Source organism: Oratosquilla oratoria, chromosome 23 (assembly GCF_046742065.1).
Source record: "Oratosquilla oratoria isolate Oo_2021 chromosome 23, ASM4674206v1, whole genome shotgun sequence".
NCBI classification, from domain to species: domain Eukaryota; kingdom Metazoa; phylum Arthropoda; class Malacostraca; order Stomatopoda; family Squillidae; genus Oratosquilla; species Oratosquilla oratoria.
The window spans coordinates 58,884,699-58,999,698 of NC_134799.1; the positions used below are offsets into that span (position 1 = coordinate 58,884,699).

At 38.9% G+C, this 115,000-nt stretch overlaps 2 protein-coding genes across 4 annotated transcripts in view; one reads left to right on the forward strand and one right to left on the reverse strand.

The window, feature by feature from the left end:
- The window catches only part of LOC143038129 (ankyrin repeat domain-containing protein 13C), a 36,640-nt gene extending 35,582 nt beyond the window's left edge, over nucleotides 1–1,058 (forward strand). For both annotated transcript variants that reach the window (XM_076207129.1, XM_076207131.1), the window contains exon 11: nucleotides 921–1,058. In XM_076207129.1, the coding sequence (XP_076063244.1) occupies nucleotides 921–936 (16 nt within the window). In that variant the 3' untranslated portion in view covers nucleotides 937–1,058. The remainder of the gene's footprint in view (nucleotides 1–920) is intronic.
- Nucleotides 1,059–28,013: 26,955 nt separating this feature from the next.
- cutlet (chromosome transmission fidelity protein 18 homolog) lies at nucleotides 28,014–80,875 on the reverse strand. Of its 2 annotated transcripts, none has more exons than XM_076207133.1 (21): nucleotides 80,718–80,875; nucleotides 68,733–68,843; nucleotides 65,454–65,564; nucleotides 65,085–65,201; nucleotides 64,741–64,933; nucleotides 63,841–64,045; nucleotides 59,023–59,178; nucleotides 58,782–58,884; nucleotides 58,003–58,112; nucleotides 57,581–57,802; nucleotides 54,699–54,895; nucleotides 54,352–54,480; nucleotides 51,573–51,692; nucleotides 49,776–50,001; nucleotides 47,953–48,123; nucleotides 46,475–46,624; nucleotides 42,729–42,859; nucleotides 40,841–40,982; nucleotides 40,176–40,355; nucleotides 34,387–34,444; nucleotides 28,014–30,031 (listed from the first exon to the last, which is right to left on the reverse strand). In XM_076207133.1, the coding sequence occupies exons 1-21, from the start codon at nucleotides 80,794–80,796 to the stop codon at nucleotides 29,931–29,933; spliced, it is 3,012 nt and encodes a 1,003-aa protein (XP_076063248.1). In that variant the 5' UTR covers nucleotides 80,797–80,875; the 3' UTR covers nucleotides 28,014–29,930. The 2 variants fall into 2 exon arrangements, with proteins under 2 accessions (XP_076063248.1, XP_076063247.1); XM_076207132.1 differs by having other exon boundaries at nucleotides 28,017–30,031; nucleotides 65,454–65,570.
- Nucleotides 80,876–115,000: the final 34,125 nt, after the last annotated feature.

A 115,000-nucleotide genomic window follows, 5' to 3' on the forward strand; every position in this document is an offset into this window, starting at 1 on the left:
TTTTTTTTTTTTTTTTTTTTTTTTTTTTTTTTATATTAAATCTCTCAACTTTTAGCTTTTATCCGCCTTTTAGCTTTCATAGCAGTGAATAGCCCTTGATGCTCCAGTGCTTGGCTTTTGAGCCTAAAACTCATAAACCAACCAACCAACCTATACCTATAGGTACCAATGATACACTAGGAGAGCTAACAACCAGCAGCTTCTCTCCTTGTACCTCCAGTAGGTGACATAGAAACAGTTCCACATTAATAATACAATGCTCTCTTCAGTACAAGGTTTCTTCACAGGGATCTATTGCAGGACCTAGTATATGGTTTGTTAAGTTGTTGAGTGGTTGGAGTTGGGGGTGTGTACCTCTAAAGTGTTGATGTGATTGGTGGTGTGCATATGTTTGCAATATTGTATGTTGTTTTCATTATTTGTATGTGTTAAGAGGGATTAGGGAGGAACGTCAATGTAGTAGTATTTGTGGTAAGACAGATATGTGAGAAAACTATAGGAAAAGGTAAGGATGTTTTTTGGGCTTTTATGGATCTGGAAAAGGCTTACGACAGGGTAGACAGGAAGGCAGTGTGGGAGGTACTGCCAGTATATGGGATAGGAGGAAAGCTATTAAGAGCAGTCAAGAGTTTTTACGAGAGTAGTAGAGCTTGTATTATTCCTTTAATCATTTAAGGCCAAGCCACAGAATAAAATTGCCCCTGATACAGTTACCACTCAGAAGACACAGAACACCTCATCCTACACTACCTAACCACCTTGCCCAGACAACAATATACTATCTCTTCCTTAAGGGACTTGTGGGCCAATCCATTGCCTAATGCTGGTTACATGGGTCTGATGTCAAAGAGACCTGGATCGACAGATGGATTGGTTGATTGACTGGTTACGAAAGTTAATTTTCTCATTTTCAATTGCAGGTTCCCAGACTTATGACGATGTGAGGACATGTGTTTAGTGAGTATTTGGGGAGTGGAGGAAGCTAAAGAAGTTGGAGAGCCCCTTTCGAAGAATCACCCTTCCAATCTCCTCACGCTCATACCCACCGATATTTCTTCACCTCAACCTGTTCCACCATCATCTCCAGAAACCTCACAAGTGGTTATAGCAGGAAGTACGGCTCTGATGTGTGGTGCCTGGGGTGGTTCCTGTACAGGTCACAGCATCAATTATGGGGCTTGTGGTCATGCCTGCAGCTCATATCAGGAGCAGAGTTCACAGCAAGTTACGGAACAAGCTTCACCTCATAGTCAGTTTTCAGAAGATACAAGTGATGTGCCAGTTGTGGCTACATCATGTGCAGCAAGCAGATCCTCTAAGAAACCTATTTCTGAACTTGCACAGCTGAGTACTAATGTCAATTTCGGGGAAAACCAGTTAAACTTTGCAGATGTTTTAAGTGAAAGTGAAGGGGAGATTAGTCAGGGTAGGGGGAAACTGGCAGGAAGTAACGAGGGTTTTTTGAAAAGCAGGAGGAAGGGTACAGTAGCCCCCAAGATGGAGAAGAGGTCTTGCCCCCCATCCCAGTATCTGGTGGTGGATGTGCCCCTGCAGCTTAGTATGGGAAGTCCCTACTCCTCCTCTTGCCTCTTTTTGGTTGACTGCTAGAAACCACTTAATTGCTACTTGTGGTGATGTGTGCTTCATTTCTTGCGAAAAAGAAACTTTTAAGTACAGGATGCAGTTTTTAGTAAACTAAAGATAGTAAGGATTAGACGTATAAGAACCTTTTGGTGGTAGTTCATCACCAGCAGCCAATTCTGAGTCGGCCAGAAGTGAAGTCTGAGTATGGTTGAATTGTTTTTGCAGGGAGAGAGAGATGGAAGGGGCAGCAAAGAGCAACAGTGGTGCTAGAGACTTAGAGTTAAGAGGGAGGGATCACAAATGCTCAAAATGCCCTCCATTATGAAATTTTTAGTGAATTTCTTCATAGGATCTCTAGTATTTGATGAAGTGGCCGTGTAGCTTATTTGAAACATATTAGCACTGCCCCTCACATAGTAGTGCTCTTACACATTTGGACATGTGCTCCAACTCTATTCTGATATGCCAGTTGAAAGTATTTAAAGATTTTTCTCCTATTTTGATTCCTAGTATTGAATAAAACAGTGTATAGACCATTCAGCCTGATTGAATTTTAAGAGGCTTAATGCCTCATTTTATCTATATGCAGTTGTAAGAATTTAGTAGAATTATTCAAATAAGAAAAGGAAGTATTAGTTTTTATCAAAATTAATGGAATTGATAATTGTTTAGTCTTGATAGGTACAGATTGTTTGGTAACTACAATAGCTCTCCCAGGCTTTTGTAAGAGGATGGCACTCAAAAGGATAGCATCTAGTCATGAGGTTGATAGCCCATCCATGCCCACCCTGAATTCAATGACTTGGGGCAATTAGATTTTTTATGGCGACTGAACCTCAACACTTAAAGAAGAAATTACCTCTTCAAAAGGACCACCGCACCTGGTGGCTGATTCTTTCCTTTTCTTTAGCCAGTGACAATTACACCCCATGTATACACTGCCATTTCATCTCGCCATCTTAATGTAGTTTATAGATCCGTTCCCAATTGGTGTTTCATTTGTGGTCAGTAAGTGGAGTACCCTGACAATTGTATCAAGATCGTTCAGATACATTTACAAAATACATAAGACCGTCAATCCCTATACGTTTGGTCTGCAGTTTTTATGGCACCATGCTAGGATATGTGTGTTTGTCATAACCATCCTACATTAATTTCCATTCAGAGGTAAATATTCCAAAGGTAAATTAGTGGGGTATTACATACTACATTGTAGGAAGGTCAGATGACTTGGTGAATAGATGGGAGTTCTGTCATTCTAATAGTTCATCATCTCCTGCATAGATCTGAGGGGATTGAGAAGCAAATATTGTGGTAACACATACATATATATGTGTGTATACATTTATATATATATATGTATGTATATATATATATATTGTGTGTGTCTGTGTGTATATATGTATATATATATATATTTATATATATATATACACAGTATCTGTGTGTATATATATGTATATTATATATATATATATATAATGTATATATATATACATATATATATATATATATATATATATATGCATGTGTGTGTGTAAGTATACATATATATAATATATGATTATATATATATATATATATATATACACATATATACATATATATATACACATATATACATATATATATATATATATATATACACATACACACACATATAATGTGCATATTGTACCATTGACTGATCTCTAAAGAAACTTTTTTTTTTTCATTATTTTCCTCTTTTTAGTGGAATATTTACCCTTAGTGTTAATTTTTTTTCCATTACCCTAGTAATTTCATGCCAAGAATTTCTGTGATTTATTTGATTGATATGATTTATTTTCCTAATGATCCATATTTATTTTTTATTATCTGTCTGAAGTTTATGTAAACTAAATGAGGATCTAGAGTATACTTGTATTTGTTGTATGGATAGAAGTGTTAACATATTTAAATTGTCAAGTAAGCAGCAATATAGCAGTGGTAAGAGTGAAATTATATTTAAGTAGATATGATAACCTTCAAATTTGAACTTTTAGAACAAGGGATTCTTTAGCAACAATTTTTTTTTTCTTTTAAAGCATCATAATTTCCATCCTTGTTTCCTAAGAATAGTTTAGGTGTAAAGTAGTTACTTTTTGATAAAGTTAGGATAATGAGAGCTTGAAATAATTTTCTTGCATAATTGACTCCCCTCCCCCCTCTATGTTTTCCTGCATTTTTGTCTCGTGTCAGGCCTTTTGTCATCCTCAGTTGTACTCTTGTTCTATACCTGCGCTGATTTAGCCTGATTATGCCAAAGCAGGTACAGTCATACCAGTTCCTCAAGCCTTACTTCCTTTAGACAGCAGTAGTGCAAATTAAGCTAAACTCTTTGGAATCTATTTTCCAAGGAATGTTACCAAAAGAAAGGGGCAGGATTTCCCTTTTTATGTATTTTAAGCATACATAAGGTTGCATACATTTTGACATAGAATCCATAATTATGTACATATTTCCATATTTATTTCTCCCTGCCCATTCTGTGACTTTTAAGTGATTTCGGGCAGACATGTCATGCTTGGTTGTTTTCGAAATGTTCAATAAGATTTGAACATAAACTGAAGCATTATTAATGATAGATTGACTGGCTGTGTGGTTCACTTTTATGTGGTCTTGGGCTTCAAGACATTTATTCTTTTCATTTTGTATCAAAGTAATAAGCTTGTTTTTGTGTTTGGTTAGAGAAATTGAATTTATTGTAAGGTGGCAACTGTCTTGAACGAGTCTCAAGTTGTTTTGTGGCTTGTGTACATATTATGGTTAATATTGAGTCATAATTAATGTAGAATAGAGTAGAATTTTTGATGCAGTCCTTTTTTTTCTTTCATGGCAGTTTTGGTAGTGATTCTTTTCATTTCCTTCACTCTTGCCACCAAATGTATAGGTCTGACCTTGTCCATCCATGCTAATCCTCTTCTGTCATTTCAAAACTTGTGCTAAATTGAGGTTTTGATATATTTATGATGTTGTAAGGAAGAAGAGGATCAGTGTATATTTAAAAGTACAGTATATGAGACCATGTATGTACAAGCAAGATACAAATACATTTGCAGGGAGCTGTCAGTAACACAGGATGAACATATCTTAACACAATATCCGAGTGTTCTGTCAAGTTGCTCTTTAACAGGTTATAATACTTAGTATCATTTTTGAATTTGTTATGTGATCATGATCACTTCTTTCATGTAATTGTTTTCCTTCTTGACATGTGTATTGACAATAAGAGTGAAACATGGAAGAACAGTCGATGCAGTAAAAGCCACACTCTTAAGTCAGTTTTAGGCCAAATGTACAACCTGTGAACCCTTTCAGAGCTGTTTTCTGGTACTAGAAGTGATGATTAGTCAGAGATAATCCACCAAGTGCTTATATAGGTACTTTATGTCTGTGGCATTTGCTCATCGTCAGTCCTTGTTCTAACCAAACTTTTAAGAACAGAGATGTGGTGGGAGGTTCTGTCATAGCTGTGTTTCATGTGGAAGACTATATTTTTGTAGCCATATTATGTCACAAGTGACTTCATCTCATCCATAGCTGAAATTTCCATACTGGAAGTTTAATAGACTCATTCTCTGCCTGAGAGCATGCACCTCTGCAACACCACTTTCTCTACATCATTTGTTACTCGCGTGTAAAATCCTCGAATGTCCATGCTGTTTGTAAAATTATCATACATAGATAATTTTAAATTGTTCATTAATTTATGCAAATTACATGCCAATAAGTATTGCCATAGCAGGGGATAGATTATAAATAGCTTAGCAATAGATTTCATAGAACAGAGCCTTGGTAGATATACAAAATATAGTTCTGGTGGAGTGCATATTACTTGTTTGCAGTAGAAGTGGGTGGCGGATGTATGTAAATATACTGTACATCATAATCCCAAACTTATATGTACCACGTGCATACTGACTGGATGAAAGTGTGACTGTATGGGCATGTCTGTAGTTTGTAGATAGGTGTATAACCTAATATTCTATCGTTGTTACCATGACTGAACTTGAATTTTGATCATTATTCTAACACCAATATTAGAATTGTAATTTTTCATACCTATTACAGCAGTTGCAGCATTATTAATGGTAATTGTTAATGGGTTTTAGGGGCACAGATTAACTTTCTAGTTTGTAATTATGTTCATTGGAATTTGCTACATGATTTGTCAGTTATACAGTCAAGCACAAGCAAGCTACATCTCAGCAGTATTGGATAAAATATCTTGTATAAGTAATGGATAACCTTCAGTTATAAAGTACTGGTGGCATTTCTGTAAGTACTTAATAAGATGAGTTTTCATTTGGTAACTAGTAAACATCTAGTTATATAGCATATTCTGAATTGGAAAAAGATATACAGTATACAATTTTATTATTGCTTTAGATTATCTTAATTATGGTGTAATTATGGTAGATGTGTGAATTCACAAATGGTAATTGTGCTATATAATTGTAACAATTAAAAGAAAGACTATTTTGCATAACGTACTATAAACATAAACTATCTTTGACGATTACATTTGCATAGTCTGCTTAAAAGGTTGTACTGTTTGAATTGTGAATTAGCAGAAGTAGTTTGAAGAAATATTATTACTTAGGTAACACAGATGAATAGCATGCTTAGCTGAGCATTAATATGCAAGTCATTGTGTCTGGAGAGTTGTAAGAATAAGCAGATATACAAAACAAGTCTGAAGCGTAGTGCAGCATAAGGAAACTAAATCAGGAACGAAATAGAGGGCAAGCGACCCATAGTTGTTTGGAGTAGAAGCAGTAGTAGTCGAAGATTACCGATAGTAAGTTAACGGATTGAAATAAATTCAGTGCTGCTGCTGCTTGGAGTACAACTACTAAGTCTGTGCCTTTCTGGTGTTTAGAATGTTGCCTTCACCTGAGCTATCCATATAAACCACAAGCTATCCACCTATTCCACCCATATTACCATCACCTTCCCTACAACATGTGTGTGTTCTTCAATCCTACCTGCCTCATTATCCATGTCATACCCATACCATTATCATTCTGTTGTCACTGCCCTGAATGTTTTATTATACCTAGTGACCTCTATCCCACAATGTTTGACAAGAAGTGTTTGTGGCTGCTGAATTTTGAGTGACTCATCCAAAAAGCTATTTTTAGTGAAGTGAGGACAAGTGGCAGGACAAATTATGTAGAAATTATATGTGAAAGTAATATTTGAGTGTTTATTGGGCTGGTTATAAAATGGTAGAAAATTAGGAATTCAACACCAGTGGTAATAGTGGTGGCATTAAGAGGTTTGGTTTCATGTAATGGATGAATTAGACCTAATGCAGAAAGAAGGTTGTAAGGAAATATACAGTATTGGAAATTAAGTGGATTTGAATTGTGGTGTGCTGGAAATGGACCTGTTAAATTGTCAGTAATGACAAAACCCTAGGAAAATTAAAATCTCTATTACATTGATTCTCTGAAGTAAGTTTAATTGGACCAATATAACAATTTTGGAAGGGATTAAGGAGAGTATATTATTTGGAAAATGGAAACTGTTAAAAACAAAATGAAAGTGGCATTACCGTAAATCATATTTATGAAGACAAAGATATAAGGGTTGTCTTGTGGTTGCATAAAAGGAATCTATTGTATATGAATATGTAAGACAAACTAGAATGGCTAAAGGGTGTGCAGGGGGACAGAGTGGTAAAGGAGAATGATATAAAGGAGGTAATAAGGGGTTTTGAGAACAACACTACTTGACCTAAGAAATGTGACATGAGATGGGGAGTCCTTTCACCCCAGGTATACTGAATTGGGAGAGGTAGTTGAGTGGATTTTGTATACTTGTTATAAGTGTGTGTGTCCTTTGACAAGGCTACCCTCTTGTAAAGGGGAAAAGGCCTATGGTTATATCTGGAGGTGCAGCTTGAGGAGCAAACGCAGTCTCCAGACTGGGCCCGAGAGAGCTCTCTGTCAACTTCAACTGTATTTCTTTCACCTTTTCACATAGAGAGCTGACAGCTGGCAGCTACTCCTCCCCCCTCCTCCAGCTTTCAGATGGTGATCTAGAAATGGTCCTATACTGATACAACAGACAGTAATCCAAAGTTTCTATACAGAGAAACCTACTGGAGGGCCCGAGGACAGTCATTCAGGGGTTGGGTTTCCAGTTTGTGAAATTAAGCAATAATTTTATTTGTATTTATAATGATAATTGTTGCCTTGAGTTTCTATGTATATACTACAAGCTTCTTTCCCCATAGAAAGGAGATAGCCTAGTCAAAGGCATGCACCCACTCCCATCAATTCCTCTCCCATCCACCATCTTTGTTCCCTTCTTATCTTAACCCATTCAACTTATGTCAGCCGCTTGTGGTGTAGATACGAAAAACCGGATATGGTAGGCCTCGCGCCGGCCCGTACATCCGAATATCATCTGATGCGGCTTGACCGCGCGAGGACTGACGTCATATTTTTCTGGTGTTTGATCAAACATTTTGGTGTTTTATGATTTTTTGTTTTATTTGACCAAATGACAAGAATCTTGTCATTGGAGTTTAAAGGGTTACCTACTCATGGATGAAGGGTCATCCCTGACTCCAGCCCCTTGCCCAGGTCAAAAACAATGCAGCAAGACACAGCACATCCACAGCAGGGTTGTGTCACTTACAAGGCGATCCCTCCTTTCCCTCTCCCCTCATGCAGTACACAAAGAAGGCAGGGAGACATCCCTTCGGGCTGCATTAAAATATCACTCACATACAACCATCCTCCACTCACCCCTATCCCCCCACCCTCTTCCTCCCTGCTCAGCAGACATTCCCCTCTTGTGCAAAACCCCTTTCACCTCATTTACCTCATCTTTGGTCGACCCCTCACGTTCACTCCATCCACCTCTGCTCTCTGCACCACTTTTGCTAATTTTTCTTCATTCATATGTCCAAACCATCCCAATAATCTCTCATGAACCCTATCTGCCAGTTCCCTTTCTAAACCTGGTCTCTGCTTCACTTCATTTCTCACTTTGTCCAACCTTGTAACCCCTAATATACTTCTCAGACATTTCATCTCAAACACATTTAAACTTCTCCTTTCTGCCTCTCTTAAATTGCAAGTCTCTGCTGCATACAGCATCATAGGCATGATCACCCCTTCATATAGTTATCATATAATCTTCTCATTGCGTTCATTCTCAGATGCCTGTTTCTCATGACACTAATCTATCCCCAAAGACATTTACTTACTTCTCTCAATCTACAGTTTACCTCTACCTCCACTCCTCCATGTTCTGCCACATGGGACCCCAAATACTTAAGTGTCCACTTCCTCCAGGCTCTGTTCTAAGACTTACTCCCAACTCACTGCCATTCTCTCCCCTTGTACATCTCATCATCTTACTTTTACCCACATTTACCTTCAATTTTCTCCTATTGCATACCTTCCTAAACTCTGTCAATAACTGCCTTGATTTCCACTCTGACCGTGCCACAAGCACAGTGTCATCTGCAAACAGAAGCTGGCGCACCTCCCACTTCACTCCATTATCTCTAACATTTCAATCCCCTGCCCATTGCCCTTGCATTTACCTCCCATACCACCCCATCCATGTACACATTGAACAGCCATGGCAACATGACACATCCCTGATGCAGCCCCACCTTTTCCTCAAACTAAAGTATGTCCTCATTATGCGGTACATATATATTCCTGAAAACCTTACCGCAAGTTGAAACTACCATATACCGAATGCGGGAAGAGACTGTTGTGGTGGTTGCACGGCATGGTGGTGCTATGGTATGGTGTAAACAAAACACGAGCGGATACCGTATCTGTGAATTTTTCTTACCGTAAATAGAATCGAGGGTAGTAATTACCAAATACCATAACTGTGAATTTACCGGATAAAGAATTACCGTATAAGGAGGACTCACTGTATTCTGTCTCTCTATTTCCAACTCGTAACACAGGCTCTACTAGCATAAAAATATGAGCCACCAGCTCATTGGATGATCTGTGGTGTCTTGTATACCTTTTTGTGTTCCTTGACTTTTTTTTCTAGCCCACAACCTGAAAAGTGCTCCTGTCCTGTATATTACAAGTAAGTAAATACACACAAGGGACCAATGATAAGTATCTGCTGTATGATAGGTGGCAGAGAGAATCATCTTGGAGCCCATTTTCAAATCTGGTCAACCCCATCACCTCCATCTGGATGTGCCTGTTATTCAGTCTCTCATGCCTTTTTCTTTTTGGCTACCTCCCTTGTAAGGGGGAAAAAGCCTTGGTATATGTATGTATGTATCAGCTCCAACTGTATTTCCTTCACTTTCAAGAGAGCGTACAACTGGCAATTGCTCCCCCCTCCAACTACTTTCAGTTGGTGATGTTTAAATAATATCACACTCATACAACACATACAATAATTCAAAGCTTCCTCCCAGAGAGACTTATGGGAGGGCTTAAGGATTGTCAGCTATTGTAGGGCTTTGAATTTCCAGTTAGTGAAACTCGATGCTTTAGTTGTAAGCTCTCTATTTATGAGAATTTGAAAGAAATACAGTGGAAATTGATAAGAGACTAAGTAATGGGCACTTCTAGATAGAGGTGATGGCGCAGACAGGATTTAAAAATAGGCTCCAAGATGATTTTCTCAGCCACCTATCATGCAGGACCACTGCCAGCAGATACTTATCATTGGTACTTTGTGCATATTTACCTAATTGTTGTATACAGGACAGTAGCACCTTTCAGGACATGGTCTAGAAAAAAGACTTGAACACAAAGAAGAATACGAGATACCACAAATCACCTAATGCACTTGTTGCCCACATCAAGAAAAAAGTGCATATGACGAATTGGAAAGAGGCCTGCATTCTGCACAGCAAACTGGGGAAACGAAAAGAAAAGCTTTGAGCCTGGCATGCATTGCCACTGAAAATACTACCAAATCCTGAGGTGCATTTATGTCCTAGACCAAATATCAGTACAGGTGTGGTTGGCGATTGTGGAATAAAGGGACCGAGGCAGGGTCCAGCAAGAGCATCATGTTACAAGAAGAGTGGCCATCCCTGTGGATGAAAGGTATTGATAGCTTTGATTTCTTCTATCATCAGTCCACTTAAGGTTTCATTGCCACTTTACCTCCATGTTCTGTCAGTCTTTATGAATATATATATATATATATACATACATATACTAAAGGCTTTTTCCCCCTTATTGTATAGTTTTATCAGGGTGATATTTTTCCACAAAATTATGAATTTGTGAGATGTTCAAGAACCAAGGTTCTATTGTCATTGATGCAAGTATTAAAAATGATGGTGTTCTTGTAGTTATTCAATTTCTTAGTATTTTCAGTTTTTCTAATTAATAGGTTTGCTTTGATTGGATGAGCAACAAGGCTCTATATTCTTCCATATTTTTCAGTGTTTCATCCTTAATAAGACATCTTCAGGATTATGAAATGATGCATTGATCTATAACACTCGTGTATTATTTTATATTTTGTAATTATTGTCATATCATTTTAGTTAAATCCTGAAGATGTCTTATTGTAGACAAAACATTGAAAAATAAATGGAAGAATATAGAGACCTTGTTTACAGTTCTTTTGGGCCTTGGCGGTGAATAGCTGGCCCTTGCACCTCTTGTATGAGAAGTAGCGAAGATCCTCGTTCAATGCTTTCTTCATAGTTACTCTGATGCCCATCTCTCTTGCCAAGGTCCACATTGCCTTGCCTGGATCTTGCCACACCTTTTTTTGCAGCTTCTCTTAGAATTTCATTGTGCGGACAGAGTCAGCATGCTTGCTATAATCTTTCCTGCTAGCCACTGCTTCCACATCTTCATCGCAATTCTCCAGCTCACATTTCACAGCCTTCACGGTATTCAAGGAGCACCAAGCTGCAGCTAAGATTTCCGAATTTTTTAATCCAGTGCAAATTATCATGATGCAGGTCACTCTTCCAGTATTCCGGTGCTTTCCAGTTGTCCATGCTCTCTAGTTCTCACACTCGGCAAATCCTTCAAATGGGGGGGGCTTCGGGGGGCTTTAGCCCCCCCTAAAAAAGTGTACAGCCCCCCCATTAGCCCCCCTGACTGAAATGAGCAAATTTAAAATTTAAAACACTCATTGAAATAATTTCATTAAGTGGAATTTTTAATTGCCAGGGCTAAAGATTTGTCAGCCATCAGTGCTAGCCCAACCATTAACCCCATCCCCTTCTGAAATGAGGATAATATATGTGTATTATCATATTATTATTAGCCCCCCCAAAATTTGCTCAGCCCCCCCCGTAGCCTCCCCAACTAAAAATTCCTGGCGCCACCACTGCAGTCCTCCATCATGCTCCAAATTCCATATAAGTCTGTTGTTTGTTAACAATGACAACAACAAATGGTGGCAGCGATGGGATCCAGTATATTTCTTCATAGATACTGGATCCCACCGCTGCCACCATTTGTTGTTGTCATTGTTAACAAACAACAAGTCGACTGTGAGCTATTTTATGAAATTCCTTCTCTAGGTCCAAGTACATGCAGTCTACCCAGCCCTCTCTCTCTTGCAGCTCATGAATCACTCTCAAGTAAAAGCTTAAAAGGTTCAACTCACATGACACTCCAGATCTGGATCCAAATTGACTGTCAGAATGTTCATCTCTTCAAAATATTTGGTTTATCGATCTTTCACAATCCTCTCACATAATTTCACTATTGTGCTGCTTAGTGATACCGACCTATGATTTAGTAGTGTTTCCTTGTTTCCACCTTTGTGAATTGGTACTATGTTTGCCCCTTTCCAATCAAGTGGCACAATGCTTTCTTTTAATTAACATGTAATAAGACTGTGGATCTTGTCTGCTAGTTGTTCCCTACATTTTTTAAGTGTCCAGTTTGAGATCCCATCAGGTCCTAAGGCTTTTGTCACATCCAATGATCCCAGGAGATTGTGTGTGTGTTCAGAGTGGTGGTATGGCCATGTGTGTGTGTGTGTGTGTGTGCATGTGCGCACACACACCATATATAGGTAACTCAATTTGCACAATAGAGCCATTCTTGGAGATAACACATGTGATTTTTCCATGATGTGAAGTTAATTTTCCCATAAAGATATATTGAGAAACTTGAAATATCCCTCAGTGGCAGCATAATATTGTCAATAAAAATAGTTTTAAAACACGTATCATAACTTGCATCCCACCAGTTATTCCCTGCTGAAATATGTGTTGTGTACATCTAATTAACATAGAGATTATAATAATATGGTTTGCACAGCATAAAGTTCCAGTACAGTATTAGAAAATTTGGATGTGATTGCTGTGCAAAACTGTCATTTGCATCAGTTGACTGGAATACCATTGGCACTATCCCCAAATGACCAACTGTTGAACTACGAGTCCATTACAATGATAAGTATGATCCTTCTACCACAAGAAGCTATGTTGTACCTACCACACAAACTCTCTTCCATTGGATGTTACCAAAGATAGTGAGACCTCTCATTAACGGATGTTGATTAGCTGTGTTTGCTGTGTTTTCGGTCTTTTTGGTACATACATACATACATACATATACCAAGGCTTTTTCCCCCTTCCAAGGGAGGTAGCCAAAAAGGGAAAGGCATAAAAACACTCCCACCCATTTCATCCCTAAATACACTCCATACCCCTCCCACCCTCCCTCTCATCTGAGCACCTCCCGGATGACGGGTCATCCCTGCACCCTGCCCACCGCCCTGGATCAGAAGCAGTGTTGCAAGACACAGCACATCCACAGCAAGGCCGCTTCATTTAATCAGCGACCCCCCCTCTCCGTCCCCCCTTCCATATAAGGAGAGGACGGGGAGAAATCCCTTCGGGCTGCGTCAAAATTTACTCACACATACTACCCCACCCCCCTGCCCATTCCTCCTCATGCAATCACAACATCATCCATACACAACCATTCTCCACTAACCTCTGTCTTCCGTCCTCTCCCTTCCTTCCTCAACAGACATTCCCCTCTTCCCCAAAGCCCCCTTCACCCCATCCATCCACCTCATCCTAGGACGTCCCCTCATGTTCACTCCCTCCACATCTGCCTTCCATACCTCTTTTACTAGTCTTTCTTCACTCATTCTTTCCATGTGTCCAAACCATCCTAATATTCTTTCATCAACCCTATCTCCTAGTGTGTGCAATCATTATGCCACCCAAAAACCACTCCAAAACACCGAAAACACAGCGAAAACACTGCAATCACAGCTAATTAACATTAGTTAATAAGAGGTCTCACTGTATAACAATTATCATAACCAAAATTACTGGTGATGTCAAACTTTGGCTGATTTGGTTGTAATGTCATTTATCTGGTGATTAACACAAATTCTTGATAGTTCATGGAAGCAGAGTTGGCTTTTTTGTAGAATATAGGCCTAAGCCTGACTTACACCACAGTATTTAAGGTTCAATTTATATGCGAGCATATATGGTAAAGGTTTAGAAGAAAGCCTGCAAGTAGAAGAGGATTCCATAGCATTTACTTCACTATAGACCATGTGCAGACAATGAGTGTACAAGTTGAGGGAAACATAGGGTGCAATAAGCCTTTGTGTTTAATTTTTGTAGACTAATACAAGCTCAAATAGGGAGTAAACAAAGTCATTGTAAGGGTTCTACAGAATGCGTACTTCAAAGGAACTGCTGTAGTTCTACTAAATAAAGTACAGAAAAAATCAGGATTGAGAAAATAGTACAATAAGACAGTACAGTTTCATCCAATTTCAGCTTACCTTGAAGATTTTCAGAGTTGAGTAGGGAAGGGAGAAGTTTGAGCATTAATGAATAATATCTTAAACAGCTAAGATTTCCAGATGACATTCCCATTTCAGAATCAGCAATACATGCTTAGTGATCTCAACAAAGGAAGTTATAACAGATTTGAAGGTGAATAAGAGTCAACCTGAATTAACGTTCAACTCTTAGTGACTGAGTTCAAAGTAAATGATGGCAAGAATTTTGAAAAGATTGAAAAATATTATTAAATTGTTAACATCAAGATGGAAAAAATTATATTTAAATCAAAAGGCCCTATCACAGTTGGTGGAAAATGGTAAACATGAAAACTATGAGAGGTTCTGTATCTGTATGCCTGAAATGTAGAGTTTACCATCATTATATTATGTAAGAAATGATTAAGACTATAAGAAAAAAGTAAACAGTGCACAGAAAGAAATGGAGAGGTTACTGCTGGGAATAACATTGAGGGATCAGAATAGGGAGCAGACTAGTGAAAGATATTATAGAGGTATTAAGGGAGTGAAAATAGAATTGGGCTGGACAAGTAACTAGGAAGGAGGGTGGCAGATAGAGCAATTCTGTCACTCACTTGACACCATGAGATGCAAACTTGGAAGAGAAAATAATATAAATTGTCTCAAGAAACATGCAGGTCCACAGTTGCAGGTAGCCGCCTTTGGGCCTTCCCATAAATTCTCTGAGATCAAACTTTGGACTGTTGTTTGTATTATATTATTGTGGGACAGTTTCTTTGTCTCCAGCTTGTTGTATAAAGTGAGAAGTCGCTGGTTGTCAGTATGTGACAAGGTGATTGAAATACAGTTGAAATTGATAGAGATCTTAGGCCCAGTCTGGAGGCTGAGTACCAGGATGTACATCCAGAGTAAGGAGTTTGATAGTTTTAAAGATGGTCATTTTTCCCATTCATTGTGCAGGAGGGAGTAATGATGGGTTACCTGCAAAAGGTGGTCTTGTATGAGGGGTATCAGTTATTTTCCGGTTTCAAATCCTTTGAACCTCATAAAAATTCCATTTAACCTTTTCACTCCGGGCCAAAATCTCGCGGGCAGCATTAGCTGCCAGACATGCGATGTTGCGTCATAATTCTCGCATTATGAAAAATAAAGTTACCGCTGTTTTGCTCGTTCTCTTTCACCCGTGAATTTTGATAACCATAGAAAATATGATGAAGCCAGTTTACAGAGTATGGGGGTCACGCAGGTACAACTACAATATATATAATCAAGACGCCGACATCGGCATCCTCGTGTACCCACTTGCTCCTCATGAAGCCTACGTAGGGGTCATCGTATCGAAGGGGTTAAAAGTGCAAGCCCAAGGGGCTGACAATTTGTCTTAGGACTGGACTCAAGGTTTCTCTTTCAATTTATTTATTTCGTTTATTTATTCTTTTGTTTTTCCTGCACTTTGAACACCATACCAGCTGACAACCAGTGTGTGCTCTCCTACTTTCAGTTGGTGACATAAAAATAGCTTTATACTAATACACCACAGACATCATTTCAAGATTTTTTCCCGAGAAAGGTCAGTGAGAAGGCTTAAAGACCATTGCTAGCTACTGTGAGACTGCAGGTTTCCAGTCAGCAAAACTCGAGGCAATAGTTCATTGATTCCATCTTGCAGGATCACTACCAGTAGGTACCCATCATTGGTCCCTGGAACCTGACAGGTTTGCAGTAATGATGTAGCAGAGGTTGACACAGTTGTACAACTCGTGGAAAAAGTTGGGAGAGGTCTTTTTGCAGCAATGGACTCTTGATTGGCTGATGATTATTTGATATATGCCAGGGAATGGAATGAAAGGAAATAACATGTGAAGAACAAGGACAAAATAAATTGTTAAGCTAAGTACTGTGTGTATTTACCTAGTTGTATTTTACGGGAATGGGAGCTATGCTCGTGGTGTCCCGTCTTCATAACTCATTTTATCTAAACTATTTTTAAATTCATGTATTGTTTTTGCACACTACTTTCTCATCTAACTTGTTCCAACTGTCTATTACTCTGTGAGGAAAGCTGTTCTTTTTCAGATCTCTTCTATAGCTGTCTTTCTTGATTTTCTTTCCGTGTCTGCAAAGAAGCTCATGTAACATTCCACATTGTGTGTGTGTCTCTCTCCCTCTCTCTCTCTCCCTCTTTCTCTCTCCATCTCTCTCTCTCTCTCCTCTCTCTCTCTCTCCTCTCTCTCTCTCTCTCTCTCTCTCTCTCTCTCTCTCTCTCTCTCTCTCTCTCTCCATCTCTGCATTGTACATATTTACCTCCATTGAAGCTGGATAGGTCAATCATCTCTGTTGGCCAGTCTTTTTTTTTTTTTTTTTGTGGGGGGAGGGGGGTTAGCTCATTGGTGTTTTTTAAAAAAGAAGTTTTTTCATTGTGAGGTACGGAAGTTTTTTTTTTTTTTATTAAGGACAAAAATGATGTTCAGAGCTAATTCTTTTGTCATTATGTAGCCTTCAAACTAAAACCTGATTCAGGGTCTTTATGGCTGGGAAAAATTATGAATATCATGGAAATTTATTTCCATTTTCCAGGTGAGGAAGTCAAGGAATTTTGCGAAGATTGAACTTATTGGATACTGCAACACAAAAGATTACAATGAAAAGACGAAGTAGACATGTACAGAATGGATACAAGGTCAAATGCCAATCTGTATAGTAAGTTTTGTTAGTCTAGTCAAAAGCTCCCAGCCTTTGTATTGCACAAATGTTTGGGAAATTTTATGAAGTTGCAATAGCATTCATTGATTGAATTGTACACAAAACTTTGATGAACTAGGTCATGATTTTCATAAACTGCTCATGAAAGAGGCCTTGAAAAGTCATGGCATTTTATTGTCCTTACAGTGCAGGAACTGATTACTTTTTTAAGTAGTATTGGCAGAGGTATGGCATTTCAGAGTGCTAGTTTTTTTAAGATCTGTGACAAGGTATGTCTGTTGCTACCATGATATTGTACACAGTACCACTTTGTTGAATTGGGTTTATATTGAGTTAGGTCTGAGTAAAATGCCAGTGGAAAGATTCTGCCATATTGGTATAGTGGGAGTTGAGTGAAGATAACACTAAATATGACCAAGATTTTTTGGAAACTTGACAAAAATTGAGAGTGAAGTATCTTGATCCAATTATATATTATCTAAGGATTGTATTTCTGCATTTGAGGAAGGAAATAAGATTCTAGGACAGTATAATCTTTTGCCTAAAAACTAAACTTTCATAAGCCAACATTTAGAATATGTTTTATATTTATATACCAAGAGCTTTTTACACCTTATAAGAGAGGTAGCCAGGTTAAAGTCACATACCTACTCCCACTCATTCCACCCCCATACACCACCCTTTCCTCCCTTTCATTTTAGCTCCTCATGGGTCATCCCTGTGTCCAATGCAGCAAGACACAGTACATCCACAGCAAGGCTGCTTCACTTAATTAGAGATTCCCATCTCCATCCTCTCATGCAGAAAAAGAGAAGATGGGGGAGAAATCCCTTTGGGCTTTGTCAAAATATCGTTCACAAAGAAACAGTGTGTGCAAACACTATTCAATATTTTAAGAAAAAACTTGATGCTGAGAGATACAAAGACGGGTCACCACGAGCATAGCTCCCTTCCCATGTAATACAACTAGGTAAATACATAATTAAGCACTCCTACTCCCCATCCTCTGTCCCCCTTCCTCCCTTCCTTGCATAACAGTATCATCTATACACAGCCACTCTCTACTTATCCCTATCTTCCTTCCCTGCTCTACAGACATTCCCCTCCTGCTCAATCCCCCCTTCACCCCATCCATCCATCTCATCCACTGTCATCCACTTCAGATCCACTCCCTCTACCTCTGCCTTCCACATCTCTTTTACTAATCTTTTTTTATTCATTCTTTCCATGTGTCCAAACCAACCTAATACTCTTTCATCAGCCCTATCTATCATCCTCTCCATCCCCACTCTCCTCCTCACTGCCTCATTTCTCACTCTATCCAACCTAGTAACCTCTACCATACTTCTCAGACATTTCATCTTAAACTGAAGAAGGACAGTTACAGAAGAGACCTGAAAAAGAACAGTTTCCCGCACAGAGTGATCGATGTCTGGAACAAACTAAACAATGAAACCGTGAATGCCAGAATTATACACGAGTTCAAGAATAAACTGGATATGGAGAGATACGAAAATGGGTCACAATGAGCATAGCTCCCGTCCCGTAAAACACAACTAGGTAAATACATATAATCTTTTCTTCTCTGCATCTCTTAAATTCCAAGTCCATACAAAACCATTGGCACAAACACCCCTTCATACCATCTCCTCTTTGCATTCATTCCCAGATGCCTATTTCTCACGACACTTTTTAATCCACCAAGGCATTTACTTGCTTCTCTTAATCTACATTTTACCTCTATCTACATTACTCCCTTTCCCGCCACGTGACCCCTGAAAACTAAAGACGTGGACAAATTGGAAAGGTTACAGCAATGAGCTACAAAGTTATTAACAAATATCAAACACCAATTATGTGAAAGTTCCCAAATTTTGTTTAATCTATTTTCCTAAATAAAAGGAGGAGGAGGTCTAATGTATTTATTTTTTATTTATTTTATTCTATTTATTTATTATTATTATTCTATTTTTCACTAGAAAAAGGGGTTCAGCTCAATAGAAACTTAATACAAGTCTAAATATTTAAAGGAAATTGATGACATCAGAATTGAGAATATTTTCACACTGATCAAATGGCCACTAACTGTATGGACATGGCTTTAATCTAGAATTAGAAAAAGTTTTCCCTGCCACTTAGCAAGTTATTGTTATTATTGTGGATTGTAGTTTCCCAGTGCTTCTATCCTTTAGTCATTGAGAAAAATAAACTTCTTACAGAGACTAAAATATACAGTAATCCCTCCCATGTCCTAACTGCCATTGTCTAAATCTTACTGTTATTACATGATTTATCTGTATTGTATACGTATACTACTTTTGTTCTTTCAGAATTTAAAATTTAGCACTGGAATAGCAGAATGGAGATAGGGTGTGCTTATGGAGATAATTTTACCTCGCAAATCCAAATACTTCCCAAATTCAAATACCCTCGTGGCCCAATTAGTTCAGGTATGGGAGGGATTAATGTGGTACATTTTAGTTGTGTGATTCATCTGGGTAGCAGCAAACCAATATGCTATTTGTGTATATATTATAGTATTTATATATTTGCATTCAACCTTGTTAAGAACCAAAATGTCACCTGACAGCATACTGTACCATTGTACCATTAGAAGAATTTTTTTTTTTTATCAAATTGGAGAATGGCAAAGATGAAATACATGGGCTCACAAGGTATTGGTGTTTGGTTTCAAGATCAGAATTATTTGTGTTCTCATAGATAGATGTAATTTTGTAATGTGTCCAGAAGTTGAAAATAGTTGTTAGTGCCAGTATGAGTTTGGGGCTTAAGTGATTTAGATTGTACAGTAATTTGAAATATTGTCAAGGTCTTTTGTATGTGAGCTCTTTAGATTCTGGATAGCATTTTTTCTGCTTGAGAATGGTGGTTTTGCTTCTGTATCTAGCTTTATTTATTTTGTTTTATTCTTTCATTATCATATTCCTGTTGGTTTTGTAGCATTGTTGTTCATTTTAAAGAAGTGATTGTTCAAGATGTTACATTGTTTTGGTAACCGTGTTTTGTTCAGGACATGTAACTTCATGGGAGTGCAAGAATTTTTTCTTTTCTTTCTTCCTTTTATTTTTGTCTTAATTTTGCTTCTCATTTGTAGCATGTTCTATCATCAATGGTTCTTGTTTATCTCCCCCAGTTTTTCTTATCGTTTTACCTTGGTTTTGTGCTTTCATTGTAAATTATTTCAAATGGTCCAATTTTTGCTGTTATGGGTCACTCCCACATAGACTGGTTTTCCTCTGTATCATCAGGGAGGCAATATGCAGTGTGTATCTTTGTGTTAATTTCCTCTAGTAATCCCAGGGAATATGACTTTTACTTGCTTTCACTATGATGTGTGTGATGGACCAATGATGGATGCCTGCACAAGGCGGTTCTGTGAGGCGGATATTAGAGTATTATCTCCTCACCTATTTCCAAAACCTATCATCACATTCTTCCACCCAGAGGAGAGGATGCCACCTGGTCTCCAGACTGGGCCATCTATCACTTGCAATGTTGCAACCTGTTCTCTAGCCACAGATTACCCATTATTAATGAGCAATTTTTTTTCCCATTGAAACTTTGATTGATATATTCCTACACGTGTATTGAGGGCACAAGGACCAAAGATGGGTACTTGCAAGTGACAGTCTTGTGAAACAGACCCCAAAGAGAATAGTTTCCCTAACAAAATATTTATTTTTATTGAATTAATTATTTTCCCTGTCTTCAAAACCCATCAAAATCTTCACCTCCATCTATAGGCCCTGAAGAGCTGACACTTGACATCCATACTGGGCCCAAGATCTATGTCAACTTTGACTATCTCTTCCGCTTTTTCACATAAGGAGAGTCAACAACTGGTGACTGATCTCCTTTTTCTCTTACTACAACAAGCCAATGACAGAAACAACCCCACCCTAATATAATAGACAATTTTTTTTTTTTCTAGAAGTCTGTATGAGGGTCTGAGGACCATTGGCAACTGCTGTGGGGTCACAAACTTCCCAGTCAGTGAAATTTAAGGCAACAATTATTGTTATCAGTAGTAGTAGCCCAATTGATTATCATTAAAGGAAATCAGGGGTAAGCTGTTTGTAGTGACTGAGCAAATAAGTTCAGAACTGCTTAGTAGCCCACATTGTTACTTGTAATACTTTGGCAAAACCAAAGTGGTTGGCTGGCTGATATCTTTACACTTAAACATGCCAGCACACCACTCCTCTCGCCACCATTAACAGCACTTTCACATGTGAGTCACCACTGCTTTCATTATACATATTATCACTACCTCTCTTGCTGTAACTGTAATTTTGTCATCATCACTTATGCATCCCAGATTCCTACACACATCTATCCTGGCTTACCCACCCTCTCGAGTTGTACCAATCATCCCTCGTAGCCTTACAAAGTACATAAATACCTATATGCACAAGATTCAGAACAATTGTGCATGCAGCATACAGAGACCATACAGCATAAAATCTGTGTGCAAAGGGTGAACATTCACAATCCCAAAATGTGCACATGCGCACACATCCACACACAATGTCAGGTAAATACACGCATGCACACGTGCACACACACACACATTTACACCAGATTCAATCAGCCCATACTTCTGGGTAGCTTAATTACTGCTGAGCTAGTACCTGGCCCACACATGTTTCTGGTATGTTGTGCTGAAATTGCCAAAAAGTATGTGTATACGGTGTGTACACATAGGTGTATGTGTATACGTAATCCCTGTGTGTACGTGTGTATAGATGCATTTATAGCCAGTGCAACATTTGCATGAGAGAAAGTGCAAACGTTACCATCTAGTCTGCAATAAGCCATTATACTCTTTTAAGACTAAGCAAATGTTGATTGAGTTTTGGAACATTTTAGCCTTCCACTTTGGCAGCAGCAAAGGAGACTGCCAATCATTTGCCTTTATCCTTTTAACCCTATTTGCTACATCGGCAGCCCAATGTCCCAACCTCCCTCTCAGTTTGCTGAGCACTTGTCTTTTAATTCTCATTTTGAATCCTGTCACATGTCCCATCCATCCCCATCCTCCCTGAGCCACAGACTGGTACCAAAGTCTCACATTGTATGATGACCTTTATGAGACTGTATGAAGGACTTGATCCATGTGGCCTTTCTGCAGAAGAGGGCCCTTTTTTGCATTGGATCCTCTGACAGGCAGACTGGGTTTCACAAAGTCAGATGGCAGGAGTGAAGGGCTGAGTGGGTTTGGGGAGGATAGGAGGGTGCCAGTTCTGTATATACTGTACAGGACATTACCACACTTGTTATTCGTAGAGTATCATTTTGGGTCAGAGTCCTATACATTAATTCCAATATTAAGTTTATATTTTATTTCTTCAATACATTTTCTTTCGCGTAGGCCAAGGTTGGTCTGAGGAAATGACGTTACATTTTTAGAATGTTAAAAACATTGACTGGCAGGGACTACCATAAGTTTGGGTGACAGTGGTCTCTTGTTTGTTAATGTGGAACGCTGATCTGATGAACAGCTAATTTATTCGTCCTTTACCACATTACTGGGTATATAAGAAACTGAAGAACTTTGGCACGTGATATGTACATAGATGCCGTTTGTAATGAGTGTATAGTAAGAAATAATGTATTTTTAGTCCAAAATGTGTTTTATTTCAACCTGCTGTGGCCAAAGAAATGAAGTGTAACAGAGAAGAAACCCCATGGCATATGAAGATTGTGAAGTTTCTTATATTATGGATCAATGGTTTGTAAAGAATTGCACAAAAGACAAATTGAGTTAATGGTACCAAAGTTACTATCAAAATAAGCACCATATGAGGACGAAGCCTTTATTAGTACAACATTTCGCTTGTTACAGCTTTTTCAAGTACATTGGCAAAACACATGTGACTGAAAATAAGTAAGAAGAATAGGGGCGAGGGAGAGAGGTAGTGAGGGGGGGTCACTGATTACTATGAAAGGTTAAAGAGAAGGTGGACCAAATGTCTAGGAACAGGAAAAGTTAAGGATGAAATGGAACAATTGAGTTGGGGAAGGAACAAAAGGAGAAAGAAAATAATAAGGGTAATTGTCTACTGAGGGTGAACTATGACCTTAAGAGGAAAAAAGGAGTTTAGAGGGCAACTAGGGATAGCTTGAAATTTTGTTGGTAATGGGTAATAAAGGAATTAGGTGGGTGAGATATTGAACATGTCCCAATTTTGTTTAATTGTGTTGGTTCCTTGTATGATGGCTGTTTCCAAGCATTTTCTACAGATCATGTCAGGCTCACATATCAGAAGTTCTGGATTCTCCCAATCCTTCAGATGGTTGCTACTGTTCCTGTGCACAATACACGTATTGGTGGTGACATCATGGTGGACATTGTATCTGTGTTCTGAGACCCGGGTTTTTAGATCATGTGATGTTTCCCCAATGTAGGATTTTTCACATCCTGAGCACTGAATCCAATAAACACCAGCTTTATTGTTTGGCATTTTGCCACTGTTTATTCTCGTCCTCGTGACGTCTTTAGTTGTCCTGCTTTCATACAGCAAAGTTACCCTTGTTGTCATTCCTCTCTCCCTTTTGAAAACAATAACAGGGTGCACCAAAACCACTCTAATAGAATGTCTACTCACACAAACCTAAATCCTACCCACACAAAATCACATGATGATGATAGGTACATGATTCTATACAAAAGCCCCCTCTGTCCACCCTTCTCATAACATTACACAAACACAACCAACTGAATGAAAAAAACACAGTATACTTCTTAAGATTCTACATCAACCTTCCACCTACACTGCACAACACATCTATGTAAAAATATATTCACATTCAGATCACAAAACAAGCACTCCAAAACCAATCTCCAAACAACCCAGACATTACCTTTACAGAGATATCCCTTCTGAGAAAAGCAAGAACCACACTTGCATGTCTGTTTTCAGGTCACCATGTGGCACTAAAATAAAATAAGCTTAACCACAGAAACAAACTGCCTTGGATGCAATCATCACACAGAAGACGCATTATCTTTCTATTCTGGCCTTCAACTAAGCCATTTGAACTAGGGTGATAAGCAGTAGTGTTGCATTTGTGATTTGAAAGTAATTACAAATGTGCAAAAGAATCTCATTGTTGAACTCAGTCCCATTGTCAGAAATCGGAGTTTTGGGTGTAGTGAAGGGGCAAATGAGTTTGTTAATAAATTAAAGGCCTTTGCCATGTTTTGTGCTGTCTTGTCTGGTAGGGGGGGAAAGAATACAATATTGTGAAAAATTGTCAACACAAAGAAGTACTGATTTCCACTGTGTGTAAGTGGTAACTTGAGATCAAGAGCAACTGTGTCAAATGGTTCACAAGGGGTAGGGTATGTTAAGATTGAAACATGACCACTGATATGACATTTGTGAGCCACACAAGAGTGACAAGCATCAATGTGGGAGTATATATCCTTCCTCATGGTTCACCAGAAATTGTGCAGTTTGGCTTGTGCAATGCACTTCTCCTTGCCACGGTGTGCGACAAAAGTAGGGGGCAGCTTCTGGTAATCTCTTCTGGTAGTCAGGAACAAATAGATGGCTGATGATGTTTCTTAAATGGAGAAAATTAACAGAGAGGGTCGCATCGTTCATAGTCAAGCAGCAATCTGGAGAGTGTCCGATATAGTACGGAATAACAAAGGCTGAACACTTCATTTTGGAGTTGGGCCGTAGTTGTGGTCTAGTGGATTTGTCGTAATTGACAAAAGGTAAAAAAATCCTACGTAGATTCAGATCTCTCACGTGATGCACGAGGCCGTCGTGAGATTCATGCCATGATGCACAGTAGGCTGTTGTTTCATTTAATTGGCGACCCCCCCTCTCCGTCCCCTCATACAGAAAAAAAGATGTAGAGAAGTCCTTCAGGCGGCGTCAAAATATCATTCACACATATTCCCTAGCCCCCCACCCACTTCCATACACTCCTATCTTCTGTTTTCTCCCTTCTTCAATAGACATCCCCCTCTTTCCCACCACCCCTTTTACCCCATCCATCCACCTCATCCTTGGTTGCCTCCTCTTCACTCCATCCACCTCTACCTTCCACACTTCTTTTACTAATCTTTCTTCATTCATTCATTCCATGTGTCCAAACCATCCCAATACACTTTTCATCAACTCTATCTTCCAATTCCTTGTTTCTCTATCCAGCCTAGTAACCCCTATCATATTTCTCATATTTCATCTCAAACACATTTAAACCCTTTCTTCCTCTCTTGTACTGTATTCCATATTTCTGCCTCATACAGTGCTGTTGGAACAATCACTCCTTCATATACTCTCCTCTTAGCATCCATTCCCATATGTTTATTTCTCATTACATATCTTAATCCCCCAAGGTATTTACTTGCTTTTCTCAATCTACATTCCACCTCCACTCCTCCCTTTCCTGTTACATGTGACCATATCTAAAGCTATCCACTTCAGTCTCTCTCCCTTAATATTCACTTCCAATTTGCTGCCACATTCTCCCCTTGTACATCTCATCACCTTACTTTTACCCTCATATCTTCAACTTCCTTCATTCACACACCTTCCCAAACTCCACCACTAGCTTCCTTAATCCCTCCTCTGATCCCACTAAGCACAATGGTGTCAGCAAACAACTGGCTTATCTCTCATTTTCTTTAACCATCTCCAATCACTGGCCCATTGCCCTTGCATTTACCTCTCACATCACCCCATCCATGTATACATTGAACAGCCATGGCAACATGACACATCCCTGGTAAAGTCCCACCTTTACCTCAACCACTCACTCACTCCATTTCTAACACAGGCTTTACTACTCTCATAAAAACTCTTGACTGCTCTAAACAGCTTTCCTCCTATCCCTTATATCTGCAATACCTCCTACAGTGCCTTCCTGTCTACCCTGTCATATGCCTTTTCCAAATCCATGAAGGCCCAAAAAACATCCTTTCTTTTTTCTAAAGCTTTCTCACATATCTGCCTTATCACAAAAATCTGATCCACACAACCCCTAAACCCACACTGTTCCTCACCAATTACTCCCTCTCCTAATCCTCTCAATCAAAACCCTCCCATAAGCCTTCCCAACTACACTCAACAAACTGATCCCTCTGAAACTACTACACTAACACTTGTCCCCTTTTCCCTTGTAAAGTGGAACTATACAGGCACTCCTCTGGCACTCCACCCTCTTTTAAACAAACATTAAACAACCTCACCAGCTGGTCCACTGTCGCTGTATCTCCCTTTCTTAGCCACTCCACATGACACCCATCCAACCCAGGTGTCTTACCTGCTCTCATCATCATAATAATAGATAATAATAATAATAATGGTCAATATATACATATACCAAGGGCTTTTTCCCCCTTACAAGGGAGGTAGCCAAAGTCAAAGGTATAAGTCCACTCCCACCCATTTCATCCCCACATACTCTACTCCTATTCACCACCCCTCTCTCCCTCTTTTCTTGGCTCCTTCTGGATGACTGGTCATCCCTGCATCATGCCCACTGCCCTGGGTCAGAAGCAATGCAGCAGAACACAGCACATCCACAGCAAGGCCACTTTGTTTAATCAGCAACTCCCCTTCTCCATCCTCTCATGCAGAAAAAGATAAGACGTGGAGAAAGAAATCCCTTTGGTCTGCATCAAAATATCATTCACATATACTCTCTCAAACCCCCCACCCAGTTCCTTCCATGCATCACAGCATCATCCATACACAACCATTTTTCATTCAACACCTGTCTTGTCTTCTCCCTTCCTCTTTCCCAATACCCTTTTTACCCCATCCATCCATGGTCACCCCTTCATGTTCACTCTTTCCACCTCTGCTTTCCACATCTCTTATACTAATCTTTCTTCACTCATTCTTTCCATGTGTCCAAACCATCCCAATACTCTTTCATCAACTGTATCTCCCAACTCCCTTTCCACTCCTGTTCTCCTCCTCACCTCCTTGTTTCTTACTCTATCCAGCCTAGTAACCCCTACCATACATCTCAAACACTTTTAAACCCTTCCTCTCTTATGTTCCATAATAATGATAATAATAATAATGATTTGAATAGTAATAATGATAGTGAAAATAATAGTGATGATAGTATTAATGATAGATTAGGTACCAAAACAGCCATGTAAGAACCAATAGGTCCATGTAACATGACTCCATGTAACTTACCAGCAATTACACTCCTTCCCTAACCTTGCTCCCTTGTGACTCATGATATCCTCTTCACCACACTTCTATTCAAACCCACCCCTTCCTTTCAACTTATTTTCACTCAGTGCTAATATATCCATTTTACATCTTGCAAACACACTACCAATCTCTTTCCTTTTACTTTCATCTGTATTTATACCTAGTATTATATGGGAAGGGGAGCTATGCTCGTGGTGACCCATTTTTGTATCTCGCCAGATTTGTTCCATCTATCTATCACTCTGTGTGGGAAGCTGTTCTTTTTCAGGTCTCTTCTGTAGTTATCCTTTTTGAGTTTCATTGCATGTCCTCTTGTTTTTTCCTACATCTGCACATATTTAATGACTCAATTACTAGAGTTCTGACTGGTCCCCCGAGACTCTCTTATGCCTTGATTTTTCACAGAAGAAAAATGCAAAGCAGAAGATCCCCGATACCCTACAGCATGCATTACAAAAGGTGGCAGCGTTCTTCCATCTCCACCATAGGGTGATCTAAAAGAGCTATTCATAGAAGTGGTAAAGGATAGGTTCATGGGAACAGCATAAAGAAGTGGTAGCAGTGGTACTGGAGTATCATCATTCTGATTACCAGACTATAATAATAGCAGGCTACAATGTATACATTTTTTAGGACTTAAAATGCTACAATTGAAACAACAAATTTTTGTTTAAATTTTTAATGCATTTATAAATGGTCTCTGTAAAATCATAATCCATACATAAATCAAGGGGTTTTTCCCCCTTACATGAGAGGTAGCCAAAGTCAAAGGCATAAATCCTCTCCCACCCATTTCATCCCCACATACTCCACTCCCATTCATCACCCTTCCCTCCCTCTTTTCTTGGCTCCTCCTGGATGACAGATCATCTCTGCATCTTGCCCACTGCCCTGGGTCAAAAGCAATGTAGCAAGACACAGCGCATCCACAGCAAGGCTGCTTCATTTAATTGGCAACCCCTTTTCTGTCCCCCCCATGCAGAAAAAGAGAAGATGGGGAGAAATCCCTGCGGGCTGCATCAAAATATCATTCACATATACTCCCTCACCCCCCCCATCCTCCACCCACTCTCTTCCAAGCATCACAGCATCATCCATACACAACCATTCTCCACTCACTCCTATTTCCTGTCTTCTCCCTTCCTTCCTCAACAGACATCCCTCTATTTCCAAACACCCCTTTTACTCCATTCATCCATCTCATCCTTGGTGGTCCCTCCTGTTCACTCTATCCACCTCTGCCTTCCACACTTTTTACTAACCTCTCTTCATTCTTTCCATGTATCCATACATACATATACCAAAGGCTTTTTTTCCCCTTATTAGGCAGGTAGCCAAAAAACAAAGGGATAAAAACCACTCCCACCCAATCCATCCCTATCATACTCCACTCCCCTCCAACCATAAATTTTTTAAATAGGTCACCAGGCTAAAGGGCACAAAATTTCCGACTACCAAGGATATCCCTAAGCATAATACAGAATGTGAATATTTCAGAGAATTGGTTGAGTTGGACTTAAATATACCACGCATACAAACAACACAACATACACTCTATAAAGGATTTGTGGGAAAACTCCGTTCTGGCCATGGCATTCCTTGGGAAGACATGACTACTCAGACAGACAGTAGGGAAATGACTACAACAACCTGGTGGCAGCTATGTCCAGTAGGGGTTAACCAAATTCATAATAAATGCAAGTCACCTCATGAGGCAAGAATAATAGATTGTTGTTGATCAGTCTCATCCCCATGGAATCTCCATGATTATCACGAGTTTACCATTTCTCTATGGAGTACAATAGGCATATTGCACCTATGATCAGTGCAACTGTTGCATGAATTGTTACCAAGTAAGTTGAGATACTTGGCATTCCCAAAACATGCAACAGAAAGTTCATCCTTTGATCCCTTCAGAACTAGAGCTCACTGAAGTTTGACAACACTCAAATTTAATAACATAAACCAGGGTCTACGGTACTTAGTTGTAGAAGAAAGAAGAAAAAATAAAAATAAAAAATCTCTCCAACACAGCCTGAGACCTTAGATCCCCCATTTTGATATTCCCAAAACATGCAACATAAAGTTCATCCTTTGATCCCTTCAGAACTAGAGCTCACTGAAGTTTGACAACACTCAAATTTAGTAACATAACCCAGGGTCTACAGTACTTAGGTGTAGAAAAAAAGAAAGAAAGAAAAAAAAAGGATTCATTTTCTCTCCCACACAGCCTGAGACCTTATATGCCCCATGGGTTCTATAGAGGTGGTTTGACTATGAATAGTGTTTACATCGTGGGCACTCTAAACAGGTTCTATCCCAATGACTTAGCAATTTTAATTCAAATAAGGGTGGAAGTTGAGGACCAGGGGGTGGGAGGGGGCAGAGTTCTTCATCCCTATCCTAGGAGTAAATCAACAACCACTTCAAGCTATTTTGCTTCTCATTTCATGTGTTGTCATTGACAACACATGAAATGTGATGGTGACTACTGGCATCAGATGTGCCCTAAAACTTATCAAAGCCATGGTAATTGAAGTCCTGCTTCCCACCTTCATCTTACTCTTTAACATGGTTCCCTTTGGATACCCTCAAAATGTTTGGAAAAAGCTAGTATGTTATGAAAAGAAGGAAAAACATTAAAAATCTTCAGAGCAAATATCTAATTATGAAGAATTAGAGTAGGTTCTTGATTCTAATTGGTCTTCTAACAGCATTGCTGTATCCTTCCTTGAAGCAGAACCAAATGTCACTTTTCACAATTTCATTGACCGCATCTGTAATAAGAGAACAACATTAGTCAAAAATGCATCTAGCAGTTACTTTCAACAACATCCAGTTAGTCAAAATAATCCCCATATGGTAGTTGGCTGGGGATGATGCCACTATTAGCCCATGCATGTCATAGAATGCAACTTAAACGGGATGGAGTTAGGGGATCCTGTTTTGTATTTTCTCCACTATAAAAATTAAAAACATAAAAGGGTCTGGATCGCTCAGTCACAAGGATGTAGTACAGATGATAGTAAAAAAAGAGACAGTATGTTCGTGAGAAACTAGATGTATTAGCACTAAGAGAAACTAAAATGAGAGAGAAGGGCAAGCTGGAGCTTGGAAGCATTGTGGGTAGGGTGACAGGAGTGGTAAGTGGGTATGGGAGGGCGTGGCACTGTTAAGTGATGATACAGGAGTTTGGTGGAATGACAGGAAAGGCCAACCTCATCACCCAAATATACTTGTGATTGTATCTCAACTCCATTGGCTTATCCCCTATTCTAATGGGTTGAGATTCTCGAACACCACATTTACATTCCTTCCAAAACATATCTGGGCAAAGGTGAAAGTGGGATGGGAGATATGGGTTTTAGTATTGAGTCCATATGGTCTTGGCAGCAGCAGCAGCAGTAGTAGTAGTAGTAAAAAAGAAGAAGAAGAAGAAGAAAAGAAAAGAAGAAGAAAAGAAAAGAAGAAGAAGAAAAGAAGAAGAGGAAGAAGAAGGGGAGACTTTTTAAACTGATTTAAGTGAGTGTATAGTTTTGGAAGGAATGTAAATGTGGTGTTGGAGAATCTCAACATTAGAAAAGGGATGAGCCAATGGAGTTGAGAGACAAGCACAAGTATATGTGGGCAGGATGGTGATGAGGTTGGTTGAAGAAGCATTACTGGACTGTAAGAATTCTGAATGTAAAATGTATTCACAAGATTGTCAGGTCGTTATGATGATGATATGGTTTAACGTCACAAACTCCCCCCCTATCAGAGGGCTAGGACGGTGCCCATCACAGAGGACTTTGTAGCGTGGAATTTAGTGAACCATGCCCTTGGTTCAACTTCGCTGGTGGCAGGATTCGAACCGTCACCCCCTCGACCTTCGCCACAAGTAACGACGCCCTAACCCGCTCAGCCAGCGAGCTTCCCAGATCGTTATATCTAGTAGAAAAGGAATTGAGAGTGCAGGTAAAAGAAGGGTGACAGAGAAGCACTGAAGGGAAACAAATAAAATGAAAAAGAGAAAATGACAGAAGCTGGGGAAAGTATGAGGGGTATGAAGGATAAAAGGGAACTAGGATTAGAGGAAGAATGGGTATATTTATAAGAGGACAAACTAAATTGTTCAAAGATGTTACGTGGGATACAAAGGATCAGAAGCAGCAAAGGTGGTGGTGGAAGTAAATAGTGAGCACATGAAGACCCGTCATCCAGGAGGTGCTAAGATAAGAGGGAGGGTGGAGGGGAGTGGAGTGTATTTAGGGATGGAATGGGTGGGAATGATTTTATGCTTTTTTCTTTTTGGCTACCTCCCTTGAAAGAGGGAAAAAGCCTTGGTATATGTATGTATGTATGTATGTATGAAGATTGGTTGCTAAGTAGAACTAGGGAAGCATATGAGAAATACAGTAGACAGTACAAACAAAATGTAAGGTGAGGGAGGCAGATGTAAAGTGAAATGGAGGTTTCATTGAGAAATTTGAAAAGAACAAGAGATGTTTTGGAAGTGAAAAAGTGTGGAGGTGGGGGAGTCTGAAAGAGAGGAAAATGAATGGAGATATAATACAAAGAATGTTAAGAGTGATGAAAGTTAGTACGAGTCTTCACTTCACTGTCTACTTCTTCCTTCTAGGATCCCCACACATTATTCTATATATCAATAGCTTCTTCCTCCTTGTAAGTGTGGTAACCAAGTCAAGGCACACTCTCGTTCCCATCCATTCAATTTCCATCCACCACTCTTGGATTTATTTTATTTATTTATTTATTTATTTTTTGTGGGGGTGGGGGGTCAGGTTGAGAGGAAAATGGATGGAAATGAAATACAAAATATTTCTGTGATGAAAGCTGGTAAAGCTCTTCACTTGTCTATTTCTTCCTTCTAGGATCTCCCTGCAGTATGGGGAGAAGAAATATATATGGATGGGATGGTGAGGAAGTTACTGGGAGAATGCTAGGCAGGGTTTTGGAGTTAGTAAATGAAAGTGGAGGGAAGTGGGAGCTGAATCAGTTAATATTTGTGGATGACACTGAACTTGTAGCAGAGCCAGAAGAGGGACTGAAGCTGTTAGTGACAGAGTTTGGCAGGCTATGTGAGATGAGAAAGCTCAAAATAAATGTGGGCACAAGAAAGCTCAGACAACGTAGAGGAGAGAGGCTGGAAGAAGTGGAGAGTTTTAAGTATTTGAAGCCACATGTAGCATGTAGTGCAGTGGTAGGAGATGGAATTAATTTGTAAAGGAAGCAAGTAAATGTCTGGGAATGAACACAGAAAAGACCATACAAATGGGTGATTGTGTCTTCAACAGTGTATGAAGCAGACTTCGAATTCAAAGTATGCGGACAGGAAAAGCCTAAATATGTATGAGATGAAGGGTTATGAGGATGGATAAAACTGGAAATGAGGTAGTCATGCAGGGAACAAAGGTGGAAAGAGAGTTAGCAGATATGGTTCATGATTCATCAAAGAATATTGGAATGGTTTGGGCATATGAGACAATGAGTAAAGAAGGGCTAACAAAAAAGTATGGAAGGCAGAGGTGGTCAGGTGGATGAAGTAAACTTGAAGGGAAGAACAAGAATGAGGTGGATGGACAGGGTGGAAGGGGCATCGGGTGCAAGTGGAATGCCTGTTGAGTAGGGATGGGAAACGACAAGAGATACATGTGAATGGAGAGTGGTTGTGAATAGATGATAAATTAACATGGCCCATAGAGATTTCATTCTGTTGTGTAAAAATTTTAGTAGATGAGGGGAAAGGGCCAACATGTAATTAAATGATGGGGTAAACTAGCTTAAAGTTTCCTCCATCGATTTTCCACACTGATAGACTTTCATCACTCATTCTTTCCCTATGCCCAAAACATCTCTGTACAAAGGATTACAAAAGAAGAGTATACCAACATAAGACCTTTTGGTCTATAACTAGGTTGGATGCTAAGAAGAGATAGTTAAACAAAGACATAAATAAGCAAGTGAACCTAACAATTGGCAGCCATTACAGCATGCTGCTTAGGTGTTTATTAAATGAATCTTGAAACTTCAAACCATACTATGCTACACTGCCCAGCTTGAAATCATTGTTTCTCATCTGATTTGTACTCAGTGTGATAATTTCATCTCTTTTGATGTCTAATTTCCTTTAAAATCTTTAAAAAATTTAGGAAAAATATTTATGTTTTAGGTTTTCATATGATTTTTCTGATTTTGGGATCAGTTTTGTGACCTGCCACTGTACTTTTTCTAATCTGTCAATATTTTCAATGAAATTCTGTGACAATACACAGGATATTCCAAATGTGGATGGACTAATGATTGATAATGTATGGACTTTTGAAATCAAAAGACTGCAATCAGTCCTAGAATTTTATGTTTTCCCTGTATTAGAAATATGCTGTAGATGATTTGAAATTGTTACTGATAATTCCAACAAGATTCTTTTCACTATCCACTTTTGTTAAAATCTTTACAAATAAATTGTAGCAATATTTGATGTTATCTTTACTTATGAAATTCAACCCAAGCAAATGTGTTTATGTACATATATAAAGATTTATAGAGGTGGAAGTACGGTGATATACTTTCCTATCTTATCAAGTACCAGTAGTACTGTTCTTTTGCTCCCTTGCCCACTCAACAAGACACCCTCCCCACCACACTCCCAAACTCAAACTCAACCCTCCCTTTTCAACTTTAGTTTCAATGTTAACACATTCAGCTTTCTTCACATAAAGATACTGCCAATCTCTTTCATTTTAATATAATATGCATCACATCCATGCACATTTAATGACCTAATTACTAGGATGAGCAAGTTAGGGCATATCGTCACCCTCATAAAGAAATTGCCTAAGTCATTTTTCGTCAATTTCAGGATTTTTTTTTTTTTTTTGTCTAAATAAATTTTTCAATTCCCAATGTTTTATTTATTGTCTGAGTAGGTTAAAACTACATTAGGAGGAACATTATGTACATTTATAAAAAAATAAATAAAATAAAATAAAAAATTCTTGAAAAGTTGGACAAATGACTTAGGCACTTTCTTTATGAGGCTGGTGATATCCAATTTTCAAACTAAAACAAAACACAAAAATACACACAAATAATGAATTTGAAACATCAAACTCAAAGATTAAATACTCACTTCTCTGTTCCTGTGGGTTTATTTGCTGCACAATTCGGCCAAAGAAGTCACATGGGGCCTGTTAAAGGAAACTTTGTTAAGAAATATTATCATTTTTTCATTACCCTCATTATAAGGAAGAAAAAGTATTTTGGTTTATGTATCATTATCACCATTACTACTATCACTTATTATCATAATTATTTACTCAGGGATGGAATGGGTGGGAATGATTTTATGCCTTTTCCTTTTTGGCTACCTCCCTTGTATGGGGAAAAAGCCTTGGTATATGTATGTATGTATGTATGTATTTACTAAAACTTTTACTATCACTAATTTCTTCTGTTTTTCTCTCTCCTGCACCATTCCTAGGACACCACCTCTATTCCCATGCTCCTGTAGCAGGAAAATAAGCATACTTCTACTTTATTCCTATACTATATAATATACATGTGTATGAGTGTACATACATACATACATATACCAAGGCTTTTTCCCCCTTACAAGGGAGGTATCCAAAAAGGAAAAGGCATAAAATCATTCCCTGTGGTGGGGGAAAAGAATACTGCCACCAAGTTTTTCCACTTGGATCGTAAGAGGCGAGAAGAAAGGGACGGGGAGTGGGACTAGGCATCCTTCTCCTTGTAGCCCCACAGGGGACATTCCTAAACGAAAAAGTGTATGAGTGTACATATAAATATGCCACCTACAAAAGAGAGACCCGTCATCCAGGAGGTGCCAAGATAAGAGGGAGGGAGGAGGGTGGAGGAGAGTGGAATATATGGGAAATGAAATGCGTGAGAGTGGTTTCTATGCCTTTTTCTTTTTGGCTACCCCCGTGTAAGGGGGAAAAAGCCTTTGGTAAATGTATGTATGTACAACACAGAGACATTAAGAAACATTATAACACTAAACATAAAACTTTCCTTACACACCAGAACCTAAGAGGGGACAACAATAATTGACAAAGAGACTCTTGCAGACCAACATTCCCTGAAGCAATTTACATAGCAGAATTAAAACCAACCATGAACATACACAGCACAGGTAGATTCTCCCACCCAAAAAATGCATGTGACCTCCTCTAGTGATTCCTGATGGCTATGGAGCAGCCAATCAGGAAGACCGTTTTCCACGACACAAAGCAAACAGGAACAAACCAGTATATAAACATCACACACACACTCAAAACAGTCAGCCTGAAGATGGTATCTAGTGAATACTAAAATGTTGCAACAACCTGCTGACAACACGCAGCAGACTACCAGTCCAGCATCATAAACTAGCAGGAGAAATACAAGTTTTCAAAAATTTTTAAACAATGCAGAAACAGCAATACCATATAATTTTGTCTGTCTACAAAAGAAAATATATATGTCTATATACCAAGAGCTTTTTCACACTTTTAAGGAAGGTAGCCAAGTCAAATGCACGTACCTACTCAGTTTCCCACACAGAGCGATAAATACATGGAACAAATTAGACAACAAAACAGTATGTGCACACACTATACAAGATTTTAAGATAAAACTTGATACAAAGACGGGTCACCACGAGCATAGCTCCCTTCCCGTATATTACAGCTAGGTAAATACCCATTTCACTCCCCCCACCACACTTTCCTTTCTCTCATCTTAGTTCCTCATGGATGATGGGTCATCCCTGTATCCTGCCCACTGCCCTGAGTCAAGCAATACAGCAAGATACAATACTTCTACAGCAAAGCTGCTTCAATTAATTGGGGACCCTCCCCGCTTCCCTCCCCTCATGCAGAAAAAGAGAAGACAGGGAGAAATCCCCTTGGGCTGGGTCAAAATATCATTCATACATAAGCACACCCTACCCCCACCCCCTGCCCCTCCCTTCCTTACATAACAGTATCATCTATATACAGCCACTCTTCACTTATCTCTATCTCCTGCCTTCTCCCTTCCTTGCTCAACAGGCATTCCTCTCTTGCTCAACACCTTCACCCCATCCATCCATCTCATCCTCAGTCGTCCCCTCAAATTCACTCCCTCTACCCCTGCCTCCCACACCTCTTTTACTATTCTTTCTTCACTCATTCCTTCCAAGTGTCCAAAGTATTGCAAGCATGATGCAAGCCCTGTATTATATTATAAATTCTATTACCATTATGTATAGATGTAATGTAAAAGTGATGCGTCACTGTATGTGTGTGTGTGTGTACGTTTTATGGATGCTTCCAGAACTTTAAAAATTGCCATTTCTGTTTACATAATTATCATTTTATTTTTGTAATGCGAAAGTTGAATGAATGGGATATAAACTATTAATATTATTAAATCTAAATTATTGTTTAACTGAGATTTGGATTTATTGCAGGGGGGGGGGGGAGAGGCAACAGTGAAAGTGCCCGTAGGGCAATTTATGCATTTATGAATTGGTGGATTATGCGTACATGAGGGCACGTGGTACACACATGAAAACTAACCGGCATCTGTCAGCATGGGCCCCCAAGGGGCGTGTCCTTTGCTCCACGGGGCGAAGATGTTGCTGACGTTCCATCTAGACATGTTTGGAACTCTACCTAGTAGCTCCACACTCTGGGCACAGTTATGTGTGTGTGACGTCGGCATGCTTCTGATTGCTTGCACTCCTACCTACGTTCCATCTTATTCCTATCATTAGGTGCCTGTTTAAGTAGTCATCTAGACATGTTTGGAACTCTACCTAGTAACTCCGCACTCTGGGCACAGTTACATGTGTGTGACATCAGCATGCTTCCGATTGCTTGCACTCCTACCTATGTTCCATCTTATTCCTATTATTAGGTGCCTGTTTAAGTAGTCATTCATGTTTATGTGGCACCATGGTCACATCTAGTATGCATGGCCCTGTGTGACCCTCTCACGTAGCTGGTCGTATAAAAAAGGGGCCTTGTTGGCTGTATGAAAGGACCCTTGTATGAGAGACATTGCTGCTCGCTAGGGCATAACAGTCGTGCCACAACACTATTGTACAGTACACTATTCCACAACATTATGTCAAATTATAGCACACCATGCTACAATACACTATGCCATCACACACACAGCCCACCACACTTGTAGAACCATTGCGAGGGGTGTGTCTATTCACAAACTAGGACAAGCGACAGGGGGTTGTGGCTCCTCCACCGAGGGATGTGATGTGATGGGGGCATCGTCGTCAGGGGGGCACAGGGCCATTGGGCGGATGTGGCGCCATTTGCGCCACAAAAGTCTTCCGCTCAGGAGGCGGATTTCATAGTCGGAGGCGACAGAGTGTTGACAGCTCAACCCCTATGACCTCTAATGAGCCCTAAGTGCTCATTCATTTGGACTCCGGATCAGAACAAGGCTTTCGCCCTTGTCAACGAATTCTGTCACCACCGCCCGTACTGGCACCCTTCAACCCCGCCCTGCCAGTGGCACAGCAGACGGATGTATTGCACCTCTACAGTGTCAGGTACGCCCTACTCCAAGACCGCAGTCAGGGACGCTTGTATCTCGTTCAGTGTGGCTCATGGTTCCTGATGGATGCCGAAACCCACTACGCCACTTTCAAACTGGAAATGCTGTCACCTGGGCTGTGTCCAAATGCAAACTATATCTATTTGGATTACCCCACTTCATGTTGATGACGGACCATCGTCCGGTCATCCCCATCCTCAACTCCTACACCATGGACACTGTCGAGAAGCCCCGCCTACAGCGGCTTAAGGAGATGCTCTCGGCCTTCGTCTTCACGGCGAAGTGTTGCGCCAGGAAGCAGCTCTGCATCCCAAATGCGCTCTCACAAGCCCCGGTCTCCCGCCCCACACCTGAGGACAAGACTGACTGTGACAAGGACATTGCGCATGTCAGGAGCATCGTCACTGGCAACACCAGCACTTGCGGGGACCACTCATCACCCTACGCCAACAGGACACTCCAGGAACGCCGGGCTGTGGCACAAATGGACCTCACCTACGGCCACTTGCAATCCTCCAGGTTCCCGGATAGGGAGGGAACGGTGGTAGCAGTGGAAGGCACTAAGAAAATTACAGTGATGGGTGAGGAAAATGGAGGAGAAATAAGAAAAGATGAGAACAGGTAAGGCACTGGGTTAGATGGGTGTCAGGTGAAGTATCTAGTGGACTGGCTAGTGAGACTGTTTAATGTGTGTCTATGGGAGTGTAAAGTGCTGGAGGACTGGAGGACTGCCAGTATAGTTCTACATTACAAAGGAAAAGAGGACAAAGATGAGCGTTGTCCTTTCAGGAAGATCAGTTTGTTGAGTGTAGTTGGGAAGGCTTATGGGAGGGTTTTAATTGAGAGAATTTGGAGAGGAGTCATGGGTGAGGAACAGTATAGAATTAGGAAAAGTAGGGGTTGCATATATAAGATTTTTGTGGTAAGAGATACGTAAGAAGGCTTTAGCAAAGGTAAGGATTTTTTTTTTTTTTTTTCACAGATTTGGAAAATATTTAAGACAAGGTAGACAGGAAGGCATTGTGGTAAGTTTTGCAAATATATGGGATTGGGGAAAAGCTGGTAAGGGCAGTCAAGAGTTTTTAAGTTTTTACATTAGTAGAGCCTGTGTTAGACTTGGAAATGGAGAAAGTGAGTGGTTTCCGATAAAGATGGACTGTTCAATGTGTACATGGATGGGGTGGTGCAGGAGGTAAAGGCAAGGGTAACAGGCAGTGGACTGGAGATGGTTAAGAAAAAATGGAGAAAAGTGGGAGGTGAGCCAGTTGTTGTTTGCTGATGACACTATGCTTGTGGCAAGGTCAGAGGGGGATTAAGGGAGTTAGTGACGGAGTTTGGGAAGATATGCAGTAGGAGAATGTTGAAGGTAAATGTGGGTAACAGTAAGGAGATGAGATGTACAAGGGGAAAGGATGGCAGTGAGTTGGAAGTATGTCTTAAAGGAGAGAAGTTAGAAGCTTTATGTATTTGGGGTCACATGTGGCAGGAAAAGGAGGAGTGGAGATGGAGGTAAATTGTAGACTGAGAGAAGCAAGTAAATGCCTTGGGGGATTAAGAAGTATAATGAGAAATAGGCATCTGGGAATGGATGGGAAGAGGAGATTGTATGAGATTGTGCCAACAGCTTTGTATGGGGCAGAGACTTGGAATTTAGGAGAAGCAGAGAGAAAAAGTCTGAACGTGTTTGAGACAAAATGTCTGAAAAATATGGTATGGGTTACAAGGTTAGAGTGAGAAATGAGGTGAGGAGGAGAGTGGGATTGGAAAAGGAGATGACAGATAGGGCTGATGAAAGAGTATTGGGATGGTTTGGACACATGGAAAGAATGAGTGAAGAAAGATTAGTAAAAGGTGTGGAAGGCAGAGGTAGAGGGAGTGAATTTGAGGGGATGACTGAGGATGAGATGGATGGATGGGGTGATGGGGGGACTGAGCAAGGAGGGGAGAAGGCAGGAGACAGGGATGAGTGGAGAGTGGCTGTGCATAGATGATACTGTTATACAAGGGAGGGGCAGGGATGGGGGGTAGGGGGTGCTTAAGCATGAATGATATTCTGACACAGCCAGAAGAGATTTCTACCCATTTTCTATTTTTCTGCTGCTTCATAACTTCAGCGACCCCCCCTCTCCATCACCCCCATGCAGAAAAAGAGAAGATGGGGAGAAATCCCTTCTGGCTGCATCAAATTTTTTCTCATACATACTTCCTCACCCTCCATCCCCCACCCACTCCCCATCATGCATCACAGCATCATCTATACACAACCCCAATTGAAAAATAAGTAAAGGAACTGAGAATTATTTGGGATCACTCAGTAAAAACATATACAATCTGAAACATCTGAGCTTAACTTACCCGTGGCACAACAACTTCTTTCACTGGTTTAGCCTCCAACTTGTGCAAATGGTTAGGAACAGTCTCGTCATTCTTGTCCTTTGTGGAGGCCGAGGATGAAGCTCCTACTGTTGACGGCTGCTTGTTTATGCCTGATGTGCTGCATTCAGACTGGGTGGTAGACTCCTTTTGTGGTTGTTTCTGGAAGTTAACATACCAATATCACATAACTTAATGTACAACACACAATGTGATTCATGACCATAAAAGGAAAACAAAACATACAACAAATCAAAGATGTTTTGTAGCTTTCCTTCTTAAGTAAATCTGAATAAAGATTTTGAAATGTCCTGTTAATAAATACAATTACCTGGCTAAAATAAAAATAATGCACATCCTGCCACCAGTGATGGATTAAAATTGAATAACTTTAGTTTTAAGAAGGATATAGGCAAGAACTGGTTTACCAACAGCGGTTAACAAATGGAATAGACTTACTAACCATGTGGGCAGTGAAACTATTGGTTGTTCGAGAAAATTAAATAATTTTATGGATAGCGATGACAGGTGGTAATAGGCACAGAATTGCCTTTTGTAAGCCTTATGGTCTCTTGCAGTCTCCTTCATTCTTAGGTTCTTAAAACCCAAAACTTCAAACTGAAATACCATAACTTGGTAACACTTACCTGTTCTTGGACTGCAAAGTAGTTCTCAGCCCTCCTGACTTTTTCCAATTCAATTTCTCTTGCAATTAGCTGCCTGGCAGTGTATGGCATCTGACGTCCGGTCTGCTTCACTCCAGGAAACTGCACAATCTCTTCCACATTTCTGTATTCAAATACAGTTAATCCCTTCTTATCCAATACTTTCAGGGTTTACCTCACTTGCCACAGGTTGACTATGTCCCTAATAGATACTACCTCACAAGGCAAAAGTAATAATTCTTCTAAAATAAAGTTATTTCCCTAAGGACCTACTGTCCCTAAGGACCTACTGTGATCACCACACTTGGATTTGCCATTCTTGTGTGGAATATAACCAGAGAGGAAACTGCATTCAAGATCACTGCAACTGGCATATGAATAGCTGGTATATATGAGAAGTGCTTTAAGATTTAAGGAGGGTAGCAGAAAAGAAGGATAGCAATTATCAAAAGAGGTTAGGATTCTTTTCTGAGAGGAATCTCCAAGCATAATAGAATGCTGTAAGACTGCTCCAAAAATGTTATTGAAATCGCTAAATATTAACTCTATGAAAATTATGCTGTCAATAACCCACACTGCAAGGTGGGGGTTGCAATTAGTAAAGACAAGCCATATGATCTAGTTAAAACCTTTCTATACATTCATTTATCTATATGCTAAGGGGTTCTTTCCAGGCATGCACCCACTCCCACCACCACCCTCCTACTGCCTGGGTCAGAAGCAATGCTGCAAGACACAGCACATCCACAGCAAGGCTGCTTCACTTTGACAGTGACCCTTCCTCCTCATTTCCTCATGCAGAAGATGGAGAAGATGGAGAGAAATCCATTCATGCTGAATCAAAATATTGATACATGAAACATTCTCCACTCATGCCTATTCCCTACATTCCTTTCCCTGCTCAATAAACATTCCTTTCTTGTTAAAAGCCCCTTTCATCCCATCCATCAACCTCATCCTCGGTTGTCCCCCAAAGTTCACTCCATCCGCCTCTGCCTTCCACACTTTTTTTGCTAAGCTTTTTTCACTTGTTCTGTCCAAATAATCCCAATAATCTTTCATAAGCCCTATCTGTTAGCTCCCTGTAAACCCCCATTCTCCTCACCTCCTCATTTGTCACTCTACCCCCCCTCTCCGTCCCCCCCATGCATAAAAGGAGAAGACGGGGAGAAATCCCTTCAGGCTGCGTCAAATTTTGTTCACACATACTACCTCAACCCCCATCCCCTTGCCCATTCCACCTCATGCATCACAGCATCATCCATATACAACCATTCTCTATTCACGCCTGTCTTCTGTCCTCTCCCGTCCTTCCTCAACAGACATTCCCCTCTTCCCCAAAGCCCCCTTTCTACCTCACTTAAATTCCAAGTCTGCCCCATACAGTGTCATTGACACAATCACCCCTTTATATAACCTCCTTGCATCCATTCCCAGATGTATTTCTCATGACACTTTTCAATCGCCCATGACATTTACTTCTCTCAATCTACAGTTTATTTCCACCTCTATTTCTTTATTTCCTGCCACATGCAACCCCAAATACTTAAAACTGTCCACTTCTTCCACCCTCTCCTTTAACACTCACTTACAACTCATTACCATTTTCTCCCCTTGTACATCTCATCACCTTAAGTGGCCCATACACGATCAATTATATTGCGCAATTTCATTGTCAATACTCTGAATTGACATTTAAATTTACCGTGTATGGGTGATATATTTCCCATACATGGTCAATATGTGTATGGGCCGCTTTACTTTTCCCTATATTTTCCTTCAACTTTCTCCTATCACATAACTTCCCAAATTCCACTACTCTCTTAATCCTTCCTCTAATCTTATCAACAAACATTGAAAACAAACTTACGGATCAAGAGTGAATGCATATTGACCTTCCTGTGATTTCTCCTGATGGTATGTTAAATTATAACTTATCATTGTGTTGATTAGCTGGTTGAGTTCCTCTCTTTCCTTAGTGCTGTACAACTGGGTATTAACCTGTTAATAATGAGTGCATCAGTGGTCACCTAGATGTGCATCACTGGTTTAGGACACTATAAATCATACTAACATACAAATAATTTCACAACTCTGAACATCCTAAACATGAAAAGTTTTTACAGTAGCAAAATTCCAAATGAAGCAGTTATGCTAGTTTCTTGAATATATTATATATATATATATATATATATATATATATATATATATATATATATATATATATATATATATATATATATATATGCTAATAAGAACATGGATATGTGTGTTCACTTATGCAAAGTAGACCACTTGGAAAAAGAAACTAACGAAGCAGAGCGCTTTCGTATATTACATCTTCAGTGCAACACTTGTTGCACTGAAGATGTAATATACGAAAGCGCTCTGCTTCGTTAGTTTCTTTTTCCAAGTGGTCTACTTTGCATATATATATATATATATATAAATACGCAGTCAGACCTCAGTTCTCGAACGTCTCTGAACTCAAACAAATCAGTTTTCGAATGAAAAATTCGAGCTGGAAGTACTTGTGTTTTCGAACAAAACTTCAGTTCTTGAACAATGCTGACACGTGGCTAGTGACAAAACATAAACAGTTCTCTGTTGACTGCAGAGTTGAATAGATACATTATGCTTTCGTTATAAATTCTATTGCATTCAGCATTTATTTTTCCTACACTAGCCTCAGTCATGACTCCAAAGAAGGCAAAAAGTGATATTGGTCAGGGAAAAAGAAAAGTTATAAGAAAAACAATCGAAGTGAAGAAAGAAATTATCGCAAAACACGAAAATGCCGTTTGTGTATTTGATCTTGCTGTGTAGTATGGTATGGCAAAGTCTACAATTTGCACTATTCTCAAGATTAAAGAAGTGATAAAGTCGGCTGACGTTGCAAAAGGAGTGACTGTCATTAGTAAACAAAGACCACAAATACATGAATCAGTGGAAAAGTTTTTGCTTGTTTATATAAATGAGAAGCAGCAGGTGATAGTATCTTTGAAGCATCTATATGTGATAAAGCATTAGCAATTTATAATGATCTAGTAAAGAAAAGCCCTGGTACAAGTGCTGATGATTTTGTATTTAAAGTAAGTTGAGGATGGTTTGAAAAATTTTTAAGATCAGAAGTGAAATTCACAGTGTAGTTAGGCATGGTGAGGCGGCGAGTTCAAACAAGGAAATGGCGGAAAAATCTGTGGTTGAGTTTGGTGACTTTATAATGAAAGAAGGTTTTCTCCCCCCAACAGGTATTTAATGCTAATGAAACCTGATTATTCTGGAAAAAATTGCCAAAAAGAACCTATATCACTAAGGAGGAAAAATCGCTGCCTGGGCACAAGCCAATGAAAGACGGACTCACTCTTTTGCTATGCAGTAACACAAGTGGTGATTTCAAGGTCAAACCATTGCTATACTCGTTGCATCGAAAAATGGCAGTTAGGGCGGAGCACTGGGAGTCCCCCTGTGTTGCCACATATAATTATTTTATAATTTTATTCTATTTCATAATTTTATTTTATATTTTTATAATGTTGCCACATAAACTTATATTTTAATTTTTGTCACACACCACCACTGAGGTAAAAATCAAAGCAATGTTTTCTATACAAAGGTTTCGTTTCCTCGAGTCATAGACATGGCATAGGGACAAGAGAGAGCGACGTTGCCGCTACATCTATTCTCTGGCCCCGCCCCCCTCACACTGCATTCAGTGTGAGCCGTGCGGGCCGTGTTATCTGTGGAGATGTGGCATCACTGGGAAATCTCCTAATCCCGCCTTAGCGGTCACTTCTCGTTGCGCTGACTATAGTGTGTTTCATTCTGACAGTCCAAGAGTTTTCAAAAGAAATAATGTTATGAAAAGTAAATTGCTAATACAAAGGCTTGGGTGACAAGACAATTTTTTACAGAATGGATTCAAGAGGTTTTTGTCCCAAGTGTTAGAAAATACCTGCAAGAAAAAAAATTGCCACTAAAATGCCTTCTCATGTTGGATAATGATCCTGCTCACCCTCCAGGTTTGAAGGATGACTTAGTTGGTGAGTCTGACTTTATTATGGTCAAATTCCTGCCACCTAACACAATGCCTCTAATCCAACCTAGATCAACAGGTCATAGGTAACTTTAAGAAACATTACACTGAAGCTGTGTTTCGTGTTTCCAAGTTACTAATGACACTCAGTTAACTTTGAGAGAATTTTGGAAAGACCATTTCAATATCCTGAGTTGTGTTAATCTTCTTGATAATGCATGGAAGCAAGTGAGTACTAGAACCATGTATTCAGCATGGTGGAACCTTTGGCCAGGCTGTGTACCAGAGAGAGACTTCGAGGGGTTTGAGACTGCTGGATCTGCTGCTGCTGTTGAGGACAATGCTATTGTTGAAGAGATATTGTTTCTATGGAAAAAAATATGGGCTTGGAGGTCGACAGTGAAGATATTAAAGAGCAAGTGGAAGACCACAATACTGAGCTTACCACTGGAGAGCTTGTACACCTTCAAAATGAACAACAAAAGAAATTGGCTGAGGAACAGTCTTCTGAGGAAGAGGAAAGAATTGAAGATATGCCAAGTTCTTTAATCAAAGAAATTTGTGCTAAATGGGGTGATGTTCAAAATTTTGTAGAAAAATACCACCTAGACACTGTGGTAGCACACAGAGCAGTAAATCTTTTCAATGACAATGTCACATTTCAGAAAATTTTTATACCGCAGGCTAAAACAAACATTGGAAAGGATTTCAGTGAAAGAAAAAAGGAAAGAAACCCAAGAGAAAGATTTACCTGAGCCAAAGAGAAGAGAAATGACATCTGAACAAGAATCACCAGAAGTTTTTATGGAAGGCGATTCCCCTTCCAAGCAATAACTTGCCCCTTTCCCTACCTCATCTCCATCCACCTATGCCATCACATCACAATCAAAGGGGTACAGTATATATATTACATAATAACTATACAGTGTTGTTTTATCATTAAATTTACTTATGTTTTTTGTTTGATTTACACTTTTATGTTTTATTTATTATATGATATATAAAGTGTAATTAGGTAAATAAGCATTCATCTGGTGCTTGGGAATGAATTAATTTCTTTTACCTTATTTGTAATGGGAAAATATTATTTCGTTTTCAAACAATTCGGTTTCAGAACAGATTTTTGGAATGAATTATGTTTGAAAACCGAGGTTTGACTAATACATATATATATATGCTAATAAGAACATGGGTATGTGTGTTCACTTATGCAAAGTAGACCACTTGGAAAAAGAATCGAAGCAGAGCGCTTTTGTATATTACGTCTTCAGTGCACTGAAGATGTAATATACAAAAGCGCTCTGCTTCATTAGTTTCTTTTTCCAAGTGGTCTACTTTGCATATATATATATATATATATATATATATATACACACACACACACACACACACATACCAAGAAGGCTTTTTCTCCCATATAAGGAGAGTAAGAAGCTATGGCTTACACCCCTTTCACCCATCCCACACCCACACTTAATACATAAGAAACAATTCACAAATAATAAATGCAGGGGGCAAAGCATAAATAGCAAATTACATATGATTGATGAGACTTTTAAGTGAAACCACTAACTACTTACTGGTCTAAGATTTGGCTGGATAATCTGCAAAAGGTATGGGAAAATATCCTTGATCAAACTACTTGGGGAGACACTAGATCGTGTTGCTGGAACCATCTCATTCACTACAGCTGCCATCAAGTTCTGCACTTTGCCCAACTTGTTGTTGGCCTGTTTATTAATGAAAAGAGGTTTCAATAAAACTATATCAAAACAGCATGCAAATTATCAGTATTATAAAGAAGAGTGGGAAAGGGAGAGAAGGAATAAAAAAAAAAAAGATAAACACATACATATACCAATGGCCATTTCCGCCTTACAAGGGAGGTAACCAAAAAACAAAGGCATAAAATCCACTCCCACCCATTCCATCCCCACATACTCCAGATCTGGCAAAAAAAAAAAAAAAAAAAAAAAAAAGTTTACCCCACAGAGTACTGGATATCTGGAATTACTTGGATAAAGAAACAGTGTGTGCAAACACTATTCAAGATTTTAAGAAAAAACTTGATGCTGAAAGATACAAAGACGGGCCACCACGAGCATAGCTCCTTTCCCATATAATACAACTAGGTAAATACAAATAATCATCTCAATGTAAACCAACAGTTCAGGATAACAAGAAGATAATTTTGTCTGTTAAACCTGTCCAAACTCTTATCTCCCACTCATCACCCACTTGTTTCCCTTTTGTCTTGGCTCCTTATGATCTCTGTCTACTACCCAGGTCTGAAGCAATGAAGCAAGGCACTGCACATCCACAACAAGGCCCAGCCACTTCATTTACTTGGTGACCCTCCCTCCTTGTCCCCTCATGTGAAAATAGAAAAAGACGAAGAGAAAATTCCCTTCAGGCAATGTAAATTTATTGTCCATTCACAACCATCCTCCACTCACACTTTCCCTCTCTCTTCCCTGCTAAACACATGGTCCCCCTTTTACTCAAAGCCCCCTTTAATTCATCCATCCGTCTCATTTTCCGTCTTCCCCTCTAATTCACTCCATCCACCTCTGCCTTCCACATTCTTTTTGGTAGTCTTTTCTCACTCATTCTTTCCTTGTGCTCAAACCGTCTCAATATTCTTTCATCAACTTTATCTGCCAGTATAATTTTCCCTAGAATGTTTTACAAAAATTACAGTATAGGAAGCTCGTTGGCTGAGCGGGTTAGGGCGCCGTTACTTGCAGCGAAGGTCGAGGTGAGGGCGGTTCGAATCCTGCCACCGGTGAAGTTGAACCAAGGGCATGGTTCATTAAATTCTACACTGCAAAGCCATCTGTGAGGGGCACCATCCTAGCCTCCCGATAGGGGGAGTGTGTGACATGAAACCATATCATCACAGTATATGACATCATACTGATGTAATAATAATTTTGTAAGAAGTTTCTGGAGCCATGCAAGTGGCCTGAAAGAGCCATAGGTTGACAACCACTGTGCTTACTGGGTGACTGAGAATATTTTGTTTACTTAACCTATAAAATAAACCTCAAGTTCTTACCTCATACTGCTGGTTTGGATAATGAATCTTAGGCCTCTGATGGGTTGCAAATAGGTGGTGATATGTTACGCAGGCATATGGAAGATAGGCCATAAGTAACCATGACTGACTGTGGTGAATTTCTTTATACACCAGGTCAGTAAAAGATGCCCAATCTAAGCCAGCACTTATCTAAAACAAATAATTCATATCATTACAATAAGATAAGGCAGAAAAAGAAGAATGATCCTATCAGAGGCCATGCTAAAAGAACAAAGAAAATTTGTATTAAAAAAACATATGAACATAAAATAAAATTGCCAATCTAAAGAAGTAAATTAATCTATTTAACTTAAATCCCATTTTTTTTATTGACTAATGTATTTCTTTTTATGCTCTGCCCCATCTCAGCACCCCATGTGAAATGGGTCCTCCTTGTCTCCAACCAGGTTGAAGGTAGGGCATCAAGACGCAAGCAACACTTCCAAAGCAGGGCCCGAGGGCTGGAACTAATCTATCTCCCACTGGATCATTTCATGATGATCCTTGCCTCCTCTTCCACTAAAATTTTTTTTTTTAGATCAAATGAGAAGAACATCATTTTGGACCACATCATCCTTTCATCCCTTTACAATAACCCTCCATTCCCTCCTATCTATTGTACTCACTCTTCTCGACTCTAATGACATTTGTCAAGCAACCAATGCCCCTTTTATTCTATCCATCCACCTGATTCATGTCCTTTCTCTTACATTCACTCCATCTGCTTCTGCCTCATTTTTTTTTATTAGTCTTTCCTCTCCTTCCATACCCTGACCATCTCAACATTCTTTGATCAACTCTATCTGACAGCTGTTTCTTCATCTCCACATTTCTCATTCTATTTTTGTAAAACCTTCCATATTCCTCAAGTATTTCATCTCAAAAACATTCAGAATCTTCTTTTCTGTTTCTGGGAGAAGCATTAAATGGATTTTGATGTGTGAAAGGTAGGTGAGTACTTGGCTCAACTACCACATTACGAGAGGGCAATGGGCCCTTGGTATATACATTCCTGTTTAACTGTATAAAACATTCCTAATTCAAAAGCTTTTCCCGAGTATATTTTCCTTCCCAAGATATTTCTGTGACTTTCATAACTTCAAATTTCTCACTTGAATAAAAAACACTTGGCAAAATATTTGCCATAACCAAGTTTCACTTTCAAATTATATCTACACACATATACCAAAAGCCATTTTCTCCCTTGTATGGGGAATGGCTAAGTGAGAGCATATACCCATCTAAAACATATTTGTTGTCTCTCTCTTAACTCCTTACAGATGAAGGGTCATCCCTATCCTCTATATGCAGCTCAGGTAAGAGGCTAAACAGCAAGACACAGCAAATGTATCAAAATATATGTATACATACACACAGATATACATACACATACAGTACTACCTCTCATTAACAGACTAAAAGGGGAGTAACGGTGTCCGTTGATGTGAATAATCTGTTGATTTGGAGTGGTTTTTGGGTGGCCTAGTAAAACAACAGCACCAAAAACAGCAAAAACACAGCGAAAACACCGTAAACACAGCTAATTAATGTCCGTTAATGAGAGGTCTCACTGTAGATAATAAAGGTGCTTGACTTTGACTTGGCTACTTCCCTTATATGGGGGAGGAAGCCCTTGGTATAAAGGTAGATAGATATATCATCTGAAATCAACAGTAAGGCAGAGAAAATCCCTTTAACAAACAGAGCTTACATCAAATGACAATAAAAGAACAAAATGTAATGGTATATATAGTCCCTGTACAATAAACAAAATTAACCAAGCCACTCAGAAATATACTTACAGGGTCTAAACTTGTGTGCTTAAATTTCATGTTAGGAAAGTTTTCAAACCATCCTTGTGTGAGCTTGTCATATTCACCACAAGACTGAACCGTCTGCAGAATTCTATTGAAGCGCCATAATGATGGGGAAGTTAACACGATTTCATCAACATCAGCATCAGCATTGTCAGACAAAGTTGTGCTTGATTTGTCCAGCTGTTCCTCATGGGGATTGCATCGCCGCTTTCTGAAGTATACATAAATTCAAAATAAAAAGATACAAAATGAGTGCAAAGACATCTTGTCAAACTGTCATAACTTCAGTAATCTTCAAGAGCCAAAACTATCATGAAGAGAGTAGGGAGATGCTGAGGGATCACTAATATTAAGTTCTCAAAGAGGAATATGCTGTTTCCGTATGGTCACCGAATCTCATTAAAGACATTGACAGACTGGAAAAAGTACAACGGCGAGCCACAAAACTGATTCCAAATATCAAAAATAAATCATACGAAAATCGACTTAAGCACATGAATCTGTTTTCCCTAAAAAAGCGTAGACTCAGAGGTGACTTGATACAGGTCTTTAAGATTTTAAAGGGAATTGACAACATCAAAAGTGACCAAATTTTCACATTGAATGAAAATCAGACAAGAAACAATGGTCTCAAACTGTCCGGAAATAGATTCAATTTAGAAGTAGGTAGAAACAACTTTGCCAACCGTGTAGTTAATGAATGGAATAAACTTCCTGCACAGGTAGTGCAATGTAGTTCAGTTCGAAGCTTTAAGAATCATTTAGATAAATACCTAAGTAAGATGCTGTAATTATTATAATTTATGTTATATTATTTGTTTTTGTTTTGTTATAATTTGTCTGTCTGATTTTCATTTATTATTAGTTATATGTCAATTTATTATCATTTACTATTTACCTGTTTGTTTGTTATTCAACTATACCAATGCATTTATTTATGTATTTTAATTGTTATTTACATTGTTATAGTTTTAATTTATTATTAATTTTTTTTTTTTTTTTTTTTTTTTTTTTTTTTTTTTTTTTTTCATCCGACCTAGATATGGATCAAAAGGTCTCCTGTCGGCATGCTTTGCCTTTGTAATCCTTTGTAATAAGAAGATATTGTAGGATCACAAATGTTAACTTTTCATTTTGCTGTTCACAAATTTCAAACTACATTACTAATACTCCACCTTTCCAAATTCCAAATGGATTACTGAGTGAAAGGAAAAGAAAACAGGTTAATACCAATGAGTTACTAGTTCATGTGACCAAATTACTACTCAAGTTTTACTGATCACACAAGAAAAATATAATCATTACAGTGATAGCATACACAAGTAGATACTTATGCCATCCAAATTACCATAAATCAAACCACACCCACAGATCTCTCTTGCTGAAGACTATGGCCCCCCAGGAATCTAGTCATGTTCACCAGACGGGTACATGGGAAGAAGTTGATGAAAAAGTTTGTGATGGGGAAGCTGACCTACTTAGTACATTCATCACTAAAAACTGCCATATCATCATATCCAATTAAACTCCTTTTGTCTAGTTTGTCTAATTCACTCTTTACTTTCTTTGAAATATCTAATCCACTCACTGCTATGACTAGTTTACTGTATTACCACTGTAGTTGCAGCCCTATTACTTTCTCCGTTTGAACAGAAGTAAGGAAATCATCCCATACATACTTGTATACAAGTGATCTTCACATGACTTTTACAGAAATCTCATATGTAATCATTTGAACAGCCAAACCTGTTCAAAATAGCTACGAATAAGACTGATCACCACCTCTTGGGCCTCGGTATGGAGAAGATGTCACGCCAGACATTGAACAAAGATCGCTGGTAGTCCTTCTGTCCAATTGCTGCTCCATCAATGTCTTTTAATTTCAGTTCATGATGAGTACTCCTAGATATTCAACAAAGAATTACATGAGGAATATTAGCAAGTTTTCAAAACAAAAATAAGTCAAAAGAATAAAAATAAATAATACATCTGTATATACAAAGCAACAAATATATACATGTAAAACAACAAAAACAAGAAACAATTGGTGTTCCTCTACTTTCAAGCAAATAGACTAACTAGTTTCTAGGTCAAATCTATATGACTTAGACATTATTTGTTCTAATCTTTCTCTCACATACATAAAATCTAAAGAATGTTTTTGTATTGTATACATTAAAATAATTTATCTATAGTTATTTTCGAAGAATTCACTGAAACTATTAATAAATTTTCCCAGTTCAAAAATAATGTACCATCCCTGGAGGGATGGTAGGCATGTCTTTTAGTATAGGTATGTGCTTTAATTAAACTTTTCCCACCCTTATAAAGGTCATTGTAAACTTAATAAATAATAGATATAATTCCTCAATATGGCAACTACAAGAACTGAAGGAAGTCTTGATGAAATGTCTATGTATATGCCACAAGCTTTTTCACCTTTGCAAGGGAGGTAGCTAAGTTACAGGCACTTACCCACTCCCACCCATTCCACTCCCCTCCACCATATTTTCCTACCCTTATCTTGGCTCCTCATGGATGATGGGTCATCCCTGTATCCCACTCACTGCACTGGGTCTGAAGCAATGGAGCAAAACACGGCCATTTCACTTAATCAGCACCCTTCCCCTCCTCTGTTCCCTCGTACAGAAAAATTAAAATGGGAGAAAAATCCCTTTGAGCTTCATCAAAATATCATTCACACATAAGCACTCCCTAACCCCATCCCCCATCCCTCCCTTCCTTGCATAACAATATCATCTACACACAGCCACTCTCCACTCATCCCATTCCCCTGCCTTCTCTTTTCCTTGCTCAACAGACATTCCCCTCTTTCTCAACGCTTCCTTCACCCTATCCATCCATCTCATCCTTGGTTGTCCCCTCAAGGTCATTCCCCCCACCCCTGCCTTCCACACCTCTTTTACTAATCTTTCTTCACTTATTCTTTCCATGTGTCTAAACCTTCCCATTAATCTTTCATCTGCCCTATTTGTCACCTCTTTTCCCACTCCTGCTCTCCTCCTCATTTCTTACTCTATCCAATCTAGTAACCCCTACTATATTTCTCAAGACATTTCATCTCAAACACATTCAAACTTTTACCCTTACATTTCTTAACCCCTTCCATATGGTGCCGCCTACGTAGGCGGCATGAGGAGCAAGTGGATACGCGAGGCTGCCACAGGTGAAAGAGAGAATGGTCGATATAAGCGGTGACTATTTTTTATGATGCGAGTATTATGACGAAACATTGTACGTCTGGCAGCTAATGCTGCCCGCGAGATTTTGGCCCGTAGTGAAGTGGTTAAATTCCATGTCTCTGCCCTATACAAAGTCATCAGGACAATCACCCTTTCATACAATCTCTTCTTTGCATCCATTCCCAGGTGCTTATTTCTCATGACACTTTTTAATCCCCCAAGGCATTTGTTTCTCTCAATCTACAATTTACCTCCATCTCCACTCCCCTTCCTGTCATGCAACCCCAAATACCTACAGCTATCCACTTCTTCCAGCCTCTCCTCTATGCCTTATTTCCAACTCACTGCCATCCTTTTCCCTTATACATCTCATGACCTTACTTTTACCCACGCTTACCTTCAACTTTCTTCTACAGCATACCTTCCCAAACTCCCTCACTAAGTCCTTTAATCCCCACCCCTCTGACCCTGCTACAAGCAGTGTTGTCAGCAAATAGCGACTGGCTTATCTCCCACTTTTCTCCATTTTCTTTAACCATCTCCAGTCTCTGCCCATTACCCTCACCTTTACCTCCCATATCACCCAATCCATGAACACATTGAACAACCTTGGCAACATGAAACATCCCTGATGCAGTCCCACCTTTACCTCAAACCACTCACTCTCTCCATTTCCAATACAAGCTCTACTACTCTCATGCAAATTTATGACTGCTCTTAACATCTTTCCCCCAATCCCATATATCTGTAAAATGTCCCAGAGTACCTTCCTGTCTACCCTATCACCTTTTCCAAATCCATAAAGGCCCCAAAAACATTTTAACATTTTGCTAAAGCTTTCCCATACATCTTACCACAAAAATCTGATTCACACAACCCCTACCTTTCCTAAACCAACACCATTCCTCACCTATTACTCCCTCTGTTCCTCTCCTAATCCTCACAAATAAAACCCTCCCATAAGCCTTCCCAACTACACTCAACAAACTGATCCCTCTGAAACTACTAGTTACTGATGAAATATACTCTCATAAATCAATTATATCTATATCTGACTATAATCAAAGTAAAACATATTTTCATGACATACATACATATACCAAGGTTTTTTCCCCCTTACAAGGGAGGTAGCCAAAAAGGAAAAGGCATAAAATCATTCCCACCCATTCCATCCCTGAATACACTCCACACCCCTCCACCCTCCCTCTCATCTTAGCACCTCCTGGATGATGGGTCATCCCTGCACCTTGTCCACTGCCCTGGGTAAGACACTAAAAGTAAAGTGCTTAAGCTAGGAGGCACTTAACTGTGACCAAAGTTGTCCTACTAATGTTAAGAAAATACATGAATATACTGACCTAACAAATTGTAACACAGACAAACAGGATCGTATATCATTCTCTGCCTTTTCACATAAAGACATCAAGACTGTTAAATCTGCTCTAAGCCTTTGTTTCCTGCTGATTTCAAAAAGTCTCTGAGCTAGTCTGCAATGAAGAAATACATTTTAAAGTTTAATCTCATACTCCAAGTGACCTATTCACAACATATCAAATACTGACAAATCAACAACATATTAGGCCAACAAGCATGTTCAGCAAACCTGATTAATAAAATTCCTTTCAATGCACTAACTTACCTTCAAGCACCTAAAAAATCTTAACAATTATGATGAATGAAAACGGGAGACGTACATGTGACTTACTTTGAAGTTAAGGTAGGAGGGAACTGAATAACTAAAGCCAGCTGCCGTAGAGGTCTAAGTGCTGGGGTGTAAAGATCATTACATATGCAAATCACCGGACGTTGGAGCATGGAATGATCCTCTTTTTTCTTGCCTCTTTTTCCTTTGCTTGCAGTGCCCTGACCTGACAGAACACTTACCAAGTAGTTTATAGAAGGCTGTAGAAGAAAAGATATCACACTTCAGTATCTTAATTATTAAAGAAATCATGAAGATTTTGAGTCTGAAGAGGGGCTGATGCAGCTAGTGCAAGAGTCTGAGAGGGTATGTGAGAGGAGGAAGCAATTAAATATGAGCAACAGTAGTGAGGAAACAAACAAGGGCAGTAGTAAGTTGGAGGTACATGTTAATGGGTAACCACCTTACTAATACAAAGTGTCTAATTTTACCAGAATTAGTTTCTAGTACTTCCCACAGTCAATATTAAATAAATTACTCAAAAACTCAGTTTTTATTTATTGCAATTTGAAATCACTGATCATATCCCCAAAATACTGTCTGATTCAGCCACTCTCCCAAAACCTACTTGTAACACTATCTACTCTGAAGTGACATCATGAGTTGTGTTCATTCTTCATGCATTGTCATTGTGTTTGATGAATGGTGATGATGTCAAATGTCACAAGCTATTTAATATATGGTGATGATGTCAAATGTCACAAGCTATTTAATATCAAATTCAGGAATTATGAAAATAAAGAAAGAGTTACTGAGGATGAAACTGGGATAAGAAGAATGGGAGAAAAGAGGCAGAGAATAATAATATATTAATAACATATAGATCTCGAGAGAGAAAAGTAGAAGAAAGCTTACAACAACCACCCAGCAACAATGATATTATTCATGTGCAGAACATAAACTGGGAGTTAAATGATGGGGATAGATTCTCTTGCAATAATACTACATACATATACCAAAGGCTTTTTCCCCCTTACAAGGGAGGTAGCCAAAAAGAAAAAGGCATAAAAACTATTCCCACCCATTCCATCCCTAATACACTCCACTCCCCTACACCCTCCGTTGTAAGGCAGAAAAAAGCCCTTGGTGTATGTGTAAACAATATAAAATAATGTATCTAAATCATATAAATAATTAGTTTTTTATAGTAGTAACAAATCACCATAATTAACCTTTTTGCTGGCACACTTGGGCCCCAAGATGAAATAATATCTGTATTACACTATAGACATCCCTGTTTACAAAGTTTTAGTGGCATTGTGTGAATGTGATGCAGGATTGTGTAGGAGCACAATGTAAAAAATATTGAATGTGTCACATACATTATCCTTGCTTATTTTTTTGAATGTCCAAAGACAGCATTGCAGAACTGGCATGCACATAGGTAAGCACCAACAATGCACCAATATGAAAACTTCTTCAGAGAAATACTCCAGTTTAAAACGACAACCCATAACTATGCCATCTATCCACACATCTTGGCTGTTGTCAGAGATATTTAGGGAGTTGAGAGACTCCAGACTACTCTCAAGAGACAATGAAAAACTTTCAATATTGTTGAATACTGTCTGTTTTGCTACAGAACTCTTGGGTTGGTACACAATTCTTGATGTCATTGGAACTATTACGAGATGGTACTGAATATCGTGTTTTAGAATACAGATTATCAGACATCAAATATCTTCATCAAAAAGTCCCTCAAATAGTACTTTTCAGATATTTGTTTTCAATATGGTTCTCGTGAAAATAAACATTGCAAAAGAGAAAATGCAAAGCTGTACCTAAGCTTGTTGGTTACCCTTTAAAAGAGAGATGGTTGAGGAAGTAAAGAGTCTGAAATATGTAAGGTCCAATGTAACAGGAAAAGGAAGTGGGGGCAGAGATAAATTATAGAGTATGAGATGCACATCAATGTCTTGGGGGAATGAGAAGACTGTGTGACTGGGTGATTGTGCCCATGGCATTGCATGGGTTACAAGTTTGGAATTTAAGAGAAGCATTATGGAGGATTGGAGATGGCTAGAGATAGTGGAGGGAACTGGGAGGTAAAAATGATCTGATATTCCACATTTAGCAACTCAATAAAATATTCTGCCTATCTTCCTCTTACTGCCTTTTCTTCCATTATACATCATCTCTCCATCTGCGCCTTTTACCTTTTCTTCTCTACTTGATTTGCCTCCTCTTCCTTTCTTAATTTCCTTCCAAAACATCTTTTTATTACTTTCAAATTTTCTGTCATACCAGTACCCCATTTCACATCTGCTCTCCTCTTTGCCTCCTTTATCTTATGTTTTACTTCTCTTTTCTTTGTACCTCTCGTATGATTCCTTCGTCCTATTGTGTAACCAATCTGTGAAAGCTCACTTCTTCTCTTCTACAACCTTCTTTGCTTCCTCATTCCACCACTTGCTACCCTTCCTTCTATGCCTCCCATCCCCCTTGTTCCACACACCATCTTTGCACACCTCCTTGAACCATCCCCATTCCTCCTCCACTCCTAGTTCTACTCTATCTTTCACTCCCTCCCACTCTTCTCATACTTCTTTTCTTTCTCATTTAAGTAGTTTACTCTAAGCACTTCCCTACCTTCTGTCCTTTTCCTCTTTCTCTATCCTCAACTCGCAACTTACCTTCTGCCAAAAAATTATCTGATATTCCCCCACTTTCTCCCCTAAGAACATGTACATCCAAGACTCTTCCTACCCTTCTCCTGGTTACCACTATTAAAGTCCTATCTACCACATCTCCCATGTGTACTTATGCTTGACTTTCTTTCTAAATACTATATTTGCTATCATCAACTCTCTAGACACATCTCCACCATCAACTCGCCACTACAATCCATGAGTAAATAAAATCAAAAGCAATTAATATTCACTTACTGCTGGTGCGCCATCAATCTCATCTATGATTAAACAGTTAGGTCTTGGATCTGGACCAAGCACAGACTGCATTGAAATTGCATTTTCTATTCTGGTACGGAACATATCCACACTTCGATCGTCACTAGCATTCATTTCAACAACATTATATCCAGCATGGCGAGCTATCACATGGGCCAATGTAGTCTTGCCTAGTCCTGGTGGACCACTCAACAGAATTGTCTGTAAAACAACATCCTTTTATCTTCAAACCAAAATACAAGTAGTCTACATGAAAGTCTACACTCTTATTCAATTTTAGAAGCCTATACAAAATCAAGACAAAATAAATTTTTTGCATATCTATGCAAAATATCACATACATATTGCAAACAGCATCACTATTTCATTAACATATCATGTTCACTCTATACTTTTCTTACCTTCTGCACAGGTCTTCCTTGTTCATCTAAATCAACAATGAGTTCAGGTCCTTTATTGAATTTTTTATTGTTATTGAATTTGCCAAACTTGTTGAATTTACCATCTTTATCTGAAAACAAAAAGAATTTTCCTATTTCAACTTAGGAAGATGGAGCATATAAGAAGTATGGTGTGGGTTATGAGGATGAAGAGAGTGAGAAATGAGGAGGTAAGGCAGGTAAGGCAATGAGGAGGTAAGGCAATGAGGAGGTAAGGCAATAAGGAGGTAAGGCAATGGAAATGAAACTAGCAGATTGGGCTAATTAAATAATACTGGGATGGTTTGGGCATAAGGAAAGAATGTGTGAAGAAAACTAGCAAAAAAGAGTGTGGAAGACAGAAATTGAAGAAGTGAACATGGGGAGGGGGGGGTGAGAATGGAATGAATAAATGGGGTAAAGGAAGCCTTGAGCAAAAGAGGATTGTCTGTTGAGCAGGAAAGGAAGAGGACAAGAGATGGATGTGAATGGAGAGTGGATTTATCCTTATCTTTTCTGTTTGACTTATGTGTTGATAAGGGAGGAGGATTGCCACATAATGAAGCAGATGTAAACCAGCTTTAGCTGTTAAGTCCCATTGTGGAGATGCTTCCAAGTTACAAGAGTATCACCCTTGTATTAACACATTCCTCCACCTATGAAAGAGAAACAGCAACAAAATTGTCTATCATGTATCCAGGCTTTAGATATTTTGCCCCCAGACTTCTCATAGGATGAACATACGCCCAGACTACCACTACCTTTATTATCTTTCTTCTCATCTTTCTTCTTTACTTTCTTAACAATACCAAAGACTATCTTGTCCCACATCTTTATCCACTGTAGAACAGTCCTATTTGTTGACTGAAAAGAAAATTAAGTTTCATTAAGCACAATATAAAAACTGACTCATTTATCTGATATCAGGTTCTCATATTTTTCTTTAAAATGATGTATATTTTTTCAATAAGAAATTAAACTTCTGCTCCAGGCATTACTAACTTCATCACTTAGCAGGTCAAGATAGTGTTTTGGTTTAAATCGTTCAACCCATAAAGCTTCTGTTGGGCTATCACTATCCTCAATACCAGAGTCCATTCCTGAATCTTCAGCATTTTGGTTTGATGCAGATACAATTCTTGCCTGAAGTTTTTCTCGCTGAAGATATAAAAAAGATGTCCACAATAGGTATGTATATAGCTTATGGCATTCAGTATACTACCATGCAATGCTATCTTTACTATATGGGAGGAGCCAATAATTCAAAATACTTATATACATACATATATCAAGAGCTTTTCCCTCTTACAAGGGAGGTAGCCAAAGTCAAAAGACATAATTCCACTCCCATCCATTTCATCCCCACTGTAATGGTACGGTACCATTGTGTACATATTATAATTATGTACAGCATTGTACAAGTATTATGTATTGTACTTGTGAAATGTTCAATTGTGTTTGTGTTTTTCCTTTGCATAATTGTCATAGATTTTATTGTATATTGATTTTGTTATTGGCATTGCTACAATTCCATATGTCTTTTTGTAAGGAGAACCAAGGCAAATCGTGTATGTTTCCCGCACTAACTCAAAGCTTGGCACCTCCAACTGGGCAGTCTTGATTTTGCCTCCGAGTGCACTGTAGTGTAATTTACACATTAATTATAATCTACCATGTTTCATTTGAGCCACCCTATACATAAAATGGTGGCAGTGCGTTAAAACAATTACTTTTGTATAAACATCATACATCTAAAGTGTTATGAACAAATACTACTTTTGAATTTTGAAGTAGTGTGAATTTTAGCTGGCCAATACTTTTCTCGCGGGTGCATGAGTTTTTTGTTCCCCTTTTCTCTCCCCTTTTTTTTGCAGACAGATTTCTAATTATGGTGCCATTGGAACAATTCCTACCAGTGACTTCTGATATTTTTGCATGAAATGGTGCACACGCTTTGTCTGTAGTGGTCTCCAGCTTAGCATCTTGTTTTTGAACTTTTATTCCCACAATCATCACCTACATTCATCAAAGGATCACCTATTGTTCCTGCATGTGTCAGCTTTAATCTGGAGCCCAGATGGAGAAGGAATATTGAACAGATTGTATCTACGCAAATCATCTCTGTGTCAGCCAGTTTTGTTCACTATCTTTTCAGTGACTTTTGCTACCTTTTCAGTGACTATTTGCCATTAGTATTCAAGCATGTACATCTTTTCTTGGTTATGCATGCATGCCATATTGTATTATTTTGTTTATAGTGTAATAATTGGACAATAGTTCATTTTTCTAGCCAGGCATGTTGCTTAAGTGGACAGTAACCATTTTGTATTAATTATTTATTGCATTTACCCCTTGCAGCACAGTTTTCCTTTATTCATGAGTTATGGACAATTTGTATTATTGTCTCCTCCTGTATGCATGGGGGGTCGGAGATTTAATGAAGCGGCCTTGCTGTGGATGTGCTGTGTCTTGCGACACTGCTTCTGACCCAGGGCAGTGGACAAGGTGCAGGGATGACCCATCATCCAGGAGGTGCTAAGATGGGAGGGAGGGTGGAGGGGTGTGGAGTGTATTTAGGGATGGAATGGGTGGGAATGATTTTATGCCTTTTCCTTTTTGGCTACCTCCCTTGCAAGGGGGAAAAAGCCTTGGTATATGTATGTATGTATCATTGTTTATGTTCTTCCAGGTAAATGAGTTTCCAGTTTGTGGAGTGAATTTTTACATGATCGCCATTATTATTGCATGTATAGATTTTGGTTTTCATGCTATTAAGGAGTGGATTACAGTTACTTTGCCCCACTTCAAAAAATTTCTTAGCCCAAATTGCCATCTCAAAATCCATCGAGACAATGGCTCATATATTCACTTTGTTGCAGGGAAAAAAAAGTTTTTTATTTTTCCAGAGCCATTTTTAATTTTTTTTTTTTTCACCAGCCATTTTTTTAATTACCAGAGCCATTTTTGATACTTCCAGAGCCATGTATATATAATTATCAAATGTTTATATTTGTATTTAAATTTACTTTCAATTACTAACCAAACATTTAATTCTATTTTGTTTTCTCATAAATACGCGAATGAAGTTATAAATGGGATTTCCCAGTTTCCCTCCTAGGCCTCGAGCGAATTTGCATATGTACAGTGTACGTATGCATGCGGTGATGTGGTATTGGGTATGGTGCATTGTACATGTAGTCAGCGCGTTGATTGGGCAGCTAGCTGCATGCAACCAATGAACTTCCCTGCATAGAGGTACCATGCAATTCGCAACTAGCGAAATTATGTAGCACGATAGTCGTGTAGAGTCTAGTCTAATACATGTGCATGCAGCTGATATGAAGCTAGGCTTGGTAATCCATTGAACTCTAGCAGCTATACCATATCCACATACGTACGTACATCAAAAAAATAAAGTTGATTGATGCGTTGTTTTTATGATATCAATTGATAATGCAATGATTGATCACAGGTAAGTTGTGTTTGCTCTGATCCTTTCATCAATGGTGATGGGATTCAGGGATTGCCAAATGATGGATAATGCATGAAAAACGTTGAATCTTGCCGCGGGAGCGATTTTTTTGTGGGGGATCGCTCCCGCTATTGGATTTGCGAGAGCGACATTGGAACTTTCCCGAGCGAAATCGCTCGTCGCTCCCATGTATTTTTTTCACTGCTTTGTTGCATCACGGTCCATCTGTTGTTAAATTTTCTGGTCAGGATCCTCAGTATAAGGCTGCTGATTTTGACAGTGCAAGGATATCATAGTGAATACAAACGTTTCAACTGGGCCTGAGAAAATCTCATTTGTGAGGTCACAAATTGTACCTAATTCATTAGCAGCTGAAATGTTGTCAGCTTCATGTCTTGACCCAAAGGCTTTGAACTATAATTATATTTCTAGAGCTAATTTCCTTAACATCTTTTCTGATACCCCTGAAGGTAATAACTTTCAATTGTATTTCAAGTTTGCTGATGTACTTACCTCATGATTGGGTACTCTTAACCCCTTCCATACGGTGCCGCACACGTAGGCGTCATGAGGAGCAAGTGGATTCGCGACGCTGCCATATCGGCGTCTTGATTATATTTATTGTAGTCGCCCCTGTGTTTTTACATTCTCCCAAATGCGCCCTGAATCCCATTCTCTGTGGTTTTCAAAATTCGCGGGTGAAAGAGAGAACGATCGATATAAGCGGTGACTATACTTTATGATGCGAATATTATTACGTTACGTCATACGGCTGGCATTGGCTGCTGCCCGCGAGATTTAAGTCCCGTACTGAAGTGGTTAACTTCATTATATGAAGCCCCCCTCTCCAATCTTATCCACTCAAGAAATTTATGTAGAAAACAAAAACATCCTTTAAGGCTGCATCATTTTCTTATCCATTTACAACCACGCTCAATTCACTTTTTATCTTTTGACCTCTCTTTTCCTTGTTTGACAGTCATTCCTCCTACATCTAATACCCCCTTCACCCTATCCATCCATCTTATTCTTGGTCTTCCACTCAAGTTCCCTCCATCCACTTTTGCTTCCCACTCTTCCTGCCAGTAACTCATTCTTTGCATATGCTCAAAACATCTCAACATTCTGTGATCAACCCCATCTTACAGCTCTCTTTCCATCCCTGCTCTCTGCCTCACCTCCAATGGAAATAAGCATACATGCTTTTTTGTGTTATCCTCGGCAATTTGCAATTATTATTTTGAACTATGTGTTCTTGTCATTATCTGCACTTCATGTATATTGATTCTTTGCCAAATAAATCTATCTATCTATCTATCTACCCTCATAACCCTCACCATACTTCTCAATCACCTCCTCTCAAGCATGTTTAGGCTCCTACTTTCTGCCTCTTTCATACTCCAAGTCTGCTCCATGTAGTGCCATGGGCACATTCACTCCTTGTAGTCCTCTATTTTCACTCATACTTGTTTCCTTTACTATATAATTCATCTCCACCTCTGTAACCATCACCAACCACACACGTCATCCACACACATGCAACATGGTATTCATCTTTGGCAAGACCTCAAATCTTTGCAAACCTCACCACTTTCCCAAATGCAAAACACCTATGTAAAATCATAACAGGATGCTCCTACAGTGTCATCAACATGAGATGCCTAATGTCACCAGACAGAACCTATTGAATCCTTTCTTATACCTACCCCAATTACATTACCATAACGTAATGTACATACACCATATCTAACCACACACCAATCTTACAACTAACCCCTATATAATGGAATTAACACCCATGCCTATATTTGATAACTAACACATCTCACATACAGCAACTCACCAACCCCCTTTATTACAATGAATGCACTGCTGAGAGATAGGACTGCCAAGGTCACCGACCTGGCAGGGAGGGCTCCCCAGGTCATGTACCTGGCAGAAGGTATTGCTCAGGTCAAGGACCTAGCTTGTACAAAATCTTCGTACTTGAATAAAGTCAACAAAGTCCAGCAGATACTTTACCTCACCCACAAACCACCTTTGCATGTAGCAAAAGACATTTGTTTTGTTAGGCCTCCACTGTTCCAATCCCAACTACACGTGATCCTAAATAACTTAAAAGCTATAAACTTCCTCCAGTCTCACCTTTAAATTAATCTCTAACCCACCACCATTTCAATATTTTACATTTGCCCAATCTACTTTCTGGTTTCTCCTCTCACATAACCCCCAAATTCCACTGATAACTGCTTCAGTCTATTCTCTGACTCAAACTGATAAAATGAACACTTCATATTACAAATATATAAGGCATACATAAGCTTATATAAGGAATTTTTGTTACTTACAATTTTATCTGCTTGAGCTCTGAGTGTTCTGTAGGATGTGTTAAGTAAATTGACTGCCTTCTTGCCTTTAGTGATTCCCTTAGTCTGATTTTCCCACAGATCTTCGTCCATGACAGTGACATAAAGCCTCTCCCCTCCTTCAGTAGACAGAGTTTGAAAAGCTTGTTCTGGGATATGTCGATAAATCCATTTTTTCATTGTATGCCTTCAAAAGTGGGAATGAATTGGAAATAAATTTAAATAGCTGCATACACAATTGCATAGTAGCACATCAAAACGAAAAAGGAAAATGGCACTGAAAAAGATTATCAACATACTAGAAGTGATGAACATAAGTTTTATATTATTTGTTTTTGTTCTGTTATCATTTGTCTGATTGATTCTCATTTATTATTAGTTATATGTCAATTTATTTTTATTTTCTATTTACCTGTTTTGTTTATCATTTAACTATACCTATGCACTTATTAATGTATTTTATTTGTTATTTACATTATTAGTTTTTATTCATTTATCATTATGATTTTTTTGCATCCCACCTAGATATGGACCAAAAGGTCTTCTGTCGGCATGCTCTGCCTTTGTAATCCTTTGAAACAAGGCCTAACAGACTTGTCTAAAAGTAATTCCATTACAAGTATCATGTACGTTAAAGAGGACAAAATGGAAGAGGAAGAACCCATAGATTTAAGAGACATAAGAAACGAAAATAAGCATGTGAAAGTGGTGGCTGAGAGAGACCGAGATATAAACAGAGAGAGACAGAGATAAAGTCAAAGAGAGACAGAGATAAAGACTGAGATAGAGATACAGAGAGAGAGAGAGAGAGAGAGAGAGAGAGAGAGAGAGAGAGAGAGAGAGAGAGAGAGAGAGAGAGAGAGAGAGAGAGAGAATCTATACCTTTCTCTGTTGTCATTCATGACTGTGTTTTGGTTTGAAGAAACATTTTCCAGAAATTCATTTATGTTTTTTTTTTTACGTTCAGCAACAATGCGATCTATTAGGGTTAAATCATTCTCGTGCTTTTCAAGATCAAGGGTTGGATCAGAGAAGTGATCAATCAGTGGTATCAAAGGTTTCCTCTTCTTCCTTTCTGAAATATATACATTCTCATTACAGTAGCCGCTATCAACGTGTACAATATGAAGGGTTGCAATATTTAACAACACCATACATACAGCATAACCCATAAAATTTCATAACCATATGTAGAACTACAATACTGTGAGCAAGAATCTATTTACTATTCCCCAGAAGGTCAACATCCAAGTCAGCATCTTTATCTAGATCATCAAAGGCTTCTTCAACACTTCGCTTTTGTGAATCTGTTTTTTCTGCATCATAACTAGTCACTCCTGGTCCTGGATGAAGAGATAATCAGAGAGAATTAGTAGAAATCCAATTAATTATTTCAGTCGCATTTTTCTGAAGATCACATAAATTCTTCAAATAGTATTAAAGTATTCTGACACATTTTGCTACATTAAATAATAGTGTCTAATGAATATTACATAATAGAGTAAATTTTATTTTTCTGTGTCATTCATACATATTACTTAAACCTTTGACTATTCATTCCCACTGCCTAATAAACTGAAACCTTAAAAACTTACCTCCACTGGAATTTGAAGGATAATCTTCTAATGGATTTGTAAATAAAGAACGTTTGGGTCCTAGACTAGATAGATCTGGAACAAGTTCTAGATCATCCTCTCTATTGAAATCTGCAACTGGGCACATACAGACATATATAATGTCAATATATATTCATATTACCTACAAACACAAAACATATATATGTTGATGTGTACATACATATACCAAAGGCTTTTTCCCCTTATAAGGGAGGTAGCCAAAAAACAAAGGCATAAAAACCACTCCCACTCATTCCATCCCTGACATACTCCGCTCCCCTCTACCCTCGTTCACATCTTGGCACCTCCTGGATGACAGGTCATCCCTGCATCCTGTCCACTGCCCTGGGTCAGAAGCAGTGTTGCAAGACACAGCACATCCACAGCAAGGCTGCTTCATTAAAACAGTGACCAGCCCCTCTGTCCCCTCATGCAGAAAAGGACAAGATGGGGAGAAACCTCTTCGAGCTGCATCAATTTAATTCTCACACATACTCCCTCACCCCCCCACTCCACCTCATGCATCACAGCATCATTTATACACAACCATTCTCCATTCACCCCTATCTTCTGTCTTCTTCCATTCTTCCTCAACAGACATTCCCCTCTTTCCCAATGCCCCTTTTACCCCATCCATCAATCTTATCCTAGATTGACCCCTCATGTTCACTCCTTCCACACCTCTTTTACTATTCTTTCTTTACTCATTCTTTCCATGTGTCCAAACCATCCCAATACTCTTTCATCAACCCTATCTCCCAACTACCTTTCCATCCCCATTCTCCTCCTCATCTCCTCATTCTCACTCAATCCAACCTAGTAACCCCTATCATACTTCTCAGGCACCTCATCTCAAACACAATTTGGATTTAGACATGGAAGATCATGTGCCACAAACTTGATTTGCTTTTACTCTAGGCTAATAGAAATAATGCAAGAAAGGGATGGATGGGCAGATTGTGCTTTCTTAGATCTACAAAAAGCATTTGATAAAGTACCACACAAAAAGCTACTAAGAAAAATTGAAATAATAGGTGGAGTACAAGGAAAGTTATTGGAATGGATGGAAGATTTCTTGAATGGGAGAAAAATGAGGGTGGTACTTAGAGACAAGAACTCGACCTGGGAAGAAATGATAAGTGGAGTCCCACAAGGTTCTGTATTGGCTCTGATAATGTTTGCCATATATATAAATGACATGGATGAAGGTGTGGAATGTTATATGAACTTCTTTGCAGATGATGCTAAATTACTATAAAGTAAGCAGAAAGGAAGATTGTAAATCACTACAAAAAGACTTGGATAAAGTCTGGGAATGGATTCCAATGTGTGAAGTGAACTTCAACATCAAGAAATGTAGTATAATGGAATATGGCAAAAATAAAAATAGAATATCAGGACAATATAAAATTGGTACAAAGGAAGTTAAAAAGTTAACTTGGAAAGAGACCTAGGAGTAATTATCACCAATGACATGGCACCAGACAAACATACCAACAAAATAGTTAAAGAAACCTTCAATTTACCAAGATCAATGAAAGTAGCTTTTGACTACTTAGATGAAGAAATGGTAAAGAAAATATTAGTTACATTGATAAGACCAAGATTGGAGTACACTGCAACACTATGGACACCCAGTACTAAAAAGAATATAAAGAAATTAGAAAAAATTCAAAGAGCAATAACATAGATGACACCAACTCTCAAAACTGACATACGAACAAAGATTATCCAAACTCAATCTACCAACCTTGGAACAAAGAAGAGAAAGAGGAGCTCTACTGACCATCTACAGAATTATGTAAGGGAAGGAAGTCCTCAATAGAGATGATTTACTAAAGAGGGATAAAAGAAAAACAAGAGGACATGAAAAGAAACTAAAAAAAGGAGTTATAGAAGAGATCTGAAAAAGAGTAGTTTTCCACACAGAGTGGTGGATATCTGGAATAAATTGGATGAAGAAACAGTGAGTGCAAAAACTATACAAGAATTTAAGAACAAACTTGATGCTGAAAGATACAAAGACGGGTCACTATGAGCATAGCTCTCTTCCCATGAAATACAACTAGGTAAATACATTCAAACTCCTCTCTTATGTTCTGTTTCTGTCCCATACAGTGCTGTCAGCACAATCATTCCTTCATACAAATGGATGCTAATAGGAGAGTGTATGGAGTGATTGTGCCAACAGCACTATATGGAGCAGAAACATGAAACAAGACAGGAAGAGATTAAATGTGTTTGAGATGAAATGCCTGAGAAGTATGGTAGGAGTTACTTGGCTGGATAAACTGAGAAATGAGGAGGTGAGGAGGAGAACAGGAGTGGAAAGGGAGTTGGGAGATAAGGTTGATGAAAGAGTATTGGGATGGTTTGGACACATGGAAAGAATGTGTGAAGAAAGATTAGTAACAGAGGTGTGGAAAGCAGAGGTGGAAGGAGTGAACATGAGGGGGTGACCAAGGATGAGATGGATGGATGGGGTAAAGGGGGCATTGGGAAAAAGGGGAACATCACTTGAGGAAGGGAGAAGACTGAAGATAGGGGTGAATGGAGAATGGTTGTGTATGGATCATGCTGTGATGCATGAAAGGGAGTGGGCACAGATTCAGACTCCCCAAGATGTGACCACCACACAGACAACACAGAACACCTCATGAGCTACTATGCCCCACACTAGCAATCCCTAGGCAACAACACAATATCTGTTCTCTAAGTGACTTATAGTTCCACCTGGAGGCTGTTACTAGTTTTCTGGAGGCCGCAGGTCTTCTACAAGAGAGACTAGGGGCAATGGATTGGTAATCATCAGGTCGTCTGTATAGGTAAGTGCTTCATGTTCTGGATCTGGTGTTTGGAGATTGCTTGTGGAGAGGTAAAATAAAACAGGTGAGAGCATTGCTCTTTGGAACACTCCATTGTATAGAATTTGTGTCCCATAAATTTGGTTAATTTGGGTTAATATGCACTGTCTACCTACTAAAAAAAAAACAAAATTGCCATTGTTCCAGACATTTCTTGACATTGTTCCACAATATACAAACAGAACATGTCCAGTCATTGAATTCCTTTCAATCTGGTTCTCCCCTTAAATGACCCTTCTGTAATCCACAATGATTCATTATCCTGAGTCCTAGTTCCCAAAATATGCCAATTAGTGAAACTGCTGACAGAACAATACACTCATGACAAAACCATGATCTTGCCGCCCTCAAAGTTAATTTTCAATTCTCCAAAATTTCAAATCCTTGCACTTACCACTCTTGAAATTTATTGGATTCTGTTCTGTTGTATTTGTAAACAAATTCTTCTTGCTCTTTATGTTAGATGAAACTGGAAGAAGTTCTACATCATCCTCTGGGTGAAAATCTGCAAACAAGCATATTATATAATATACATACATATATATACCAAAGGCTTTTTCCCCCTTATAAGGGAGGTAGCCAAAAAACAAAGGCATAAAAACCATTCCCATCCATTTCATCCCCAACATAATCCACTCCCCTCTTATCTTGGCACCTCCTGGATGACAGGTCATCCCTGCATCTTGCCCACTGCCCTGGGTCAGAAGCAGTGTTGCAAGACACAGCACATCCACAGCAAGGCTGCTTCATTAAATCAGCAACCCCCCCTCTCCATCTCCTCATGTATACATGGAGAAGACAGGGAGAAATCCCTTTGGGCTGCGTCAGATTATTTCTCACACATACTCCCTCATCCTCCGTCTCCCACCCACTCCACCTCATGCATCACAGTATCATTTATACACAGCCATTCTCCACTCACCCCTACCTTCTGTCCTCTTCTGTCCCTCCTCAACAGACATTCCCCTCTTTCCCAATGCCCCTTTTACCCTATCCATCTCATCCTGGATTGCCCCCTCATGTTTTCTCCTTCCACACCTCTTTTACTAGTCTTTCTTCACTCATTCTTTCCATGTGTCCAAACCATCCCAATACTCTTTCATCAACCCTCTCCCAACTCCCTTTCCATCCCTGTTCTCCTCGTCACCTTCTCATTTCTCACACTATCTAGCCTAGCAACACCTATCATACTTCTCAGGCACCTCATCTCAAACTCCTCCTCCCTTCCTTTCTTATGTTCCATATTTCTCCCCCATACAGTGCTGTTGTTGTTGTTGTTGTCGTTCCCTAGACTGTCTGTCCGAGCAGTCCCGTCTCCCCAAGGAATGCTACAGCCGAAACTGGGTTTTCCCACAAATCCTTTATAGAGTGTATGTTGTGTTGTTTGCGTGCATGATTGTGTATAATGCAGTCTTCCATTATGTGTTGTATGGTATGGGGTGAAGTGTTACATCCTGGGCAGCTGTTCACAATGCGGTCATCCAGCCTCTTCTGGTAGCTTAGAAGTGCTGGGTGGTGGCCGCACCGCAGTCTGGCCAGGTGGACTCTGTCCTTTCGTGGGAGAGAGGATTCATAAGGGAGGATATCAGGGGGTCTGGCATGCAGCAGTGTGTTGTCTTTCAGTGTGTTAATGGAGCGGTGGGTGATATGATTATGAATATGTTTCCGGAGGCTGGTATTTGGTGGTTGTGGAGGAAGAGAAGAGAGTATTTGTGCATAATAAAGGTCTTTGGGTGTTGTTTTAATGTTTCTTGGTGTATGTGGGTGTTCTGCTATGTAGTGTAGCGGCTGTGATATGTGTGTGGTGGCTGTGGCAAGTGTTTGTGTGCCTCTCATGTCGAGGTGGTCCTTGACTTTGAGGACTTTTGTTTCATGGTGTAAATGGTCTGTTGGTGTTGTATTTGTGCAGCCTGTAATTGTTTTTAGGGCTTTGTTTTGTATGATTTGAAGGGTGTTGTGGTGTGTCTCACTGAGATTAGGAGCCCATGCAGGACTCGCATAATTCAACACTGAGCGTATGCATTGTTTGTATATTGTTATATTAGTTTCTTTGTTTTGTCCAAATGTCGTTCCAGTGATTGACTTAAGTGCGTTAAGTCTAGGTGTGCATTTGTTTTTCATGTTTGTGATGTGTTGTTTGAAAGACATGGATGTATCGTATGTTACACCAAGAATTTTCGGTGCGTTTGTGTGTGGTATTAGAGTGTTGTTGATGTAGAGATGAGGTATGTATTTGTGTTCTATTGTCCAGTTGGTGAGAAGTGTTGCTGTAGATTTGGTTGGAGATATTTTGAGTCTGTGATGAACCATGTGTTGAGTGTATCAAGGTATGGCTGGATTATTTCTGCAGCTTTGTCTGTGTTACGATGTGTGCATGTGATTGTTATGTCGTCTGCGTAGGAAGAGATTTGTATTTCTGAGTTGTCTGGTGTGGGTAAGTCATGCATGTATAGATTAAATAGTGTGGGGGATAGAATTGAGCCCTGTGGTACTCCATTCTTAATGTTTCTGATGTGCGATGATTGGCCATTATATGACACGTAAGCATTCCCACTTGCCAGATAATTGGCCAGCCATCTTTTGGTGTCATTGTGCATGTCTGTGTTATATATTTTATTTGTTAGGTTGTGGCGGTGGATAGCATCAAAAGCTTTACTAATGTCTAATGTTATGAGAAGTGTTCTGTGGTGGGGCCTATCTGAATTGATGCCATCTAAAATTCTTTGTGCGAGGTTTATCAGAAGAGTGTTTGTGGAGTGTAGTGGCCTAAAACCGTGTTGTGAGTCAGCAAGGGGAATATGTGGTGTGACAAGTTTAAGTATTAGGCGTTCAATGACTTTAGAGGGGGTGCAGAGAAGTGTGATTGGGCGGTGCGATGTTGGGATTGTTGGGTCTTTGTTCGGTTTTGGAATGGTGATTATTTTACCATGCTTCCAGATGTCAGGTATAGTGTTGTGTGAATAGCTGTAGTTTGTAATGTTTGTGAGTGCGTGTATACCTTGTGGTCCAATGTGTTTTAGGTGGATGTTGCTTATGTTATCAGGGCCACAGGCAGATGAGTGCTTGAGACTATGTATTATGAGTTTTGTCTGACTGTCTATGAAGGTTGTATAGTCTGAGTCTGTGGGAAAGTCTATCTACGTCGAATGGTGCGTCGGTCATCAGGGTGAGAAGTGAGATGGCTTGTCTGTGCAAAATGACGTATGAGTGCATTTGCTTGTTGTCTGTTTGAGGGTAGATTATCTGTTGTTGTGATTATTGCTGCGTGAAAGCGTGTAGTGTTACTGTTGGATAGTGTAATGCTGTTGAGTGTTTTGTACAATTTGCTGGTGTTTGTTTTGTGATCAAGTGCATTGATAAAGTTTTGCCAATTTTGTGTTTTTTGTTCGTGTATTTTATTAGCAATCACAGTGTTTAGTGTTTGTATTTGGTCTGCTATGTTTTGAGGGATAGGTGTGGGGGTATCGTGTTTAAGTGTATCATGTTGTCTGATGAGGTCTTGGATTTCTGGTGTGAAGTTGGGGTTGTGTGATTTTCTGTTGCCTCTAGGGATGTATCTCTTGTCTGCATTTTGTATGATTGTATTGAAAGTGTGCACAGCATTGTTTATGTTTGTGATTGGTGTACTGTTAAGTGTTTCAAAATGTTGTTCTGTCTCTTTAGTAAAAGCTTCCCAGTTAGCTCTCTTGTAATTGGTGTATGTGTGTCTGTGGCCAACTGGGGTGCATCTTGTTTTGGTGGTGATGATGATTGGAAGGTGGTCAGAACCAAGGGTTCCGACCACTCTCCATGATGTTGTTGGGGTTAGGCAGGGGGAGCAGAAGGAGATATCAGGAGAGGAGGGAGTGTAGAGGGCTTGGTGTGGGATATGTGTATGATTATGTGTGTTGTTCATGATAGTCAATGTGTCAAACTGAGTCTGTATATCAAGCCCTCTGTCTGTGTCAGGGTTGTTGACATACCAGGCAGACGACTTGGCGTTGAAGTCACCACCCATGATCAGGTTGGGGATTGAGGCTAGTTGGCTAAATTGGGGCCTGAAGGTGTTTGGAACTGTGGGGGATGATTGTGGGGGAATGTACATGTTAACTATTGTCAGTGTTGATTTGTTGCCTGTGCGGATTCGAATGGATTGGATTTCTGTTGTGTTATCTGTGGTAGGGAGGAGAATTTTGGTTGTGGCACTTGTGTCCACAAAACAGATGGAGTGATGGATCAGGGTGATGAGTCCACCGCCATTGCCGTCGGTCCGGTCTTGTCTGATGGTGGTGTAATTATGAAATGATGGTGTTTTGTGTGCGGGTCTTAGTTTTGTTTCTTGTATAATTGCAATGTGTATGTTGTGTTGTTTAAGAAAGTGTTCAAGTTCATGTTTTTTCGTGTTAATACCGTCAATGTTGTGTTGTAATATGTTGATGTTGTGTGTTTTGTATGTGTTGTATGTTGCCGTTTGGGGTTGAGGTTGGGGTGGTAATGGGGAAGGGGTAGGATCTGGGTTAGAAGGGGGGAAAGGAGAGATCGGGGACAAAGGAAGGGGAGTACTGATCGGGGGTAAGGGCAAAGGGAAATTGGGAGTGGGTAAGGGTGCTGGCTGTGGTTGGGGAGGTGGGAGTGGGGTTACTGGAGGTGCAGGTAGAACATGTCCAAGTGTTTGTGTATTGGTTTGTGTCAGCAAGTGTTGTACAAGTGAGGTGGGCCCAGTTTTTGCACATATTGCACTGAACTGAGCCCTTTGTCTGTCTGCTCGAAGTAATGGGTTTAGAGCATGTTGGGCATGTGTATTTTGTGGTGGGCCCAGGATAGCTCTCTACATCTCCGGCTAAAAGTAGAAGAAGAGGGGTGATCGCCGGAAAATCACCCCTCGGTGCAGAAAAAACGTAACATTGCATGTTGGTAAAAAGGATTGTGGTACTCCCCAAGGCAGGCATAGCTCCTCTTGGGGATCGGGTGCTGTTGGCACAATCACTCCTTCATACAATCTCCTCTTATCATCCATTCCCAAATGTCTATTTCTCATTACACTTTTTAATCCCCCTAGGCATTTACTTGCTTTTCCCAATCTACACTACCTCCACTCCTCCCTTTCCTGCCACATTCACACCCAAGTATCTAAAACTATCTACTTCCTCAAGTGTCTCTCCCTTAAGGGAGGCCACCCCGGTGAATTTTTCACGAATATCTTTAAAATTTCACTTTTCACTTTTATCAGCTCAAGATGTCAGTCTTACCCGAAACTATCACTTGAAGTTTTTTTTCTGAAAAATATTTATTTTCCCCCCTCAGATTCCATTTTTAAATGACTCGGGGTGTTGCGTCATAGCCTGACGCGTGCTCTAGAAAATGAGGTATCATTCAATGCTTATAACTATGTAGAACTATCATTAAAATAATTTTTTCTTTATATAAATTTCGACAAATGGCATCTCTTCCCCGCATGCGTGTGGTATTCCTAGCTACTCACGTCCAGTACATACGGAGACATTACAGACAACGCAACGCTGCGTTCCTGTAATATTTCTTTTATATTCGTCTTGCAAGATGACTTACAAACGTAAGCTTACGTTATCGAGGATATCCAACTTCAAGAAGAGTAAAGGGCATCAAGACTCTTCAGATCAAGGAGAAATTAGCGAAGAAATTAGCAGAGATGAAGGGGAGAGCGTGTTATCGCCGTCCGGCTTATCACCTCCTTCTCCGCCACCACTCCCACCCACGCCACAACAGCAGTCACCCCCCATTTCTCTTCATTCTCCACTAAGTCAACAATATATGCACAATCATATGTGAAAATTTCCTGCCAATCAGATGAATACACATGACAGGAAAAGAAAAAAAAAAAAAAAAAACTTTAGAAGCCGATATCTCGAAATGTTGTTTTTTGAACTTCAAATATTTTCACAAAATCGGTAAAAACTATGATCAACTTATGTTAGGTATCAATTTATACTTCAACAAAAATAGAATTTTTTGTTGGAATTAGATTTTTCAATTTGTCAAAAAAAAACGGGATTCAGGAGACCTAAAAAAAATTTTTCGAAAAAAAAAAACTAAAAAAAACTTTTCCTTCAAAGACAAAACAAAAAATTGAAAAACAAATCCAACAAAATGTAGATATATGAACAAAGTTTCTATGATAATTAATTTTTTCAAAGCAATTAAGTGAAAAATGAATCTTGTGAAACAAAAAAAAGAAACACACATTTTTTTGTAGCCGCTACCATTCATAAAAATTTCATGAAATTTACAGAATAGCATTTCTTTACACCAACAAACAACATATTAAAATTTCAAAGCAATTGGATGAACCAGAAGCGAGATATGAGCCCAAGGAGTTTTCGGGGGTGGCCCCCCTTAATACTCACTTCCAGTCAGCTGTCACTTTCTCCCCTTGTACATCTCATCACCTTACTTTTATCCACATTCATCTTCAACTTCCTTCTTTTGCACACCATCCCAAACTCTGTCACTAACTTCCTCAATCCCTCCTCTGATCCTGCTATAAGCAGTGTCATCAGCAAACAACTGGCTTATCTCCCACTTTTCTCCATTTTCTTTAACCATCTCCAATCCCTGACCCACTACCCTTCCATTTACCTCTCGCACCACCCCATCCTTGTATAAATTGAACAGCCAGGGTGACAAAACACATCCCTGATGAAGTCCCACCTTTACCTCAATCCACTCACTCTCTCCATTCCTAATCCTAACATAAGCTCTACTTCTCTTGTAAAAATGCTTGATTGCTCTTAAAAGCTTTCCCCCTATTCTTTATATCTGCAATACCACCCACAGTGCCTTTTCCAAATCCATAAAAGCCCAAAAAACATCCTTAAATCTTATCACAAAAATCTGATCTATGCAACCCTTACCTGTCCTAAACCCACTGTTCTTCACCAATTATTCCCTCTGTTCCTCTCCTAATCCTCTCAATCAAGACCCTCCCATACGCCTTCCCAACTACACTCATTAACCACTTCAGTACGGGACTTAAATCTCGCGGGCAGCAGCCAATGCCAGCCGTATGACGTCACGTAATAATATTCTTATCATAAAATATAGTCGCCGCTTATATCGATCGTTCTCTCTTTCACCTGCGAATTTTGAAAACCACAGAGAATGGGATTCAGGGCGCATTTGGGAGAATGTAAAAACACAGGGGCGACTACAATAAATATAATCAAGACGCCGATATGGCAGCGTCGCGAATCCACTTGCTCCTCATGACGCCTACGTGTGCAGCACCGTATGGAAGGGGTTAACAAGCTGATCCCTCTGAAACTACTACACTCACACTTGTCCCCTTTTCCCTTGTAAAGTGGAACTATACAGGCAGCCCTCTAGTCCTCCAGCACTCTACCCTCTCTTAAACAAACATTAAATAACCTCACCAGCCATTCCATCATCACTGTACCTCCTCTTTTCAGACACTGCATGACATCCATCCAACCCAGGTGTCTTACCTGCTCTCATCGTCTTAACAGCTGCTTTCACTTCATCTTTCCTTATTTCTCCTCCATTTTCTTCACTCATCATGGTAATTTTCTTAGCGCTTCCCACTGCAACTACCTTTCCCTCCCTATCCTCCTTCACATTTAGCAACTCCCTAAAATACTCTGCCCATCTTCCTCTTACTGCCTTCTCTTCTGTTATCATTTCTCCATCTGCACCTTTTACCTTTTCTTCTCTACTTGATTTGCCACTTCTTCCTCTCTTAATTTCCTTTCAAAACCTTTTTTTATTACTTTCAATATCTTCTGTCATACTCTTACCCCATTTCACATCTGCTCTCCTCTTTGCCTCCTTTTATCTTTATTAAAGCCATGAAAAAGAATAAATCACATGGACCAGATTTATTGAAGGAAGGAGAAGAGCAATTGGCAGAACCCTTCAAAATATCATTTGGAAAATCTACTGGACAACTACCAATGAACTGGAAACTGCAAATATAACTGTAATATTTAAACAAGGAAGCTGTTGTTACCCTGCAAATTACAGACCAATAAGTCTAACAACTATTGTGTGTAAATTGATGAAGTCATTAATCAAAGAGAAAATCATGAATCACATGAAATCAAATCAACTATTTAGCAAGAAGCAATTTGGATTCTTACCAAGTAGATCTACAGTTCTTCAACTAATAAAGGTATTGGATGGATGGATTCAGATATTAGATGAAAATGTTCCAATGGACGTAATTTACTGTGATTTTATGGCTTATAAGGTGCCACATAGGAGAATACAGAAGAAGAAGAAGAAGAAGAAGAAGAAGAAGAAGAAGAAGAAGAAGAATTAGTAGTTACAACATAAAAGAAAGGTGTTTGAGGTGGATCAGAGATTTTGTTGAGTCCAGAAAGCAATGTGTAATACGTCTGAAAAGGATATAGGTGTAATTATACACAGCAAGCTAGTTCTCAAACCATCTTGCAGAAAAAGTAAACAAAACAAACAGAATTGCAGGGCTCATCAGACAAACCTTTGTTTCCTTTGAAGAAGATCTTTTTAAGTCACTCTATGTGGCACTAATCAGACCAAACCTAAGTGTCGTCCCGGGGCAAAGTTCTCAGTGACACTCCCACCTCCCCCATCACCATTTCCCACTTCCACCATTCCTTACTGCCTATTACAGTGAGACCTCTCATTAACGGACGTTAATTAGCTGTGTATGCGGTGTTTTGGAGTGGTTTTTGGGTGGCATAGTGATTGCACGCACTGAACAACAGCACCAAAAATACCGAAAACACAGCAAAAACACCGCAAACACAGCTAATTAACGTCCGTTAATGAGAGGTCTCACTGTATAGCTATTGGCTCACAAAATAATTAAACAAAATGTTAATTAATGTACCTATTGCAGAGAAGATAAGGGAAAAATATTTCATATTCTATTTATTCTAACGCAAAATTCATATACTGTGGTAAAATATTCAGGGCTCCTTTGACTATTTTTCATAATCATTTTGTTAACCTTGTGGGCGGCATGTCCAGACTAGAATTGCCGCACCCCTAAATGTGCCACCCCAGGGCATATGCAACCCCCCCCCCCCACCATGTGAGGGCCCTGCACCTGGAGTATGCAAACCAATTATGGGCACCATATTCACTAAAAGACATAGAAGCTATAGGAGTGCTGAGGAGAGCTACTAAGTTGGTACCAAAACTGAAGGAATTAACCTATGAAGAGACTGAAGAAACGGAGACTACCCACTCTATTGTATAGGTACGGGCAGAAAATTTTCAAAAACATTTTAACCCTTAACTTATTGTTGCATATGAAAGACAACTTTATTAGAAACAAAATGCTTTTTAAATTTTTTAAATAGCTTGAAAAATAAGGGAGATACGATTTTTTGAATTATTTTTTTAGCCCACATTTTTGGCTAGACTTTACCATAACAAAATGTTAGAATTAAGGGTGGTAATTTGTAAAGATTCCGGTAAAGAAATATACATTAACTCTAAACCACTGGTCCAATTTTATTGAAATTCGGAATACTTGGGTTTTAAGAATCAACAAATCACATGAGCATGTCAAACACAATGTGAGACATCTCCATTATACCATATTTGCCTTTTCATGGCAACCATGAAGTTGTCAATTTTCAGATTATCATCAATAAAATCCAAACCACTGGCCCAATTGACGTGCAACTTGGCATGTGAAGGTTTTATGGGCCAATAAATTACCTGAACATGTCAACAGCATTGCAGGAACTTCTTCTTATACCATTCTTACCTATCATGTTGCCATGGCAACTGTTGTCAATTAAGAAATAATCAATAAAATCCAAACCGCTGGCCCAATTGACATGCAACTTGGCATGTGAAGGTTTTATGGGTCAACAAATCACCTTGCAGGGCCTTCTTCTTATACCATTCTTACTAACACCTATCATGTTGCCATGGCAACTGTTGTCAATTTAGAAATAATCTATAAAATCCAAACCGCTGGCCCAATTGACATGCAACTTGGCATGTGAAGGTTTTATGGGTTAACAAATCACCTGAGCATGTCATTAACATTGCAGGACCTTCTTCTTATACCATTCTTACTAACACCTATCATGTTGCCATGGCAACTGTTGTCAATTTAGAAATAATTAATAAAATCCAATCCGCTGGCCCAATTGACATGCAACTTGGCATGTGAAGATTTTATGGGTCAATAAATCACCTGAGCATGTCATTAACATTGCAGGACCTTCTTCTTATACCATTCTTACTAACACCTATCATGTTGCCATGGCAACTGTTGTCAATTTAGAAATAATCTATAAAATCCAAACCGCTAGCCCAATTGACATGTAACTTGGTATGTGAAGGTTTTATGGGTTAACAAATCATCTGGGCATGTCATTAACATTGCAGGACCTTCTTCTTGTACCATTCTTACTAACACCTATCATGTTGCCATGGCAACTGTTGTCAATTTAGAAATAATAAAATCCAAACCGCTGGCCCAATTGACATGCAACTTGTATAAAGATTTTATGGGTCAATAAATCACCTGAGCATGTCATTAACATTGCAGGACCTTCTTCTTATACCATTCTTACTAACACCTTTCATGTTGCCATGTCAACTGTTGTCAATTTAGAAATAATCTATAAAATCCAAACTGCTGGCCCAATTGACATGCAACTTGGCACGTGAAGGTTTTATCATAAAGCCCGATTCTTCAAAAGCAAACAAATATTCACCTATTCAAACGCCAATTTGGTTATCAACCTCAGCAAATTAGTTTTCCGAGTGAAAATATTAAGGTAAGGCAACAATAAAATATCATTTTAATGTAAGACAATTGTTTTTTAACCTATTTTCTGCCGGTTATGAGCAGCTTAAGATCATTGTGTATTATACACTTGGTGATTTGTTGACCCAAAAACCTTCACATGCCTAGTTGCATGTCAATTGGGCCAGTGGTTTGGATTTTATTGATTATTTCTAAATTGACAACAGTTGCCATGGCAACATGATAGGTGTTAGTAAGAATGGTATAAGAAGAAGGTCCTGCAATGTTAATGACATGCTCAGGTGATTTATTGACCCATAAAATTTATGGGTCAATAAATCACCTGAGCATTAACATTGCAGGACCTTCTTCTTATACCATTCTTACTAACACCTATCATGTTGTCATGGCAACTGCTGTCAATTTAGAAATAATCAATAAAATCCAAACCACTGGCCCAATTGACATGCAACTTGGTTGATTGATTGATTTATGGAATTTTTGGCTTGAAGGCCAAACGGCGGAGCCAGTAGGCCATTCAGCGCACATGCAACTTGGCATGTGAAGATTTTTGGGTAAAAAAACAACATTATTACATTAAAATATTATGTTATTGATGTCTTACCTTAATATTTTCACTCAGAAAACTAATTTGCCGAGGTTGATAACCAAATTCGCGTTTGAATCGGTGAATATTTATTTGCTTTTGCACAACAAAAAGATAATTTGAATATCCTGCGCATACGCTGAACGCTCAAAGCATTCAAACTAAGCCAAACAAAATCCAATGAGTCGCAAAATATGGCGATGTAAACAGTACCAGCGCGATCGTAGCGCCGCACTTGTTTTCGCGCGTACCTATATTGTATAAATGGGCACGAGGTGATATCACTGAAACATTTAAGATCCTAACACTAACGGAGTATGTAAAGATATTTTTGTTCTATGGTGGGTACGCACGACTCCTCAGGTGACGCCACCATCACAGATATAATGTTTACACCGCCACATTTTGCGGTCCGTTCAAATGGGCATGCTTCAGTTTGAATGCTTGTACCGTTCAGTGCATGTGCAGGATTTTCAAATTGCCTTGCTGTTCTGCAAGTGTATGCCCAGTTCTTCAAAAACAAAAACAAAAATTCACCAATTTAAACACAAATTTGGATATTAGCCATAGCAAATTAGTTTTTCAAGTGGAAATGTAAAGATAAGGCACCTATATATGAATATTTTAATATGATAGTGTTTTTTAGAATATTTTCTCCCAGAAATGAGCAACATTAAGATCATCGTTAATGCAACATCTGTGCCTTAACGCGGAACATGTAGGCATATTCTCTAATACTTAGTCGTGTCAGTCAGATACCCATACTTATACTACAAGTAGTAGGTGTAGAGGGCGTTGTTCACAAATATTTATATTACTTACATTGTTATGGTATGAATTTTAAAATGTTGAACAGGCTATACTATACATATTACATAATCTGCTATGGCTATGATAACAAGTATATGAAATAACTATTAATATTATGGTCAGTATAAAGTATTCCATACAAAAAAGATCACCAAAATTATTTGAAAATCGTAAAACTCGGTGAATTTCTTAATTTCTGAATTTGTTACTTGATGTTCATTTCATACAGAGACCTTCAAAATCCCGCATCATCTCCATTTCATCGGCATACATATTTTCATATTCCTCTTCCGGGTCTGGAAACTCATCCATCTTGAAAGTTTCTTTAATATCTTCTTATTTCCAAACCACAACCAAATATTGAATCAAAACAATAACAACTGTTCCCGCCGTAGTGTGTTAACTTAATATTGAAGTAAACGTGCTAGAGTATAGCGTAAATTTGCTAGATTATTTCTCTAAACAATTGTAATTTTTGTAGGCAGGGGCAAAATTAAAAATATTATTCATGTATGATGGTATCTTATTCATTTTTAATTTTCCATGTACTTCTTTATCCATTTTTTCTTGCATTTTTTATTTTCCATAAATTCCTGGGGTGAGGGACAAATGCCCCCTTAATTGCCCCCCCCCTTGCGGACGTCTATGAATTATAGAGCTCCACTCGTTCGGCTCTATCCTGACAAATTTCCATGTAGATTAATAAGCTATGGGCTTGTAGAGAAAGTGCGCATTTCAACTCACCTTAGGACCGGTTTTATTTCTTCTTGTCGCAGGAAATACCATCAATGTCACTTTTAACTACTCTGTCACTCACTAATGATACCTGTCTAATCCTATTACTTAGGTCTATCAGTCATCTTTCCTCCACTTCGCTTCTTTCACTCACACTTTGTCTTTCCCCTCATCCGTACTCGATCAGGTCTGGGCAGAGCCATCGGAATCGGACTTGTGAAAAAGGAATCATCTAATGTCCTTTGCATTGTATGAGTGCTAGTACTTGTTGCACTTGTATCATGCAAGAGCAACTGCAGTTCCATGTCTGAGTCACTGTCTATGCCTTGTGATCTTCCCTCAGTAGTTTCAGCATCAGTAAGAACTGTTTTAGGCCTTTACAACGTGTCAAATACTTCTTGATTTGTTCACCACATTTCTTGCACTGAACTTTTTGGTTTACCTTCCGACTTCCGTTTTTTTTTTTTTTATAGTACTGTCGAGCAAAATAAGCATTTCGCTTTTGCCACTTTCCCATCACTTGGAACATCTATGGCAACTGGTAGTAAGGAAAATTTGTAGAGTTCAATCCCTGAAGATTGTGCTAAGACTAGAGTGGATTTTAGAGGACTATGATAGGTATACATGGAGGCAACCATTTATAGCAGTCCATCAAACACATGTACAACACATGGCTATATTGTATAAAGGTACATAGACTGATCAGGTTGATGATATTGCTGGTGTATGCAGACACAATATATTGGCAAATAGCTTCATGCTAATTTAGATTTTGTAAGGTTGCCATATTGGCCCATATACTGTATCTACACTTGTTGCAGCATCTAACAAAAAAGCCAATTTGCTTATTTTTATAGTGTCTGAAGATAGGTAGCTTACACATATGTGGAGGGATGAATCAAGTACTTACACTTGTTTTTATATACTCAATATTAATATCTGAGCAACTTTGGCAGTGTAAAAAAAAAACGAGAAAAAACGTTTTTTTTTTAACTCCGATTTTTTTTTTGCATCACTACTCCCTCCCTACCCCTTAATCTCTCACCTTTCCCTCTTATTAAGTACAGCACATAGTGTTTATACGAGTATTGTTCTATAACGTTCTATCTGCTCCATTATTTCTCCGTGCAATTGTACATCAACCTTGTGCCCTCCATTCTTGGACACCACACCTTACTTTTTGGTGTACTATTTTCTATTTTCTCTTCATTGTGCTGCTATATATGCTGGGCTGTGTATAAGTCATTTTTGCCCATTTCCTTCTAATCCCTTTCCCTTACTCTCAACTCTTGCAATCACTTCTCTCATCACTCTTTCCATATTTAAGTTAAACGACTATAGTGACTATACATGTCTACCTCAAACCAACATTCATGTTAAATGTCTCACCCTCCTTATTTACCACCCTTAATACAAGCTTCACATCCTTCTTCTCAGACTAGGTCTATCACTCCATATTTCAGGTGAGAGAGATCCAGGGCAGTGGATTGATCTTCAAGTAATCATATAGAATAACTGAATTTATAGTGATGGCCGTGTTGACATATGACAAAATAAGGAAAATAAAAGTAACATTTAAGGTCAGCTAATAGTAGCGCAGTACAGAAGAAAAAAAAATAATTCCATCGTTTATTCCTCAGGTCAAGTTGTCGCGGCGAAACGCCATAGGTTCCGATCAACACTGATTCAGTTGATAGAGATTGCAACGCTCCCTCCGGGTAAGTGATCATTTTTCCGCTGCTCCTTGTGTCAATGACACACAAACCGAAGGATGAGGGTTGGTACTGGACCGCAGATTAGTCGTCTGGTAGGACATGGGGATTGGGTAAGTGGGTCCTAGTCCACTTTTCCATTCTTGGTTGAAAGGAAACTCGATCTTTTCTCTGTATTTATTCTTCCAGAACTTCCATAAACTTCCCACACCAGGGAAGGGGGGGGGGGGTTTGCAAACTTGTGTTCCCTTTCAATAGTACATTTTACTCCAGGACTGGTTCCCTTTTAAAAGGGATGATTTCGGATTATGATTTAGCAGCCTGGGTCGGCTGTCTTGAAGTTTTCGTGGCTTCTCCAATATGCCAGTAAATGCCACGTAGATAGACTAGTTCAAAACAATGAGCCCTTTCTTTACCCTCCGTGTCCGATAGCGAGATTAGGACTTAATGTTTACGTAGTAACATTTTTTTAACATGTTTGTTAACGAATCCAGTTCCTTTTGTGGATTTCTTTATAATTAATTCTAATCATTACAATAGTAAATTAAAAATATTAGAGCTGGATGATGAATCAATTTCTAAGTATTTCCAAAATTTTAAAGGGGTAACTTTTCCCCCTGACAAAGTAGGATGAGTGAAGCCAAGGAGAAATGTGCAAGAGTAACGGAACAAGTTTGAGAGACTAAATCTGTGACCTGTTCCACGAGAAGGTTGCACCAGAGGAAGAACTAGCAGTATTGCTAGGGAGGAAATGTGGCACAATATTCACATAGGGAAGACTAAAATGGATGAGTGGGAAGATAAGGATGTCCTTGCTTGGCCACCTGCTAGGTACTGTATTTGTTACGCACGTTTGTAAATTGATTATAATTATATACAACCATTGGAAGCTACTCTGGAACTGAAGGTTTATGGCCATTCAAACTCAAGGTAACACTCAATTAACTGATAAACATAATGCTGGTAATGATTATGTAAAACCCCTTTTGAGGGAGGAGGGGGATATGCTGAAAATAGTGAATGCATAATTATGAATGAACAACTCCGCTGGAGGTCACGTATCTGTTATTGAGTGATGTGTAGTCTTTATAGAAACATGAAACAGAACAGGTTATGAAGCTATGCTACTACGTGTTTAGTAAGGCTTAAAGCCATCACCTTTGAGCAGTATACTTGAAATGACATGAAAAGCAAAGACCCAAATGTAGTTTGTTTTAATTCATAATTAGACTTGGATAACAACTGACATCTTGAGCTGATTGCCTTGAATTTCAATGATTGGAAACTAACGTCCCCATAGTAGCTAGCACAGTTCACAGTTATCTTTGGGAAGTAACTGAACTGTTGTCTGTGTTGTAGAGTTGAAGCTATGTTCATGAGGTCCCATATCTCCATTTACCAGACTTAAATTCCTTCACCAGTTTCAGACATTCTGTGATTTCGCGCCACTTACAAGACTTCCTGCAGACTTTGTATATCTGTATTTTGTTAGTTCCTTTTTTCTATCACTATTGCCATAATGGTGTGTATATTTACATGTTAGCAATAGCTTCGGATTGTACTGCCTGGCGGAGGACATTTTTCAAGGAATAAGCTACGCATCGGGCTAGCTGTAATGAACCTTATGTTCAGAGGCAATGTGGTCGTCATTTGTATCGGGACATATTTTCGTGTCAGGGACCCATAAATATTTAATGAGAATACTGAAGTAATTTCGTTAACATTGAAGGAGATATACAGAACTCTGTTCCTTCCGAGAGCACGGAAGGAAGAACGGACCGACCTCCTCCAGGAGGTGTCGGGGTGTCAAGCCGGCGTCGCTATGTCACTGCGCTTGTTATCAAAGCGTGAAAGACCTTGGCACAGCGAGACTAAGTGACTGCCAAAGCAATATCATTCTGTCACAAGGGTGTGAGATTGATATTGCCTCTTGAATCAAGAGCGAATACATCTTTCCTGTGGTGTTTCACTTCTTGGTGTCCGCCTTATTACATTTGAAGAGTATCCAAAGGTCACTAAGGAATTGACGGCCACATTCTGAGTCAAGTTCTATCATATATCTACTAATCTATAATAATATTTAGTATTAGTTTTTCTCTCCCTTTTGAGGTCTGATCTAGGTCGGTAGGTCTTGGGGATAGCTCGGACCCTTTGATGTTTATTATACCAAATGAGTGTGGGGGCACCTTCACAGTCAAACAGGTTGCACATACCCTTTACTGTGTGAAGTACGATTGAGGTCATTGCGAAAAACACCAGCAGAGGGCAAGAGACGCCAAAGGCACTTCTGGAAGTGGGTTTCTACTGTTAAGAAGTCCTCTAAGAAAAAACTGATAGAGAAACCAAAGTTAGCAGCAGCCTTTCGAGCTAAACATAAGGAGGCTTTCGTTGAGTTATACGGAAAAACGAAATCCCTCTCAGTCGGAGAGTATAAAGAATTTTCATGCAATACTTCTCTTACGAGACAAGCCAGATTTTGAGTATACAGATGCTCGCGAGCGAAGCGAACAGCGCCGCAGGCCAAGGGCTCACGGCGTAGCCGTGTCGACAAAGCCGGCGCTTGTATATATATATATATATATATATATATATATATATATATTTATATATATATATATATATATATACACACACACATGCATATATATATATATATATATATATATATATATATATATATATGTATATATACACACATGCATATATATACATATATATACATATATATATATATATATATATATATATATATGTATATGATATTGATAATAATAATAATAATGATAATAGTAATAGTAATAATAATAATTATAATAATAATTATAATAATTATAATAAATATAAGAATTACAACAACAACAACAATGATAATAATAATAATAATAATAATAATAATAATAATAATAATAATAATAATAATAATAATAATAATAATAATAATAATAATAATAATAATAATAATAATAATAATAATAATGATAATAATAATAATAATAATAATAATAATAATAATAATAATAATAATAATAATAATAATAATAATAATAATAATAATAATAATAATAATAATAATAATAATTAATAATAATGATAATGATAATAATAATAATAATAATAATAATAATAATAATAATAATAATAATAATAATAATAATAATAATAATAATAATAATAATAATAATAATAATAATCTTATTTGGCATTGAATCACTATACATGAAGTGCAGATAATGAAAAGAACACATAGTTCGAAAAACAATTACAAATGCATATCTACTCTACTTTTTTGTTTGACGCTTATAGTGGGCTGAAAAATCATCTCTTGCCACTGACCAGCAAGTCTTCAAGTATTGTTGTGCTCCATTTACCCTGGTACCGTTTTTCCATGGTTGAAATATCTTGGTGAAACCTTTCACCCTGGTCATCATTAACTACGCCACAGTTCCCTGAAAAAAAGGTGTAAATTTGAGTCCAAAAAATGAATCTTAAGTGAAATGTTAAATACCATATTCTTGTAAACCTTGTTGAAGTTTTCCACCAAGTCTTCATGGTTTCCTTCTTTTCTGTTTCCAAGAAACCCCTTCACCACTAACTTGAATGCTTCCCAAACAGCTTTCTCCTCCACATGAAAGGCTGATTCAAAGCCACTGTCTTTAAGAAGCTCTCGAATCTGAGGACCAATGAACATTCCCTCTTATCTTAGCGTCGCTCAGTTAGGGAATTTTTGTCAAATATTTGAATCCTTGACCAGATTTGTCCACAGCTTTTACAAATTTTTCATGAGCCCCAGTTTCATGTGTAGTGGTGGTAGTAAAACTTTGTTTGGTTCAGTGAGAGGTGGATGTTGAACATTTTTTATCCCAGGTTCCAATGATTGACGAGGTGGTCAGTCTCTCCTGATATAATGGGAGCCTCTAGTACGACTGGTCTATTCATACAGAAAGCAGCGGTACTTGGTGTGTCCACCCTGCAAGCCTATCACAAGAGCAACAACCTTTAAGTCACCAACATGCATTCCAACATCTGATTTATATTCTCATGAGTTTCTTTCCTATGTTGTGCATAGCCCACAGGAACTAATGATTCACTATTGCCGTTATGCAGCAAGCCACCTTTCAGACTCATTTTTGATGGATCTATGAACAGCCTTCAGTGTCTGAGTTCGTGTTAGATGTCACATGCTTCCATTAGACCATTGATATTGTTGCAGGCCACTAAATCACCTTCCATCGCAAAGAAATCGTTGAACTTCTATTGACGGGTCACGAAAACTTGATATTTTCTCATCAGCTGCTGGGAGTTTCACTGCTAAAGACGAGAGCCTAGCAGCTCTGCCTAGGAGTAAAAGTAGCAACGACTGCAACAGCACTGTAGGAGAGAGGCCAAACGCAGAGTATGGGATCCAATGTATTTAACGTTTCGCCCAGCAGGGCTTCTTCAGAAGAAGCCCTACTGAGCGAAACGTTAAATATATTGGATCCCATGCTCTGCGTTTGGCCTCTCTCCTACAGCTCTGCCTAATTCTTGGGTAGTTGCAGATCCCTAACAAGGTCATGGATTTCCCCTTGTGTTATGAGATATGTCCCAGAGGAGTGTGCTTCAACACAATTCGGGTCACTGTAATCCAGCACTGTCATCTTTCTCTGCTTTCTCCTTATCACTTTCTTCATCTCACTGGAAGGATACCGAAGTTGGTGCAACAGAAACGGTTAGACCTTCTCCATGTGGAACTGGGCAAATAGCTGTTTGGATATTCAATGGACCCCTTTTTCCTTTTTGACAAGGTTTTTGTACTGGGGGGTACCATAGAGAAATAACATTTGTTGGTATGGTCTATTGGCTCCCGCCACGTCATTTTCACAGCAAAAGGCATTCTTTTCCTCTTCCCGTTCAATCATTGGCGAAGGTTAGTAGCACAAGTGCGGCAGCATATGTGAGGAGCCCAGTTCTTATCCTGTTCACCAATCTTGCATCGAAAATATAGGAGATATGCTTTTCTAACCATAACAGTTATACGGCACTTCTGTGATGCAAAGGTCACCCCGCCACAAATGCAACAGAAATTGTCTGCCTTATTCAAACGAGTACGATACACCTGAAAGAAGAAAACAACAAACAATTAGAAGATAAACAGAAATTTTATTCATGAATTCATCATTATAATACAGAGCATTGCAGCTTAGCTGAAGTATTTATATCATTCAGTAGGAAAATAGAATTTATAAAAATGCCTCACATGCATATTAATAGCTTGCTCATTATCTATCATAATTATTACTTCTTTCCATTTCATTCTTTCCTTCCACTAAACTCCCCTATATTATCTATACTGCCCACTAAAAAAAAAAAAAAAAAAAAAAAAAAAAAAAATAGCAAGTGGGTCTGCCCCACATCTTTCATAACTCCTCCTTCCTTCCATTTCACTCTTTCCTTCCACTAAACCCTCAAATCCCCCCTCCCTCCCTCTCCCCAACTTATCTATCCTACCCTCTAACTAACTAATTACAGATTTCGTGGTTTATGTCGATAACCTTAAGTAAGAAGAGAACGAAAAAACGTAGACTGAACAGCTTCACATCAGGCTTAATGACCCTATTATGGGTCGATAGCCTTAAAAAAATAACCTTAAGATCCAACTAGATATTATAAGTTTAGACTTTTTTACTAAGAAAATCATCTACCTTTCACCTCAGTATGTAAACTTCCCCAGCACAGCCACCTTTTATGACTGCTGGGACAATACTGAAGGGAAGTGAGACTATGAGTGTGGTAAGAAATACTGTCGCAAGACTATCGGGACCTGATAGGACACGTAGGTGTATCTTGAAAAGTAGAGCTAATAAACAATTTCAATCATGATATTCATTATCAGTGACCTAAATTTAGTTGGAAATTGCTACTCTGGAGGCACTTTAGTTGTTAACCAGTGAATTTATCGTTGAGAATACATCCTATCTTCTACCATTTGAAGATTTGTTTTTGTTTTGCAATATTTTCTTATTACTTGATCGATTTCAGTGTGTGAAAAAAGCGTCGAGTGTCTTAACTCTTCATAAGATTTACTACTCTCTGTGTTTGTCTAAGCACATCTCTCTCTTTCTCTCTTTCTTTCTGCATCTCTTTTTTTTTCTGTCCTCAACCCTCTCTTACACACAGACAGAACCATCGACAGTTCATCCTTAGCCAAGACATGAACATCCTACGATTTGGTATATGCTCCTTTCCCTAAGATAGGTGCCTTGTAAACACACCCCGTCTGGTCTGATAAGGTTTCCTGTACCTTCAGCGATACTCACAAAAACGTCCAAATCCAAGTGTCGTCTTAAAGAAGATCGAAATTCAACCAAGCCATCCCTTGTATCTGAAATCAAGGTTTCTCCAGTAGTTCAAGGAACGCCAGTAGTGATCGAGTTTTAGTGGAGGAGGAGGAAAATTCGTCGTCGTGTTGGAAGGCTTATCTCCGTCAGGTAGGTCTTGAATATATCTCCTATTTGGAAGACTTTCTTAGCTTCAACACCAAGATCAAGACGCTGGACGACTTGTGGGAGGCCCGCAACTCTGGGTAGTAGATTTACATGTTACTAGTGGGGTCCCCCAGGGCTCGGTTTTGGGTCCCTTGTTGCTCATTATGTACATAAACGACGTAGACGATGGGATAAATAGTGATGTTAGTAAGTTTGCGGACGACACTAAAATAGGACGCCTAATTAGGTTAGGAGACGACGCAGAGATTCTGCAGGATGATCTTAACAAATTGTTCATATGGTCGGTGAAATGGCAAATGAGCTTCAATATCTCTAAGTGTAGCGTGTTAAACGTAGGGCTACACAACCCCGAAAATAGATACAGCTTAGATAACACGCTTTTAGAGAAAACTGAGTGCGAGAGAGACTTGGGAGTTCTGGTGAGTCCGGACCTTAAATTAAGGAAACAGTGCATTAGCGCCAGGAATAAAGCTAGCAGAGCATTACAAAGGATTACAAAGGATTACAAAGGCGGAGCATGCCGACAGGAGACCTTTTGATCCATATCTAGGTCGGATGCAAAAAAAAAAAAAAAAAAAAAAAAAAAAAAAAAAAAAAAAAAAAAAAATAAAAATAAAAATATACATATACATATATATATATATATATATATATATATATATATACATACATACATATATATCATATTAATAATAAATTAAAACTATAATAATGTAAAAATAACAAATAAAATAAATAAATGCATAGGTATAGTTGAATAACAAACAAACAGGTAAATAGTAAATGATTATGAATTGACATATAACTAATAATAAATGAAAATCAGACAGACAAATTATAACAAAACAAAAAACAAATAATATAGCATAAATTATAATCATTACAGCATCTTACTTAGGTATTTATCTAAATGATTCTTAAAGCTTTGAACTGAACTACATTGCACTACCTGTGCAGGAAGTTTATTCCATTCATTAACTACACGGTTGGCAAAGTTGTTTCTACCTACTTCCAAATTGAATCTATTTCCGGACAGTTTGAGACCATTGTTTCTTGTCTGATTCTCATTCAATGTGAAAATTTTGTCACTTTTGATGTTGTCAATTCCCTTTAAAATCTTAAAGACCTGTATCAAGTCACCTCTGAGTCTACGCTTTTTCAGGGAAAACAGATTCATGTGCTTAAGTCGATTTTCGTATGATTTATTTTTGATATTTGGAATCAGTTTTGTGGCTCGCCGTTGTACTTTTTCCAGTCTGTCAATGTCTTTAATGAGATTCGGTGACCATACGGAAACAGCATATTCCAAATGTGGACGAACTAACGATTTATATAGCTTGTTAATGAGTGATGGACTTTTGAAATCAAAAGATCGCGCAATCAATCCCAGAATCTTATTTGCTTTCTCAGAGGCTGAAATACACTGCTTGGATGATTTGAGGTCGTTACTGATAATTACGCCGAGATCTTTTTCACTATCCACTTTTGTTAACGAATTTCCAAATAACTTGTAATCGTACTTACTGTTATTTTTACCTATGTACATTACCTTGCATTTACTTGTGTTAAATTTCATTAGCCACTTTTCAGACCATTGCTGTAATTGATCTAAATCTTCTTGAATATCTAATTGGTTTGAGTGATCATTTGCCACTCCGCACAGTTTTGTATCATCAGCAAATTTGGAAACAGTAGATTTTAGTCCATGGTCTATATCATTTATATATACTATGAATAGAAGTGGCCCAAGAACGGAACCCTGAGGAACTCCACTTGCAACACTTTTCCATCCAGAAGTTTTTCCATTTAAAACAACTCTCTGTTTTCGACCTTTCAACCAATTACTAGTCCAACCTAATAGGCTACCACTTATTCCATGCAAAGCTAATTTAGTAAGTAGTCTTTCGTGTGGGACGGTATCAAAAGCTTTTACAAAGTCTAGATATATTAAATCTATATTGTTTCTTTTGTCATAATTCGAGATAACTGTGTTGTAGAATTCGAGTAAGTTAGTCACGCAAGAACGTTTCCGTCTGAAACCATGCTGGCTATCATTTATCAAACGGTTACTTTCTAAATGATATTCGATAGCATCTCTGATGATAGTTTCCATTATTTTTCCTACGATCGAAGTCAAACTTATAGGCCTATAGTTATTTGGTTTCTTTTTGTCACCTTTTTTGAATATGGGAGTAACGTTAGCTAGCTTCCATTCTCTTGGGACATCTCCGGATATGATGGATTTCTTGAAAATAATTTCTAATGGAAGAACAATCTCATTTTTCATTTCCTTTAAGATTCTTGGATGCCAACCGTCAGGCCCTGGTGTTTTATTAACTTTGAGTTTGTCTATACACCTTTTAATTTTTTCTTTTGTTATATTTACCGTAGTGAGTAAGTTTACCCCAGACTTTTCACAGGTTTCAGTTTGGAATTCACTTTGAGGTGTTTAGTTTACGAATACCGAGCTAAAATAATTGTTTAAGATATTACACATTCCTTCATTTGAATATTCAAGTTGACCGTCAGCAGATAATAGTGGACCAATGTGATTCCTAACAACCTTTTTATCTCTAATGTAACTATAGAATTCTTTGGGATTCTCTTTGGATTTCTCAGCGATGTTCATTTCGTATTGTCGTTTTCTTTTTCTTATTGTCTTTTTTAAATCTCTCTGTATTGATACATAACTTTCATAGTCATTAGATGCACCCGAGCACTTATATTTCTTATAAGCCTGTCTCTTTTTAGCAATACTTTTTTCAGTTTCTTTGTCGAGCCACTTTGGGCGAGCCTGATTTGGTGGACGTCTGTCCTTAAAAGGAATGTAAGTTTGAATCATCTTAGTGAGCGTATTTTGAAATATTTCCCACATCTGATCTACAGGCCTTTCGTTTAATTTTGCCTCCCAATCTGTAAGCTGAAGCTCCTGACGTAGTTCTATGAACTGAGCTTTACTGAAATCGGGTATTTTAGAAGCACAATTATCTATTCTAAAATTGTTTAGGAGTTTGAATCTGACTAAGTTGTGATCGCTATTTGCAACAGATTCACCGACTTCTACATCAGTTACCATGCTTTCGCGGCTAGTGATCAATAAATCGAGTAAGTTTCCATATCTTGTGGGCTCTTTTACATGCTGAATTAAGTAATTGTCACCAAGAAAATCAATCAAGCGACTACCTATATGGCCATGTTCAAGGGTCATCCAATCAATGTCAGTAAAATTGAAATCACCCATTATCAATAAATCCCGGTTGCAGAAACTAGACAGTTCTTGAAATAACAGTTTGTCGTCTGCTAATGATAATGTCTTTGGCCTATATATTACACCTATATTAATTTTTTGTCCATTTGTTTGGATTAATTCTACCCACAAACTATCATATGCATCCTGTTTCACTTTCTCTAAAACACAAGCATGAACATTGTTTTTAACGTACAGTAGAACACCCCCACCTTTCTTGTGGTTTCTATCCTGATGAAAGTGTTTAAATCCCGCAATATTAAATTCAGCTTCGAACTCTGTACCATTTAACCATGTCTCAGTTATTCCTATCATATCGAGATTTTCGCTTTTGGCATACGCCTGTATTTCTTGAAATTTGTTCCTAATACTACATTAGGTTTCATTGCTAGGACGGTAACGAATAGAAGTGCAGAGGTAATTATTAAACTCTATCTAGCGATAGTTAGACCCATCCTTGACTATGTAGTATAGTTTTGGTCTCCGTCCTACAGAATGGACATCAGTTCACTGGAATCAGTACGGAGGAGAATGACCAAAATGATACATGGACTCAGAAATTTGCCTTACGAAGAGAGGCTTAGGCACTTATACTCTGGAAAGACGCAGGGTGCGGGGTGATCTAATAGAGGTGTTCAAGTGTATCAAAGGCTTTAACAAGGGTAATGCAAACAAGATCATCACATTAAAACAACAGGGCAGGACTCGCAGTAATGATTTTAAACTGGACAAATTTAGATTTAAGAAGGAAATAGGCAATAATTTGTTTACTAATAGGGTGGTCGACGAATGGAATAGACTTAGTGACCATGTAGTAAGCGCTAAAAACTATCAATTGTTTTAAGAAACGATTAGATATCTTTATGGATGGGGATGACAGGTGGTGATGGATACGGAGCTGCCTAATGTAGGCCTTATGGTCTCTTGCAGTCTCCTTCATTCTTATGTTCTTATGTTATGTTCTAAATACCCGACAAACATATACTTGCGACAGCTTAAAAAAGACACCATTGTAATACTTAAAAGCGAGTTCTACTGATCCCTGGTGGGGATTGTGATTATGAGGATGAAGGAAATTCCGTGGCATTTACATGAATTGAAGAGCATCTGTTTGGGGGAGGAAGATGATGTCAGTTGACATACTGAAACCCTCAGTAAAGTGGCATACTCTATGGAGTTTTAGTGTAGATCACGACAGACGATTTTATGATGTTTTAGGAGCTCGTGGGCTTGAGAGGAAATGGTCGAGACCCTAAATTGTCCCGGGTCAGCCCCTCGCCTGAAGAAAACTGTCTGGCATCAGCTACAACTAACCCCCCCCCTCTCTCTCTCTCTCTCTCTCTCTCTCTCTCTCTCTCTCTCTCTCTCTCTCTCTCTCTCTCTCAGGGGCGTGGCTGTGTTTAAGGACTATTCGTGTGGATGAACCTGAGAGTGTTGAGATTGCTGCAGCTGGTTCGTTGGCTTTGCTTCCTCAGCTGTAAGCTTAAGCAATTGGCCTCAATGCTGTGCTCCCGCTTCTACTCGGGACCAATGACGTCATGCTGGTCTGTCTTATCTGACGATTTTATTGATTCTGCCTTTCGTGGTTTCTGTTCTCTTGTTTCTGTTTGGAGTCAGAATGCTGCTACTGTTGCTTCATATTCCGTAATCTATGGGGACCTCTATCGAACGAGCATTGGTTGACTGACCTCCCTTAACTTGTAATTTTCCCACCAGCATAAGTAAACCAGGGCGACTACATATTGAAGTACAGTTCAAAACGACATCCACATTTGATCATTTCGAATTAGAGGTCAGTATTCATCAGGACCCACTCATCTCGCGGTTCACAAGCACGGGACTGCATTTGGCCCGAGGAGAACTGAATTTGGTCCGCTACATGTGGCAAGATATGTTAACACGTTTTTATATACATATTTATCTATTGATTTGTTTGTCTTTATTATTCTACATATTTATCTTTTTATTTATCTATTTTATTATTATTATCTTTTTAATCGAACCAATTGTAGAATCCCTACCTACCCCTCCCATGCACGAGCGCTGATCGGTGGGGTCCCGGGGTGCTCCGCCGTTGCTCTGTGTCGCCACTCAGTCAAACGCCGTAGTTCAGCTCATGATAACGTTTTTTTATTACCTAACCTAATCTTACCTAACCTAACCTAACCTAACTTAATCTAACCTAACCTAACTTAATCTAACCTAAACTAACCTAACCTAACTTAATCTAACCTAACTTAATCTAACCTAACCTAACCTACCTTAATCTAACATAACCTAACTTTCTAACCTAACTTAATCTAACCTAACCTAACCTAGCCTAGCCTAGCCTAGCCTAGCCTAACCTAGCCTAACCTAACCTAACCTAACCTATCTTAATCTAACCTAACCTATCTTTACCTAACCTAACCTATCTTAATCTAACCTAACCTAACCTAACCTACATTAACCTAACCTAACCTAACCTAACCTAACCTAACCTAACCTAACCTAACCTAACTTAATCTAACATAGCCTAACCTAACCTAACCTAACCTTAATCTAACCTAACCTAACCTAACCTAACCTAACCTAACCTAACCTAACCATTAATGCTTCCAAACGGTAAATTGAGTAATAGAATAATGCTACCATGACTTAGGTGACGCGCGGAGCGATAGCGAAACGCTTCGGACTGTTGTCGATCGGTGTGTGTATTTACCTAGTTGTATTTTACGGGAAGGGGAGCTATGCTCGTGGTGTCCCGTCTTCATATCTCATTTTATCTAAACTATTTTTAAATTCATGTATTGTTTTTGCACACACCACTTTCTCATCTAACTTGTTCCAACTGTTTATTACTCTGTGAGGAAAGCTGTTCTTTTTCAAGTCTCTTCTATAGCTGTCTTTTTTATTTTCTTTCCGTGTCCTCTTGTATTTCTGTTATCCCATTTCATCAGATTCTCTCTGTCAGTAATTTCTATGCCTTTTATGATTCTGTAAATAGCTATCAAATCTCCTCTCTCTCTTTGCTCTAGTGTCTGTAGTTCAAGTTTTTCTAGTCTCTCTTCATATGATAGTTTTGAGAGCGTTGGTGCCAGTTTTGTAATTGCTCTTTGTATTCTTTCAAGTTATTTTTATACATTTTTTTATACTTGGTGACCATATCGTTGCTGCATATTCCAATCTTGGTCTTATCAGGGTGATTAGGATTTTCTTCACCATTTCTTCATCCAGGTATGTAAATGCAACTTTGATTGTTCTTATTAAATTATAAGTTTCTCCAAAAATCTTATTTATATGTTTCTCAGGTGACATATTATTCATAACAATGACTCCCAGGTCCTTCTCATTTTCTACTTTTTCTATTCCTTCTTCTCCCAATTTATATGCTACTGTTATTCTGTTTTTGCTTTTTCCAAATTCCATTATACTACACTTTTTTGTATTGAACTCCATCTCCCACTTCCTACTCCATTCCTGTACTATATTTAGATCTCTCTGTAGTGATTCACAATCTTCTTCAGTTTCCACTCTTTTCAGTAGTTTTGCATCATCTGCAAAGAAGCTCATATAGCTTTCTATTCCTTCATCCATATCATTAATATATATAGCAAACATTATTGGGGCCAGAACTGTTCCCTGCGGAACTCCGCTTATTACTTCATCCCATTTTGAGTGCTGGTTTCTTATCACTACTCTCATTTTTCTTTCTTGCAAAAAGTCTTCCATCCAATTTAGTAGTTTTCCCTGTATTCCTCCTTGAGTTTCTAATTTCTTAAGCAACTTCTTATGTGGTACTTTGTCAAAAGCTTTCTTTAGGTCTAGAAATGCACAGTCCGCCCATCCATCTCTTTCTTGTATTATATCTATTAGCCTTGAATAGAAACATATTAAATTGGTGACGCATGATCGTCCTTGTCTGAATCCAAATTGCCTTGGATTTAACACTTTGTTTTTTTTCTAAATATTTTACCCATCTACTTTTGATAATTCTTTCACAAATTTTTGCTATTGTACTTGTTAGAGAGACTGGTCTATAGTTTGTAGGTTCTTCTTTATTTCCTCCTTTATATATAGGTACTATATTTGCTTTTTTCCAATCTTCTGGAACTTTTCCTTCTTTCAAGGAACTGTTTATTATGCTATGTATTTTGTCTGCCAGTTCATTCCTGCATTCTTTCAGAATCCAGTTTGCTATATCATCTGGTCCATGCGATTTTCTGACATCAAGATTACTCAAGTGTGTCAATATTTCATTCTTTGTTACTTCTATTTCTTTCATAGGGGGGACTTTCTCTTTCCATTCAATCTCTGCAGGTTGTATGTTCTCCCTTGTAAACACTGATTTAAAATGTTTGTTCATAATTTCCGCCATTTCCATTTCCTCAGTGTATTCAACTCCCTCTTGTCTTAATTTCTCCAAGTCTTGTTTGTTTTTCAGTTTATTGTTTACATATCTGTAGAATAGTTTTGGTTGATCTTTACACTTTTCTATGACATCTTTTTCATATTTTCTCTTTTCCTCTCTGCACGTTTGTACATATTCATTTCTATAACCGGTATATATTTTCCATTTTTCAGGTCTTGTGTCTTTTTTCCATCTGGTCCAGGCTTTGTCTCTTTTGTCTTTTAACTCCCTACAACTTTTGTTGTACCAGCATTTTACATATTCTTTTTCTTGTTTTTGTCTTGGGACATACTTTTCCACTCCTTTTTTTTATTTTTTGTCAAAATATTCCATTTCTCTTCCACTGTTGTTTCTTCTTTGTATATTTCTTCCCAGTTTTCTTGTTGAAAGAATTCTCTTATTTTATCAAAGTTTGTTTTTTCATACATCATTCTTCCTTTTCTATATTGCTCATTTCTTTTCATATATGTTTCTTCATTAAGTTCCAGTTCAATCAATATGTGGTCACTTTTACTTATTGGTGTTTTATATTCAATCTTGTCCACTATTCTAGGTTCAGATGTAATTATTAAGTCTAGTCTCGATGGTTCTTCTTCATTTCTATACCTAGTGTTCTCCTGTATCCATTGTGTCATTGTATGGTCAGTAATCATCTCAAGTAGAGCGTTTCCCCATGAGCCGTCTCCACCCTTTACTGTCATTTCTTCCCAGCAGATTTCTTTGCAATTAAAGTCGCCCATTATAACTATTCTTCCTCCATCTTCCATTATTTTATTTAATGTTATCTTTGTGTCCTCTAACATACTTTTATGTTTACTCTCCTCCCATGAGGCTGTTTTCGGAGGCACATAATTTATCACAAATTTTCTGCTCTTCTTATCTCTGTCTTCCACTTCTATCATAATCATCTCTACTGTATTCTTTCCATATATGACACCCTTCACGTTTATATCCTTCTTAGTCAGGAACATAACTCCACCCCCTTGCTTTTTCTCTCTGTTTTGAATCCAATAATTATATGCATCATGTCCTACACTGTTGGGTGGTAGTGGGCCTTTTAATTTTGTTTCTACAATTCCCATTATGTCCGGTTCTTTTTCTTTCAAATAATCATTCAGCTCATTCAATCCTATTATTAATCCATCTATATTTGTGTAAGACACTCTTAGTTTTCTGTCACTTCCATTGTGTTCTCTGTTTCCCTTTTGTTTTTCTCTTGTATGTCGAACTGCCTTAGTTTCATATTCACTACTCTCCAATAGAATCTCTCTTTCTCTGACTCCGTTCTGCTCTCGTTTTTTTTTCTTAGCTTCAAGTCTTTTCTGCTTTTCTTCCTCTCTTTCCTCTTTATTCATTTCCCTTTTTATCCATACCTTTTTATATTGTTCACTTGTTGCTAGTTTCCCTGTTTTGGATAAGATATTCTCTGCCGTCGTTTGTGACCTGAATTTAATCTTAATTGGTCTGGTCTTATCTGTATTATACTTTCCGAGCCTGAATTTTTCCTCAATTTCCTTCATAATTTTTCGTTCATCTTCCTGAACTAGTTTTAGTAAACTGCTTACATTTCCCTCAGTAATCCCTCCCCTTCTCCTCTTTCCCTACTTTCCTACTACCCCACGAGCAATTTCCCCCCCACCCTGTAAATACACTAGGCACTTCTCTTTGCGTTGGGATCCACAAAACTTCAATTTTCTTCAGAACGTCTTCTAAGCCGTCCGCTCGTTGAAGTGTGTGTGTGTGTGTGTGTGTGTGTGTGTGTGTGTGTGTGTGTGTGTGTGTGTGTGTGTGTGTGTGTGTGTGTGTGTGTGTGTGTGTGTGTGTGTGTGTGTGTATTTACCTAGTTGTATTTTACGGGAAGGGGAGCTATGCTCGTGGTGTCCCGTCTTCATATCTCATTTTATCTAAACTATTTTTAAATTCATGTATTGTTTTTGCACACACCACTTTCTCATCTAACTTGTTCCAACTGTCTATTACTCTGTGAGGAAAGTTGTTCTTTTTCAGATCTCTTCTATAGCTGTATTTTTTTATTTTCTTTCCGTGTCCTCTTGTATTTCTATCATCCCATTTTATCAGATTCTCTCTATCAGTAATTTCTATGTCTTTCATGATTCTGTAAATAGCTATCAAATCTCCTCTCTCTCTTCTTTGCTCTAGTGTCTGTAGTTCAAGTTTTGCTAGTTTCTCTTCATATGATAGCTTTGAGAGTGTTGGTGCCAATTTTGTAATTGCTCTTTGTATTCTTTCAATTTTTTTTGTACATTTTTTTTTGTACTTGGTGACCATATCGTTGCTGCATATTTCAATCGTGGTCTTGTCAGGGTGATTAGAATTTTCTTCACCATTTCTTCATCCAGGTATGTAAATGCAACTTTGATTGTTCTTATTAAATTATAAGTTTCTCCAAAAATCTTATTTATATGTTTCTCAGGTGACATATTGTTCATAACAATGACTCTCAGGTCCTTCTCATTTTCTACTTTTTCTATTCCTTCTTCTCCCAATTTATATGCTCCTGTTATTCTTGCAAAAAGTCCTCCATCCAATTAAGCAGTTTTCCCTGTATTCCTCCTTGAGTTTCTAATTTCTTAAGCAACTTCTTATGTGGTACTTTGTCAAAAGCTTTTCTTAGGTCTAGAAATGCACAATCGGCCCATCCATCTCTTTCTTGTATTATATCTATTAGCCTTGAATAGAAACATATTAAATTGGTGACGCATGATCGTCCTTGTCTGAATCCAAATTGCCTTGGATTTAGCACGTTGTTTTTTTTCTAAATATTTTACCCATCTACTTTTGACAATTCTTTCACAAATTTTTGCTATTGTACTTGTTAGAGAGACTGGTCTATAGTTTGTAGGTTCTTCTTTATTTCCTCCTTTATATATAGGTACTATATTTGCTTTTTTCCAATCTTCTGGAACTTTTCCTTCTTTCAAGGAACTGTTTATTATGCTATGTATTTTGTCTGCCAGTTCATTCCTGCATTCTTTCAGAATCCAGTTTGCTATATCATCTGGTCCATGCGATTTTCTGACATCAAGATTACTCAAGTGTGTCAATATTTCATTCTTTGTTACTTCTATTTCTTTCATAGGGGGGACTTTCTCTTTCCATTCGATCTCTTCAGGTTGTATGTTCTCCCTTGTAAACACTGATTTAAAATGTTTGTTCATAATTTCCGCCATTTCAATTTCCTCTGTGTATTCAACTCCTCCTTGTCTTAATTTCTCCAAATCTTGTTTGTTTTTCAGTTTGTTGTTTACAAATCTGTAAAATAGTTTTGGTTGATCTTTACACTTTTCTATGACATCTTTTTCATATTTTCTCTTTTTCTCTCTGTGTATACGTTATGGTACGTGGTTGTGGCCACCGCGAGCCACCAGTGTAACCGTTATGGTAGGTTATATGGTTACGTAGGGAAGTCTTAATGTGGCGAGATAGACTCCAAAGCGGGAGTTTTCTTTGTTTATTCAAACAAGAGATTCAGGTTAAACTACAAATCGAATGGCCCTTTGGGCTAAATACAATAAGTGCCAGGCCTTGACCTAGGGCACAATAGCTCTGACCTCCGGCCGGTAGGTTCGTGACCTACCCAGCCTCTGGCGGTAGGTTCTTCACCTACCCCAGCTCTGGCTACGTGACATGGGTGTTAAACATTTTATAGGAGTGTTAGTGGTTTCAAGCAAGGGTGTTAGTCTTGTTATTCATTGCATGGGGTCTGTTCTATGTAAGAGGGTTAGTCCTATAATTGGTGGATATTGTTTGGTATATTATATATATATATATACTAGTTTATGCTTAATACACTAGGGCAGTTATAATAAAAGGATTTATGATAGGTTAGTCTGGTGACACTAGGCATCTATATCTTGTTTGTCTTCAAATGTGCTGCGTTAGGTGTATGTCGTGGGAAACGCAAGATAAGCAAGAGGAAGTCTCGCTCTGTTGCAAGCATGTGGATCACGTGCGTGGTGGGTGATGGTTAGTAAGTGGTAATGGATACACTCTGCATGTTTGTACATATTCATTTCTATAACAAGTATATATTTTCCATTTTTCAGGCCTTTTGTGTTTTTTCCATCTGGTCCAAGCTTTGTCTCTTTTGTCTTTTAACTCCCTACAACTTTTGTTGTACCAGCATTTTACATATTCCTTTTCTTGTTTTTGTCTTGGGATATACTTTTCCACTCCTTTTTTTTTTTTTTTTTTTATAAATTTTTGTCAAAATATTCCATTTCTCTTCCACTGTTGTTTCTTCTTTGTATATTCCTTCCCAGTTTTCTTTTTGAAAGAATTCTCTTATTTTATCAAAGTTTGTTTTTTCATACATCATTCTCCCTTTTCTATATTGTTCATTTCTTTTCATGTATTTTTCTTCATTTAGTTCCAGTTCAATCAATATGTGGTCACTTTTACTTATTGGTGTTTTATATTCAATCTTGTCCACTATTCTAGGTTCGGATGTAATTATTAGGTCTAGTCTCGATGGTTCTTCTTCATTTCTATACCTAGTGTTCTCCTGTATCCACTGTGTCATTGTATGGTCAGTAATCATCTCAAGTAGAGCGTTTCCCCATGAGTCGTCTCCACCCTTTACTGTCATCTCTTCCCAGCAGATTTCTTTGCAATTAAAGTCGCCCATCATAACTATTCTTCCTCCATCTTCCATTATCTTATATGATGTTATCTTTGTGTCTTCTAACATACTTTTATGTTCACTCTCTTCCCACGAGGCTGTTTTCGGAGGCACATAATTTATCACAAACTTTCTGCTCTTCTTATCTCTGTCTTCCACTTCGATCATAATCATCTCTACTGTATTCTTTCCATATGTGACACACATCACGTTTATATCCTTCTTAGTCAGGAACATAACTCCACCCCCTTGCTTTGTCTCTCTGTTTCTAATCCAATAATTATATGCATCGTGTCCTACACTGTTGGCTGGTAGTAGACCTTTTAATTTTGTTTCTACAATTCCCATTATGTCCGGTTCTTTTTCCTTCAGATAATCATTCAGCTCATTCAATCCTATTATTAATCCATCTATATTTGTGTAAGACACTCTTAGTTTTCTGCCACTTCCACTGTGTTCTCTGTTTCCCTTTTGTTTTTCTCTTGTATGTCGAATTTCCTTAGTTTCATATTCACTACTCTCCAATAGAATCTCTCTTTCTCTGACTCTGTTCTGGTCTCGTTTCTTCCTTAGCTTCAAGTCTTTTCTTTTTTTCTTCCTCTCTTTCCTCTTTATTCATTTCCTTTTTTATCCATACCTTTTTATATTGTTCACTTGTTGCTAGTTTCCCTGTTTTGGATAAGATATTCTCTGCCGTCGTTTGTGACCTGAATTTAATCTTAATTGGTCTGGTCTTATCTGTACTATACTTTCCGAGCCTAAACTTCTCTTCGATTTGTTTCATTATTTCTGGTTCATCTTCCTGAACTGATTCTAGTAAACTGTTTACTTTTTCATTTTCCTCTTTGATTCTTGTGGTTCTATCTGGGTTATGTTTCTCTTCCATTCCTAATGTAATTATACATTTCTTTTTATCTGCTAAGTCTCTTACTATATTCTCCTTCTGTCTCATCACTTTAATAACTGAGTCTTCAGTTTGTTCTTTCATTTGTTGTTTGATTATGTCAGTAAATGCAACTTTACTGTTTTCTTGGATTTTTTTTCCAACCCTCTTTGTTGTCCTTACTATTCCTCTTTAATTCTTCATTCTCCTCTTTTACTTCTTTTAACTGTCTTTTTAGTTCTTCTATTTCCTTAGTTAAGTTTTCGTTTGCCTTCTCTAATGTTTCCAATCTTTCAACCCTTTCCGCTATTTTTGAAATTCTACCGAACCTAATCTCCCAATGTTCGGTCATTTGTTCAAGTTTTTCTTCGAGTCTTGCCAGTCGGGGGAGGTTGGTATCCGCTCCCCCCCTCATCGAATCCATGGAAATTATTATCCTCACCTTCTATTGTGCTACTCATATCTATGTTTCTAATCTTTACATTTTTTGTCATCACTAAATTGGTCCGGCCCTCTTTTGTTTACATGGCGTCTGCCTGCCTGGACCAAGTCCTCTCCTTCCTCATTTCCTTCCATTTCCCTCAGTTATCCCTCCCCTTCTCCTTTTTCCTCACTTTCCCACTACACCATGAGCAATTCCCCCCCCTGTAAATACAATAGGTACTTCCTTTGCGTTGAGATCCACGAGAATGTCACTTTTTCTTTAGGACGTCAATCTCCGCCGTCCATCCAACGGACGTGTGTGTGTGTGTGTGTGTGTGTGTGTGTGTGTGTGTGTGTGTGTGTGTGTGTGTGTGTGTGTGTGTGTGTGTGTGTGTGTGTGTGTGTGTGTGTGTGTGTGTGTGTGTGTGTGGGTGTGGGTGGGTGGGTGCGTGCGTGCGTGTGGGGGGGAGGGGAAGGGTTCGTGAAAGGAAACAAAAACCGAAGTAAGATCACAGATCCAACTTTGCCTCTGCATACTCCGAAACGACTGGATGATATGTCACCACGAAATATCAATATAATAAAACATTTGCCTCTTTACTTATGACAAATGATAATGTGAGGACTATATAAATATCCATGATAACGAATGGTTGTGAAAGCTACGAAAATGAGAAACATGGGCGTGTGGTCATGTAAGTATGCGAAAATAACTGATATGAGTAATTGTCCGTCTCCTTAATCGCACATAAACAACCCCTACCCCCATCCCCCCTCCCTCCCTTCCTTCCATAACAGTATCATCCATACATAGTCATTCTCAACTCCTGCCTTCTCCCCTCCTTGCTCGACAGATATCCCCCTCTTGATCAACGTCCTTTTCATCCCATCTATTCATCTCATCTTCGGTCTTTCCTCATGTTCACCCCTTCCACCTCTGCCTTCCACGCCTCGTTCACTAATCTTTTATCATCCATTCTTTCCATGTGTCCAAACCATCCGCTATCCTTGTCAATCTCACCACCTTGTTTTTGCCCACATTTATCTTCAACTTTCTCCTATTGCATACCTTTCCAAACTCCGTCACTAACTCTCATGACCCTTTGAATACGATGATACCTATAGGGGTCATGAGGCGTGAGTGAGTGTATGAGGACGTCAGCGTCGGATTCCTGATTATATCTATTTTATAGTTGTAGCTGAGTTACTCTCCTATTCTTTGATCAGGTTTTATTTTGTGGTTGTAGCTGAGTTACTCTCCTATTCTTTGATCAGGTTTTATTTTGTGGTTGTAGCTGAGTTACTCTCGTAGACGGTGTTTAGGCGGTCGACAGACACGTGTTTAAAGTGATGTGTGAACGTGTGAGCGGGGTATTTGGTTGTCGAACACGTTGGTTAAACCCCAAATACCCCGTTCACACGTTCACACATCACTTTAAACACGTGTCTGTCGAACCGCGTTCGACGAACCGTTGGACCGTGTAAAGGCCCTCTTATTCTTTGAACAGGCTTGATAACTTTTTCAATAGTTACAAATATTTTGGGTGAAAGAGAACAAGTATAACAGCTGTAATCTTATATCTCATAGTGCGCGTATTGTGATGCATCACCGTACGTCAGACAGCTAATGTGCGAGCGCATATTTGAGTCGTATTGAAGAGATTAACCCCCCCTCTGACCCTGCCACAAGCGCAGTGTCGTCAGCAAACAGCAACTGGCTCAACTCCTATTTTTTCCCATTTTCTTTAACCGTCTCCAGTCCCCTGCCTATTGCCCTCGCTTTTACCCCCCGCACCAACCCATCCATGTGAACATTGAACAGCCATGGCGATATGACACATCACTGACGCATTCCCACCTTTACCTCATACCACTCACTCTCTATTTCCCATTCTAGCACAGGCTGTACTACTCTCGTAAAAACTCCTGGGTGCCCTTAACATCTTTCTCCAAATCCCATATATCTGTAAAACCTTCCACAATGCCTTCCTGTCTACCCTATCATAAGCCTTTTCCATATTCACAAATATCCAAGAAACATCTTTTGCCTTACTACAAAAATCTGATCCACACAACCCCAACCTTTCCTAAACCCACACTGTTCCTCACCAATTACTCTCTCTGTTCCTCTCCTAATCCTCTCAATCAAAACCATCCCATAAGCCTCTCTAACTACACTCAACAAACTGATCCCTCTAAAACTACTACATTCACATGAGTCCCCTTTTCCCTTGTAAAGCGGAACTAAACAGGCACTCTTCCAGTCCTCTGGCACTCTACCTTCCCTTAGATACACATTAAACAACCGCACCAGCCAGTCCATTACTACTGTACCTCCCTTCTTTAGACACTCCGCACAACACTCATCTAGTCCTTCAGGAGCCTTACCTGTTCTCATAATTTTTAGAGTTACTTGCACCCCATCTTTTCTTATTTCTCATCCATTTTTCTTTTCCATCATCGTCGTTTTCTTAGCGCCTCCCCCTGCTACCACCAATCCCTCCCTATCCTTCTCCACACTCAACAGCTCTCTAAAATCCTTCGACCATCTTCCCTTTACCGCCTCCTCTTCCGTCAAGATCTGTCCATCTGTGCCTTTTGCATTTTCATCTCTACTTGACTCACCTCCCCTTCTTCTCATGATTTCTACCAAAACATCTTTTTATTGCTTTCAATAATTTATGTCATACGGGACGGAGGTTAAGACTAGGCATCCTTCTCTCTGTAGCCCGAAAGAAGACATTCCTAGAAAAAAAAAAAAAAAAGGCACAAGAGTGTTTGGGGGGAGTTTTTCAACCAGAACCCTAGCGTTTGGGCTTTTTTTAATGTGCGTAGGTGGGGTACAGACAAGAGTAAAAGGGAAGCAATAGGTAGTATGTTTGTGAGAAGGAAGATAGATGTGTTGGTATTGAGTAAAACTAAGTTGAGGGGGAGGATCGAGTTTGAGTTTGGGAGTGTAGTGGGGACGGTATCGGGAATGAAAGAGGACGAGAGAGAGAGAAGGGGTGACTATATTAATAAATGATGAGATAGGTAAGAGTGTGGTGGAGTGGAAAGCGGTTTCTTCAAGGTTAATGTGGATGAAGGTGAGACTGAGAAGGGAGATGTGGGTCTTTCTAAGTGCATATGGGACTGACAGTGAGAAGAGTGTAGAGGAAAGTGAGGTATTTTGGATGGATTTAAATGAGTGCATAGAGGGTTTAGGGAGAAATGTCACTGTAGTGGTATGGGAGATTTCAATACTAGAGCAGAGGATGAACCAACAGACGGAGTGATTGGGAAACGTGGAGTGCCAGGAAAAAATCGTAGTGGAGACTTGATGGTAGAGATGTGTCTAGAAAGAGAGTTCATAATAGCTAACATAGTGTTTAGGAAGAAAGTCAAGCATAAATACACATGGGGGAGGGTGGTGGATGAAAGGGTGGTAGACAGGGCTTTAATGGATTATATAGTGGTACTCAGGAGAAGAGAAGTGTAGCCGTTTGGTTGAGCTACACCAAGATGGTAGTAGAAGATAAGCGAGCATTCAGGGATTATATATATATATATATATATATATATATATATATATATATATATTCGTAAATAGCTGGAGTCCAGGAACCATTATTATGGGAGAAAGCATACGCTGGACTCGACGTTCGTCAATTTATTCCGACGTTTCGAACCCTGTCCGGGGTTCGTCTTCAGGGTAATACAGTGGTAGCAATGGAAATGTACATAAATAAGGGGAATTTGGTACACTGGGACAGGTCTCCACAGTAACCGTTACAATCCGACGCAGTTAAACCAAATCAAAAACACAAATGAGAAACAAATATAAACAAAACTATAAAATAACAGGTGCAATACTTCCTTGAAAACTTTCACCGAGTTCACCATAGAAAAATATGTATATATATATATAAAGAAAATATAATGAAAGTTGTAAGGATTCACCCCGCTACCGATGGGTCGCACCACTGTGCACTCCCGTGGAACAAATGTCCCGCGTAGCATGTATATCACGAATAAAAGAAATTGGAACAAGAACACAAAATCCATCAATATCATAAACATACAAAAAGGAAGAGTACACATTGAAATAAATAAGAAAAGCAGTATGAAAAAATGCCCCCCAAGATTGGGCATAAAGGCTGTACGACGTGGCATGCCACAACGGTACGCGGAACAAAAGTCATGTAACGCATGCCACCACCGTTAGTAAATTTCATAAATAAATAAAATTACATACATAAAAATGAAAATAAAATGGAATGATACAAAACACATCAAGAAACACACTACCGTCATGTCGAAACAAAAACAAATAAAACACACAACATAAACATATTAAGAAGTAAGCTTCTTCTCCAGCCTATCCTTCGCCCCCTTATAAATTGGGTTTAAAGTGATGCACCTATTGACACTATTATCATCACTTGACCAAGCTTCCAAGAATAACCTGGTGCTTTTTCCACTACCTCCGTATTTCACTTCCGCGTTTTGCCAGTCCATTTCGTGTCCCGTTTCCTCGCAGTGTCTTGAGACGGCCGAACTCATGTCCTTTCTACTAACAGCCCTCTGGTGTTCTATCAGTCTTGTCGCCAATTTCTTGCTCGTTTCCCCAACATAATGTGTCTCGCAGTCCTTGCACCTAATATCGTAAACCACCCCTATTCGGTCCGTTTGGCTCACAGTGTCCTTAACTTTGGACAGGGCCCTATGTAGAGTGTTCCTCGGTTTGTGTGCTATTTCAACACCGTGTATCCTTAGCAGTCTGGCCGCTACCTCAGAAGCCCCTTTCAAGTAAGGGACCGTGACCCGCGTCGCGTCCGGTCGTCTGTCGTCCATCCTTCCGCTCTGTTGTTGTGCCGTCCACCTTTTTACCACCGAATTCGTGATATACATGCTACGCGGGACATTTGTTCCACGGGAGTGCACAGTGGTGCGACCCATCGGTAGCGGGGTGAATCCTTACAACTTTCATTATATTTTCTTTATATATATATATACATATTTTTCTATGGTGAACTCGGTGAAAGTTTTCAAGGAAGTATTGCACCTGTTATTTTATAGTTTTGTTTATATTTGTTTCTCATTTGTGTTTTTGATTTGGTTTAACTGCGTCGGATTGTAACGGTTACTGTGGAGACCTGTCCCAGTGTACCAAATTCCCCTTATTTATGTACATTTCCATTGCTACCACTGTATTACCCTGAAGACGAACCCCGGACAGGGTTCGAAACGTCGGAATAAATTGACGAACGTCGAGTCCAGCGTATGCTTTCTCCCATAATATATATATATATATATACTATATATACATATATATACATATATATATATATATATATATATATATATATATATGCGTGCGTGTGTGTGTGTTTGTATGTGTGTGTGTGTGTGTGTGTGTGTGTGTGTGTGTGTGTGTGTGTGTGTGTGTGTGTGTATGTATGTGTGTATGTGTGAGTGTGTGTGTGTGTGTGTGTGTGTGTGTGTGTGTGTGTGTGTGTGTGTGTGTGTGTGTGTGTGTGTGTGTGTGTGTGTGTGTGTGTGTGTGTGTGTGCGTGCTCATTCAACTGTTCCTTCATTAACGCTGAAGATATCCCAGAGTGGGGATGAAAACTTCGTAATAAATCTTCAAAGATCAGTTGCCGCTTTTCGTCTGGATTCTTCGGGACTTTCTCCGCCGAACATTTGGTCACCGGAGAAGCAATCATTCCCATTGCTCAATGTTGAACAACGCAATTCATTCCAGAGAATTGAGAACACAGGCAGAATCAGCTATATCTAAATCTGCACTAACACACACACACACACACACACACACACACACACACACACACACACACACACACACACACACACACACACACTTCGTCACCCTGGCTGTTCAATTTATTTACATGGATGGGATGGTGCGAAAGGTAAATGGAAGGGTAGTGGTCAGGGATTGAAGATGGTTAAAGATAATAGAGAAAAGTGGGAAATAAGCCAACTGTTGTTTGTTTACGACAATGCACTTGTAGCAGGATCAGAGGAGGGATTAAGGAAGTTAGTGATAGAGTTTGGAAAAGTGTGCGAAAGAAGAAAGTTGAAAATAAATGTGGGTAAGAGTAAGGTGATGAGATGTACAAAGGGAGAAAGTGGCAGCAGACTGGAAGTGAGTATTAAGGGAGAAAGACTGTAGGAAGTGGATAGTTTTAGATATTTAGGTGCGAATATCAGGAAAGGGAGGAGTGGGGGTGGAGGTAGAATGTAGATTGAGAAAAGCGAGGTGTGGAAGGTAGAGGTGGAAGGAGTGAACATGAGAGGAGAGGACAGAAGATAGGGGTGAATGGAGAATGGTTGTGTATGGATGATGCTGTGATGCATGAGGGGGAGTGGGTGAGGGATGGGGAGTGAGGGAGTATGTGTGAGAAATAAATTGATACAGCCCGAAGGGATTTCTCCCCGTCTTCTCCTTTTCTGCATGAGAGGATGGAGAGGGTCGCTGATTAATGAAGCGGCCTTACTATGGATGTGATGTGTCTTGCGACACTACTTCTGCCCCAGGGCACAGGGCAAGATGCAGGAATGACTCGTCATCCAGGAGGTGTCAAGATAAGAGGGAGAGAGGAGGGTAGAGGGGAGTGGAGTATGTAGGGGGTGGAATGAATGGTAGTGGTTTTTATGCCTTTGATTTTTGTCTACCTCCCTTGTAAGGGGGAAAAAGCCTTTGGTATATGTATGTATGTATGTATGTATGTATTATTACTATATATATATATATATATATGTGTATATATATATATATATATATACATATACATATATATATATAGGTAGGTAGATAGATAGTTCGTCTTATTTTATCGTCAGGTTGTATTGTGATTTCTAAAACAAGACAGAAAGAGGAATAGGTGAAAGAGGGATGAGGGAAAGAGAGGGGATGTGTGCGATCTAATCATTTCACTTCACACATCACAGCTGAAGTTCTAGAAAAAAAAATAACAAGCATAACCGAGAATTAGGATGCCTTCATCTGGTCACACTTGAAGACAAGATCCCCGCCTTAGGTCGAGGAGCATCTTCTCGTATTCCACCCGAGTATGTATGAATGACCTCCCACAGCGGAATCACCCCCACCCCCACCCCACCCCACCCACTCACCCACAGAGCAGAGGTCGACACGGACCGGCATCGAATCCCATTCTTGTCGTATTTTGCGTAAGTCCGTCTTCTAGAACTGTCTATTAACACCTTCACAACCGTGGGAAAGGGAAAATGAACAACCGGAAGAAGTATACATTTGGTCATAACTAGATGGGTTATAAATACATGTTGTTCATAGATGCCGTGGGAGTAACACATACTCATTAAGCAAAGATGTACCCTTGTTCTAATAACTATTATCTGGTCATACTTTTCAGTTAGAATATTTCGATACTAGTTTATCCTCTAATGTTTTCTAATACTTTGATGTGGCTAGTCGATTTCATTAAGCAAATATGTACCCTTGTTCTAATAACTATTATCTGGTCATACCTTTCAGTTAGAATATTTCGATATGTTACTCTACATAAGTGCTTCATATCTCCAACTCTTTAAGTGCCAATGACTGGCGTAAGAGGCTGGTAGATTAGGGTACACAAGTAGGTAGATAGAGGGGTAGGTGGCGAGAAATTAATTTTTACGACTTAGATGTTTTGAAAAAAATGGTCGCTACGGAGTTGCAGAGTTGCATAATCTTGCTCACCGCCTAATGTTTGTAAACACAAGCTAGGGTATCGATATTGGTGCTGATGTTACGAAATGTAAACACTAAAGCCATTTCGCTTCGTGACAAGATTGCTTGTGTAAGCAGTATTGCTTGAGACACTGTTACAGTCTTTCTGATTGGAGAAAAGGGTGGAGGAGGGGAGAAATTATTGGTGCACGGAAGTAAAGTCACGCCCTTAAAGGGTGGCATTTAATTGTAACGGTCAAAGTTATTGAATGAATTAAATAGTGACGACGAAGCAGACTTGGCTTGGTGGATGTAAAAAGGATCCCAGGTGGAGTCTTCTGGTGTACTTAATCAAACCAAGTTGTAGAAGTGTAATATTATTCGTAAGAAATGAAGAAAATTTACTTTTAATTCACCCCATATTGACATTAGGTGGTACTTGACTAAGTAGGACGAAAGAGGCATGGGGCCTACAGATGAGTGACTTGTAATTATACAATGATGAAAAAAAGTGAAGAAAGTTGAAAGTGAATGAAGAAACAAAATTTCATAGAAGGAACAGTTAACAGAATTAAAACTAGTAATTAAGGAGAGAAGGGAACTGAAAGTGTTGGTAGCAACAGAGCCAACACTTGTATATTCATTCTAGCTGCCGCCAAGCAATTTTATTCAGTTGAAGGACGTGCCTCTGCGTACCTTAAAGGCTAAATGGTACAATGCCTAACGTTATAGCTATGTGATATAATCATATCACCTTATATTCACTAAACTCATGTATCTGTGAACATATTCTAATGCCCAGTTCTTAAGGCAGCACCGAACTGCAGTACAAGTTAGTGTTTGTCTAAGCTAACAAAGAAATGATACAATGTCTAACTTTATAGCTATGTGATATAATCATATCACCTTATATTCATTAAACTCATGTATCTGTGAACATATTCTAATGCCCAGTTCTTAAGGCAGCACCGAACTGCAGTACAAGTTAGTGTTTGTCTAAGCTAACAAAGAAATGATACAATGTCTAACTTTATAGTTATGTGTTATAATCATATCACCTTATATTCATTAAACTCATGTATCTGTGAACATATTCTAATGCCCAGTTCTTAAGGCAGCACCGAGCTGCAGTACAAGTTAGTGTATGTCTAAGCTAACAAAGAAATGATACAATGTCTAACTTTATAGTTATGTGTTATAATCATATCACCTTATATTCATTAAACTCATGTATCTGTGAACATATTCTAATGCCCAGTTCTTAAGGCAGCACCGAGCTGCAGTACAAGTTAGTGTTTGTCTAAGCTAACAAAGAAATGATACAATGTCTAACTTTATAGCTATGTGTTATAATCATATCACCTTATATTCACTAAACTCATGTATCTGTGAACATATTCTAATGCCCAGTTCTTAAGGCAGCACCGAACTGCAGTACAAGTTAGTGTTTGTCTAAGCTAACAAAGAAATGATACAATGTCTAACTTTATAGCCATGTGTTATAATCATATCACCTTATATTCATAAAACTCATGTATCTGTGAACATATTCTAATGCCCAGTTCTTAAGGCAGCACCGAGCTGCAGTACAAGTTAGTGTTTGTCTAAGCTAACAAAGAAATGATAAAATGTCTAACTTTATAGCTATGTGTTATAATCATATCACCTTATATTCACTAAACTCATGTATCTGTGAACATATTCTAATGCCCAGTTCTTAAGGCAGCACCGAGCTGCAGTACAAGTTAGTGTTTGTCTAAGCTAACAAAGAAATATAATAAAACTATATGGCCCTCAGGGCGGGAGCCGACATTTGGTCACTGGGGAGGCCCGCACTGCGGGACAGGTTTGACGCGTTCCCGACCCAAAATCTGAAATTTCGGCAAACCACATCCAAGAAGGATTTTGCTGAAACAAATCTGATATGCAAAATTTTGGCTTTTTTATATATATTTTTTTCAAAAATAACTTTGTGATCGACATAAATCTATATTAAATTCCGAAAATCGTAATGCATTAGATTTATTCTAATTGGCATTTCAATGTTCGATTTACTCGCTGTAGTTTACCACATCAGTCAATTTGAACACGTCCCGCCTACGCTTATTTGCTTATTTGCATGCAAATACGTTTTACATTGGCATTTATGCCAAACAAACACAACAAACAAATCAAATCGACCCATAAGAATGCAGGGAGTCGTGAATCGAGGGCTCTAAGACCCCAAGACGATGGGCGACGCTGCTGGAAGGTTTTTACGTAACACCCCCCCACCCCTCCCTCCTCACCCCCGCAACTTGCCTCCCTCTACAGTGATGCCAGCACCATCTCCTCAGCTCCTCCTCCTCCTCCTCCTCCCCCTCCTCCAACAGCTTCCTGCAGCTTTAGGTGACGTAACAGTCCCGGCAGGTGGCGGTTGTGGTAGTGGTGGTGGTGGTGATGATCCTGTTGGCGGATTTGACGACCACCATGACCCTCCTCGCAATCCCCATTTCGGCAGGAGTTACATCTCTGTAGGCATTTTTTTCTTCTTCTTCTTCTCTCACTCATTTTCTATAACTTCTACATTCTTCCTTCTCTTCCTTTTTTATTGACCTCTTTCATTTTCCTTTCGTTTTCAAAATTCTTTTCATCTTTTTTTAGTTTTTCCTTCTTTTTCTTCATTTTCCTTTATAGTCGTTTTTTTATTTTTATTTTCTTCCTATCTCCCTCTCCGCCTCCTTCCTCTTTGATTTACTTTTGTCAGCCATCATTATTTTCCATTTTCTCCTCCTTGTCCGCAAAGTTAGGAGGTGAGAGAGAGAATGGCTCAAATTGACGGGACAGAACACCCAAAAGTATCTATTGAAATGTAATTGATTTATCTTTATTTCATTCGCTGTGTCTGAAGCTATGTAAGAGACACTAAGACCAAACCACCGTTGCTGGATCAGGGCCTCGACACCAGACGATGATGTTGTTGTTACCGACCAGCTCTTCGAGAAAGGGAATCTTCTCCAAGCCAAATAAAATCACCTAGCATTAGACAGAATAAAGTTCCTAAGTGCAACGTCACTCCATGGAGATTGTTCTATGATCTTCTGAGTGGAAAAGAATTCCCTACAAAGGACTGAAATCGTCTGATTTTAGCCAGAATGAAGTTCTCAAAAGTGGACAAACTCCTCGATGGTCTTTGTCCATGCCAGGCTTCTGGTTCTGTTACATTGTCACGTGACTTTTTCCCCCCAAGTTCTTGTGGCCTTGGAGTTGATGTGCTATTGACGATACATCTCGTTCAATTTAATTTGTCTGAGACGTTCTTCAAGAGTAATACTGAACATCTGGTTTGTTATTCTGAGTTCACTCAATTGCTGTTTTAAAAAATGCAGTATTCTTCTTCTTCGGATTTGTCTATTTTCATTCTATTTTGTCTTATTTGTTTATTTTGCCCTTGTGGGCTTTGTTATCACGGTTAACCTGATTTTCTGATCTCTTTCAGAAATTTTGCCTATACAGAGAGGTCGTGATAGTGTTCTTGAGAAACCATCCGATGTGGAGGAGAATAAAGAAAAGGAATAGTTGAAGATGGAAGAGGAGGAAATGGAAGAGGAGGAGATGGAGAAGATTATTCCAGGACCACTTTTCCTCCACTGCTTAGCATTATACTATTTCCTCCACCACATCCACATCACCACCACCATCCCTCCACCTCATTAGAATACACTGTTGCCCGATCAATGTCCTACTTTACATAATTTTTTTTGTCATTTTCCTTCTCCCCGTTGCTTCCTCATCTCGTTCGGTTCGCCGAAGTGATGCCTAATTGTCTTACGAATCAGGTTTCAGTGTCGCAGTTCAGCCAGCAGAGACACTTAAGACTATTTTGGAAAATCTTCATCCCATCGTAAGTCACATAAGATTTGCCTGGGTGTGGAAGAGACTCCACGAGATTTCATGTAACCTACTCAGACCTACAGTGTTTTCTACTCAGCTTAATAAAACAGTCTTTGAGGATATACATTGCGCGTGCACACACACACACACACACACACACACACACACACACACACACACACACACACACACACACACACACACACACACACACACACACACACACACACACACACACACACACACACACACACACACACACACACACACCTCTCATGGCGCTGTGGTTAGAGCTCTGGCCTGCCACTACGGAGGTCCGGGTTCGACTCTCGCCCGGGGCTGAAATAATATCAGTATCGCAGCGCTGAGGGGTGTTACTCCAACTCTCGTGGGCGGGGAGTTGGGGGTGTGTGTGTGTGCAAGGTCATAGCAT

What these genes read in the sequence shown, in the direction of transcription:
- cutlet (XM_076207132.1), bottom strand. Translation starts at nt 80,796, where the DNA reads ATGGATGAGTTTCCAGACCCGGAAGAGGAATATGAAAATATGTATGCC. An exon ending in GATGATGCGGGATTTTGAAG is followed by an intron (nt 68,844 to 80,717) that starts GTCTCTGTATGA and finishes GCTTGTTTGCAG; the next exon opens with ATTTTCACCCAGAGGATGAT. An exon ending in AAACCCACAGGAACAGAGAA is followed by an intron (nt 30,032 to 34,386) that starts GTGAGTATTTAA and finishes CTCTTATTACAG; the next exon opens with ATGCGGTCAATGAAATTGTG.